Below are 117168 nucleotides of genomic sequence, written 5' to 3' on the forward strand. Positions count from 1 at the left end.
GGGCTGAGCGCCAACAAGTTGATGCTTTCAAACTATCGTGTTGGAGACTCTCAAGACTCTTGGGAGTCCCTTGGACAGCAAGGAGATCAAACAAATCCTAAATGAAATCAACCTTGAATATTCATTGGAAGGACTGATGCTGAAGCTGAAGCTCCAGTACTTTGGCCACCTGATGTGAAGAGCAGACTCACTGGAAAAGACCATGATGCTGGGAAAGATTGAAGGCAAAAGGAAAAGGGAGTGACAGAGAATGAGATGGTTGGATGGCATCACTGACTCAGTTGACATGAGTGTGAGCAAGCTCAGGGAAATAGTGAAGAACAAGGAAGCCTGCTGTGCTGCAGTTCGTGGGGTCCCAAAGAGTCGGACACGACTGAGCAACTGAACAACAAATACATACAATAAATCCGTTCTCTTTCAAGAAAGTGGAAACATTGCAGATCAGGTTAAGTCTCCTAGACAATCCCTCCGCCCACCCTCCAAACAACCTACAGCAAATACAGCAAAGTATTATCACTTTGGTATGTATCTTTCCATATCTTTTAAAATTCATTTTCATGCATATATATGTCCTCACATTAAATATATAGCCTGGGTTTGGAAGACATTAAATATAAAGTGTTTACATATTGTGTTTTCTTTCTGCTGGACTTTTTCTCGAAGTCATTTGTCTTCAGGGAGCTTCCTTTCTAGTAGTTTAACTGCCCTCCTAAGATCCTTCCCCTTCACCACCTCCTTCCTTCTTTACCCCAGGAGTAACAAGTCAGTGGTCTTTTCAAATGCTGTTCCCAAGACCACTCCAGCAGAAGTCCCTGGAAGTAGAGTTGCCTGGTTTCGTGAATAAAAATATAGGAGGCAGGGACTTCCCTGGAGGTCCAGTGGTTAAGACTCCACCTTCTGATGCAGGAGGTGCGGATTCAGTCTCTGGTTGAGGAACCAAGATCCCGCATGCTGCACAGCATGGCCAAGACAAAAAAAGTAAATAAATACAATCACATCATTTAAAAAAAAGAAAAATATAGGAGGCAGGTTAAATTTTAATTTCAGATAAGGGAGCACTTGGGACGTGAATGAGTGAAGTCGCTCAGTCATGTCCGACTCTTTACAACCCCATGGACTGTAGCCTACCAGGCTCCTCCTTCCATGGGATTCTCCAGGCAAGAATCCTGGAGTGGGTTGCCATTTCCTTCTCCAGAAAGGGAGAGTATCCAGACAACGTAGTGGGGGAAGGAGCAGGACACATGAGAGGTCACCCCCAAGGCAGAAGTCGCAGGGACATAAATACTTGGGATGTACTTATACTTAAAAAAACAAAAAAACAACTTTTATCAGAAATTCAGATTTAACTGAGTGATCTGTATTGTATCTGCCAATCCTGCCCTGGGGCTGTGCTGTGCCGTGTGTGCTAAATCCCACTCTTAGCGACCCCACGGACTGTAGCCCGCCAGACTCTTCTGTCCGTGGTATTCTCCAGGCGAGAATACTGGAATGGATAGCTATCTCCTACTCCAGGGGATCTTCCCGACCCAGGGATCAAACCAAATGTCTCCTGCATTGACAGGCAAGTTCTTTACCACTAGCACCACCTGGGAATCCTGGGGCACTTGTTGAAAATTGCCCTCTTTATCCCCTTATGAGATTCAGTAGGTCTAGGAGGAGTCCGCCAGGAATCTATATTTTTAAACGGTATTTAGATTACTGGTCCCGGTGAAAATACACATTTTCAAGCTTATTAATCTCTCAGTCTTTATTGAGTTCGCATAGTGGGAGTCGGGCCTCCAGAGTAGATGTCCCTGCGACTTCTGCCTTGGGGGTGACCTGTCAGGTGTTCCGCTCCTTCCCCCACTACGTTGTCCGGATACTCAGCTCTGCTCCTTTCCACAAGCAGGCCCATTTCCTTTGGACTCGCTGATTTTACTGAGGTCCCAGGATTTCTACAGGCTTGGCCAATCGCTCTCCGCCCAAGCTATAACTCTCAAAAATCAGCACAGTCCAGAGCGCTAGAGGGAGAAACGGTTGGGGCCAGGGACAAGAAAGAGAGAAGAGTCTGAGCTCTGGGATGAGTCTGTTCGCAGCTCTGTCTTTCTGAGTAAAACCTCAGAAGGGAGTCTGAAGGGCGTGGCCAACAGAACTCGGGCCGTAGCCCATCCCAGCCGGGCCCTGGTTTGGGAGGAGGAAGTGGGTGTGGAGACAGGGAGGGGTGTGGCTTAACAACTTACGCGACTCCTCTGGACCAATCCCAACCCGGGAGGAGAAGTTAACCCTCTACCTGGGCCCAGGTGCGTCCCGCTCGGCATCTCTCTGCTCCTCTGCGCACAGGATGGAAGGGGCCCGGGCGGCGTGGGGGGCGTCGAAGGAAGACCAAACCGGAGCCGAGTTCGAAATGGATTCCTTGGGAAACCAGGTCCCGGAGCTGGAGCAGCCGCAGGATCCCGCGGAGGAAAGACGCCCTGAGAGTCCTGAGAACAGCTTGAGTCTGGCCCCCGCCAAAGAGGCGGCGGGCGCGGGCCAGGACCTGTCGGGCGGGAAGATGCTGCCTTCGCCTCGCCCCGCGCCCCTGCGAGTGCTGCCACCCAGCCTGGGCTATGGCGCCTTCCGCCGCCAGGCGTCGACCGGCCCGGAGCCGCCGTCTCCGGACCCCGCCGCGGCCGAGCAGCCCCGGGACGGCGAGACGCCGGAGACCGAGCTGATACCCAAGGCAGCGCCGGGTGAGCCAGCTCCGGGCGCCTGGACCCCGGTGGAACTGCAGGTAGACGTGCGCGTGAAGTCTGTGGGCACGGCCGGCGGCAGCCGCGCGCCCTCGCCGGCGCCCTCCACGCGCTTCCTCACCGTCCCAGTGCCCGAGTCCCCGGGCTTCTCCCGCCACGCCTCCCCCGCGCACACCCTCCTGCGGCGGACCCCGTCCCCGGGAGGCACGTGGGGCCGCGGCACGCCGCCGGCCGCCGCCGGGACTGAGCGCGGCCTCGACGTCGAGGGCTGCGCCAGTCCCGCGGAGGGGCGCGCAGAGTCCTCGGGCTCCCCTATGTGCCGCTGCCGCTGCCGGGAGGACTCCGTGCTCCTGCCCCACGCCGAGCTGGACGGAGACAAGAAGATGTCCCGGATCATAAAGCGCGTAGGTAAGCGCGCGGGCGCCGGGAGCAGCGCTGCCCGGTAGGGGTTGAGCCACTGGGGCGGAGGAACCCCAACCCGGTCCCTCTGGCTTAGAGCCAATAACTTTAAGGTCTACGTAATTATCATTCAAATTGTTGGTAGTAAAAAAATAAAGCCACTATTCTCCCTCCCTGACCCTCTAAGAACTTAAGCGTTCCATCTTAGTGTGCGCAGCATCTTTGAGAAGTAGGGGTGGAAGGATTCCAGGCGCGAGGAAGGCTTTCAGGATCACGTGACGGTGGTGGCGACCGGGTAGAACAGCCTACTCCTGGCTCTGGCTGGCCGACCTCTCTAGGCCCAGGATTCCTCTTTCCCTCCCATATATCAGGGATCACCTGGCCCCTAACACTCATCCATTCAGCAGCTACTGCGGGGGGGACAACAGGCCAGACGGGGCGGGGTGGGGGTGGGGCGTGCCCCGCGGCGTGGGGATTTGCAGGGAAGAAGAAAGATCCTAAATATAAAAATCCTGGACACAGAAGCAGAAGGGAGTGGTTGGTGAACTTGAGGGCATGGGAAAGCTTCCTTCAGCTAAGTCTTGAAAGCTTAAGGAGTTGCGGGTGGTAGCCTCCTCCTAGGTAGAAAGCCAACGGGAACAGGGACCCTATGGAGCTAGACACAGACACATTGCTAAAAGCTTGGCCAGCCGAGAGGAAGGACGGTTCAGCTGGACAGGCTGCAAATCCCGAGGGGCTCTATGCCAGAGGTGAGTAGGTTGTTCTTGGACAGTAGAGTTCAACGACTCTGATCACTCAGGAACTTGTGCAGAGTTGGGTGGGAGCACACTTTGTGCATGAGAAGTGTAGTCGATTTCTGGAGCTGCTGTAACAAACTGGCACAAACTTAGAGGCTTAAAATGGCACTAATTTATTATCTTGCAGTTCTGTAAGTCTGAAATCTGATGTAGGCTCAGTGGTCTAAAGTCCAGTTATCAACCCCCGTGATCCATTCTGGGGGCTTCAGGAGATGGTTGTTTCCTTGCCTTTTCTGGTTTCTAAGGGTGATCGAGTTCCTTCGCTCATGGTCCTCTGTATATTCAAAACCAATGTCTGCTTGAAGCCTCCCACTGCCATCTTTGACTCTCCTGTCCTTCTGTCTCCCTCTTCCATTTATAAGGACCCTTGTGATTACATTGGACCCACCCAGAAATCCATCTCAAGGTCAGCAGATAGGAAACCGTAATCCCCATGTACCTGTAACCTAACATATTCCCAGATCCCAGGGGTTAAGATGTGGACGTCTTTGCTGCTGTGCTGTGTGTGCTCAACTGTGTCTGACTTGTTGTCACCCCATGAACTGCAGCCCGCCAGACGCCTCTGTCCATGGAATTTTCCAGGCAAGAATACTGGAGTGCGTTGCCATTCCTCCTCCAGAGGATCTTCCCGACCCAGGGGTCAAAGCTGCATCTTCTGCATTGGCAGGTGGATTCTTTACCAGCATCTTTAAGGGGACGTTATTCTGTCTACCATAATGAGTCTATAGCTTTTTATGAGATTAATAATATAAGTTGCTCAGTCATGTCCGACTCTTTATGACCCGATGGACTGTAGCCTTCCAGGCTCCTCTGTCCATGGAATTTTCCAGGCAAGAACCCTGGAGTGGGTTGCCATTCCCTTCTCCATGGGATCTTCCCGACCCAGGGATTGAACCAGGGTCTTCTGTGTTGCAGGCAGATTCTTTACCATCTGAAGGGTGGGGTAACAAGGAAATGACTAAAAAGTGAGCTCTGACAACACTGTGGAGGAAGGTTGGGACAGGCATGAGGTTGAAGGAAGACAGACCTTAGGAGGTGATAGCAGTTGTTCAACCAGAGACGATGAAGGCCTGATCTGTGGCAGGGGTGGGAGGGAGGGCCCAAGAGGTAGGATTAGTGAGCGAGGCCACTGTGCCCATGAAGATGCGCGAACAGGAGGAGTGGGGATACCCCCCAAGTTGCTGATCTGAGTAGCGGAGTGATGGATTCATTGGGTTATCCTTCCAGAGTGGAGAATGGGGAAAGAGGTGGGGAAGAAATAAGCAGGTGCATTTGGGAGTTCCAGGTAGTGATGTCATTTAAAGGAAGAAGAGTCAGACGTCCCTGGGAGTCCAGTGGTTAAGACTCCAAGCCCGACTACAGGGGTCTCAGGTTCGATCCCTGACCTGGGAACTAAGATCCTGCATGCCATGCATCACCAAAAAACAAAAGGAAGAGGAGCCGGTCACAGACTGGGAAAGAAAAGTATAGGTGGTAGGGAGAGAATCAGGATACAAAGAAGCCGCAAAAGGAGAAAGTTTGAGGAAGATGTGGTCAGCAGTGTCCTGGGGAGAGGCAGACTCAGGGAGTGCTGCCACGTGGGAACAGAGCTCTGGGCATGAGGCAAGGAACCTGGGGGCGTGGGGACGAATTTTGAGGGTATAGGGGGAAGACAGCTAACAGAAAATACTGCAGGGTGCACACAGACACTGGTGCTTTGGGCTTGCTCTCTGGGAAGTGTGGGATCAAAGAACTGTAAGGTCCCCAGCACCTGCCTGAGGCTTGGTCTGAGGGAGGCTGCCTGGATGAGGAACTCTGCGTGTGGTTTCTGCCTGCTATGGCCTTTACCACGAGGGATCAAGCTAGTGACCTTAACAAGAGGGCACTCGAGGGTACAGGCTGGGGGACTTGCCCAGACCCCCAGCACAGTAATGCTGCCACCCCGCTGTTTCATGTCCCCTCCTTATGAACCTGAGAGGGTGGAAGCCACTGTGGAGAGATTTAGGGGACATCACTGCTTTGTCTCTTCACTGCTTTGGGGGGCAAATGTCCCAGAGGCGCTGGCCCCATGTAAACTGAAAAATCGAAGACTCAGGGAGGGACTTGCCTGGTGGTCCAGTGGCTAAGACTCCGAGCTCCCAATGCAGGGAGCCTGGGTTCAATCCCTGGGATCCCACATGCTGCAACTAAGACCTGGAACAGTCAAATTAATAAATATTAAAAAAAAAAAAAACACAGACTCAGGGAATGTTCTCTATGGCAGCATGCAGACCAGAAGTCACTTTTTGCAGACAGCCTAAAACTGGGGGGACAGCTGGATCCTCAGATGGAGAATATGCCCCCTTAGGTGCTGGTTTAGAGTCACCTCATCTGGTCCCAAGGCTGGTAGGTGTCTCTATTCTGTGCTCCACGGGCTCTTGTGCTGCCCAGCTTAGCATCCCTCTTGTGAGTGTCCTCAGGGTTCCCGAGCCCTGCGGGGCATGGCTGGTGACAGCCTACATTTCACCAAATCTCTGACACCTGGCAGTGCTCTGCGAATCAATACTCAATGAATGGCACTAACTTCAGAGTGTGAGCATGTGCCAGGAACGCTTCCTCCCCAGCCCTGTCGGGGCAGGAGAGCCGCAGCTGGATCTCAGTGGTTGTCTAACCCGCTGGTGCTGGTGGCATTGTGCTCAGCACGTCAGGGGTAGAGGATAGGAGGAAACAGAGCCCTGCCCCTGCCCTCTGGCAGTCCTTACTCTGGAGAAAACAAAAGGGCCTGGCAATCTGCAATGGCATGGCGGGGGGAGGTGGGGGACATTCAGAGGAAGAATGTTCTCAGTGTCTGGAGGAAGTGGAGCCGAGAGAGTGGTGTCCAGCATGCTTGAGCTCAGCCAGAGGGACAGAGGCCACCGGCCAAAGTAGACTGACCTGCAGGTCTCTCAGTGGCAGGAGCCCTCTGAGTCCTCTGGCAAGCTTTGTATTTGGAAGTGTGTATTTTAGTTTTTATGATGCCCCTCAGCTGCCCCAGGTGAATAAACTGTGAGTCCCCCCAAACTGGCTCTACCCCAGCTGTGGGATTTGGCTACAGGAGGAAGCAGGTAGTGTTTCAGTTGTGGGTTGGGAAAGGTAGTCAAAATATAGAGAATGACAATGGATGAGCTGTGATGAATAGCAGTACAGGGTGAGACATCAGAGATGTCAATACCAGATACAAAAAGGGAATCAGACGGTGGGTATATACAATGTACGTAGCTTCTTTTTTTTTTTAATGGAATTGGTCTTTTCAAAATAATGAAATATTTGCCACAGACTTACTTCTGCTGTTCTAGACTCTGGGAAATATGACTGATTTCTTAATACCCTCACACCGATTATGTGACATTCCTGACCCACATCCCCAAGATCTGGGTAGGTCCAGGGCCCCCTGCAGCAAGATGTTTTTGCTCTGATTGATTTCACACCGGAGTTGTGGCCGAGGTCCCATCCTGAGTGCTCAGTGACTTCAGATGCGCGTGTCTTTCTGGGTGGAAAGCTGCTTATAACTATCGATGTCTGTGAGCAAGCACTGACTATGTTTTATTCTCCAAGTGTTCCCCTCTGGTCTCCCCAGTTAGTCTGTCTACAGGGTAGGATGTGACCTCTGAACACGTTCTATCTTTGAGTCCTTCCTCCCTCCTGGAGTGTCCCCTGTCTTCCTTTCCCCTCCACAGCCTCATTCCAGCCATCTGGTCCCCTGGTCCCTGAGCGGCTGACTGCTCACATTTGTCTAGTGCTCTGCAGCCTGCAAAGCACTCTTTGCCTGATGCTTCATCAGTGGTCTCCAGTGACCTGGAGCGAGAGAGCAGAGGCAGGTGTGAGTCCAACATTAAAATGGGACAACACCAAGAACACTTGAGGGGCCCTTGGAGTCAGGACTTGAACTTGAATTGGAGGGTCTGTTGAACTTTGAATCTAGCCCTGGGCCCTCTCTCCTGTGGAATTTTATCTCCTGGCATCTTTGCCTGTCCCATTAGCAACCTGAGCGCAGGCACCTTGCCCGCTCCTCTGTGTTGTTGGTGCCTTGCCTCTAGTGCACATCAGGTGCTCTGTTAATGGCTGTTAGCCACTTAACTCTCTCACTTGAAAAGAATCTCGTGTCTCCTAGTTATTTAAGAAGTGGAATATCTTCTAGCAGTTTTCTCCCAAATATGAAGTTTGGACCTAAATTGAATGGTGTTATGGGCCAAGGGGGTGGGTGCTGAGGTGGGTGTGATGCTCTTGTAGGATTCAGCATGGTCCTGAATTGTGATGACACCCTAACCTGTGTCTCCTGGTTGTCCCCTCCCCTCCTCCCAGGGCTGCCCATGTACATGAGGTCCCTGCGCTGGGCCCTGGCAGTCATGGCCGTGCTCCTGGCGGTGTTGGCGGTGGCTGTTGTGGCCTTGGCCTCAAAAACAGGTGTGGAACTTCTTCCCCACCCTCACCCCTCTCCTCCCCATCCCCTTTCCTCCCTTTCCTCCCCTGCTCCACCAGCAGGGTGTCTAGTCCTTCCAGCTTCTTTGTGAAATTAGTAAAAGACATCCCTAGCAATCCAGTGGTTAGGATTTAGCCTTCCAACGCAGGGAGTACAGGTTCAGTCCCTGGTTGGGTGGCTAAGCTCCCACCGCGACCAAAAACCCCAAACATGAAACAGAAGTAATATTGTAACAAATACAATAAAGACTTTTAAAAATGGGCCAAATCCAAAAAATCTTTTGAGGAAAAAAAAGAAAAAGACACCCCCCTGGGCAGATGCACAAAGATAGGGGGCTCAGTGAGCAAAGGTAAGGGATTAGAGCCCGTTCCGGATGGATGATGGATGAAGCTTGTGCTTAAGCCTTCCCGGGACCTGCCCCGCCCCGCCCCGCCCCGCCGCCCCCGCTCCTGCCCCAACCGGTGCTCGCCCTGCCCCCCCGTGCTCGCCCCGCCCCCCCCCCCGTGCTCGCCCCGCCCCCCCCCGTGCTCGCCCCGCCCCCCACCCCGTGCTCGCCCCGCCCCCACCGTGCTCGTTTCCCTCTCCCCTTCCAGGCTCGCCAGCTCCATGTCTCCGCACCTGCCCCCTGATATTTGAACATCCATACCAACCCTGAGCTCTGTACAGTTTACCCTGTGCTCACCTCCGGTCTCCCTGTGTGCTGCAGGGATCAGATGCCGACCATGCCCCCAGGGCTGGATGTGGTCCGAGGGGCAGTGCTACTACCTCGCTGCCGAAGCCGAGGCCTGGGAGACCAGCCAGGCTTTCTGCTCAGCCCACCAGGCTACCCTACCCCTGCTGAGACACACTCAGGTGAGAAGTGGGTAGGTGGGCAGGGGAGGGGCATGAAAAGTACTGAAAGGAAGTATACTAATGGTTATCACTGGAGCCACAAGTGATAATTTTTCTTCTTTCCAGCTTTTTGGAATGTTCTAGGTGTTCCACAAATAGTGTGCTCTAGAAGTAGGGGGAAATGGTAGAGGAATGGTAGCCCAAGAGATCAGAATATAATGGTTCCTGCCAGACCCAGCCTGGCTGGGTCTGCAAAGTGAAGGCCAGTGAGAACTTGCTGGGTCCCTAGAGAGTGCCTGGAGCTGATGGAGGGTGGAGGGTGAACTGGGCAAGGACTTAGCAGCCCATCTCCTGAGACCCACTCAGCACAGCAAGTGTCATCAGAAAACTGGTGAAGCAAAAGGTCCCTGCTCTCTGGCCTCACATCAGACAGGTTTGGTCCACAATGACTTTGGATGTCACCTGAACAAATGGCCTCCCGGTGACTGGGGTCCTCCAAGAGGGGAGATGGGCTGAACTATCCCAATTGCAAATGGATCTTAAATTCTTTTAAAACTTAGCACATAGGATCAATCATTTGTGACACAAGTATATATAATCAGAAAATATATCACAAAGTTTCAATAAGCTTTTTTCAAAAAGGAACTTCCAAAATGCCCTTTGCAAAAAGACCAAAGTGAAGACTTGGGTCTCAAGCAGTTAAAATCCTGAATATCATGGTTGTGGAGTTCTAGAATTGTCCCGAGTTCTGGATGAGGGCCAGAAGCTGCAGGAGGCACCGAGGCGGAGGTGGGAAAGAGCGGCTGAGGACAGCCCGGCGGCTGGCAGAGGGGCTGGGCTGGTTGGCAAAGGCTGGGCTCACGAGTTGGGAGGCACAGACTCATGGGACACGCCAAAGTGCCAGTAGCACACACAGCCCAATGATACACACAGCTCCTCTTCCTCAAGAGTTTAAGAGGAAAGGAGAAAGTTTCAGTGCTTCCCAGGTGGCACTAGTGGTAAAGAACCTGCCTGCCAGTGCAGGAGACACAAGATTCACAGGTTCGATCCCTGGGTCAGGAAGATCCCCTGGAGGAGGGCATGGCAACGCACTCCAGTATTCTTGCCTGGAGAATCCCATGGACAGGGGAGCCTGGCAGGCTACAGTCCACAGGTTTCAAAGAGACACAACTGAGGCAACTTAGCTTGCACACATGTGCCATCAATCATTAGATTCACTAGCCACTGGTTTAAGATCAGCTGGGTTTCCCAGGGGTGAGGAAGTTCAGTTCAGTTGCTCAGTCGTGTCCAACTCTTTGCGACCCCATGAACCACAGTATGCCAGGCCTCTCTGTCCATCAGCAACTCCTGGAGTCCACCCAAACCCATGTCCATTGAGTCAGTGATGCCATCCAACCATCTCATCCTCTGTCATCCCCTTCTCCTCCTTCCCTCAATCTTTCCCAGCATCAGGGTCTTTCCCAGTGAGTCAGCTCTTTGCATCAGGTGGCCAAATTATTGGAGTTTCAGCTTCAACATCAGTCCTTCCAATGAACACCCAGGACTGATCTCCTTTAGGATGGACTGGTTGGATCTCCTTGCAGTCCAAGGGACTCTCAAGAGTCTTCTCCAACACCACAGTTCAAAAGCATCAATTCTTCTGTGCTCAGCTTTCTTTATAGTCTAACTCTCACATCCATACATGACCACTGGAAAAACCATACCCTTGACTAGATGGACCTTTGTTGACAAAGTAATGTCTCTGCTTTGTAATACGCTGTCTAGGTTGGTCATAATTTTCCTTCCAAGGAGTAAGCGTCTTTTAATTTCATGGCTGCAATTACCATCTGCAGTGATTTTGGAGCCCAGAAAAATAGTCAGCCACTGTTTCCCCATCTATTTGCCATGAAGTGATGGGACTGGATGCCATGATCTTAGTTTCCTGAATGGGGAAGGAAGAAGATTCTTGAAATGTACACATCGACTGTAAGCCACATCTTGAGTGCAGAAAGATGAAAACACAAATAGATATCATAGGATTCAGCTTAAAACATTTAAACATTAAAACATTTAAATATTAACACAAATGTTTGAAGGCAAAAAGTAGAATGGTGGTTGCCGGGGGAGGGGGAAATCAGAGTTGCTTCATGGGTGCAAGGTTTCAGTTGCGGAAGATGAAAAAGTTCTGGAGATGAAGGGGGGCGGTGATGGTCATAAAGCAGTGAGTGAACCTAAAGCCTCTGAGCCACACACTTAAAAATGGTAAATTTTATATGTATATTTTACCACAGTTTTTAAAGAAGAAATGTATGAAAGCATGGTAAGTAGTTTACCTTAATTTTAAGATGTAGAGCATAAGCTTTCAGGTAATATCAGGATCACATCCCCCACCCCCACATTGGTAGCAAAACTGGAGACATACCAGCTAGAGACAGTGGAGGCCCAGCGTCAGCGCCGCCCTTACAGAGCTTTCCTTTGAGCTGTAAATTACTCTTAAGTTTCTGTACTTCGTTGCTCAGTCGTGTCCGACTCTTTGCGACCCCATGAACTGTAGCCTGCCAGGCTCCTCTGTCCATGGGGATTCTCCAGGCAACAATACTAGAGTGGGTTGCCATGCCCTCCTCCAGGGGATCTTCCCGACCCAGGAACCGAACCCAGGTCTCCTGAATGGCAGGCTGATTCTTTATCATCTGAGCCACCAGGGAAGCCCCCCAAATTTCTAGAATTTACTTTTATCTCTGCTGTTGCTGCTGCTAAGTCGCTTCAGTCGTGTCCAACTCTGTGTGACCCCTTAGATAGCAGCCCACCAGGCTTCACCGTCCCTGGGATTCTCCAGGCAAGAACACTGGAGTGGGTTGCCATTTCCTTCTCCAATGCATGAAAGTGAAGTGAAAATGAAGTCACTCAGTTGTGTCCAACTCTTTGTGACCCCATGGACTGCAGCCTACCAGGCTTCTCCATCCATGGGATTTTCTAGGCAAGAGTACTGGAGTGGGTTGCCATTTCCTTCTCTTAAACTTTTATCTCTAAACAGTGCTTTTCCCACGTCACAGTTTTCGCTAACAATGGGAACAGGTTAGTGGAGTCTGAGCTGCAAGGAATGGAATGGGTGGAGCTGGGTGGGGAAGGCCCAGGGAGAGAGCCTGATGGCCTAGGGCTGACAGAGAAGGGCAGGATCACCTTGGCAAACATCAGATGAGGTCTTGTATGTTGGAATGAGACACGAAGCTTTACACTCCACCCAGCAGACTGGAGACTCCTCATTTAATGAGTGTATACTACACGCCCTTGGCTTTGTGGACATGATCTCAGGCCTCATTGCAAACATCTCCCCCACTTTAGTTCAGTTCAGTTCAGTCGCTCAGTCGTGTCTGACTCTTTGTGACCCCATGAATCGCAGCACGCCAGGCCTCCCTGACCATCACCAACTCCTGGAGTTCACTCAGACTCACGTCCATCGAGTCAGTGATGCCATGCAGCCATCTAATCCTCTGTCATCCCCTTCTCCTGCCTTCAATCTTTCCCAGCATCAGAGTCTTTTCCAATGAGTCAACTCTTCGCATGAGGTGGTCAAAGTACTGGAGTTACAGCTTTAGCATCATGCCTTCCAAAGAAAACCCAGGGCTGATCTCCTTCAGAATGGACTGGTTGGATCTCCTTGCAGTCCAAGGGACTCTCAAGAGTCTTCTCCAACACCACAGTTCAAAAGCATCAATTCTTTAGCGCTCGGCCTTCTTCACAGTCCAACTCTCACATCCATACATGACCACAGGAAAAACCATAGCCTTGACTAGACGGACCTTTGTTGGCAAAGTAATGTCTCTGCTTTTGAGTATGCTATCTAGGTTGGTCATGACTTTCCTTCCAAGGAGTAAGTGTCTTTTAATTTTCATGGCTGCAGTCACCATCTGCAGTGATTTTGGAGCCCAGAAAAATAAAGTCTGACACTGTTTCCACTGTTTCTCCATCTATTTCCCATGAAGTGATGGGACCGGATGCCATGATCTTCGTTTTCTGAATGTTGAACTTTAAGCCAACTTTTTCACTCTCCACTTTCACTTTCATCAAGAGGTTTTTTAGTTCCTCTTCACTTTCTGCCATAAGGGTAGTGTTACCTGCATATCTGAGGTTATTGATATTTCTCCTGGCAATCTTAATTCCATCTTGTGCTTTTTCCAGTCCAGCGTTTCTCATGATGTACTCTGCATATAAGTTAAATAAGCAGGGTGACAATATACAGCCTTGACGAACTCCTTTTCCTATTTGGAACCAGTCTGTTGTTCCATGTCCAGTTCTAACTGTTGTTTCCTGACCTGCGTACAAATTTCTCAAGAGGCAGATCAGGTGGTCTGGTATTCCCACCTCTTTCAGAATTTCCCACAGTTTATTGTGATCCACACAGTCAAAGGCTTTGGCATAGTCAATAAAGCAGAAATAGATGTTTTTCTGGAACTCTCTTGCTTTTTCCATGATCCAGCAGATGTGGGCAATTTGATCTCTGGTTCCTCTGCCTTTTCTAAAACCAGCTTGAACATCAGGAAGTTCACGTTTCACATATTGCTGAAGCCTGGCTTGGCAAATTTGGCCTTGGAATATGGAATGAGGCAGGACAAAGACTAATAGAGTTTTGCCAAGAAAATGCACTGGTCATAACAAACACCCTCTTCCAGCAACACAAGAGAAGACTCTATACATGGACATCACCAGATGGTCAACACCAAAATCAGATTGATTATATTCTTTGCAGCCAAAGATGGAGAAGCTCTATATAGTCAGCAAAAACAAGACCAGGAGCTGACTGTGGCTCAGATCATGAACTCCTTATTGCCAAATTCAGACTGAAATTGAAGAAAGTAGGGAAAACCATTAGACCATTCAGGTATGACCTAAATCAAATCCCTTATGATTATACAGTGGAAGTGAGAAATAGATTTAAGGGCCTAGATCTGATAGACAGAGTGCCTGATGAACTATGGAATGAGGTTCGTGACATTGTACAGGAGACAGGGATCAAGACCATCCCCATGGAAAAGAAACGCAAAAAAGCAAAATGGCTGTCTGGGGAGGCCTCACAAATAGCTGTGAAATTTCAGAAGAGAAGTGAAAAGCAAAGGAGAAAAGGAAAGATATAAGCATCTCAATGCAGAGTTCCAAAGAATAGCAAGAAGAGATAAGAAAACCTTCAGCGGTCAATGCAAAGAAATAGAGGAAAACAACAGAAAGGGAAAGACTAGAGATCTCTTCAAGAAAATTAGAGATACCAAGGGAACATTTCATGCAAAGATGGGCTCGATAAAGGACAAAAATGGTATGGACCTAACAGAAGCAGAAGATATTAAGAAGAGATGGCAAGAATACACAGAAGAACTGTACAAAAAAGATCTTCACGACCCAGACAATCATGATGGTGTGATCACTGACCTAGAGCCAGACATCCTGGAATGTGAAGTCAAGTGGGCCTTAGAAAGCATCACTATGAACAAAGCTAGTGGAAGTGATGGAATTCCAGTTGAGCTATTTCAAATCCTGAAAGAAAATGCTATGAAAGTGCTGCACTCGATATGCGAGCAAATTTGGAAAACTCAGCAGTGGCCACAGGACTGGAAAAGGTCAGTTTTCATTCCAGTCCCAAAGAAAGGCGAAGCCAAAGAATGGTCAAACTACCACACAATTGCACTCATCCCCCACTTTACAGAGGATAATACTGAAGCTCTGAAAAGTCAGGGAACTTGCCTAAGGTCACGTAACTTGCAAGTCACAGAACCAGAATTTGAGTAAGGGGTGGCCAGGCCCCATAGCGCTGCTCTGCAGTGATAGCTTCCTTCTCAGCACTGGAAGAAGCTCTAAGATCTGGTGATTAGGCAGTGACTCTTCCCAGGAGGCCGGGGCTGGGCAGCAGGAGGCCGGTCTGCTGCAGCCACAGTTGCAAGATGCTCAGGGCTGGCCTGCCCTCTGCCTCAAAGCCAGCCCAGTTTCCTTCTCATCCCCTCCAAAGCTCCCTCCAGCCCTGCCCCTGGGCCCCAGCCTGTGGAGTCCAGCCAGAGAGCAAATAAAATGCCCAGGCATGGCTGTGTGCCTTGTGCAGTCTGGTCTTCTGGTCTTTGGGGTTTCAAAAGGGGTAAGGCTGTCACCCCTCAGTCTGGAAGTTCTTTTAGGTTCTTCTCCCAGCTGATGTTCCTGAAAGGGGTGGTGGGGATGGGTCTGCACCAACAGCTCTGGGTGCAGGGCTGGCCTCACAGCTTGCGTGTTACCTGTGGCCCTTGCTGGTTATTGGCAGGGACATGTGGGTTGGGGGGTGCATTTTGTTGGGCTGGTCTGCTGTGTGCTGGGCTCTCACGGTCAGTGACCAATAGGGCAGGCCCCCAGTCCTCACCAAGTTCACCGATACAGAAAACTGACAAGGTCAGTGTCTCATATCACGCTCCAAACTATGAAGGTTGTAGTGATCCAGGGGAGGGGTTCCGTGGTGTCCCTAGTCACCTTTAAACTGAGACCCGAAGGACAAATAGTGTCATCAAGGGGGCAGGCATCATTCTGTGCTTCCTTTCTGTGGGTTTTATTTTTTGGGGCCACACTGCACAGCCTGTTGGATCTTAGTTCCCCTACCAGGGCTTGAACCTGCACCCTCTGCAGTGAAAGTCCAGAGTTTTAACCATAGGTCCTCCAGGGAAGTCCCCGTGCTTGCTTCCTAGTCCCCAGGGTCAAACATAGAACTTTTGTCTCTGTCATCCTGAACACTGGTAGAGAGGAACTAAGTCTATGTCAGACGTATGCCAGGCCACTTCCTGTCATCACTAATGTGCGTGCTGCCATGTGTGAGCGCCATGGGCTTGCTGGCATGGTTTGCTTTTTTCCACTTGGCATGATTTCATATTTACATTTTTCTTGCCTAACTGTGTCTTTGGTGTGCCTGTCATCTTTAAGAGCACTGTAATTTTCCATCATGTTGATATCCCATAATTTGCCTAGTTATTTCCTGACTGCTGAGCATTTGGGTGGTTTCCATTTTATCTTTATAAATAGCAGCAGGAAATTTTGAGAACGTTCATTTTCTCTTTCTGTTCTTGGATTTCTTCCCTAAAGTGGAATTACCCATCTGAGCAATAGGAACCATGATACCGCTCTTGTGACATAGCACAACTTATGTTCTGGAAAGACTCGGCTGGTATGGACAGCTGCCCCGCCCTTCCACCTTCCAGTTCCCTACACCAGGGCTTAGGATATGGAAACATCTTTTTTCGAGTTGAAGATTTTTTTTAAATTGGAGGATTATTGCTTTACAATGTTGTGTTGGTTTCTGCCATACTACAACGTGAGTCAGCCATAAATATACATATATCCCCTCCCTCTTGAGCCTCTTTCCCACTCTCCCCCTGTCAACATTTTTAAACACGGGTTTTTTTTGCTTTAATTCATTGCTAAAAACATGGCATTGAGGACAAGTATTTAAAAGAAAAAAGCATCTCCAACAGCTCCCTGCACATCCTTGTTTTGGTTTTGTTGTTCCTCATGTGTCTGTGTCCAGGGGTGTACACATTTTTTTCCATTCTTATAATCAGGCCACAACTTTAATTCAGCTTTTTCATGGACTCTAACCCCTCACATACTATAACTTTTCCCCATGTTGCCCCATGGATTTCATACTCACCCTTATTTTTAATGGTCTTTCTTTAAAACATCTTTTATTATTACTATTATTGATTTTGGCTGCACTGGGTCTTCATTGCGGAACAGAAGCTCTGGAGCGTGAGGGCTCTGTAGTTGCGGTTCTCAAGACTTAGTTGCTCCTTGGCATGTGAGATCTTAGTTCCCCAACCAGGGATTGAACCCTTGTCCCCCCGCATTGGAAGGTTCTTACGCACTTCACCCCAGTGAAGTCCCCTTTAGTGGTCTTAACAATACTTCCCCAGTGGATGTAATGTAGTTTATTATTCTTGCTGGCAACTGTGGTGGTGACCATCTGTTCCCTGACCACCTCTGCAGCCTCCCGCCCAGTGAGGCTGCTTGCTGTCTGTCACCTGGATTTCTCCGTAGGCTCCCAGCTTTCCCCATGCCTTTCACCATCTTCTCAGAGCTTCCTCGTTTCTCTGTCTGCTCAGTACCCATCATGCATTGCTTGTGGGGATGGAGGATCACATCCGTTACCCCCTTGAAGGCTGAGAGGGGATCGCCCCATTTCTGGTCCCCAGCCCTGAGCACAGTGCCTGTCAACCAGCAAGCATCCAAGACAGCTTCCCACTTCCTGGCGTTTGGGGAGAAATGAGTCACGTCTCTGGCTTGGGGAGCTGGGAACTTGTGGAAGCCGGGGTGGGGGGATCGGACGGGGATGGAAGCCCAGGTGAGCCGTCCCAGTGACGTGAGAAGAATGACTCACTGCTTTCCTCCCTCAGGATTTCCTGAGCAGACACCCGGTCACCAAGTACTCCTGGGTGGGAGCCCGACGAGGCCCCCAGGGCTGGCACTGGATCGACGGGACCCCCCTGCCACCCCAGCTGTGAGTGACCGTGGCTGGCCCCTCTGTCCCGTTTGCTAGTACTGGCCCCCCTGTGTGACCAGTGTGACATCACAGCAGCACCAGAAGGACCCTGAAGCCTTCCCCTTCACCTGTCCCCAAGTTGAGTCCTCTCCCACCCCCCTCCCCTTCTCCATCCCCCTCCTAGGATGGGTATTTCAGTTTCACTTGGTCCCCATCATGCCATCCCTTGTTTGGGTCCCCCACGCATTTGCCCAAGAAGGACTGTCACCCTCTTCTCTGGATAAGGAGTGTGCCTCTCAGAGAGGTTTGGTGGTTTGCCCAGGGCCACCCAGCTGACACCTGGGGCGGGGGGGAGGGGGTGCAGCCTCCTGGCTCCTGCCCCAGGGCTTTCCCCGACCCCGGGCTCCAGGCGGCGATCCCAGCAGTACACAGGCAGCGGCCGCACAGGCCAGGAGGGCCCGTCCTCCTGAAGGCCTCTCTGTGCTCTCACCCTTCCCCAGGCTCCCAGAGGAAGACCAGGACCAGCCAGATCTCGAGTGCGGGTGCCTGGAGGGAGGCAAGCTGGTGGCTTCGGACTGTGCCTCCCCCAGACCCTGGGTCTGTGCCAAGGGCACCAAGTGACTTAGGTTTCTGCCAGCCCTGAGTCTGCTGGGGGATTGTGGCTCCCCGGGGAGGCCAGGTTGAGAGCTGGGGCAGCCTCCTCCCTGGACCGGGGTGCCCAGGTCTCCCCGCTTGGTGCTTAACAGTCCTGCCTCAGCAAACCAGGGAGCATGTCCTGGGACAGGAAGATGGGGTCCACGGGAGAGGAGAGCCACCGTGGCCCCGAAGCTGAGCCCCCCACTGGATCTCCAGCTGCTGAAGTGCATTTGTGACCTTGTGTGTGTGTGTGTGTGTTTAAAGCATTCTAAGCCTGTTTCTCCCTCGTTAAACTGGCCATTCCCCATTCTCACATACCTGCTGCCTCACAGGTGCATGCCCTTTCCGAGAGGAACAGAGAGGACTCACAGGTGATCCCAGCCTGGGTTCTTGAGCCCACAGAGGGAGGCTCCTATTTCATGCCTGGGATTTGGCAGCAATGACGTCATTGCTATAAGGACCCTTTCCAGGTGGTCAGACGCACCCACACACCCACAGCATGTGGAGGACGGGGCAGGAGAAAGGGCCGCCTCGGAGGAGAGAGGAAGCAGGTCCCATCCCTGCTCTGGGAGCAGGCAGAGAGTAAGGTTCTTTGTGCAGACCAGCATCGGTGGGTTGCTGGTGGGGCGTCCGCCCAGCTGATGCCAGAGGCTGAGGATGTGGCGAGGACAGAGCCATCCAGGCAAGGGGAACCAAGGGAGCACCCCCTCTTGGTTGATGAAGCTGCTGCAAAGCTTGGGGTCTGAGTGAGAAAAAGCAATCAGAAATGTGGGGAGGCGCGAGGCAGCCCTGCCTCTCACAGTTGTGGGGACACAGCCTGGAGATGCTCCCCAGTTGAGGTTCAGTGAGGGTCTTCGGGTTGAAGGGCATGGCAGCAAAGTGGGGGGAAGGGAGAGTGTGTGCACGCGCATGCACACAGGCTCATTCAGTTGTGTCCGGCTCTCTGAGGCCCCATGGACTATAGCCCACCAGGCTCCTCTGTCCATGGGATTCTCCAGGCAAGAACACTGGGGTGAGGGGTGCCATTTCCTCCTCCAGGGGGATCTTCCCAACCCAGAGGTTGAACCCACGTCTCTTGCACCTCCTGCCTTGGTAGGCAGATTCTATACCACGAGCACCACCTGGGAGGCCCTTCCAGGCTGGAGAGGCTCCTCCAAAGGAAAGAGACTGCCTGCCCTGCTTATGGTGCCGATCAGGTGCAAACCAGCCTTCCTCTAAGGCAGGCCCGGTGCCCGCACTCCTCAGGGAAAGCTCTACTGGTCGAGTTTAACTGTACAGAGTGTGTGGCTGCCTGGGAGAAAGGGGTGGAGAGCCATGAGAACACACATGATGATCAGTAAAAATCTTAGAAACACGCTGGTGTTTCTCATGACTTCCTTCCAACTACAAATTAGTCCAGAGCTTGATGACGTGTCCTAGTTTAACTATCATCAGAGCCCTTCTTGGCAAACATTCTGGCGTTGTCAGGCTGGTTTCATGTCAGTTTCTGGGTCACCACCGGCTTGGGGCCCTCTGGGCTCAGTGCCACTTAGGATCACCTGCGGTGCTTAAAGTACCCAGGTGCCCAGGGTGGGTGGTGTGGTGCTGCGGTGTAGAAACCTGAGAGTTTCTCAGCTTCAGTGGGTAAGTTGCTGCTGCTAAGTCGCTTCAGTCATGTCTGACTGTGCGACCCCGTAGACGGCAGCCCACCCGGCTCTGCCATCCCTGGGATTCTCCAGGCAAGAACACTGGAGTCGGTTGCCATTTCCTTCTCCATTGTGTGAAAGTGAAAAGTGAAAGTGAAGTCGCTCAGTCGTGACCCCATGGACTGCAGCCCACCAGGCTCCTCCATCCATGGGGTTTTCCAGACAAGAGTACTGGAATGGGGTGCCATTGCCTTCTCCGTCAGTGGGTAAGGAAGGTGAGTAAACGAGTGAAGTTTGACCTACCAAAGTAGGAAGCTCCTAGTTACTGTCCAAAGTTGGCAAACCAAGGAATAGCAGTGTACACTTATTATTTAGAATTATGGAGAAAGTACTAGAAGAAATGGGCTTCCCTGGTGGCTCAGCTGGTAAAGAATCTGCCTGCAATGCGGGACCTGGGTTCAGTCCTGGGGTTGGGAAAATCCCCTGGAGAAGGGAAAGGCTACCCACTCCAGTATTCTGGCCTGGAGAATTCCATGGACTATACAGTCCATGGGGTCACAGTCAGAGAGGACTGAGTGACTTTCACTTCACTAGATGAAATGGCAAAAATCATTTCAGATGGTCACCTTAAAACTATTTGATGGTGACAGTACTTGTCTTGAGGCAAGGCAGTATTAACTGGACAGAGGTACCAGTGAGTATTTGAGGATGCTGGAATGGTCTGGATCTTGATCTGGGTGAGGTTAGGTGGATACACGTGTAAAAATTCATCAAGCTGTACACTTAAGGTTAAAAAGCTTAAATGTCTAAGGAACAGGAGTGAGATTACAAGGGGACTGATGTTTGTTCTTTTTTTAAAACATACATCCTTTAGTACTATTAAAACCATATTCAGTTCAAAAAAAAAAATACTGTGTTTGGGACTTCCCTGTAAGTCTAGGAGTTAAGACTCCCAGCTTCCCCTTCGAGGGGTCAGGTTCGATCTCTGGTTAGAGAACTAAGATCCCTCCTGCTGTACCATGCAGCCAAGAAATAAAATAATTAAAAAACCTGTATTTGTGTACTACTTCGATAAAAAGAGAAAGTGAAATGCTTTAAAGGTCCTAAAGAGACTGATGTGCAGCCTGGCTTGAGAACTACTCATTTTAGAAAGGGTTCCTGTGACTGGAATGCCTTTTCTTACAACCTGTAATTATCTCTTACATCAAGATACGTTTTCACAACTTTCAGCCTCACCTCACCTTCAGAGCGTGTGTTTCCCTTTCTACTAAATGGAAGCTGGAAAAGTTACACAGCAGGTTGGTCTGCATGGAATTCCTCTTGAGTAGTTTCTCTAGGCTCTTTTCCCACCAGGCACTGCCAACTGCTATTGTTTGAAAACCACACTAGTAACGCTGCCACCGGCACCCACTTGTTTCTCGGAGCTTTGGAGAACAGTCTCTGACACAGGCTGGCCTAGCAGGTCACAGCGGCCTCTGCGGTAGAGCTCAGAGGCCACCTCGCTTGTGCAAGTCACCAGAGTGCAGCACACACAACTCATCCTGAGATGGGCAGGGGGTGGGTACCGACCCCCAAGTCAGGTTTTTAACCAGCTTTCCTGGTGAGACACACTGTCTAAGAGTCCATATTGTCACCAGGAAAAGCATATTTTTGCAAAGAAGAAAATAACCTCATCTCAAGAGTACCTTTTGGGACTACCCTGGGTGGTCCAGTGGTTAAGAATCCACTGCAGGGAGCATGGGCTCGATCCCCGGTCAAGGAACTAAGATCCCACAGGCTTCATGGTATGGCCAAAAATGAAAAATCAAGAGGGTACCTTCTGAAGACTGTAGGCACCCAAACCACTGCCAGTCAAGACATGGAGTAGTTCCAGGAAGTTCCCTCCTGTCCGTTTGTGGTCAGTGCTCTTTCTCCTGACCTCCAGCCCCAGGCAAACTGCTTGTTCTGGGATTTCACATGAACTGTACATTATGTACTGTGTGCTTCTTTAGCAACAGCATGAGCTTTTAAGGACATGTTCAGGTTGCCACCTTTACTGATAGGAGTTCCTTTCTTTGTAGGGATGTCAGAATCTGTTTATCATCTCTCTAGTTGGTTGTCTCTAGTTTACGGCCATTATGAATACAATGCTATGGACATTCAAATGTAAGTCTGTGTGTGGAAGGAAGCTGTCAATTTTCTTGAATATCTAGGAGTAGGGTTACTGGGTTGTATGGTATGGGTGTGTGTTCAGGCAAAGGAATCATTGGGGATACTGGGCTTCTCCCTATAAGCTCCAACCTCCTACCGCCACCGTGGACAGCCGTGTGGTCTGGCAGTGATGCCAGTTTGCAGGTGGAGGTGAGCAGCGATAACCTGGGAGGCACCTGATACATCTAAGCCTAACGTTCGTCGTGTGGTCCCAGCCCTCTGGCCAGTGTTTGGTTCAGGAGTCCAGACCGAAGTCAATTAGGGATGTCACTAACTCTGTCCACTTTGCTTGGTTTCCAAATGGGAACTTGACTCAATTGGGCCATAGACCTAAGCAAAGATGGCCTTGCTCTTTACAGACACAGGAGCAATGGTTTTGAAATGGTACGTGATGATTGATCAAATCCATTTCACCTGTCTCCACTAATCAAGGACACTTCGGTGTTCTCTCAAGCAGCAGGTAGCCTGAACAGTGTCTGCCTGGGTTATTTTCCGGGACCTTGGAGCCTCAGCTAAGCCGGTTAAGGCTGGATGGAACCACCCACCCTCCACCTCCCCCAGCATGAGTGGGTGCCCGCTCCCACAACCTCCTTGTAGCTTCATTGCACCTGTGCACAGGAAGATTCCTGCACCTCTTTCCTGTCTCCTCTCCCCATCCCTCATCAGCTCTGCCTCTTCGTCGTCCTGTATATACACTGAGCCCCTCCCTTTCTGGGAGGCAGATTCGAGATCTGAGATCTGTTATCCCATCTCCTCTTTTGGCTGGAATATACCCATTCTTTGTCCCCAAACTCGGCATCTCAGTGTTTGGCTCTCTGTGCAATGCGGCAGGACAAAGCTGAGTTGGTAACACATTGAGTTGGTAACACATCTGTGGAGCCTGGTAGGAGGGGAAGCCCAGGTGGACTTTATGCTTGTTGGCCCTTGGTTGGAACTGAGAGCCCGCGGATGGGTCCAAGCAGCTGCCTGGTCCGTTTGTTCCAGGACCTCCCCTGAATCTCCCCTGCCAGGTGCCACCGACATTTCATTTCACAGAAGCTAGTTTGGAAGATGTCTTGTGGGTGAGTAACCGCATCAAAGAAATCCAGCAGTGCTTAAACCATCCGATAACCCTGACCAGGTCATGGGCTGGGGGCCCATCTACCTGGAAGGATTCTGGCAGACAATACAAAAGTCACAGCTGCTGAGGTACCCTCTACCTGCGTTGGAGGCCAAGGGTTTTTGGTTGCTGATCTTGTTTGGGTCTTGTCTCTGTCCATCTTCATCTTATTGTTTCAGTTGTTCAGAATCGCCTGTTGGGGGGACTTCCCTGATGGCTCAGTGGTAAAGAATCTGCCTGCCAATGCAGGGGACACAGGTTCGAGCCCTGGCCTGGGAGGATCCTACATGCCATGGAGCAATTAAGCCTGAGCACCCCACAGCCTGCGCTCCGCAACTGGAGAAGTCACCGCAATGAGAAGCCCGTGAACCACAACATACAGTAGCTCCTGCTCTCTGCAACTAGAGAAAACCCGTGTGTGCAGCAATGAAGACCCAGCCCAGCCAAAAATAAGTAAATAATAAAAGAATTGACACTTGGGGATTGAGCTTGGTAATGGCAGCAAGGACCCTTAGAAAGACTTCATTACTGAGACCACCTGGAAGCAAAGCCCCTTCAAAACGGGAAGTACTCAGTTCCCCCTTGCAGCCCTCTAGACTGCATTTTCCAAAATTGGGAGACTTTCAGGTATGAATCCATGGAAAAGAAAGTGATGTTAATTTTTGGTAACAGAGCATGACCACAATATCCTGTAGATTCCTGAGCAAAATGGCCTGTAAATGGATCCTGCATTTACAGTATCCCTCTGCAACTGGATTTACTTTGTAAATGGGAAGAAAAATGGGATGAAGTACCTTAGGTACAGTGACTGAATCAGAATAAGCCTGTGCAAAGACGTCAGGTCATGGTCCAACAGGAAGGGAAGGCAGAGAAACCTGTTTTGCTTAATCCTAACGGAAAGGGGGATTGCTGTTCACCCTACCCAAGGCGGCTGCTGCTCTTTCCCCTGAGCACAGCCTCAGGCTTGGGGCCCTCCGGTCTCTGAGGGGCCCACAGGAGTGATCTTGCCCTTCTCATACCTGTCACTTGACTGGGCCAGGGAGCTATGCAAACTCAGGTGGGGCAGCGTCCAACAAGGCAAGTCCCCACTGGGGATGTGAATGCTGAGACCGGGCAGCTGATGGGGATGATCTGGGTCCAGTCTCACGTTCAACTTCAGATTTAATTGGAAGAACAATATGCCAACTTATAGAGATGAAGCAGAGAGAATGGAAGAATTCTTTTTTCGTCAAAGAAAAAAAAAAAATTTTTTTTTTTTTAAACTCCAAATCCGACCTGGGCAGATGTTCAGAATTTCATTCAATACCCTTCTCATTTCAGAAGATCGCAGAATGGTGCTGGATAAAACTCGTGAGGAGGCAGTTATGTAGCCCTGACAAGCCGGTGTGGGAGGCTGTGAGCATGGCTATGTCAACAGCAGATGATAAGTGGGATGTGAATGCTGGGGATAGGCCAAAAGTTGAGACTGATTCAAAGAGGGATGCTCAAATGAAGAAGTTTTAAAAGTACAAGAGATAAACAGAACCCAAATGAGGGTCTTTCAGAATTTCTAGCAAGGGTCTTCAAAGCTAAGAGGCATTATACAGATACAGACCCTGAGGCCCCAGAACTTAAAGGTGGTTAATAAAACTTATTGGTTAGAGTGCCCCCCCCCTACTTCTACCATACACAAAAAATGGAAGGTGCTCTTGGAATGCCTATGTCTTAACCTGTTGAGATTGCCTGCAGTTTCTAATGGCAGGGCAGGCTCAGAAGAGAACAAGAGAATGAAACAGGCCACTCTGTCTTCACAGAGGGAAGAGCTGGACCAGGGTGAAGACCCTACAAGGCACTTGGCAAAAGGTAGGAGGCCCCAGGCTTCTATGTGAATGGGGCAATCAATAGTGAGACCTCTTCCCTGGCGATCCAGTGGTTAAGACTCCACACTTCTACTGCAGGGGGTGTGGGCTTGATTCTTGGTTAGAGAACTAAGATCCTATATGCCACATAGCACAACCAAAAAAAAAAAAGACACCCCCCACCACCACTGTGCATATTTCAAACAGGAGGGACCCCAGAAAAGATTGTGCCATTCTAAGGAAGACTCTGGAAGAAGATAGTAAGACAAGTGGCACATCAGATGGCTGAGATAGCTGAGAATGATAGAGACCAAGGAACCCAAGGGCTCCCCTAAGTCCTGCCAAGTCCATCAATTTCCAGCATATGGAACCTCACAGGACTAGGACAGTAATAAATCAATTTTTGGACTTTCTGATCAATATGGGGGCCACTTACTCTGTTTCAAATATCTAGCTTTGAGGCTATGTTCATAACTAAGGTGTCTGGAGAAATTTTGAAAAGCCTGGTCTCCAGTCTCTAGACCGTCAGATGGGGAAGATTCATGTGACGCAGCTACGATTTTAAGTCACATAGCTTGTGGGATATTTATTCCCCAACCTGGGATTGAACCAGGGCCCTTGTCAGTGAAAGTGCCAAGGATCTAACTGGTGCCTGGACTAGTGCCTCCCCGAAGCAGCTATGCGCTCTGTGGCACGTGAATATTCCCAGACCAGGAATTGATCCGGTGTCCCCTGTATTGGCAGGCGTAAGTTCCCCAGGAAACTCTTAAGAGGAGGAGATAATGAACCTCTGCCCTGAAATCTTAGAAGGGTAAACATCTAGAAGACCAGTGCCATCCTTGCTGGACTAGACCTTCTGATGAACACAATGGGAAAAAGAGACCCTGCTGCAGAAGGGAAACAAACCTTGCCCAAGGTCATCCAAACCTTGTCTGGTTCCATAGCCCTGACACTGACTTCTCTGAATGGGCAAGGGAGTCCCTAGCAGATCTTAAGTTGCTTTCCAGAAAGAAGCTGTGAGAAAGAAACTAAGCTGAACAAGACTGCTGCAGTGCTGGCTTTGGTTAAAATTCTTCAGAAGGTAAGTTACTTTAGTAACTTGTTAGGTTACCAGAATGACTGTTCTTTTGACCTCCCGGGCTTGGAAGAACAATGATTAGGATTTCTCAGACTCTGGCAAAAGCAGGGACTCTCTCTAGCTGTTGGACATGTTACTCCAAACCTTTTTATATATTTGATCATGCTGACCCCTTAGTTATGCTGGTCAGCAATTTTCCACCACCTCTACCTTCACAGACACTTAGGAAAAGAGCCCTCAGATGTTAAGGTCGGGTTGGACTAATCAACCCAATTTCCAGTCCCCCGGAAGCTGGAACTTGGTCCTCTCCTTGTGTCCTCAAATAACCCTGGGTGTCCTTCCCCTTTAAGAGTCCACTTGGTCAGAATATTGTAGCAATCATACTTAATCTTCCCTGCCCATGTCCCTTCCATATTTAGCATCTAAGTGTTTCAGCTAAACTGGTTAACAACTGAGGCACTTTAGGTCAAAGTAAGCCACTGACCCCTGACTTGATGTGTGAAGTTTATCAATATGTCTCGCACTTACATTCTGTGTGCTTTACCCTCCCCTCCCCACCAAGGTACATCTTTTTGATGACCAACTTTGGCCTATAAATGTTGTGACAGCTGGCACATAGGTGCCGTTTGCTTATTGGGGTCAAAATGTTAACTTGAAATCAGGAGTAAGAGTATTTTCAAATGAGTGCTAACAGCTTCATTACTAAGTCCTTGTTAGGTCTACACACCCCTTACCAGCAAAAAGTATTCAGAGTGGGCACTGCCATTCCTTCCTCAAGACTGAGGAACAAGGGACTTTCTCAATGGATGAGTGGTTAAGAAAATGCGTATCCACTGTAGGAGAATCGAGTTTGATCCTTATTCAGGGAACTAAGCTCCCACAGCCATGTGGTACAGTCAAAAAACTAAATTTTTAACACTTAAATAAAAGATTGAAGAATGATCCAAAGATGCAGTGGGCTGAAATGGTGCATGAGGATTAGTCAAATCTGCTTTACCTGCCTCACTTGTCACGGTTAACATCTGTATGTTTCCCAAGAGGCCAGGAGCCTGAACACTAAGATGGCTGGCAGGGCTCCTTCCCAGGCACTTGGGAGTCTCAACCGCACCTGGTGCAAGTGAACTGGTTAAGGCTGGCGAGGACCACCCCCCAACCCACCTCCAGCGGAGCACGCTCAGACACCTGCCTGGTGACCTTTCCAACCTGCAGAGGCCTGTAGCTGAGTTCCACTAGCGCAGAATGACCCCTGCACGTTTTCCAATCACCTTTCCCCGTGCACCCCACACCTCCGCTTCTTTTTATTGAAGTACTGCTGATTTACAATGTTGTGTTAATTACTGCTGTATAGCAAAGTGATCTGGTTATACATACACATTTAATACTTTTCCATTATGGTTTATCATAGGGTACTGAATGCAGTTCTCTGTGCTATACAATAGGGCTTTGTTCATAAAAGCTTACAGGGAATTCCCTGGCGGTCCAGTGGTTAAGACTCCACGCTACCACTGCAGGGGGCCTGGGTCTGGTCCCTGGTCGCTGAGTTAAGACCCCAAGAGTCATCCAGTGCAGCCAAAAAACCCCAAAAAACCCCAAGCAACCAAACAAAAACCAAACCTTCACACCAACCTTCTACTCCATCTGTCTTGATCTTTTATGGTTCCATATGAATTTTAGGACTGTTCTAGTTCTGTGAGAAACGTCATGGGTAATTTGACAGAACACTGAACCTGCAGAATGCTTTGTGTAGAATGGGTATTTTAACAATGTCAATTCTTCCAAGGCAAGGCATGCTGCCCTGCTTCATAACTCATCATCCAATCAATACTCTGACACTTTTGGGGTGGCCAGTTTAAGATCTGTTCTCCCATCTCCTCACTCAGCTGACTTGCCAAGAAACCCTCTTTTGCCTTAAACCTTGGCATGTCAGCGTTTTGGTTCCGTGTGTCAGGCAAGATGAAGCTGGTTTGGGAACAGTTCATCTGGGTTATCTGGTGCTACCCTGAGAATGGAGCTGTCACATGGAACTCAAGCAGCTGAGTTTTGAGTGATCTCCTTGTATAAGGCTGCTGGAGCTGGGTCTTCTGTTACAAGCAGTCAGCAGTACCCAGGTACAGGAGTGACCCTAGCAGCTTCTCCCAGAGCAGTATCAGCAGATTCAGGTGTGGGCGCTTCCTACAAGGCTTCCCTTGGCTGAATCCTCGACCGATAGCCCAGTTCTGCGAGTCTGAATGCCTTACTTGCAGCCTGAACCCTGTTATGCTGTCGGTTTGGTTTGACCCTTGGTGTATTTATAGACCCCAAACCTCTGACATCCTGGTCTCTGCTGATACCTGGAAAACATGAAGGCCCACCTTGAAGTTCAGAACAGTCCTGCTCACCTGTGGCCCCAGCACTACTCACTCCACTGGCAGTCCCCTGCCTGGCCCTCCAAGTCAGCCTCTGCCACCAAACCTCTGTTCTCAGCCCTCTCCTGCCTTCCCTACCTCTGCTGAAGGTGAGACCTTATTTTCATTTTCAAATTACAACAGCTAAAGAAAAAACAGAACAACTTTGTATTGCCTTATTTATACCGGGGAAAATCTGAATACCAGTAATTGAGGTATAATGAATAATGGATGTTAACAGCTTCTTTTTGGATAGGAAAAACAGACAAGAACTTTCTTCCCCCAGAATATCAGTACAGCATATTGTGCTGGATCAGATTCCAAAGATTCTCAGCTGTGCCACAGCCTAACCTGAGAGATGTGATCCTTGAAAGGATCTTAAGTTATACTCACAGATCCTTATATTACTTAATATTTTCTCAGCTTTTCTAGAATCACAAGTTTAACTACTGTTTCAACATGAATGGATATACAGCTTTTCAATGCAGAAATCGTTAAGTCTCTTTACACTGGTTACACCATGTTTTTATTTCGGTTTGTTCAATGTGAAGAAAAACAAAACAAACAAACCCAATTTCTTCTGCAGGTCTGGTCCTTCTCTACAGTGGTTGTTACAGTCCTGAAGCAGCTGGAATATAATCAGCAAGGGCCCAGGTGGAGCAACAATTCAGCTTGAATCTCTGTAAGTATATATTTATTTCCTTTGGTGCCTTGCACAGTAAGGCACTATAATAACAGAATAGAAATGGCCACCGCAAATAGCTCTAGTGACAATTGACTAGACAAGTTACAGTTTAATGATGGTGGTGGTGATTCTTTCACTTTATTATTTTTTACAATAAGGGTGTCATCTTTGTACTCCACACACACAAAATAAAACAAGTGCTTATGAAAGTCCCTGCCCCCACCCCCATCTCAAAACATCCTGAATGTAGCTATTCAAGAAGAACAGAAAAATCAAGACATGTTTGATTTCAAAATTTCAATAAAAAAGCAAAGTATGTAATGCAACAGCTGTTCAACTTCCAACTCTAAAATAGGCACCGTTAGACAAACAAAACTCTTCGTATTTTAAATTTCTCCAGCACACATTCCAGTATAAATGTTTTGAACTGTAATCAGCTACTAATTAATAATGGGCATAGAACCTTAGAACAGAAGTTATATTGCTTCCTTGTACCCCTTTCTCTTACCACTAGAGGGTAGAAGTGTCAGGGGATATAGAGTCAAAGGAAGAAGGATTAAAAAGAAATACCCAAAGTCGCTGTTGTTTGGGACTAGAGAGGAAGACAGCATTTTACAAATGTTCAGAAAATCCTAAGGCAAGTAACACAATTCACCCATTATCAGTCCTACTAGAAAGAATAAAGACATCTGTGTCTTATTATATAAAACTGGACTTTCAGAAGTGTATTACAGGTTCACCAGAAACTATGGATGTAGTTTTAGGCTTCATCAAAGAAAACAAGTACAGACTGAGTTAAGATGCTGTACACCTAGCCTAGCTGGATCGGTGTCTGGAACTGCTCACTGTGCCACCCCGAACAGCTGTAAACTAAACAATAGTATGTAACTCCAGAAGAAGCTTAAGGATTGAGGATATGTACACAGCTAATTATATCTCCCCTGCTTCGCGCTCTTCAGAGCTCCTCCTGTCTTCTGATCTGCCATTAGCGCTCTCATAGGACCGCTTCTTATCTTTTCGATCTCTGTCACGAGGTGATCTGTCTCTTGAATTCCTGTCTCTGTCACGTGATGCTAAGTCTTGGTCTCTGAATCTTTCTTTTGAGGATCTGAAAAATATTAATTTGAGGAGCAAAATGTGTTGGGAAACCCAAAACCCAAATGAAAGAATCGGATAAATATTAAGGTACTGATTAGTTGAAGATACACAGAATACAACCAAGAAAGAGGAGTCAGTTTTCTGACAGAAAAGAGAACTACTGTATTTTGCTAAGGGGACTAAATAAGGAGATGGGTGAAAACAAAGAGCTAAGGGTAAAAAACCGTAAGCCAAAATAATGATTTCCAAGACAGTCTCATTATCTCAGAGGCAACCCTAGAGCTTCTCCAGCTCACAGCAAATGTATTTCATATGAAAATATACAAGATAATACCTTAAAAATGTTATCCAACATTTTAAAAACAGAATGTACATTCCAAATTAGATGGAAAGCACTGACTTATGATAGGAGTCAGGAACTAATTTTTCTTTGCTGTCTGGCCAGAGATGTAAAGATTTTAGGTGTTACAGGCCATGTAAGTGTGGTATATTCTTCCTCTTCCCTTTGTCAACTCCTTAGCAACATAAAAACCATCATCCATAGCTCCCTGGCTGTATAAAAACGGGCCAATGGACCAGATTTGGCCTGCAGGCAACAGTTTGCCAACATTCAACTTAGGTAAGAGAACTACTCAATGATATGGCTTTAGGTAACCATCGATTATTTTAAAACTCTGCTTTATTCCTCCTGAGTTAGCTCATTCAACCAAAAGAAAAAAAAACAGAATAAAAGACAGGTGATCACACTAATCAATCTTGATTAACCGTGACTGTTTCTTAATACCGCCTTTCCATTCCCATACCCAGCCAGTAAGAAAGGTAAATATAAGCTCATACCAGAGATTCAATCAGAAGGAAAACCAAAGGACACTAGGGGATCAGAATTAACATGGAATCTTCTATACCTTCAACATCTAGAATAAATTAGGAACATATCATATTTATTTGGTTCTTTACAGGTGACATGGTACTTTTACATAATTATCTCACTTAATCCATGCTTAGAATTAGGATCTGAAGCCTAATTAAGTAATACTTTCAACTACTAAGGCAAGGGGAAAAAAACACTACTATACTAGGCAGCTGTAGAAATATCGTTTAAAAAGACTAAACCAGAAAGGTTGAAAGATTAAATGTCAACTTTGAGCATTCTACTGAATTAAGGTTTTAATAAGCTTAATTTAAAAATGATGTGTTAAATCACTCCACACATCCTACCTTTGTAGGATGTCTTTGTAGGAATGGAATATGGAGAGAGAAGACTGAGATGCTGCCTAAGAATAAGGACATGTACTAAGCCCCAGAGAAACGATGACAAACTATGAGATGAGTATCAACTAATATTTTGCCAGAGGTTACAATGTCCTGTACAGAAGCAGTTTCTACTCAGTATACCAGTAATTCTGATGAAGCAGGTACTCTTCTACTAAGTAGATGAGGAGAGACAGGAGGGGTAACTGGATAATTTGGCCAAGGCCCTTTTCATCCAAGTAGTCTGACTCTGAAGTCTGCACTGTATGCGCCTGAACACAGCAGAAAAATGCACATGGTCCTCGTTTACCAAGGGTGGGAGTTCCCAGCAAAAGCCGCACGAAGACTCTACTGAGACCAGTACTTCATAGCTGAAGCAGAAGAAAGCCAAGTCATAAAAGACCTTTAACTGGGATTTTTACTTTGAAATTAAAACTGGTACTATGTAGCAATAACTTGATATTCTCTTTTATATCAAGTAGATTTCAATAGCAATTGCTCATTTTCGGCAAAAAACAAAATACTGCTTTGAGACAGTAATCTGAGTATCAAGATTAGAAGTGTTCTTGAGAAAAAAATACTTCTACAAAAATAATCCTCTTTATGAACAATATGCTGAAAATATTGGATGAGGGATTGTCAGGTAGCATGGTGGTCAAATTTCCTATATATCTTCATAAACGCGGGAAACATTAGAGACTGGGTCCCGGAAGAGGGAGACTTCATGCCTATCCCGCCATCCCCACCACCAATGACAACATTTAAGAGTGCAGAGATACCAAAACAATGACAGGGGGCCAAGGTGACAAGAGAAATTATCTAGACCTTCTACCAACCAGCAAGATGATTCTTAAAATTTACAATGTAGGTAAGATTCACGGAGAATTTTTTAAGATGTATTTTTCTGGGCACTGTACTGTGTGCCTAGTTTTAAGGATATGAGATAAGGGACCTAAAAGCACACTATGAACAACTCTGTCCCTTAAAAATTCACAAATTCCCAGCTCATTCTCTGCATGTGCCTGTAATATCTAAAATATCTCTTTCCTACCTGGTTTTATCTATTCAAATTATACCTACTCTATTTAGGCTTTAGGCTACTCCCTGAAGCTATCTTTTAAAATTACTCTGATATTTCCCTCATCTAAACTCCCAGGTGGCGCTAGCAGTAAAGAACCTGCCTGCCAACAAAGGAGATATAAGAGATGCAGGTTCGGTCCGTGGGTCGGGAAGATCCCCTGAAGAAGGAAATGGCAACCCACTCCAGTATTCTTGCCTGGAGAATCCCAGGGACAGAGGCGCCTGGCAGGCTACAATCCCTAGGGTCGCATAGAGTCGGACACGACTGAAGCGACTTAGCACTAGCACTAAACTCCCATACTGTTTACTCTGATTCCAGTTTAGCGCTTAGGTCAACCTCATTATTGTCAAAATATTAGTCCTATGCCCTAATTCACTTGAATAAAGTTGCTCAACTACCTTATATATATATATAAGGCCTAGTGCAGTAGAAGAACTACTTGGTTTTCTAAGAGTAGAACATAAATGTTCTCACCAAAAACAACAAAAATATATGTGAGGTGATGGATGTGTTAACTAGATGGGAGGAATCCTTTCACAATGTACCTGTATAGCAAATCACCACAATGTACACTTTAAATATCTTACAACTTTGTTAATTACACCTCAGTAAAGCTGGAGGAGGGGGTGGGAACCTACTTGGAACAAGGCAAGAAAATAAAGAATAAATAAAAGGGCCTATCATATCCAACTCAGTCTGTGAGCAGTTTCAGGGAATGGCTGGCTAAGGCGCCAAAAATAAAAAAAAGGAATCTGCAGAAAGCTGTTAAAAATTTATCACAGGTTTCATGTGGAGTAATAATCCATAGAAAGCTTGAGATTAGTAGATACTAGGCACTCAAAAAAATGTTTCTGTTCCTTAGAAATGACCTGGCTCTTCAAGGGCCATGATGGGACCTGAGAAGTTTGGGGAGCTTGGTTTATACAGACCATGAGTGCAAAGGCTCCATCACATTCTAATCCTTTGTCCTTTGTCAAACCAAGTCCTTAAACATACCTCAACCTGGGTCTGCCCTCCCTGCATGTTTTGAATTTTCATGCCAGTGATGTCTAACTTCCTTAAAATTCTGAACCTGCCCTGCCAAGCTAACTGTATGTAACATTGCATACCTATAGTGCAGAATAAACAAGAATATACTGAATGTATCTGCTCTGAAAAAGTACACCAGCTCCAGGAAGTTTAGAAAACAGTAAGTCAAACAACTCTTAACAAAAGGACTTCTCAGAGTCCCTAATTTTCCAATACATACTGGAGAAGCTCTCACAGTACTGGTACCTAAAATTATTTGCCCATAAAGTACTTTTCCCCAAGACACACTAACCAGAGAAAAGCAATAACCTCTGCATGTACTGGTTCCAATTTCTTACTCTGGCTCATAAGTATATTCTTTCTGAACTACCCATATAATCAGGAAAAAAAAGTTATACACTCACACACAAATGTGTACAAATTACCAGATGCAAGTTCAAACCACTAGTATTCCAAGTCTAAACTGTAAAGGTAGTTCCATATCCTCCTATGGACCTCAGTACCTCCTCCTCGATCGCTCTCTGCTCCTGTCTCTAGAACTGTGCCCACTTCTCTGGTGGCTGCGGCTCCGACTACGGCTGCTGGAGCGGGACCTGTGGCGATGGCGTTTCTCCCGGGATTTGGATCGAGTTCTCCTTTTCCGTTCTCGTGACATGGAGCGAGACCGATGTCTGCGATGCTCCCTGGACCTGGATCTATAAAAGATATTTAGTTTTTAGTTTCGTTGGCACTTAAGTTTCTCATTTACTAAAGCCTACTCTTTATAGAGAAACTTAATGCCAGTACTATTTCAAATCAGCTAAATCTACAATGAAATAAACTGCTGGTATATTAAATAACTACATACTAGAATTTTGAAATAAACAGTTCTCAGGTCAGTGTTGTATAAATTTACATTAGGAATATTTTTTTAAATGGAGGAAACAATCTATAATACTACTACATGCCAAGGACTATATTACCTAGATGTTTTATGGATTTAATTTTAAATCTCTATGGATTTAACTATGATTTTTAGTATACTTTAGAAACAAAGTATGTACCTGGTGAACACGGACAGAAGGGAGGAGACACATGAGAAAGAATATTGTTTAGGGTAAGTTTTAACTCGCTGAATTGGAAAGGTTGTATGAACATCAAAACAAATGCCCACAATGTGTCTTGTCAGTGTAATCAAAACAGTTAAGACAGTTCTCTCTGCAAGTAGTACATAATTTATTGGGAAGAAAAAGATTACATGCATAAATCATTTTAGAGAACTTTACTTATACTGCAAAATAATAATAATAATTTACAACAAGTATGTAGGCATACAGAGAAGGAAAAACACTTCTGTAGCCTCTATTGGGTTACAAAACTAATTTATGTATTGTGTATATGGTCACGGTGGGGACAACATATATAGAGGATATAAAACATTTGGGGAACAATGGGAAGAAATGAATGAATATTGTTACTGCTGCTAAGTCGCTTCAGTCGTGTCCAACTCTGTGCGACCCCAGAGACGGCAGCCCACCAGGCTCCACTGTCCCTGGGATTCTCCAGGCAAGAACACTGGAGTGGGTTGCCATTTCCTTCTCCAATGCATGAAAGTGAAAAGTGAAAGTGAAGTAGCTCAGTAGTGTCCGACTCCTAGCGACCCCATGGACTGCAGTCCACCAGGCTCCTCCGGCCATGGGATTTTCCAGGCAAGAGTACTGGAGTAGAGTGCCATCGCCTTCTCCAGAATATTGTTAAGAGTGATGGAAATGTTTTAAACTGGATTGTGACAGTTGCACAACATAAAAATTTACTGAAAAATCAACCTGCAAACTTAAATAGGTAAACTTATCAAATGGTGTGTAAATAATGAAGTATTTTCTCGTAATCTGATTACAGTAAGTTCAAAAGCACATTATTCAGGTAATTTATAAACTGGGTTTATTTTCAAATGATTACTTTGTTACGGTTTAAAAGTATTCAGCTTCTATCAACATTAGAAAGAAAGGCATCTACTATGGATCCAGTATCAATCGCAGCTGAATACAGTGTTTCCACAATTGAGTATTTCTGAGAAGAAACAAAGGGAAAAGAGAAAATCCAGTCCATGTGTTTTTATCAAATGGTATTTTCTTTTATCACTCACTCTGGGCTATTGTAACAAATTATTTCCCCAAGGCATACTTCATTTTACTTGACAATAACTGTCTGGTAGAAACATTTACTGGGTGCCTACTGCACTGTTCCAGGTCCTAGGGAGACTGAGCAGCCCATACAGCAAAGTCCTTAACCTCCTCATGGTGCTTAAAGTCCAGAAAGAGGCCTCCAGACATGTAGGCAGCAAATAAAATATAGGTCAGGTAGTAAGGACATGACAGAAGAGTAAAAAAGGAGAGTAAAATTAGGTGGTCCTCTTTTATACAGAATAGGCAGGAAAAGGTTTACCAGCTAATCAGGGAGCACAGAGAAGAATGCTTCAGGTAGAGGGAACTCAGGTGCAAAGGCCCTGAGGGGGGGAAAGTTCACAGGAACGAGACACCCTTCTGGCTGTCATGAGATTAGCAAGGGGGAGTAATATCAGGAGTCTAATAAGCAGGATGACCTGCTTGACCTGAATGACTTTGTCATTCAAACCAGGATGCTTTCAGTATTAAATTATACAGAGGAAAAGAGGGAGCTATTAATAAACATGCTGAGACAAGAAATAAACTGTAACTCTCCTAGGGCAGATTGATCACTCTACTTAAAAACCATGGTGAGGATTTCAACTTCTCCTGAGTGAAACGGAATACCTTTAGAAGGTTTGAAGACAGAGCTGATTTGCTTTAGTCCACTTTTTAAAAGAATACATTTTGGCTAATGTGTAAAAAACAGATTGAGGCCAAAAAGGGACGTGGACATGAACAGAAATTAAGAGACTTGTTAAAAGGCTACTGTAAATAGCGAGGTAAAAAGTGGCTTGGACTAGGGTAGCAGAAATTAAATTTCTAGCCTGAATATCTAAGGATGTTCTGTGTACAAAGAGTTTAAATTTCTCTCCAATGAAGGGACAAGCCTGCAGTAACCAATCAGTAAAAAAAAATCATCATTTAATATTTCTACTTCTCATCCTGGACTGAGAAACTCACAACCATATAAATTAGCTGATACAACTGGTCCTGACTAATGTCTTAGTTTTTTAGTGTTTTATGCAGAAATACCACTGAAAGATGCTAAAAAGTACTAAGTAAGTGTTAGTCGCTCAGTCATGCCCAACTCTTTGCGACCCCATGGACTGCAGCCCACCAGGCTCCTCTGTCCATGAGATTTTCCAAGGCAAGGATACTGGAGTGGGTTGCCATTTTCTTCTCCAGGGGAAATCCCTGACTCAGGGATCAAACCCAGGTCTCTTGCACTGCAGGCGGATTCTTTACCGACTGAGCTACAAGGGAACCCTCTCCCTGCCACCAAAAAAAAGTACTAAGTAGTACTTAGTACTAAAAAAATACTAAAAAGTACTAAGGGACGTTTAATAGAAACACAAGGTTTTGCTTTCATAACAGCAAATGCTCTTATTCTTTAAAGTCAAGAATACGTAGAAGGTTTCAAGAAGAAGATGTGATTTGAGTGAGAGCAATGGAAGAATTTGGGGAAAAAGCTTCAAAAAGTCCACCAATACTAGGGCCAAAGATCAAAATTAAGTCTTCTCCTCTTCCTCTTTTATGGGTGTAAAATGCCCCATTAAAGCTTTATGTGATACCTGTGCAAAGGGAGAAGTAATAAAGCCCAAGTCTAGCTTGGGTGCAAACCAACATTTTCGTTTCCCTTAATTAACTCACCATGGATTCCCTCATTCAAAACATATCCAACTATTTATTTGTATTTTGAACAGATACAACCTCTTAGAATGTGTTTCTTAGATGTACCACCCAAACTGATTTTTAAAAAATAAATCTTGTCACATGTATACTCAGCTTCTAAATAAGATTTTAATGAAATATTCTGAAATATTTTTAGCTTTCTCTGTAACTTCAGGGCACTGTATATAATTTATTCTGATAAAATTAAACTGTAGCTCATGAGTATCTTCTGACCAACTTCTCAAATGACACTGCTCAAATATGCACTACAAAAGAATTAAGAGAACTAATAAATTCTCATTCACTACCCTCAGAAAACACAGCTTCACCACTTATCTTGTATAATACCTACCTTTTAGGATTCTTGCTATGTGAGCGAGACCTAAAAAAAGAATTCTGTTTTTAGAAAAATAACTATAAATAAGGAAGAAAGGGTACAATGTGGTATTAAAATTACATTCCCATTTCTAATTTTTATATTACTTTTATAAATACAAGGCACATGTGTGTATACACAAATTTTCCCAAAAAGCACCACAAACTTTACAGACTTTCTCACTCTGGCACATCCCTTACCTAGGCTACCTGGCTCTTAGAAGACTAAAAACACAATGCAATTCACTAATTCTCCAAAAACCACCTCCCAACCTGGAAAGAATTCTTTGTTATTTACATCTGTCATTTCGTCTTTCCCTCTTAGATCAGAACTTCTGAGGGGCACATACCCTGGAATTATCACCTCATACAATAACCCCTAGAACACTCAATTCAATCTTACAATGTTTCTTAATATGACACACAATTCTCTGATACAAAGTACTCTTCATGTTGCCCAGTACACAATTAAAGCTCAACAGATAGTAAGAGCAAGTATTACGGTTACCAGGAAGTCAAAAGGTTTTTTTTAGTGGAGTGTATATAGCTTGGTTGGAACATGAATGTGGACTGAGCCTCATGTAAGCCATAACTGTTTCCATCACTCACTATCTGTGTGGCCTGGGCAGATTATTTATCTTCCTGCAGCTTAGTTTGCCATTTGAAAAAGAGGAATAATAATAAAAAATTCACCGGGAGCTTTCAAGTAATAGATAAATAAATACAGGAAGTCTTACTTATTAGCACAGTATCTGGCACACAGTAAGCATCTAGTAAAGTGATAATAGTTTTTATCATTATCCTTTCAACACCATAGTTGGAATCCCATTTTGTGTATAATTTTATACTTACTAGTAATTTCCTCATTTTCCATACTTAGGGTCCTTCAAGTTCACAGATAGTTTAAAAAAAATTTTTTTAAACATTTCTGAAATAGCGTTAACATTTCATAACCAATATTAAAAGAAATGTGGCATTAGAAGAGTAAGATGTGATGTACTTTCATCTCTGACAGATGTGAAAATGTAGTCTTGCAAAGAATTCTTTTTCTTATTTGGCTGTCATCTCAGATGTATAATTTGTATTAGTGGCAGTATATTCTGTTGAATTTTAACTTAAACTGAGATTCAAATTCCATTTGTATTATCTTAAATATTACAATACTGGGTGCTATTTCCATGGAAACTTAGTATACACAAAAGAGAACAGGGATAAAGCTCTAAGGTAAAATTTACTAGTAAATGAAGAAAATGTATCAATGGAAGAAGAAAAGCACCTCCTCTAAACAGGAACATGTCCATGTATAGCTTTGTTTCATTTTTGTCATCAAAGTGCAAAGAGATTACCTGTTACAAGCCATGTAACAAAAATGAAGTCAGTTTAAGTGTCTTGAAATAGATTGCATGTAACAATCTCAAAGCTTGGAGGAAGGTGACATAGCTGAGTCACATATTATCAAAGGTTTTAATTAACTTAGGAACATCTACTGAAGAGAAGCTATTTAAATTTCAGAGCAATATAATATCATTAAGGAAACACTGTAAGTTAGAATGATAGGTAAATCTTTTCTGGCACATCCCTCCATCTGAAAATTGTTTAAGTTTTTAAACATGTTATCACACAACATGCTGCCAATGGGTAACAATGATCCAGAACATGCACACGTTCTAAATATGAAGAATCCTGATTTTATCAATATACCAATATAAAAAGAACTGTGCACATTTAGCTATTAAATTAATAAAAGTTTTAACAGTTTATAGCTTCTAAATTGAACAAATAGATAATCAAAGTAGCATGTAAAATAATCAGTGAAACAGATTAAAAAAAAAACAAAAAACACCCAGCCCTTCTATCAACAAGTATGTACCATAAAATAGTTCTGTGCCAGTCTAGCTCCAAGTGAGCCTATTATGGTAATCAAAGGGCTAGAAACGGGCCTTGTTATCTTACTAAACACAAAGATGTGAGGCGCTCTTGGCTCCCTCTTCCATACATTTTGAAGGAAATCTCCTGGACTTAAACAGTCTTTAGTTAATATACTTGAATAAACACTGTTTCATATGGTAATATTTTTAAGAGTAAACAGAAATTTCCCAAGTCCAGATTTACTGATGTCTAAAATCTTATGCGCCATCACATCTTTTTTTATGCCCCACTTCAGGTCCTTGGACCACTCCAGTGATCACGCCATACCTCCTCAGCTTCTCCCTTTCTTCTCTCTCCCTTTCTTCTCTTCTTTTCAGCCGTTCTTGGTTTCTTTTCTCCTGCTTCTCAGCTACAACTCTCTTAAAACACAACGACAGTTCAAAATAATATTAAATGAGAAGCATTATTTACCGGGCCCATTCTTAGCATTATCCTCAACTTTACCATATCGAATATCAAAACTTTTTAATACCAATTCAATTTGAAGTTTTGTCAGGTTTAATCACTACACTTACAAGTCTGGTTTCCAAAATCTTTCCTCCCTTTCATATAAAATTTCATATTTCTCTATGACTTCTTAATGATATTTCAAAATCACTTTTAAGATTTTTCTCCTCTTTTATCTTCTAAATTCTTTAAAAATGATTTAAAAAAATCAATCATTATAAATCACTATTTCCATGCTCTATGATTTCCAACACAGAAATGTCTTCTGTTGACTTCTAGTTACAATCCTGATGCTACTACTTTTAAAAATACCAGTGATAAACTAACAACAAAAGAAATAAAAATAAAATAAAATAAAATAAAAATACCAGTGAAATGCTCAACAGTTCTGCTTCTAGGTCTGTATTTGGTACCCAATCAGGTACCATTTTTATCTTTGAGCCCAATGATCATTTGCTATGGTGACACATTTGTAATTTCAAAAAACTTACCCAAGATCATCTAAGTTACTCAGAATACTGGACAAGAGCTCACATTAAACTAAAAATATGGAGAAATCCCTAGGTGATTTGATTCTACATTATTTTAAATGCCCAGCTACGGATGCTGGGTTAATTTCAGTGATAACTACACAAGAAGTCACTACTGGTGTTTGCCATCTTTAAGAAAGTCCTCAATTCATGACAAAATGCGACAGTGCCAATTAAAAAAAGACAAAAAACAGCTAGCCACATCAGACTGCTGAAAAGTAAACTGGCCCTATCCATTGACTGTGCTCACTTTCAATGGTTTAGAAATATCCTTTTCTGTCTTTGTTTATCTTCTCAGAAGAATTTGGCAGACAAGTAAGAGTTGTGTTGCCTTTCTCACATCAGCCTATTTAAATGACACAGACTGTCCATTTAAAAAAATAGGTTTCTAAGCTTTCTCAAGTGGGAGCAGAAGCATAAAACTAGAGGTTTTAAAATCTGCTATTTAGTGAACTGCAAAATATTTAAAATATTATCATTTTTTTAATCTTCCTTTAAATGTTATATTAACATTATTACCAGTTTTTTTTTTTTTTTTTTTTTAAAGAAAGTATCATTGGAAATTTTAGGGGCTTGTAGGATTTTCTAACCCAGTTTGCAAGATTCCTACCTGATTCAATATAATGTCCAAGAGAAAATATTATCTCCACCAACAATAAGAGGATTTTTAAAGTTTGTCAGATATCCATTAAACAAGCTATTTCCATTTACAATCCTACACAAAATCCTATAATCTGAATTATTAACAGAATCACAGTTAAGAATAGTCTTCAATATCAAAGAAAAATACTACACAAAATGAGTGGCTATAACTGTAAAAAGTGTGGGATATTAATTTACCAATGTACCTTTAATTCTTCAAGCTTCTCTCTTATTTCAATAAATCCCAGGTGCAGTTTACCCCCAAAATGATCAGCCAGTCGTCTGTCATTATCATGAAGACCTAAATAGGCAGAGCAAACTTCACAGACTCGAAGTTTCTGCTGCTGGAAACTGGAAGCGGGCATAGAATTCCGATAAACTTCCTAAACAAAAGTGAGAAAAACCATGTTCATATAAACTGCATTCAAATCACACAATTAAACAAAATTCACTATGTTCATACAAAAAAAAATGCTTCTAGTGAACATACGAAAGTATGGCTATTTTGTCATGAAACAGATTTCCCCCCCTTACTCCCATCCTCCGTCCTCAAGACTTCTCCACTAGAAATGAAAGATCAGAGCCTCAAATTACCTTTTGCCAGAACTACAATAACATTAACAGGATATAACTTTCTTCAAAGGTTTTCTCTTTCTGTTTTCTGTATTTTTTTGTTAAAAATGAGATGCAGCAACCTCAAAAATATACACTAGTGAAGAATCAAGGTAGTCGCCGCCCATGCTTGCAGAAAAGGAATGCACGCCTTCCATACTGTTACAGCTTCCTTCCACGTATCGTTCTCCCCACGATGTAAATACAGACAAGGCCTACAAAAAACTTCGCCTCAAACAGAGCAGCTCTATAAGACATAGATGAAAGGTGCCTTACTGAGATTAAGAGGTCTTGGACTCATCATTTTACTTATACTAAGGAGATAATAAATTAGTATATTTGTGCATCCACTCTACCCTTTTTCCTTATACTGACAGAATTCTGATTTGTTTGAGGCAGCAGCATGCCCATATAAAAGCATGACATTTCCAAGTTTCCACATAGCTTTGGCTAAGGAAATATAAGTGGACACTGCTGGAGAAAATCTATAGGAGGTTCTTTAAGCATCCGCCTTGCAAAGCAAAGGACACCAGTTCAATCCCTGGTCTGGGAAGATCCCACACAGCACATCTACTGAGCCAGCACTCCAGAGCCCGTGCTCCGCAACAAAAGCAGCCACTGCACCACAACTGGAGAGTAGCCCCCATTTTCCACAACTAGAGAAAGACCACATGCAGCCAAAAATAAACGAGTGAAATTTTTTCAAAAAATAATAAAATGCAGTCTCCACTTTGGGCCCAGTTTTTGTATACCAATTTTTTTTTCTTTTTTTTTTTAAAAAAAAAAAAACAGGCAATGGGAGAAATGTCTATATAGGTCTTCCACCCATTTTTTGATTTTTTTTTTTAATATTGAGCTCCATGAGCTGTTTGTCACTTTGGAGATTAATCCATTGTCTGCTGCTTCATTTGCAAATATTTTCTTCCTAAATAAGACATTTCTCCCATTTCTAGGGATTTCCTATTAGCTCAGCTGGTACAATCTACCTGCAATGCAGGAGACCCAACTTTGATTCCTGGGTCAGAAAGATCCCCTGGAGAAGGAAATGGCAACCCAATCCAGTATTCGTGCCTGGGAAATTCCATGGACAGAGGAGCCTGGCAGGCTACAGTCCATGGACTTGCAAGAGTCGGACATGACTTAACGACAAAACCACATGTTACCACGTGTAAAACAGACAGCTAGTGGGAAGCTGCTGTATGGCACCGTGTCCTTGATGACCTAAAGGGGTGGGGTGGAAGGGAGGCTCTAGAGGGAGGAGGTACAGGTATACATGTAAACAAACCACTAACACATGCCTTTGATAGGCTATGACATTGTTTCAGTGGTATTCCTCTCAAAAATCTAATGAGAAAGAAATATTGAGCAAATCCAAAGTGAAGGACATTTTACAGAATAACAGGTCTATACTTTTCAAAATGGTCAAGACCATGTAAGACAAAGACTGAGGTACCACATTAAATAAGATTAGAGTAAGACATAACAACTAAAATGCAATACATGATCCTGGACTGGATCTTAAGCAAAAGTTTTTCTTTTCTGAAAATGAACATTATTGGGACAAATGGTAAAATATGAACAAAGTCTTCAGATTAATAGTATTGTAACAATATTATTCTGTGATTCAGACAACTGGTACTGTGGTTATATAGTAAGATATCCTTGTTTTTATGAAATACACACTGAAGTATTTAGGGATAAATAGGCATCATTTTTATAACTTATTGTCAAACAGTTCAAATACACACACACACTGATGTAGGAAGAGAATGATAAAGCTAATGTGGTAATATGCTACCATTTGAAGAGTCTGTGTGAAGGATATAGAGAATTCTTCACCTGATTTTTTTTTTTTTTACTTTTCTTAAAATATTTCAAAATAAAATATTTTAAAAAAGAAAATCCGAAAGCACAAGAAAGCACAGGTCAACTCAATTTTTGTGCCTTATTATTCCTCCTCTTTCTGCTTAGGGAGAAATGAAAGGCTTTAGGCTTAGAGACCATGGTGGTACCACAAACTGTTTATTTTCTGCATTGACATTAACTACATTTTAAAAAATCCTAATATTAAGAAATTAAAACTACCTAGAATGGCTACTTGGTATACCTTTTCCCAGCCTAGAACCTTTAATCTGTGTCTCTGTATTTAGAGTGGGTTTCCTGCAGCTAGTACACAGTTAAGTCTTATTTCTTTTTGTTGTAAATCTAGTCTCACAATCTCTTTTTAATTGGACTATTGAGACTCAGACGGTAAAGTGTTTGCCTGCAATGCGGGAGACCCGGGTTTGATTCCTGGGTCGGGAAGGTCCCCTGGAGAAGGAAATGGCAATCCACTCCAGCACTCTTGCCTGGAAAATCCCATGGATGGAGGAGCCTGAGAGGCTACAGTCCATGGTGTCGCAAAGAGTTGGACACGACTGAGCGACTTCACTTTCACTATACCTCTTTTTCTGCTCCAGTGGTTTCTCTAGAGTTTATAGTATACAACTCCAACTTGTAAAAAAAGCTAGAATCTTTTATTATAATCAGACAAAGGATAGTTCAAAACAAGGGACATTAATAGGGAGAGAGAAGGACATTTCAAAACAAAGGGTTAAATTAATCAAAAGACATAAAAATTCTAAATGTGTATTAAGCTAATAACAGAGCTTCAAAATAGATGAAGCAAAAAGTGACTAAATGGAAAGCATAAAGAAACAAATCTACAATTAGACTTCAACCACTCCTCTCAGTAAATATTAATAGCAGAGTAAGTAGGCAGGAAAACCAACACGATATAGGTAAGTTGAAAAAATCTATCAACTATCTTCACTCAAAGGACATTTACAGAACACTTCATTTAACAAGGCAGAGTATCATTCAAGTGCAAATGGAACATTCACTAAGACAGGCCATAGGCAGGGTCACAAAACCAGTGTACTGACATATTTAAGAGAACTGAAATCACAACATGTTTTCTGACCACAACAGAATTAAAATCAGTGAAAATAAAGACTAAACAGATCTCTTAAAACCCACAGGTCAGAAAAGAAATCATAAGCAATATTAGCAAATATTTAGAAATGAATGAAAATAAAAACACAACATATGAAAATCTATGAGATGCTATTGCTGTGGTTAGAAGAATGATCCAAGGGGGTTGGAGGAGGGAAGGATTGGAAGCTTGGGAATAGCAGACACAAACTATGATATACAGTATGGATGAACAACAAAGTTCTACTGTATAGCACAGGAACTATATGTATATTTCATAATTCATGATAAAATATAATGGCAAAGAAAAAAAATATGTAATGACTGAGTCACTTTGCTGGGCCTGCTAAGTTGCTTCAGTCGTGTCCGACTCTTTGCAACCCCATGGACGGTAGCCTGCCAGGCTCCTCTGTCCAAGTGATTCTCCAGGCAAGAATACTGGAGTGGGTTGCCATGCCCTCCTTCAGGGGATCTTCCCGACCTAGGGATCAAACCAGTGTCTCTTAGGTCTAACTTGCATTGGCAGGCAGTTTCTTTATCACTAGCACCACCTGGGAAGCCCAGAAATTAACACAACACTGTAAATCAACTACACTTCAGTAGAAGTAAAAAATGAAAAATAAATCAATAAAATAAACTGAATCAATGCTCTAAGCTTCTGCCTCAAAACACTATAAAAAAAAGAACAAATTACACCCAGCTGTGATACAGTTAAAAACAATGGAGACTATAGCAAAAGGGGAGAGTACAATCTTATTTGAAGGTATTTGATTTCCTGAAAAATATCGGGGGGAGGGGCAAAAAAAAAATAGAACTTTGTCTGCAGGATAGCAGATTTTGAGCTGTGCTGTCGAAGAAGAATGAGAGGAGGCTTCCAGTGTGCTAGCAGACTATAATGAGGAAGGAAGAAAAGGGAGAATACTATAGTTGCATGGGGATGGAGAAGGGGGTAGGGTATCATAGTGACCATGGATATGAATACTGTATGTGTGTGTCTGTGTGTGTGAGAGACGTTTCAGTTCAGTTCAGTTTACTCGCTTAGTCGTGTCCAACTCTTCACGACCCCATGAATCGCAGCACGCCAGGCCTCCCTGTCCATCACCAACTCCCGGAGTTCACACAGACTCACGTCCATCGAGTCAGTGATGCCATCCAGCCATCTCATCCTCTGTCATCCCCTTCTCCTCCTGCCCCCAATCCCTCCCAGCATCAGAGTCTTTTCCAATGAGTCAACTCTTCGCATGAGGTGGCCAAAGTACTGGAGTTACAGCTTTAGCATCATTCCTTCCAAAGAAATCCCAGGGCTGATCTCCTTGAGACGTTGTTTAGGTAATTTCAATTTCAACAGATCAATGACTCTAAATTCCAAAACAACCACTAGTTTTGATATATAACCCATTGGCACGACATAAACTAGATATTTATTTTTAAACTGGTTTAAATTTCCTTTAACTTTTCAGTAACTTCTGATCAAATATATGTTCTTTTGGAAGTACAGATGCTAAGGCTCTAGAAACTGTAACTATAAACTACCTCTGCTTCTCTTTTTTTTGCCCGTGCTTTTTCCACTTCATCCATTACTTTCTGGGATTCCTCCACATTTCCTTCAGCTCCTAGCTGCTCCACCTTGGCCAACAATTTGCCAATTTCTTCATTTAACTCATGAACACGTTCTGCCTAGAAAGAAACAGAAAAGATGATCATGAATAAAAATCAGCACGTACTAAAGTTCAAAATATTTCGTAAGTGTTCAGAAAAGACGTTTGAGCTATCTAAGGCAATATAACTAATGCTTTTCTGAGCATATCATAAATGAATTGGTGGACATTAGAGTATTTTGAGCCTGCCTGCCTTTACTTGTGAGTTCAGGGAGACAACTGATCTCAATATAACTACTGCTTTTTAACCTCTGCTTTGGCAGTGTATTCCAAGTATAAAATACATTTTCTTCCACATTCTGGAACTCTGTACCTTTCCAAACCATCTCTTTCTGTTCTCTGACTTCACAACAAATCTGTTATGTTTCCCAAACTCACCCTGTTGTTTTCTTCCTCTCTGACTTTCCACATACTGCTCTCTCTTGCTAGGATGTCGTCCATTATCTCCTTTACCTGCCTCATGCGTGTCTATCCTTTCAGTAAGATCCAACTGAACAGTCTATTATGTGAACAATCAATAGTCACACCTCACCCTCACTTAAGACACTTAAGCAGAGAGCATCATACACTCCTTTGTGCCATCTTTGTATCTTCTATGACAATTTTATCTGTATCACATTACTCTGTATGCCATTTTTGTATTTCCAATGCCTAAGATACGCTCAAATATGAGTAAAAGAAATGAATTGGGGGATATTCTTTAAAGTGAAGATATGGCTTTAAAGTCCAACATATCTATCTGGTTTATGGCCAAACCAATTAACAGCTATGTAATTGTGGCCAGATTACCACACCCGAATCTACTTCCTCATCTGAGAAGTAGGGATAATACCTATCTCTCAAGGTTGTGAGAGATGAGAAAATGTGCCTTGTATATGCATGTGGCATATTACTAATATTCAGTATACCAGCATGGCACCTTTCTCCCATGGTCCATCCCTTTCCATTGGGATTATTTCTTTCCTTGTCTTCTGATATACCACCTCATCACCACCGTTATGGGTATCTAGTTCATTCCTATTGTTTTAATGGCACATGACAGTCTTTATTCTGGCTAGAAAGTAAGTATTCAGCCTATATGGCCAATTAGCAAAAAAGGTTTTGATTTGATATTGACATCCAATCCCAACAAAGTAGTGTGCCAATAATCTTTACTCCTTAAATTTCCCTCAATCCAAGATATTTGTCCCTCAAAGAAATTTCCAATTGTATTATCACTATTGTCCTACTTTAACAAAATGGTATTTTCCTCAAGTATCTGCCACAGAAAGACTGCATTAGTGACCAAAGCTCTTCACCCTCCTGCACCTGTGCCCTTTGCTATGTGAACACCATCATACGCTGACTCTGAACTTGGCCATGTAACTAACTGGCTTTGGTTAACAGGATGGTAGCAAATATGACATAAGGGAATGCTTAAAAACTGCTTGTACGATGGGGCTTGATACTATTGCACCTCTGCTACCACCATGAGAATATGTTCAGGCCAGACTTCTGGCCTCCAGCTGACTAGAAGACATGAGTGAGCCCAGCTTAGAGGAGTAACTGCCTAGTCAATTTCAGCTTAAGTTACTGATTACAGACTCATGAGCTAAATAAATTCTTAATGTTTTAAGTTTTGAGGTAACCTGTCAGCATTTTTGTAGTGATGGGTAACTAATACAAAGCTTTATAAACCAATATAGCTGGGGTCTAGCCAACTGCTATGGATCTCTTCCTACCAGGAGATATGAAATCCCATGTACTTTAGGACACCTATCTTTATAGTCCCCATATTAAGAAAACTTTCCAGAAAAAAGTTGGTTATACATAATCCTCTCCTCAGACAAGGGATCCATTTCACTTTGTATACACATATCTGAGCACTACATTTAATGACGTTACCTAAACTCTATTGGATAACTTTGTCTCCATTCTGCATTTTCATAAAATGTGCCAGACTACACTGAATGGTACACAACATTATAAAGCAGTGAATCATCAAATCAGCTAAAGTCAATATGTGGACTTCGGAACTCTGATTTAACACACCAACTCTACATAGGAAAATGAATTCATTCTGGGTATTGGATGATATTAAAAATTTGTTACCTTTATGAATGTAATTTTGTGGTTATGTTTTAAAGGTGAAATGATATGACATCTACAATTTGCTTTTCAAATAATGAAATAGCAGAAGACTGATGCCTTTGAATTCATTGGGATCCACTGTACTTTTCTCTCTACTTTATGCATAAGTTCACAACAAAACATTTTTGCCTAAGAATGAGGTACTGATACACACAACTTGTATGAAACTGAAGGACGTTGTACTGACTATAAAAAGCCAATCTCAAAAGGATACAACCTGCATGATGCCATTTATGCAATATTCAATAAAATAATTACAGAGATGGAAAATAGATTAGTGGTACCCAGGGCCTAGAGAGATACAGGAACGAATGTGGCTATAAAGGGGTAATATGAGGGAGTATTGTGGTGATGCTACAGTTAAGTATCTCAATTACAGTGGTAGTTAACCGTTACACATGTGACGAAATTGCATACAGCTGCACACACATGCACAACTAATGAAATGTGAATAAAATGTAAGGACTGGCCCAGTTATCAACTTCATGGCTTTGACACTATTAATTATGTAAGATGTTAACATAGGGGAGGACTAGAGGAAGAGTATGCAAAATCTCTACATATGTCTCTGCAATCTCCTATAAATCAGATCAGATCAGTCGCTCAGTCGTGTCCGACTCTTTGCAACCCCATGAATTGCAGCACACCAGGCCTCCTATAAATATAATTATTAAAAAATAAAAAGTCATAAAAAGTATACCTCAAAGTATAGTAAGGTAAAACTACTTTGTATTAATGAAATAATTGAACATCTTACCTTCGCTGCAACTTCAGCACTAATTTCTTCTTGAGTTTCTGCTAATCTTTTCTTAGCCACTTCTGTTCTTCGATCACAATCTGCAATGAATGACTGCAGATGATCCATAGCCTACAAAGTTTAATTAAGACAATTACTGTAAGAAAAATCAACTGTATCTGTAAATATCTTTACTCAAAAAGTATACTTTATTATTTTAAATGCTACTATGGGAATAAAAAAAAAAAGTGAGTTCAACTACAAATTGAAAACCACTATCATCATCTATCAAATCTACAAAGAACAAACATAAAAATTCCCAGAAAATGTAAGGCTGTAAGGAAACCGCCACTCTCACACTTTGCTGAAGGAATCACAAACCAGTGCAGGCTCAATAAAAAGGCAATATGGTAATCTTTATCAAAAGCCTTAACAATATGCCCTGACTTAGTAACTTTTACTTCTAGGAATCCATTTTAAGAAAGTAATCAGAGGTATATGGAGAAATTAATATTCAAAAATGTTCTTCACAGTGTTAAATGGGGAAATATCCAGGTAACATGTAGAGAACTTAATCTTCAGTCATTTAAAAAAGGTGTTAGTAGAACACGTAAGGACCTAAGAAAATGCTCATGCTTCATTTGTAAATAAAGTTACAAAATGGTATATGCAGTACGAGCCCAATTTTGTAAAATAAAAAAACAGTAGAAAAATTGACAAGCATACGTTAGATATTAACAATTTCTGAATATATGGATAATTTTTAGTAATCTGTTTTTCTGTGTCCTTCAAATTTTCCACAATGAAAATGTTACCATCAGGAACAATTGCTCTTTTCTCAAAGAATAAACCACTGAGAATTTTGTAAAAATCTACATCAGTATTTACATAGATGTTTATCAGGCATATGTTAGTATGTCTATAAATAAATCACAGTTCATATAAAACTAAGCTTTAAAGATGTATTCCCAACCCAACCAATTTAGACTTTCATATCTTACTGTACAGAAATACAGCTAATTCAAAACTTCAATGTTTAAAAATATAAATTTATTAGACACACATAAAATTCTAAAAATGGTTATTTAACCCATGAATTTCATGAAAATGTAAAACCTTTTATCTGTGATGAAAAAGAAATAGTTATTTAACTCTTAATTAACTTAAATTTTATTTTTAAAAAATGATGGAACTAATCAATAGTGTTGGGTCAACTAAGCAGCTATGTAGAAAGTGAGACCTATACCTCAATTCCTTGTAACAGAATAAATTTAATTCACAGATTCAAATACATAAAACAAAGCCATAAAAATACCAGAAGAAATAATGAAACAGAATTCTTATCACAGCAGGACAGGGAAGGCCTTTTGACTTAATTTAACAGATTTTTAACAGTTAATAAACGACACAACTACACAAATATTTTGCAAAACTCACAACTTCCAAAAAAGAAATAGAAAAAAAACCACAACATATTATCTGAGATAAGGGACTAATTTTCATTATATGTAAGGTGCTATTTAGTACAAATCAAGTAGAAAAATACTAACATCCAGGACTTTCCTGGTAGTCTGATGGCTAAGACTCCCTGCTTCCACTACAAAGGGTGTGAGTTTGATCCCTGGTTGGGGAGCTAAGATCCCATATGCCACATGGCAAAAATTAAAACACACACACACACACACACGTATCTGAAATTAGTAAATAGCACCCCCCACACATACACACAAAATGATGTACACTGAAAGTTCACTGAAAAGGATATATAAATAGATCTTAAATACATGAAAAATTTTCAAACTTACTTATAATAAGAAATGCAAATTAAAATTGTACTTATAGTCCATTTCATTTATTAAAGCTGCAAGGAAATCGTGACCAACACACTATATGGCATATGGGAAATAGTTTCAAACATACTTGTGGGAGTATAAGATTGAAAACCCCACACCCATACATCTAGATGTTGGTGAATTTCTGCAGTATTTTATGCCCAGTGTACGTTAAATCATAACAAATTCACTTAAGGCATTTCCCCAACTGCTCCAGCCCCATATTAAAATTATGTTTACATAGATGACTTCATTTCCATTAGCAGAAATTCTTGGAAGTTCAAAGAAGTAAATGGGGGGCAGGGGAGGGGAGGTGGCTATTTACTACTTTTCTCCCAAACCAAATAAACCATCTGTTACCTCACTGATAAAATATACCATAAGGTTTATGGTCATCAGTATGTTTTATATAATGCTGATTAGTATGTCTTCTACTTTAAAAAAAGTCACGACTACTCTCATGTTTGTATAACAAGTTTGAGCCTTTTAGATACCTATATAGCATCTTCTATTTCCTCTAATATTTCTTCTCTTAAGCACATTAAAAAAAAAAAAAAAAATAAAAACACTGCCCTTAATATCTTCCCTCTCTTTACACGTATACTTATAGATACAAAAGCAAGTATGAATATAAAAATTCAGTTAATTATTAAAGGGTTTTATATACACTAGAAATTAGTTGTTTACATTTTTTTTTAAGTTGTCTACATTTAAAATGGTTATTTTCTTAATCACAAATACCTAATTGGGAAGAACATCCTTAATTTTCAAATCAATGTATGAATTACACAACTTTCACACACTTTCTTAAAATATGCAGTTTCATCTCATATTTTTCAAAATTATCGTTAGGAAAGTACATAATCCTACTAGTTTAGTATTGCCCTTCATGTGTGTGTTGTGTGTGTTAGTCACTCAGCTGTGTGTCTGACTCTTGGTGGACTTCCCTTAAACCATCCTTCATATTAACCACAAAAATAAGATGATTTTTCTAAGAGGCTTTTCCATTAAGAAATATCAATCTATATTCAAAATATTTTACTGCAAAAGGTAATCCAACTTGTTAAAACAAAATCACATACATCAAGTTCAAAGAAAAAATCTTGTTCTTTGGATGCGATTTCATAATCTGCTCTTAAAGCCAGGTCATGGACTTTCAGACATTCTCCAAGATCCATTCTCTGGAGGAGGAAAAAAGACACATATTATTAAAACAGAAAACACTTTTTTCAAAAATTCATTAACAATCACAGTTCTCTTCAGAATAATTATTGAGTCATACAGATGCTTCTTTATTTATGGATTTTTCGAATCATGCAAACTTTCATAGACAACTATAAAACTAGGTGCCAGAAAAAACCCAAATGAATTCTATCTACCAACAGATGGGAAAGATGATTACTTTTGTACTTAAGAACAAATAGAAAAGGAAAAGCCTGTCAGAAACTGAAAAAAGCTTCTCACTTCTACCTCAAGACATTTCAGTTGGTTGTTTAAGACAAAAAAAGATAAATTTAAAATCAAACTAGCAGAACGTGTAAACCAAACTGCTGAATTATACTCAATATTTTATGAATAACATTCTAACTTTCAAATAAAGATGAAGTCCTCAAACAACAGACTGGTAATCTTGATATGGATTCCAGACAAGACTCCAGGTGAACTAGTAAAGAGGTACTTTATTAAAACCCATAACAATTTGACAGAGTAAGTATCTAGCCCCACTATGATTAGCATATGTCAGGAAAATAAATACCTACTTGGTATTTATTTATACCAAGTTAAGTATTTATTTCAATAAGGAATCTAGTAGGAACCTTCTATGGGAATTCCAATTCGACATTATTTACCTTTCCTGGTGGCTCAGACAGTAAAGAACGTGCCTGCAATATAGGAGACCAAGGTTCAATCCCTGGATCGGGAAGATCCCTTAGAAGAGAATGGCTATCCATTCCAGTATTCTTGTCTAGAAAACCCCATGAACAGAGGAGCCTGGAGGGCTAGAGTCCACAGAGTCACAGAGTCCCCAGTCAACAGGACTGGAGTCTAATGGTTTTACTTTTTCACCCAATTAGAAGATTTCCTCGTATCTGAGACAAAAATCTCTAAAAATCTGTCCATTTTTACATGTATCTGGACAACTGATAAGATCTTTCATGAAATTCTTTTAGAAGCATATTATGTAAAAAAAAAATGGGCTCGCTGTAAAGATAATTAGATGTGATTAAAGGTGATCATGGCATCTGGTCCCATCACTTCATGGCAAATAGATGGGGAAACAGTGGAAACAGTGGCAGACTTCATTTTTTGGGGCTCCAAAATCACTACAGATGGTGATTTCAGCCATGAAATTAAAAGACGCTTACTCCTTGGAAGGAAAGTTATGACCAAACTAGATAGCATATTCAAAAGCAGGGACATTACTTTTCCAACAAATGTCCGTCTAGTCAAGGCTATGGTTTTTCCAGTGGTCATGTACGGATGTGACAGTTGGACTGTGAAGAAAACTGAGCGCCGAAGAATTGGTGCTTTTGAACTGTGGTGTTGGAGAAGACTCTTGAGAGTCCCTTGGACTGCAAGGAGATCCAACAAGTCCATCCTAAAGGAGACCAGTCCTGGGTGTTCATTGGAAGGACTGATGCTGAGGCTGAAACTCTAGTACTTTGGCCACCTCATGCGAAGAGTTGACTCATTGGAAAAGACCCTGATGCTGGGAGGGATTGGGGGCAGGAGGAGAAGGGGACGACAGAGGATGAGACGGCTGGATGGCATTACCAACTCGATGCACATGAGTTTGGGTGAACTCCGGGAGTTGGTGATGGACAGGGAAGCCTGGCGTGCTGCAATTCATGGGGTTGCAAAGAGTCGGACAGGACTGAGCTACTGAACTGAACTGAAAGGTGATCAGAGCAAAGCAGATTTTCCAATTGGAGTTATGATATCCCATCACTGAAATGTGACAGAATCTCTATAAGGGTGGTAAAAGGGAATACAGTAATTCAAAAAGCTAAATGTTCCTTTTGTATTTATTACACAAATATATATAAAGTAAAACTACAAAAAAACATTGCAGCAGTAAAATTATTCCTTCAACTGAGTCCCCAACTTGTGCCAAGCACTATGTTAGGTGCAAGGGACATAGCACTAAATGACAAAGATATTGGTCTCTGACCTCACGGAGCTGACATTCTAGAAGAGGAGAAGTTAATAATAAACCATATTTGTATCTCTGAACAATGTTAAGTGATCTAGCAAAACAGTAACATTCCTATTACTAGGGGAAGCTACTTGGGATAAGGTTGTCAGAGAAGCCCTTTCTGATGAGGCTACATTCCAACTGGATCTAGAAAAGTGAGAGGAAGCAGACTAACCTTAGGGAAAGCTAAGAAGAGAGTCTTTCAGTTTTACAGATTTAGAAAGCAGATCTTTAAGAAAATATATACAAGTGTAACTCAAGAGGGAAGTTTCTAGAAGCAAGGAACAGGACTAACGTATCTATAGCACACAGGTCTGGGTCTTACCTCTGTATATATTACCTAAAAATGACTCTGCCTATTTAACATTTTTGCAACCACCTGGACATATAGAAGGATATGATCAACAATTCTGTGCAATATCCCAAGCGAAAAAGGATAGTGAATTTACTGGATTAAGATTCAAAAATACTGATATACCAGATTAAATTTAATATGAAGAAATAAGTGCAAAGTTCTAAAGGACTTTCCTGGTGGCTCAGTTAGTAAAGAATCTCTGCCTGCAATGCAGAAGACCCAGGTTCGACCCCTGGGGTCAGGAAAATCCCCTGGAAAAGGAAACAGCAAACCACTCCAGTATTCTTGCCTGGAGAATTTCATGGACAAAGAGGAGCCTGGTGGGCTACACACAATCCATGGGGTCACAAAGAGTCGGAAATGACTAAATGACTAATATTTTCACTTTCACAGTTACATCAAAAAATGAAATTTATAAATAACTAAATATAAGGAAAAAAATCAGACAAACTGAAAAACTTGCTAGTCAAGAGTAAGGGTTACAGGGTGGCATGACTGAGATTAAGTTAAGTGATACAATAGTAATTTATAGGATATAATATGAGCAAGTGAGAATACGGTTACTGAAAGCTGGTTTAAAAGCAAGTCCCTCTCTTCCAAAACACACATTCTGTGTGCTAACACATTTCAAAAGTGATATGAATAAATCAGTGTCTCAAAACAAAGCTTTACAAAATAGCCAGAGAACAGATGTAACTAAACTGGAGAATTAAGATGTGAAAAGTCAACTGAAGAACTTTTTAAGATGGAATCAGACAAAGATTGTATTATGGCCCCAAGGGACTCCAGAGACACTTTGGTCATCTTAACATAATACATTCTAATCTAATGCTATTCAAAAGATGGACAAGCTTTCTTGGCAGTTACTTGAGTTTCCAGGTAACAGAGATTCAAATACTGTTTAGACAACTACTTCTTTGGGGTACTCAATAAAGAATTCGAACATCAGGTAACTGTTAGTCTTTCTTCCAACTCTGAGATTTTATGACTATCTTTGGAAAAAAAAAAAAAAAAAAAAAGGTTCTCAAAACTGTATTACCTTGGTTCTTAATTATGTAAAGGAATGAATGGGAAAATATAAATAGACAATGTCCTCAAAGTTATCCTTTGGGAAATAATAAGGACTATTCACCACCATTATAAAAGTCATCACACTAATGGTTTAAAGCAGGCTGGAACCCAACCCCGAGGCTGGAACCAGTCCATGGCCTGTTAAGAACCAGGCCACACATCAGGAAGTGAGCAGTGGGCGAGTAAGCCAAGCTTCTTCTGTATTTACAGCTGCTCCCCATTGCTTGCATTACCACCTGAGCTTCACCTCCTGTCAGATCAGAGGTGGCATCAGATTCTCACAGGAGTGGGAACCAGCCTGTGAACTGCACATGCAAGGGATCTAGGTTGCTCCTTACAAGAATCGCTCTGAAACCAGTCCTTCATATTCAGTCTGTGGAAAAATTATCTTCCATGAAACCAGTCCTTGGTATCCAAAGGTTGCTGCTACTGCTGCTTCTAAGTCGCTTCAGTCGTGTCCGACTCTGTGCAACCCCATAGACGGCAGCCCACCAGGCTCCACTGTCCCTGGGATTCTCCAGTCAAAAACACTGGAGTGGGTTGCCATCTCATTCTCCAATGCATGAGAGTGAAAAGTGAAAGTGAAGTTGCTCAGTCGCTTCCGACTCTTCTCGATCCCATGGACTGCAGCCCACCAGGCTTCTCCGTCCATGGGATTTTCCAAGCAAGAGTACTGGAGTGGGGTGCCATTGCCTTCTCCGATCCAAAGGCTGGGGACTACTAAAGTGTCACTGTGATGCTGAGGATGCTGAGATTTTTCCAGGCTCCAATGCTTACTCTCAATCATTAGTCCATGGATTAACAAACTAAGGAGATTTCCAGTGAGAAGCAACAGCAACTGAAACTTTCTACAGATGTCTGGAAATTCAAAGCTGTTTATTAGGCAATGCTTATTAAAACAAAACAAAACAAATAACTAGAAAAACACTTAATACCCTTTAAAAAAATTGCAGGAAAATAAGAGGAATGAAAGAAGTTAATGGCAAAAGAATGTTCTTCCCCTCTGTTACACTAGCCTGTTGATTTAATAATATCTTAATATTACTCATCCCAACAATCCTATTTACACATATTTCCACAGCTATAGTTGTTCATGCTACACTTACTTCATCAAATGTTAGTATGTCAGAGTTGGAAATGCCTTTGATCTTGGGAGCAGTTCTGAATCTGAACTTGGATTTAAATATTATCAGTGGAAGCTTCTGAAAATAGGCCCAAGCCCTAACCTCCAAAAACTGAATTGTAAAAGTCCCCCAGAAGTTTTTAATGCACAGTGTTGTGACTCACTATTTGATCTAGTTTTATCCCCATTTCAAAGAGGACGGAACTGAAGCACACAGACTGCCTTCTTCAGGGCACTCATTAGGAAATCTGGTTAGAGATTTCTGCTCTAACACCTCTTCTGCTTTATTATGCTAATTCCAATTATTTCAGTGCTAATTTATCTTTTAGTATTTTTAGTCGACAATCATTCCCCATCACATCTAAAAAAGCTCTGTACTGCAGATATTCAAAGCAGCTGTCTAATGCCTTTACTTCAGCAATCTCCCTTATTTTTACCTTGTGCTTAACTGTATTTCCAATCTGTTTTCAGAAACATGTTAATTGCCTCACTGCGCTTAACCTAAACATCTGTCGTCCACCCATACTATCCTTTGGCAAGAATTCCAGGCTCCCCCCGCCCCCCGCCCTCGTCTATCTTTAAATTCACACCACACAACCAATCAAAACAAAAGCAACTATGTGGATCAAGAACACAATGAACACTAAAAAAAGATCCAATTATGTCACTACAGCAAAGTTGGAATCTGGGTGAAAGGAGTAGAGCTGGGGGAATATGTGCCTTGTGGGGGACTCATGGAAGGGAAAATGTGAGCTCCACAAGGATAAAGACTTTTTTCTACTTTATCCATTACATATCTGGGTCTATACATCAAAATGCTTGAAATATTTAACCTTTACTGAATGAACAAAACTGGGCAGAGAAGAACATTTGGCACAGAGGGTCCTATCCTTAAGCAAGGGTGGTCAAGATGCAAAATTGGACTAGGGCAAAATTGGTCTGAGCTCTGAAAAGGGAAGGTCTTCTTAGCCTCTCCTTGGATTTTATCCTTTTGGAGGCTCCCTTTCTTCTTAACTGTTTTGAGCTACTCTTCTGTTTTTCCCTATGCACTCCTCTCCTCCAGGAGGAAGACTTACTTGGGCTTTTCACTATGGTGGGCTAAAAGCATCTTCAGCTTTAGTCTTGTCTAGCTCACCAAAGTAGATTTGGGGGGCCAAAGCTGTAGGAGCTCAAAGAGCCTAGTTATGATGAAAATTCCCCCCCACCACCCCCCCAGCCCAATAGCCTCAGTGCTTATTTCTTCAGGGACCTATCAGGACAGTATGTGTAAAAAGGCAGATTTTCAATTCTGGATACTAGCCATGTTTTTTCTTCAGTCTGTAACATCATTACTAAGCACTTACACTGGCGTCATATTGTGCACATGAGTATTTAAGAAGCCAAAATAAACTCAACAATTACCTGCCACTGTAAAACTGAGTGAAGGGAAAGTATAGTAATGCTCTTCATGACCCTAGTAATGTAATTAAAAAGCCACCAGAGCCAAGCATGGTAGAACCACACCATGACTAAGCATGAACCTGACTCCATCACTGATGGTGCAACAGTGCTTTGAACACTAAGTGCACGGATATTTTCTGTTGCTACTGCTTCTCTTTTGAAATAGTTGAGCTTCAAACTGAACAAAATAAAATGTTTGGTCATTTATTTTAACTTAAAATAACTATTTACGATGAAAGCCACAGGAAGAGTTTTAAATTTTTAAATTTAACAAGTAATTTACTCCATAAATTCTTTCCACAAACTTACTCTTGGTGTTTTAATTAATGCACATTTAAATTCTTAGATTATTGGGAAAATGGATAAATTCAGTTCTGCATTTTGACCTCTCCATCCTAAATCCACTTTTTCCATGAAGTCTTGATCAAATAACTATACCTGATCTTGGTAACAGAATTCTCTTACAACCTCCCAACATTTTATGTTTTACTATTTAACAAAGCTGATTCTGTTAAGTGCTTTTTAACTGTTCTTTTGAAATTCCAACACAGATCAGGTTTGCATAACCCACAACTTAGCCATTTTTAAAGAGACACTGCTGTGAGGTTGAATATTTTGTTTAGATTTTTGGATAATGGTTGAATTAAATGTAAATAAAGATGTATATACAAGCATTCCACTGCCATACTGCACACCAAAAACAAGAGCAATTAAGAGTCATTGGATAAGTAACTTAGGGAATGGCTATATTGTAAAATATTATATCTGCATTTAAAAAATATAGACCACTGATATGGAAACTTCTCCAAGACAAGTGAGAAAAATTCAAAGATGCTATTTGTTAAAACACACACACATCACACATACTCGTAAATGCACAGAAAGGAGAGTGGAAGATGTACATTAAATTGTTAACAGGGTTTAGTTCTGGGAAGAGGGGTATGACGAACAAGGGGAAACTTCTATGTTTTATGCTTTTCCTCTTCTACTTGAAGACTATATTGCCAAAGTAATAAATAAAATATGACAGACCAGGCACTGACCTGGTCTGAACTCAGAAAATATCCCATTTTCTCATTATCCCGTATCTCATTATCCATTTAACTGTGAGAAATTCACTTAATCTCTCAGAACTTCTCTTTTCTCCAGAACTTCAGGACTGCAGCACAATTTACTTACAGACTGACTACACTGTGGAAGATTCTGAATGTGAATCAACACATGCAGAACTTTCTCTGCGGCAGAGAAGAATGCTGGACTACTTGGACAGGAATATGACATGATAAAACCTGTTTCAGAAGCATTAACACCACACTACTAGGTGGACGAACATCCTTGTCAGACAGCAAGCAATTTAAGAATGGACAGCAATATTGGTAAAGTACTAAAAGGAATACATACCAACTGAAGAAAAAGTAAAACAAAACCATGACAGCAGGGGAGAGAGCACAGCAAATACAAACCCTTAGTCTAGCATCTGAACCATTCCATGCATGGTTCCAATGCCAACGCTATTTTCCAAAACACAAATCATCTATACTTTGACGTTCACATCTTCACATTTTACATCTTCACTTTCTTCCTCCTCCTCCTCACAATGATAAAATCTTGCTCTTCCATCCATGTTCAGTGCCCACCTTAAGACCCAGCTTAAGAACAAGAGAAAGCTGAAAAAACTTCGGAAGAAGTCTTGAAATGACAAAACCTGGACACGAGTTTCAGTTATGCCACGATTGTTTTAAGAAGGATGTTTTAATTAGGATGTTTTAACATCCTAATTCCAATGCTGGCACTCAAAACTAACAAACTAAACATGAGTGGCGAATGAAGAGGAATGGGGCCCACTGTGAACGCACCAAGTAGCTCCTGCTTTTCCACCACTTCCCCACTTGTTAACTGCCCATTCTCACTTGAATGTTCTTCCTCCAAGTTCACTTTTTCCTGAGTGGATAAAGAAAAATAAAGCTCTTTGTTTACGATTTCTTAATGAATGTTTTTTCATGAATACAGTAGGAAATATCTCATCCATTTCTAATCTTAGATATGCAAACATAACGGGATAAGATTAAAACAGAAGGCCTTGCCTCACAAAGACCATCTAATCAAGGAGAGAAAGGATATATATAAACAAGATAAAACAAGTGACCACTCGGTAATATGGAGGGTAGGTGCTCCCCTGGGGTTCAGAGAAATCACATGTAGTGTCCTAGGCAGGATTTAAATTTGTAGAGAAACGGTTATTCCAGGCATAGAAAGGCGGATAGGCAATAATGAACATGCTGGGCAAGGACAGCAGTGAGACAACAATGAAAAAATCAGTCTGGTCCAAACAGAGGACCAAACTGATTTATTTATTCAAAGAAGAGACAGATCCAACTGAAGACTTTCAGAATTTTGACCATATATAAATACATAATAGGGAACGACCAAAAGTTTTTGAGTGGAGGCGATATATGCCAAATTTATTTCCTCTCAGGAATAACTGGCTTCTTTTCCCCACATTTAGAACTCTTCAAATGTCATCTCATCAAAATGTTTTCTCCAGTCATCCTGTCATAGCAGCCCCTTGCCCACCATCCCAGATCTAACCACGCATTTTTGTCACAGGGCTTGCAACATTCCTGAAATCACAGTGTTTCTTTTCACACTTGATTGTGAAAGAACCTTAGAAGGTAAGCTCCCATCACTGAAAGAGAAACCCCGATATACTTGTTATCTCCAGCATTTTTGCATATGACACGGAGCAGGTCCTCAATATGTATTTGTTAAGTGAATTAATGAATGAATGCTGATCTCAGCAATCAGCAACACTCCCAGATATTAAAAAAAAAATTAATTTCTTGAAAGAGAATTTTCTGTTAATTTTTACTGTGAATTTTCTTTATATTTTCCATCTAACCCTCATTAATCTGATACTCTTGCTCACCCTTTTCTATTTCTTCCTCTGCTTAATTTCATTGTTCCAAACACTGTAATAATAAATACAAAAGGGGTAGGGAACACACAAAAATCTACCTAAAGTTAGATATTTTACAAAATTGCATTATACAAACACATCAACATATATGCTTATATTTTTTGACTTTATAGACCAACAAAAAGGCTATAGGGTAATATATAGTCAAGATGTTTTAGTCAATATAAATCAGAGTAAAACATCAAATGTTTTTAAAAGTTTCCTTTGTAACTACCCTTAAATAAGGAAGGATTATACTAAGTCATTTGACCTTGCCACCAGCACATCAAGGTAGAATGCATCACATTAAAAAAAAACATTTTCAGTGATAAGACATTTTATGATTTTGCTTGATGCCTGCGGTTAATTACCTGTACAATAAAAATATGTTTTAAGTTTTCATTTATTACTATGTTTGCTTTGTGTTCACAGTCTGATTCTTCCAAACAATGCATTTATAACTCCATCCCACCTTTCTCAATGAATAGCCTCAGAGAACACACTAATTCAGATTTGTTAAAATGCAATTTTTAAAACTGTTCCTACGTCTAAAAAAGACCTAAAATGTTCAAGAGATTACTGAGTGATGATTCCTAGTTTTTAAATAATAAACATTTATTGAGAGCCATTGTACAGAAAAACCAATGTGTGGGAACTACCTGGCAGTTCAGTGGTTAGGATCCACACTCTTAACTGTGGAGGGTCCAGGTTCAATCCCTGGGGAACTAAGATCCCACAAAACACCCTGCCCCGCCCCCAAAAGAAAAACCAATGTGACAGTGAAATATACTGACCAAGTACCAGGGTATTAAAAACAATCTGCTTGAACAATGACTTCCAGACCTTATTCTTCTTTGCTTGGAAGTTACTGGTCTTTGCTACTTTATAGTGTTTCAAGAGTTATCCTAAATGACAGGTCCAAAATGTTAAGATTTACCTCAAAAAACAAACAAAAGGATGAAGAGGACATTAAGTAATTATAAATGACATAAGGTAGTTGTATGTAAAATACTTATGAAGCTGGAATATGGGGAGATGAAGCTCAGTATACAACTCTACTTTTACATAGCTGAAATTTAAGTTTCAAAAGATTTTTTCCCTCAAACTGATTCAACAGCACAGAATAAAAATGAAAAGTAAAATTAATTTGTATTTGATCTACAAAGACTGGACATGAGCACAATAGATGCACATATATTTACATATATGTACTTTTGTATTTAACCATTAATGCAAGTGTCATGGACAAATATGCTGACTGATCTTAACTAGAGACACTAAAGTAGAACAAGACCCAGAGATGGTCTCAGGGTCTCCTTTTAAAAGATTACTTCCACAAGCCTAAAGTATATTAACTTGTTTTAGGAACATGAAATGAATGACTGCAAGATTATTCAGAACAATAGAAAAAGGTTATTTCCAAAGGACAGAACCACCTGAAGCTGAACAGTTCAGGGTATTCATATCCCAAGTCAATAATACTCCAAATTATATTCAGGACTTGGTTTCAAATTTGTTTCTTTTTTTAAATGTGGACCATTTTAAGTCTTTTTTGAATTTGTTACAACATTACTTCTGTTTCATGTTTTCATTTTTTGGGCTCAAGAGACTGAACCGACACCGCCTGCATTTGAAGGCGAACTCCTTACCACTAGGACTGCCAGGGAAGTCCCCAGGACTGGGTTTTTCTTTTTTTTAATTGTAGGATAACTGCTTTACAATATTGTGCTGGCTTCTGCCATACAACAGTGTGAATCAGACACAAGTACATTTATGACCCCTCCCCTTCCTTCCTGAGCCTCCCCGGCCATTCCCCATTCCTATACCTGTCACATTGTACACGATTGAACTCCCTAAATGTAAACTGATACAGCCGCTATGGAGAATAGTATGCAGTTTCCTTAACAAGCGATGAATAAAACTATCATATGATCCAGCAATCCCACTACTGGGCACATACCCTGAGAAAACCACAACTGAAAAAGAACATGTACCCCAATGTTCAGAGCTGCACTATTTACAATACCTAGGACTTGGAAGCAACCTAGATGTTCATCAACAGATGAATGGATGAAGAAGTTGTGCTACATACATACAATGGAATATTATTAGTCAGCCATAAAAAGGACTAGGTTTTTGAAGTGTGGCTGCTGCTAAGCTGCTAAGTCACTTCAGTCGTGTCTGACTCTCTGCGATCCCGTAGACGGCAGCCCACCAGGCTCCCCCGTCCCTGGGATTCTCCAGGCAAGAACACTGGAGTGGGTTTCCATTTCCTTCTCAAATGCATGAAAAGTGAAAAGTGAAAGTGAAGTCGCTCAGTCGTGTCCGACCCTCAGCGACCCCATGGACTGCAGCCTACCAGGCTCCTTCGTCCATAGGATTTTCCAGGCAAGAGTACTGGAGTGGGGTGCCGTTGCCTTCTCTGTGAAGTGTGGCAGTAAAGATCAAATTATTCACTGGGAAGCTCTTAATGTGCCTCTGATTTCCTAGGCATCAAATGTATTTTTAGTGTAAGGCATTCTCTAGAACTGCTTGTTAAAGGAATTTTTCTAAGAAACCGAGACTAAAATACAAACAGCAAGTTTGATAATGTAAGAACATCTCAAAAGCCAATTCTGCTAAAAACCTGGGTTATCTGGCAGTTTCATAAATTGGGAAGCTCTAGAAACTGGGGGTCATAGAAATTAGGGGGAAAAAATTTCAAGCTAGTTATCTAGGCGTGTGTTTTATTTTGCTTTCCTTCTTTTCTTTTTTTATTTTAGCCATGCCACAACAGCTTAAGGGACATCTCAGTTCCTTGACCAGGGACTGAATCCAGGCCATGGCAGTGAGAATGCTAAATCCTAACCACTAGATCACTAGGGAACCTAATGTTAAAAACACTTGCTTACCAGAGGGATGGTACGGGGAGGTAGGCGGGAGGAGGGTTCAAGATGGGGAACACGTGTACACCTGTGGTGGGTTCATGTTGACGTATGGCAAAACCAATATAGTATTGTAAAGTAATTAGCCTCCAATTAAAATAAATAAATTTATATTAAAAAAACAAACACTTGCTTAAAAATCTTAAGTGTCTCAAAACAAACCCTTTCCAGAGAAAAGGTTATGAGTTTAAATTATCTACAGACTTTTCATATATATATGTAAAACCACTGCTGTCATGTTTTGGTAAGTAATCCAAAATCAAGATACACTCCTTATCCATTAGAAGGTAACACTTTTTCCCACAATAATTAATTTTTGAAACTTAAAGCTTGCTCTGAACAACACGTGTTCCATGTCCTACTTCTGGGTGATTGATTATTCATGTTAACACAAGGGAAGGACACCATTCTAGATGCTAGATACAGCACTGAAGGAAACAGGTCTGCTCTCACTATGAAATTTACATTCTACTTAGTGGCTGAGAAAATTTTGTGCAGGTTTATTTCTTATAATGCTTCTCTAAACTTTCATGGCTCCTTTAAATTTGTACTATCAAACACACTTCAGCAGTTGTAAAGTTCAGGTTTGGAGGTATTCAAGGAACTGACTTTAACCAGGTCTCAAGAGAGAAGCAGTAAAGGAGTTCTGATTAATAAAAATTTCATTTTGGATAAAACCCAGAACCTACTGCGGACACCATAAAATCGACTCAGGAATTTTGACAACCAATACTCCCATCCAATCACTTCAAAGAAGCAGATAAAATTTTACCTTATCCCTGTCCCTAAGTATTTCTCCTGGAGTCCAAAGACAAGTGGGCCTTAGGAAGCATCACTATGAACAAAGCTGGTGGAAGTGATGGAATTCCAGCTGAGCTATTTCAAGTCCTAAAACATGATGCTGTTAAAGTGCTGCACTCAATATGCCAGCAAATTTGGAAGACTCAGCAGGGGCCACAAGACTGGAAAAGGTCAGTTTTCATTCCAATCCCAAAGACACTGTCAAAGAATGTTCAAACTATTGCACAATTGCACTCATCTCACATGCTAGCAAAGTAATGCTCAATATTCTCCAAGCCAGGCTTCAACAGAACGTGAGAACTTCCAGATGTTCAAGCTGGATTTAGAAAAGGCAGAGGAACCAGATATCAAATTGCCAACATCCACTGGATCATAGAAAAGGCAAGACAGTTCCAGAAAAACATCTATTTCTGCCTTATTGACTACACCAAAGGCTTTGACTATGTGGACCACGACAAACTGTGGAAAATTCTTCAAGAGATGGGAATACCAGACCACCTTACCTGCCTCCTGAGAAATCTGTATGCAGGTCAAGAAGCAACAGTCAGAACCAGACATGGAACAACAGAACTGGTTCCAAATTGGGACAGGAGTACGTCAAGGCTGTATAGGCACCCTGCTTATCTAACTTATATGCAGAGTACATTATGCAAATTGCCGGGCTGGATGAAGCACAAGCTGGAATAAAAGTTGCCAGGAGAAATATCAATAATCTCAGATATGCAGATGACACCACCTTTATGGCAGAAAGCAAAGAGGAACTAAAGAGCCTCTTGATGAAAAGTAAAAGAGAGTGAAAAAGTTGGCTTAAAACTCAACATTCAGAAAACAAAGATCATGGCATCTGGTACCATCACTTCATGGCAAATAGATGGGCAAACAATGGAAATAGTGACAGACTTTATTTCCTTGGGCTCCAAAATCACTGTAGATGGTGACTGCAGCCATGAAATTAAAAGACGCTTGCTTCTTGGAAGAAAAGTTATGACCAACCTAGACAACATATTAAAAGGCAGAGACATGACTTTGCTGTCAAAGGTCTGTCTAATCAAAGCTATGGTTTTTCCAGTAGTCATGTATGGACGTGGGAGTTGGACCATAAAGAAAGCCGAGCCCTGAAGAAGGGATACTTTTGAACTGTGGTGTTGGAGAAGACTCTTGAGAGTCCCTTGGACTGCAAGGAAATCAAACCAGTCAATCCTAAAGTTAATCAGTCCAAATACTCATTGGAAGGACTGATGCTGAAGCTCCAGTACCTGGCCACCCAATGCAAAGAACTGACTCACTGAAAAAGACCCTGATGCTGGGAAAGATTGAAGGCAGGAAGAGAAGGGGATGACAGAGGATGAGATGTTTGGATGGCATCATTGACATGAGTCTGAGCAAGTTCTGGGAGTTGGTGATGGACAGGGAATCCTGGCGTGCTGCAGTCCATGGGGTTGCAAAGAGTCAGACACGACTGAGCAACTGAACTGAAGTATTTCTCAAGATCAGCTCTTTACAAACATAAAACATTAAAGAAGTATTTGGATTAAAATAACTCTAAGATTCCCACGTGGCATAATATACCATGATTATTTGTGAGACATCTGACAAAGACAATTTCCCTGAATCTTAATTTTTCTATCTATATAAAATGATGGCCTTAAGCTAGAAGACATGATGGCCTGTCAACACTAAAATTATCCTATGATGAAGTCTGTAAGAAAATTAATAGTGGCCATTTTTGAATTTAGGATAAATGTATTATGAGTATACATCCCTATCCCTGCAGATCTTAATTTCAATCTCTGATGCCGCCTGCTTCCGATTTAATGCTTTCTGTAAATTACTACTATTACATACCTTTTCCCCAGGTTCCTAAGAACTAGATGCAAAGATTTTTTTAAGCATTTCAATATCCTTATCTTTCCTTAGGGAATATATGAACCAGAAATAATGTGGTTTATTTTGGTGGAGGGAGGGAGCAGGGGGAGATGACAACTCTTAGGCTTTTTGTTTTGCCTAAATCTGAAAGGGGGTGCTGTCTACTTTATGCATGCTAAATATAAGGAGACAACTAAATGGACCAAAGGATGAAAAGAGTGGGACAAACAAAAAGTTCTAGATGAATAGGAAAATAATCCAAGCTTTTGAATTAGAAGGAAATGGCAATCCACTCCAGTATCCTTGCCTGGGAAATCCCATGGACAGAGGAGCCTGGCGGGCTACAGCACCTGAAATACAACTTTGTAAATCAACTATACTCCAAAAAAAAAGAAAAGGTTATACCAAAGTACCAGACTAAAGAAAGGTACAATGCTACAGGGCCATTTTCATCAAAGTGAATTTCAAAAATATTCCAATTTGTCAGTTATGAGTATGTTTTCAGAAACCATACCCTTTCTCTCCAAGTACTCAGTATAAAGTTCAACCTTTTTACAATAATAATAAAGAAAAGCCAAAGAATATATTTTTGGGTTATCTTCTGCTAAATAATCTAGAACACTGATGAGTCATATTCTCTTGGAAGTGACAGATCTGAGGAACAAGGTCTGGAAAACTAAAGGGCAACTTTTAGTTATAAAAAAGACAAAAAGCACTATAAAATCAATAATTACAATTTGGTTCTTTTCATCTGTGATCTAACAGGTCAAAAAAATATTTTCAACATACAGAGGTGTGAACTATTAGATTCTGTGCCAGAAAAGCATTAGCCCTACAGAGACTGGTTGCTCAAGAAGTCAGAGCTCTGTAGGTAAAAACCACACGCACACAGGATAAACTGCTATGCTACTGCTAAGTCACTTCAGTCGTGTCCGACTCTGTGCGACCCCATAGACGGCAGCCCACCAGGCTTCCCCGTCCCTGGGATTCTCCAGGCAAGAACACTGGAGTGGGTTGCCATTTCCTTCTCCAATGCAGGAAAGTGAAAAGAGAAAGTGAAGTCGCTCAGTCGTGTCCGACTCTTTTCGACCCCATAGACTGCAGCCCACCAGGCTCCTCCGTCCATGGGATTTTCCAAGCAAGAGTACTGGAGTGGGGTGCCATTGCCTTCTCCAAAAACTGCTATAAACAGCCCTTTTTAGTATTACAGTAAGCGTCATGAGACAGTCACTCATGGGTGGTTTCAGGTTCTCAAGTTCATCACTCTAGACAACCTTGGACTCTTACAAAATTCTAGAGCCAGCCCTGAAAATTTTGCTTCAGAGGCTCATAAGGACTTAACTCCATCCTTACATAAATGACAATCTCTTGCCTATTAAGCTGACATAAAGAAGATAGGTCTCATATAGAATTTCTCTAACAAGTGCCTTTCAAAGGTCATTCGCTATTTTTCATGTGATCCAAAACACCAATTTTAAGCCTCACTGTAAGAAAAATGTTACAAATTAAAACAGTATTTTTCTATCATCAATTTTAAGATGCATACTACAGAAACACTGAAATTTGAAAAAATGTGCTTCTTACAAATCCACCAGCAAGAATTTTACAATGAAAGTCTAAGACCAACATGATGAAGGATTAAGTATTACCTACAGAGTAAATAAAACTAGAGTGAATAAAACTAGACCTCAGAAAATTTGGCTTTGGTCCCAGTTTTACTTTAAATCAACAGAACTGAATAATTTTTAATAAATCACTTTACTATCATTAAGGCTAACTATGGAACATATACTCAACAAATTGTTTTACCCAACAGAGAAATAAATGAGTGTAACTGAATTATATAATTATAAAATGCAAAAGCACAACTGTGATGTCAGATTTTTAAAATTATTATTAAATGCCATAACTGAAGAATGTAATAATATGTCAAAGTCTTGCTCTTGCTGGTTTTAAAGTACCAAAAACTGAAATCCTGCCACTTATCAACTAATCTTGTTCTCAAAATTCATTTGAAGTGATAATTTATCCATTAAGTATCATTAAGAGTTAAACAGTAAATGTGAAGAATCAAATAATACCACAGATAACTACAGATAATATAGATTTCAATATTACAGCAGAGCAGAATATTTTAATTATGCAAATTCTAAAGAGTAGATATGAGGGTCTAACAGAGATATCTGTCACAGTCCTAATTCAAGCCCTGAGAAACCGGTATGCTTGTCTTGTAATATATTGATACTTAAAAAATAAATTTAAGTATTTATATATTTTTTTAAATGTTAGCACTTCTATTAACTTATATAACACAGTTTCAATGGTCTTTCCTATTGGAAAAAGACAAGTGTAGTAGTGTTAGTCACTCAGTCATGTATGCCTCTTTGGGTCCCCATGGACTGTAGCCCACCAGGCTCCTCTGTCCATGGGATTCTCCAGGCAAGAATACTGGAGAGGACTGCCATTCCCTTCAGAGGACCTTCCTGACTCAGGGATAGAACCCAGGTCTCCTGCATTGCAGGCAGATTCTTTACCATTTGAGCTACAGGGAAGACCAAATACTGGAGTGGGTAGCCTTTCCCTTCTCCAGCAGATCTTCCTGACCCAGGAATCAAACTGGGTCTCTTGAACCACAGGTGGATTCTTTACCAACTGAGCTATCAGGGAAGCCCCCAAAAGACAGGTGCTTTTTTAAATCAAAAATGCCTGGATACCTATACATTTGGGGTATTCTACTCCTATCAAAAAGACACTACTCGTCAAGACTCCACACTTCCCCTACAGGGAACGTGGGTCTCATCCCTCGTCAGGGAACTAACATCCCACATCCTATGGCAGAAGAAACCATTCATTTAGACATTTTTAATTAAGGGACCTCACTGCTTCTTCAAATGAAGTATGAAATCCTTTCATTTTAGAAAAATGACAAAATCAGCTAAATATTTAGCCCTACCAGCCCTCCTGTGCTATCCGGGTGACCAGGAGCTCTTGAAAGTATCATTTCAATCAAATCCAAAACCCAGGTAACAAAATCCTTTGTTCTACAGATCCATGATCATGTGATTTATCCATCAAATTAAAAATTATAATACTTTAAGATAAACTAACATCACTAGATGTAGAATATAAATTAAGTGAGCTTTATGTATTATCAGGAGTAAGCAATATAAGTGAGTTTTAACCAACAACACTACTCACAAACTTTACTGTGAATTTAAGTAATTACCAATATATTGCTTCACAATAATGTCTACAAATGTGCAGAAATCTTAATGAAAATGTAAACTGTTTTGGATAAAAGTCTCCTATGCTCAACACTGAAGCAAATAATTAAAAAAATCATCTACATTATTTCTAAACTAAAAATGTAACTGATGTATTATAACTGTCTCTTTGTTCCAAATAAATGCTCTAAAGAATGGAAAATATTATAAAGTAAAATAGCAATAATTTCTGTGAGGAATCCCATTATTGCAGACCTAAATAATCAACCTGAATATAATAGATGTAAATTGCTCTGCTAACAAGTGTTTTTAAAAAAAATCACTGCATAGTAATTTGACACAAAACTAAGACGTTATCAAGTAGTTTGTTTTTGTAGTATACCAACAATAAAATAATAGATTTAATAAACACATACAGTTCCAGACAGGACATCATGGGGGCAACAGTTGAGAAGGTGACTCTTGCACACTCTGTCATCACTGAATTTGATTCGTTGACGAGTAGTATCTCCTGTAATAGAGGAAAGTTAATGACATTCAAGGTTAGACATTTAGAAAATATGTATTTTCTGAGAGCCCTACTAACACTAGCTTTTTATGTGTGGCTATACACACACATTTATAAATCACCTCAAGAGGGGTTAGTTCATATAATATCCTACAGAAAAACTATTTTAGACAACATGCAGTTGCAGTACATGTACTGCACATGTAATTCAAACAGTCAAAGTGGGAAAGCAATGCATTCTGTTAAATAGAGTACTTCAGAAAAGCACAGGATTTAGAGCAGGAATGGACCTTAAAGATTATTGAGTCCAACTCCTTCATACTGTAGATGAGAAAACTGAGGACCCAAGAGGTTAAACGACTTGCAGCAGACCCACTAGGAGAATTTCTATTGGTATACGATGTTCCCTACATTGACACTAAGCACTGATTCATTCTGTAATTATTTACATTAATTGAAAAACATAAAAAGTAATCTTGCAAACATTGCATACACACTGCGAATCCCCACTGAACCCCAGACGCCATTTCTTCCACTATTTTGTTCCAGCTGAAGTGTCTCCCTTTTGCTGCTGGGAGGAGTTAGAGAGGGTAGAATGACGTGTTTACGAGTGTACAAACCTGGAAGAAGGACTTACACACCAGTCAAACAAAGGCACACTGCCTAAATGAAACATTTAACTTAATGGCTCCAAAGGTCCCATATCTCCAAGTTTTAGGTAGTCTGTGCTATAAATGGCCAAACTGGGTCCATTTAAATTTATTCTGTCTTCACTTAACACAATACACCTCCTAGGCAACAGAAGCTTCCGACCTGCTAGTCAAATAGGCCTATCTACTCAAAACTTGAAAGAATATAAGAAAAAGAAAGTTAACTATCTCTAATAACAAAAAAAAATAGATGTTAGTTAGATTTTTTTTTTGCTTCAAATCTCTTTGGGAGGGGGGAATTCTTAAGGATGGTTTCCTCTAAGGAGACTGATTAAGCCCTAAGAAATGAAAGTGTTTTATTTTTAGCCTTAAATTGACATAGTCATTGATGAATGAAAACCTACTGGTGAATTACTGAAGCAAGAACTGTTGGTACCAAAACAGACTGTAAATAACACTGTACTAAAACTTTCAAGGAAGAGATTCAATTGTTTGTTTTTGACATGTGAGTAACAAAAAAGGTTAAAACTTTACCCCTTTAACATGGTATTATTTTAAAGAGCTTAACTCAAAGTCAATTAAATACTATCATTTTTAGGCAGGGTAAGATTTTGTTCAGATTGTTTTAACTTGGTTCAAAAGACTTAAACAACATTTTAATTTGCAATCATGGTTTATAAAACTTTAAGAACAGTAACTTTTGGCTAAAACAACAGCTTCAGAGCAGTTCAACAATAGGTTTTCTAGAGGCTAGTCTCTAGTTAATGTTATTTTTGACACCACAATTTGGAGTAATTCATTTAGTGTTCACGCCTGCTACTATAATAGAGGTTATTTTGATGGTCCTTTTTTCCTTTTAAACACAACTGCTTTTTGTTCCACATTTATTAACACATCTGAAAAGTTAGTGATAACTCACGGCTCGGCGAATGCGGGGCCTTTCTGACACTCCCTTGCAGATTGAAGTAGTCAGGCATAGATACATTGAACCTTTACAAATAAAACAAGGGGCCAGATTGTTCAGTTTGTATAGAATAGACTCTGCCAGCAATTTCAATACAGCATCTAGAAGTACATGTTCACTGTTAAGATTCTTGTATATGAAAACAAAAGTGAACAAAATCGGGGCGGGGGGGTGTTTTCTGTGTTTTAATATTGACTTAACAAGTATAAACCCTGGAGAAGAATAGGACTGATCATAGGTAAAAGTCCAAGGCTGGAGCTCTGTAAAGTGGTCCCTGGGCCAACTGGGGTTTTAGGAAAAAAAATTTTTATAAAGCGTATTTCATACTGATCAGGGCCCTAAGCTCATGTCAGAATGGTACTCTGATGAGCTCACATCAGAATGGCAATGCCATTATTAGAGGTTTTTTGCTTCCTCACATGTAAGAAAAAATATTTTACCTTTAAGGTAAGAAATTAAAAAAAAATTTTTTGAAGAGGAGAAAATCATATATTCTACAAGTCCCCTGCCACAATTATCTAAGCTTTTCAGTAATGCAACAGCAGTATCGTTCCAGTGCTTTGTCAAACTAATGGCTCAAGAATACTATAAGCCAGGCTTCAGAGTAAAATTAAGATTTTAGAAGTTTTACTAGTTGAGCATTTTGTAAGAAATCACAACATAAACCTAATATTAACATATGTGCCTTGAAGATACTGCCATCAGATAAAATGTAAACAGTTTCAAATATGAATTAAACAAAAGCATCCCCAATGAGTGTGGGGATACTAAAAAAAGCATCCGTTTCTATAAACATCAAAAAGTATTTTTAATTAATTCTTCACTGCATATAAACGTCTGCTCTATTTGATAACTGCAGCAAACACAATAAACACAGTTATCAAACATCAGCCTGCACAGTAAAGAAATCTTTATAAACAAAGAAATAATAAAATTCCTAATAATCTGAGATACAGAAATGAAAAGGATTAGCAACTGAGTATCTGTCTATTGGTATTTTTAAAATTTTACTTCAGAGACCTTAAGGTTAACATTTTAAAATAATTTGGCTATATTATCATGTAGTATTTAATAAGTTTATTTGGGCTTATACCATGAAAGTATCATCTGACTAATCAAAGAATTTTAAAATAAAAATACTAGTAATTTTGATTTCTGTCAATATATCTGGCCCAAACCATGTTTTTCAAAAGAAACTAGGTAAAACAGCACCCACTGAAAAACAAAGGTGGGGAGAAGGGCTGTAATTAATAAGAAACAAATATGAACCAAATGTCCTTACAATACAAGAAATTATTTTATTAATCAAATGTACTTCAAATGTACTTTATGTTTGGGGTTTCTGGGTATGTACTCACTATTAAAATAACCTAAGTTAAACAATTGTCCTGTTATACTAATACTGGATCCAAATCAAAGAATCAAGCCGACTCCTGAAGATATCCTCTGTGCCAGCCAATGGGATTACAAAGAGGCATTTCATTAAGACAAGCTCTCTACCCTCAAGGAGCCCATCACTTTTAGAGAAGAGAGGGTATTTAAATACAGTAACAACAAAAGGGGGCATGATCCAAGTGCCAAATGAATGTCTAAAATGGATGGAATACTATTAAATAGTAGTACTTCAGGATTTCTAAGACTAGAATGACCACAAGGACTGAAGAGGTTAGAGGAAGCTTTGTGTAATACATAGAAGCCATTATTTGAAGGAAAGATAGGACTTAGACCAAAGGAATGGGGAAAGAAGAGCATTCCAAATTGGCATACCATCTTTGACAAAGCTTAGGAAGGCAGGAAGGTTTGGGAAACAGTACGTAAATCTATCTTATCTGGATTTGGCAAGTGGTTTCATGTAGGGGAATAGCAAAGTTGAGGCAAGAATATTTTTAGGGTAAAATCTGGTTTCTTTAATTTCTTCCCCCAGATTTTAAATGTGTAAACAAAGGAAAAGCTTAAAAATAATGAGGCAGAGATTAGATCAAGTCAACACAATTTACAACAAAATGCCCTACCCATAAAAACATGGCAGACTCTCTTCCCTATAACCTCCACAATACTAATTAATTAGGCTTTGTAGATAACTATAATGCTAAGGATTGAGATTAAAACCTTGATTTAGAACTGTGAAAGGAAAAGTATTCTTCATTTGAAAGGAAGCCCCAAAATTTCTATTTTTTCTACCAAACAACTAACTTCAGAGTAACCTCTCTCTGTTCTTCAACCCCCTCAAGGGCTTCATGAATCCTAACCTATATTTAGGAACACCTGAGTCACGGGTGTACAATAAAAACTAGAATGCACATTGTTCCTCTTAAACAACGTTCCTCAGTAACATTAACGGAACCTGAGGTGCTACCAAAGCAGCTTCATTCAGGGAATATGGACAGGTCACTCTAAAAAGGCGACTTCTGTCCAAACTACTCAAAAACTGCTATTCTCAAAATCCCCTTCAATCTGTAGGGAGAAAAAGCTAGGCCCACTGTAAATCCCAACACTGCCACTGTATGGTCCTGCCTCTTCTGAAACAGACTTGTATTCAAACTGCAGTAGCAACACTTATAATTTTAGCCTATATGATATCTAACATCATTTTACACGGTGCATGCTATTTCCCCAATATCCACCCCCTCCCTTCGAGTGCCAACCACCCTCTCCCCCCCATACAAACAATAAATCAAATCAATTTTCATAGATTTAGGTGCTATTTTAAAAACATCAAAATTTTACTTTACCCATTCTCTCCGATGCTCCCTGTATTTTTTTAAGCTGTGAGTGGATGACCATGCTATGTGATCAACAACTGTGAAGGCTAAGCAAAAGTGAACTGAGTTTAGTATTGTAATTTCAAAAGAACCTTAAAGTTTGTAATATTTGACATATATAATGGTATGCAGAATCCTTATTTTACTGCATTTTATCAGGCATTAATGGCAAGCAATTTATAAAAACAACTAATTAGTATTTCTTTTGTACAGAATTAGCTTAAAGCTTAGCTTAGAGAAAACAGAGAGGGAAAAACTCAACAGCACACAAAGCAAACAGAAGCATCGTAGTTTATAAACGGGGCCAAGAGGGGAAAAGCTCTCCCACGTTCTCTGATGTGACAATCAAATCCCTCCCCTCCCCACAGGTATACTTGTTGGGGCCATGTGTCACTGTTGGCTGGAGCAGGGTAGGCTTACTCCCTCTGAAATAATTTCCATACTCTTTCAGTGAAAGAAAAGCCAGAGCTAGAAAGAGCAGTGAATAATTTTTAAGTTTCTTTAAGCTTAAAGTTTTTTATTTCCCTGTGCCCTCATATCTTCAAATGTCTCACCTTCTTATTACCATTTCTTACAACATAAGCTATGAGTCCATAGAATGTGGAAACTATATAAACACCAATTTCTAATCTAGTACAGAGTGGGAAGAGACCTGTCCTGTACTGGCAAACACTCATCTTCATATCTTTTCGTGAAACTCTTAGGTCTTCTTGTGGAACCAAGATAACAGCTACTGCTGCACAGTAACTATTATAGTAAAGAACAAATCTGATCATTTTTACAGCTTTCTGCAACAGTCTCACCAACCCCTAACTTCTCCCACCTACCTTTGTTGTTCCTTTAGCCTGAAGCTCATCTACAGCCTAAATTTAGCCTAAAGCTCACCTATAAGGATCCTTTTAAAATAATCTTCAAAGAAAAAACTCATTACTCCATTTACCTTGTTAATAAATACACTCAGTTTAATTCATCATATATTTATACAGTACAAAGTATAAGTTCATTTTACGAAAGCATTCACTACCATGTCTTAAAATAATGATTATTGATGCTTTGAAAATATTTAATATGACCTGGTACATATGAAACTTTCCAGGAACATATTTATTATATAAGGAAAGAAAAAATACTCAAGTCAAATACGGCAGCAGGAAAAACTAATGAGGGCATTTTCCCTTCCAAATGAAATATCAAGTCATTTCTTTCTAACAGAACTTAGGAAATCATCCTGAGTACTAGTAGAGGCTTTCCTTTCCTCTAGAAAAATCCAAAAAAATTAGGGTATTACAAGGCTAGCCCTCTTAATTCTTTCATATGGTCCTATAGGTTTATCATCACAAATCGGTACTTGTATCACCCCCACCATCATATTCCCCATGACAAGCCCATTTTTAAAATGCAATGCCTACTGCAGAAGAAATTTCCAAGAAAGTTCGTTCTTGCTGAATATCAGAGATAAATAATGCTAAAATAATTTTTCAAATTTTCCAGTCTATTTGTCTGTGAAAATCCATATCAAAAAAATTATAAGGAATGAAACAGAGAAACAGCCTTGTAGCAAGAGCAAAAGCTTACTCAGAGTCTTTAAGAGCTAACAGAATGGTAAAAGAAACGTTCAAAAATAAATACTAAAGTAGCTGCATTCCAAGAATCCTATTCCACCCCTTGCCACAACCCTATTTTCTCTCATTATAAAGCAGTCTTGGCCACTGGCAGGGGTCAGTGCCATCACATTTCCGCCAGGGGATATATGCTTTAGGAAATCAACATGTCGCTCCTCTTAGATTTAAGGCACACATTAGAAGTGTGTCTTGAATAAATAGTTATCCACAAATGTAGTCCTAAAAGTGGATTACATATACTTTGTTTTATGGTATATGCCATTAAGCGAAGTCAATTATTAAAAAGTTGTAGCCTGCTAAATTTTATATTTTGATGCTTACTTACAGAGCTGCAATTCTGATACAATAATACTCATACTCTAGATATCTGGTGCCTTCTATCATCCACAATGTTTTATACACAAAATTAGAAGTAACAAAAGCTATCTCTGGCTATGAAAAAATAGCTGAAAAGAGCAGAAGAAAAAGTATTTGGCAGATCTGTCTATTAATGAGGCAAGTTTTCAATGGTTGGTGATTGCTATAAAAGCTAAGCAGAGCCTCCCCAAATCTAAAACAAAGTAAAGAAACAAAAATGGAAAGAAATGAGAATATCAAAGGACAGAGGTGACAGACAACTCAATGATAAAGGAATTTAAAATGAAAAAACAGATTAGCATGAAGAAGGAGACTGAGCCTTATAAGTACTGAAACAACACAGAGGAAAATCCACTGACATATTCACAAAAAATGCCTTTGGGGGAAAGGACTAAAACTGTGAAGGAGAACCTAAGAGACTTCATTTGTAACACTTAAAAAATTTTTTTTTAACTTAAGGGAAACTTACAAAACATTTGTTCAGTCTTAGAGGTGTTTGGTGGTCTTTTATATTTATTAACATTTTTTCAAAATTAGGTATCTATATATGTAATCAGCATACAGAATTTATCACTTACTATACATCTTCACTCCCTACTAGACTTTCAGTCCATTTAGGGTCAGAGTCTTATGTTACTACTTTATTGCAGAGTCAAATGACAAAAGCAGCAAATATGTCCATAATCTCTAAGAAAAATAAAGCAAGAAAAATCTGAAGCAAGCCAGCAACCTAGAGATATTCAGGTTCTAGTCGCACCAACAATTACTACATCCTAAAACATTTCAGCCAGTATCAGAATACCGTGTCTGGGAAAGTATTCCCTGTAATACTATGAGGCATATTAAATCATTTATTCTCACACCATAATTTCTCAAAATACATGGTTTCTAAAATCTGAGGTGAATCAACTGTTTTCCTTAGCCTGCCCATAATGCAGAATCACAGCACTTCTCCCGTTTTTAGTCCATGAGTCTTCTTTGACAAACAACCAGCACCTTTTCACAATCCCACTGTGGAACAGGCTGGTGAAATCCTGCAGAGATACTGACCACCACAGCCCGGAACATTAATGGAGAGCTAAGATCAAGCTAAATAGGCAATTTCATCCTAGAAGGCTGAATGGACCTCTCTAGGGACTTCTATATCATTCCATCTTATGGGTGTGTATTTCTAAGGAAAAGTCATTTCTACTTAGGGGCTTAGATATGTACAGTTCAAACAGCTTTCCTTCCATGTAAGGAACTAGAACTGCATTTCCTAAAGTATGGAATTTGTACAAAAAGTGATTTTAGGTGTTATATAATTTCACCAGCATGACATTTTGAACACCAATCACTTGGTGGTGATTATTATATCATGATTAAGTCAAGAAAAAGTTCCCACTTACTGCCTAGTATGTGTTTAATTAATATGTCTAACGAGCTCTAATTTTTAGCACAGGTAAATGACAGCAGAATCTAGTTTTCTCTTATAACACCATGTTGTTTTCACTGTATTTATTTTTCTGGTGACGTAAGCTTTCACTTTAAAGTTACCTTAAATTTTCAGAAAGTGAGTTGACAATTAAAAATGTTAAAACAGGGTAAAAAATAGTAAAGTGATATGTGTGACTAACATTTGGAAAACATTTATCTAGAACAGGGTTTCTCAAACTTTTAATGTGCATCAGAGTCATGTGGAAGGCTTCTTAAAACACAAATTGCTTGCACCCAACCCCAGAATGTCTAATTTGGTAGGCCTGGAGTGGTAGGTCCAAGAATCTGTATTTCTAACAAGTTCCCAGGTGATGCTAAAGTTGATCAGGCACCACACTTTTGAGAAACACTGATCTAGAACAATGGTCAGCATGCTTTTTCTTAAAGGGCCAGAGGGCAAATACTTTAAACTTACCAGCTATATATCTCGGCTGCAAAGCAAAGTAGCCATAGACCATACATACACAAATGGGCACAACTATGTTCCAACAAAACTTACAAAAAGCGAGTGGGCCGTCGTGCCAACCCCGATCTAAAACACACCCTCAAGAGACAGAGAAGAGTATCATGTATAACACAGCAGTAGGACAGAATATAGGAGCCACCAAACAGCAAGGTACGTATACTATAGACACTATCCATCAATATCTAACCAATTTTATTGAAAGGAAAAGTTTTGTAAAGTTTAACTCTGAAAGAAAAAACTGATGTCTGCAGAAAACTGAGGTCTCAAGAAAATAAAAACAAAACAATTTACCATGCATTCAGGAGACATGACAAAAGATTCAGCAAGGGCAGCTGGTTAAATTCTTTTCATGTAGAATCACAGAGGTCAAACATCATTGCACACGGTTCACAACTAAATTAGAACATAAGGATCAGTATCTAGTGAGTGCTTTTTTAAGAAAAAAGTTTTAAAGACTCCTTTCTCTAGCCCATGTTAAATAGCAAAATATAACATTTATTCAGCTGACTGAGTTACATGTTATTTTCTAATGGCTTTGACTTTTCAAGTCTTACACTACTAAGTTAAAACACAAAACTGTACCTAAATTCAGTTTTTACAAACTACTTTTCTCTACATCCTCAATAATCTTACATAACTGATTAAATGATCAAAAGGTCTTGCCTTCTAATTTCTATCCTAGCAGCTGCTAGTGTATGAGAACTTAAACTGGAAAGGAATAGAATGACTTCTGCAGGTGCTGAATCCATAAGATTCCTGTCATAAACTTACCCTTCCGCCCACTCCCTCACTCTTTCTCCAGCAAAATGTTTCAACTTTCTTCATCTTCTTACCTACAATTTTCCCATACACTGATTATTAAGTTGGGTAGTACAGTCATGTATGTGTCCTCAATGAATATACTAATAGCCCTGAGCTTTTAGGATTCAGTCCATTTCAAGCACCTTTCTGGAATTCCATTCTTGAGGAGTACCTGTCTCATTTATCTAGTCTTGCCCACAGTTTTAAGCCCTCTGCCTATCCTTGCAACCCCGAATTTGCCTGAATCCCTAGCAACTCCGAGGTTTAATGTTTATATGAGCCACCTGGTACTGAACATTGACTCACTAACCCTCACCCACATCCATGACACCTTACTTGCCCTTAACTTCCTGCTATCCATCTTAAAGATGTAGCTCACTAACATTTATCCCTATATGACATCTTAATCAAACCAAATCAAAATATTTACTTGCTGCTTATAAAGCTTATGCACTGACAGACAAAATGATTTCTTTGGTTTTATTTATTTATTTTTTACCCGAAGCAAGAATGTCTCAAAAGCACAGGTTTCCTTCAGGAGAGCTAAAATGTAGAAAATTCAAGAACGATGCAGAGTTGTAGGAGGTGATACTATTATTGTTTTCTGAATTGTACTGTAGTCAGAAATACCAGAGTTCAAAACTAGTTTTTTTTAAATGAATTCACTATGTGGGTGTTAACAGTTTTCGGTGTTTTGATATGCCTGGACCTCTGATAAAATCCTATATTTACTAAAACTGTTTAATGTTTGTTAAAATTTCTTAAAATGTCAAAAGAATTCACAAGCTCTAAAACTAGATATATCCCATTATCATTTCAAAAACTGTGTGCTTACACATTATAGGCTACGCCTCCTTCACTTAAAATGAACAATCCAAGTGGAAGAGAAGAAATGATTTACAACTGACCAAGAAATAAATGATCCATTATGTTAATGAGAGAAAATGAGGAGAAAATGCTCTCGATGTTGATGACAACTCAAGGAACACAGATTACAGTCAAGGTGATTTTATGAAGAAAATCCACTGAAAAGAACACTACAATCTTTGATTCACTATTTATTTTGAAGAAAAGCAGCATGGTCATACTGTCCTATAGGTTCAACACTTATGTATCACTAGTACCAGGAACAAGTAACTGATTTTCTGAACTGTATTTTCCTGATTATCTCCTAGGATGCATGTCCCTTTAACTTTACATCCCATAAGATACAACCACTGTACACTATAAATGATCAGCAAAAATATTTAATTATGGTTAATGTACTCTGTTAACTGAGAAAGTACATCATAGGTTCAGAAAGATTATCATCCAAAACAGCTAAACTTACCCGAAAGCTTTAACTTGCCCTAACATTCCCTAATCATAATGGACAACAAATGATGCTGTAAAATTCTTATCTATATTCTGAATTCTACTGGTTGTTTTTGAGGGCAGATTGCCATTTCTGGCCTGATATAACCTTTCAGAGATGGACTCTGTTCCCATTTAAGAGTTATAAGCAATTCAAGAGGTATGGAATCCTTAGAACTACCTTCTGTAACTTCCCTAGTTGCTAAACTTAGAAAGTAATCTAAATATACACCCTCAATTTTAACTCCTATCCCTCAAATCTTGCAAGACCTTTCTGGGCTCAGGACTAGAGACCTCTCATAACTAAACCATACTTGCTGGTGAAAGGGCTTTAGCTAAGGGACACCCTTTCAATTAAACCAACACAACAAAAAATGGCTAGTCTGTGTGGGGACACTAGGCTCCTCCGACCATCACAGACAATTCAACTGAACCACTGTTTTACTTCTCCTGTGTTGCTCCTGCTTTTTAAATGGAATATTTTGGGGAAAACAAATTATCCCTCTCTTTTCTGTCACTGCTAACAACTAAAACAAAGTATTTATAAAATTTAATGTATCTTAAAATAAGATGCTAATATCTACCTATGGTTTCTTCCTTTAAAAAATTTTAAAATATACTTATTTGTCAACATTTCTGAGGATAACATAAGAAATTACTTGGCTTCTCATTTAACAAAGTATAGATTTAACTTGAGGCAAAAAAGGTTAAGTGACTTACCCAAGGTTACAATTAGAGGTACAGCTGGGGCTAGAAACCAGGTCTCCTGAGTCTCAGCCCAGTGCTCTTTTCCTTAGCCCATGATGCCTTATCAGAAAAATCCAAATACAGTCAGACCCCCAGTTACATGTGTATGAGTTACACTGATTCACATATACAAACTTTATATAGTGTGACCAATGTTTCAACTCACGCGGTACCCTGCTTCCATTTATGCAGTATGCCAGGCATCGGCACGATTTTCAGTGGCACACAGGCGGTTGCCACCACCAGGGCCCTAGGCAAAATTGCAAAGAAGGCAAAGTTTGTCTTTGGCCCTCCCACTTCCCTTATGCATTCCTCTCCCACCTCCTGTCATCCCCCTGCCCAGCCTCCCAGCGCGATCATGCTGCCCTCTGGTTGTTCAAAGCCTCCCACTTCCACCACTCACCCAGGACTGTCCTTTCTGGAAGTGCCCAGTGATCCAAAATTACCTCTCCTTTTCCCTACTAAAAGTCCCTCTTCTGAGAATTTCCATAAAGTTTAGGTCATCTACATGATTAACTGATTTGAGTAATTCCAACTTACATTTAACAGACAAATCTCCAAGGAGTTTAAAAAGGAACTAATTAAAAATTCTGATTTGGGGATGGAAAAGAGGAAATAAATTTTTCATTAGAGGGGCAAAGGAGGTGAAAGAGAAAGTGCCCTGGGCTTCCTGTGCCACTTCAGATTCCCTCACAGACAGCACTCTAAGAGTAGAGGGGGTGGTTACTGCCACCCTGACAAAAAGACAGTGGTTGCTTTATAGTTAGTCTCTAGGATTAAAAAAAAAAAAAAAAAAAGGACACAGCTGCTTTAAATACTCTCCAACCTACCCTTTCCATCTCTCTCCCACCCCTTGAACCCCATTTCCACTTCTTAGAAACCATTCCCTTAAGCTGTTCCTGTGTCCCATACAAAGCTTCCCATTATATAATTTCAAATTACATGGTATTATTCAGGAAGGCGTCCATATCCCCTATCCCTGGATAACTTGAAGCTGACTGAACACTTAAAAAAAAAAAATCCTAATTATTTGAAGGTCCTGAATAAGATGAGTATATAAACTCATTAACTATGTGGTAAGAAGGAAAAGAATGCTCTGATTTCTATATACATAAAAGAACTAATCTGGGTATCTAAAAAACATTCTTCTCCTTGAAAGTAGTATGTTTCTTACTTCTAGCCCAACACAGCAGTGAAAATCCAGTCATTTCAGCTAAAATAATATCGTGGACTTGTAAACCTGAGTTCACTGGTAAATCAGTCTGGAGGCAAAAAAAATCCAGTAACAGACACATAAAAATATAAATTTATCTGTATACAAAGCAGAGTGGATTTTAAGAAACTCAAGTTTCTGTGGACTACACACATAGGAAAAATATGTATGTATTATATGTGAGTGAGTACACACACACATATATTTTAATTCAGTTTTGCAATAGTAGATTGCAGTCTAGTTTGGAATTTATCAGGTGATAATAGTTGCTTTGATTCAACTACCCATCCAGTAAAATTCGGAATCTAAATCCATGAGGAAGGGACCAAAAATGGCACCCTACTAGGATTAATAGGCTCGTGTAAAGTACGTCTTAAACAAAATGATTTCTATAATTATACTACAAAGATTAGTTATTCTGTTAGTTAAAATCCTGAATTAAGCCCCTTCTCAACACCAGCTTCATAATGGAAAAGGAGCAATGTTAAAACATGCTACTGTTATAAAAACCACTCTAACCTAAAAGTGAAAAATGTTAACTGATAGAAATTTCTCCAGTGGCATTTTTAATTAATGCTAACTTTCAAGGGTTTACTACATAAATAAAATTCATTTCCTTCCCAATCCTCCCTCCTCTATACACAACCACAAGTAGGTTTGCGATCTACACCTATTTTTCTATACGTTCTAAGAAGAAAACTTCCAAATGTGGGTTTTTGTTAAAAATGAATTATGAACACTGATAAACCATGCAAATTATGCACTAAAAACATGTGAATTCAATAAAATGTTTTAAATCTACTCACATTTTGCTGCAAAGCACTCAAGGAAATTATAACAGCGACTGCTCAAAAGTTAAGAGTGTGCCTTTTCTCTTACATCAAACAACTTAAGTAACTTGTCAAGAAAAAAGCATTGGTTTAATGGCTATGAAACTATTTGCCTGAACAAGCAACATACAAAAATGAGCAAGTATTGGCTTTGTTTCTAAGAAAGTAGTGGACTAGACTCTTCCTCCATATTAGCATGGGCTTCACTCGAATTTCAAAGAGTATATTACTAATTACCATCATCAAAAAAGCAACAGCATTTCATCTTACCTAGAAATTCTCTGTGACAAAAAGATAACCAGCCATTAGTGGTTCTTTGTACAAACACTAACCTAAGCGCCTAAAAGCATCGTTGTTTCCCTCAATTCTACTTCACTGGGCACATTTTCAAAATGGTTCTATTCGGGGCACATACAAAGTTCGTCAATATTTACTGAACAAAGCTTCTATTAAATTGCCTAACAAAATGGAGGTCTCTCGGAAAAAACAGGCCGTAACATTCTTTTCACAAAATGGGCCGAACACACCCGCTTCAGGAAACCATGGTTTGGGTCAGATTTTCCCATAAGAATGGTGGTTTCATCTCTGGGACTGGATTCTAGGAAAGGTTTTCTCCGGACCCAGGTAAAGGAGTGGAGGGTGGGGACCAGTTCTCTGGATACTCCGCAGGGCGGCGGCGAGAGCTGATCCCACAGCTCTGGGTTAAGGAATTGGTTCAGGGGGCGGAGGCCTTAGCGGTCCGCAGGTACCTAACCAGCGACAAGACAGGCCGCCCGACTACGCAGGAGAGACGTGGGCGCTCCCGTCCCAGCCAAGTCAACACTCGGAGCGCAAACTCTCCTTTCAGGCTCCAGGCCCCGCCTGACCCCATTGGCAGCAGTTCCCGCCAATCCGCTCGGTCGCCGCCCCCCGGGCCCGCCTGCCCAACCCTCATTGGATGGGACGGGAGCCGGGACCTCGTGTTACCAATCTGGGAGCCCCTTACTCAGCCACACACACAAGCCCAGGTGCGCCCGCGGAGCCCCTTCCCCTCGCCTTCCCCATCCCTTCCCCCACCCCCAGGGCACTGGCAGAGACTTACCGTCCCGGGAGGTGCCCATCAACTGGTCCAGCATCGCGCGCATCTGGGCCTGCGCCGACATGGCGGCGGCGTAGCGGGCGGGCGGGGGTGGGGCGCAGAAAGGGCCCTTTCGGGCGGGGGGGACAAGGGGAAGGGGTGGGGGAAGCCTGTTTCTGCCGCCGCTGCCTCGAGGCGTGCGTAAAGGAAGCCGGAGGGGTTGCAGGAGAGTCCGGGCTGCGGCTCCTCACGACGACGCGTACGTGGAAGTCAGCAGCCCCCGAAAGCGACCCTCGTTCCCTCTCTCTCCGTCGGTTCCTGGGACGGAAGCAATACCGGCTAACCAAGCTCTCGTCTCCAACACCGCCACCCGCCAGAAGACGTCAGCCCCCCCTCCAAGTTCTGACGCCGCCACCGTCGCCGCGACGTGAGCGCGCACGCTCCTCGCGCTTAGTCGTTTCCCGCGGGGGCTCCACCAACTGGCGTCTAACTGTATTCGCTCCGCCCGCCCCGCACGGGAGGGGTTCCACCCTAACGTATCTCGGGCGCGTGCACGCCGGCCTCTCCCGCCCCTACCTCCAGATCTCGCGAGACTCGGATGCCTCAAGCTGGATCCGCCCCGGGCGCGAAACCTCGCTCTCCCGGCTGCGGGTCCGTTAGGGCTTCGCCGCACGGTGTGCTGGCGAGCCAGACCCAAGTTAGCCAGTGGGCCAGAGGGTTAGCCAGAGTCGAAAGTAAGTAGAAACCATATCTGGCATTTCGACGGAGGTTAGCACCGTTAGTAGCTATTATGGGCGTAATCTTGACAATACTCATTGACCTGACCAATTAACTCGTTTTCACAGGCCCAGGGGCCTGTGATCATGTAGACTCAACCCTTTTCTCATTGTGACCCGACCCTCTACGAAAGAAGCCCTGGAGATCTGACAGCTGGGTCATTTTCCTTAATCTATGCAGAGAGGCTTGAAGCCGCCCAACTGGAATAAGTTAGGTTCAGGAAATAACGCCTGAAATTAATACACTAGGAGCAGGCCATCCAACCCATTCGGATTTATCATCGTAACTTATATAGCAGGAGGCTGTTAGTCTAAATTAGAAGCTATAAAAATTAAGCACTATTCTAAGAAAGGAAAGGAGGTCATTTTGTAGAGAATTTTTTCCCCTATTTGACAGCTAAATTTGAAGGATGAGGCCTTTTTGGTATATCAACAGCTTTGACAATGGAAAAGAAAGCCTGTGGGTTTAGCTTAGCCATCACCCTGCGTTCCAGACGTAGGTGGACGGATTCCTAACTGTGGGACCTTAAGTGATTTTTTTCCTTAAATCTCAACCTCCGATGAAGCTATACGTATGTGAGGACTAAATGAGCTCACAGAAAATGCTTATCCCAGAGCCTTGTCCCGATGTTTTAACTTTTATTGTAAAATAATAATTCCTTAAGAGGAGACACAGGTAAATAATGGTGAAAATTTTTGTTTCATTAAAGTGTTATATACATTGCCTTTGAACTTTATTAGCAAGATCAGTAAAAAAATGTACATGAAATAGCAATTGTGGTCTCAAGGTGCCCCCCACCACACCCTTTTTATTCGGCCCTACGGTGCAGCTTGGGAGGGAAGGCTCTGAGAACTAACCACAGGCCCCACCTTCAGGGAATATCCCCCGAGATCCTTTGAAAGCATATTGGGTCTATCTTAGAATCATCGCAGTGTTTAGTAACTGAAAAGATAGTTTCCTACCAGTTATTCAGAAAGTTGAAAATTCAAACAACTCCAAATACGTGGAATGTCATTCTTTGGAAACTATTTACAGTAAAAGAAAACTTTACAAATTAATACGTGTGAGAGAAATGCACTATTATATATGGCCGTCCCTGGTGGCGCATGAGGTCAGAGTAGGACACGACTGAACAACTAACACTATTACATGCACAGTAAGTATCCTTCAGTTCAGTCGGTCAGTCGTGTCCGACTCTGGCCGACCCCATGGACTGCAGCACGCCATCCTTAAGAGGAAAATACACTAAAATATTGAAATGGTTTGTGTTAGTGAAGAGAGTTTAGTTCTTATCTCTCGCTTACTTTCTACCTTTCTGATTGCTCACATTTTAGATAAATCTCATTTTCAGAAAACATAGTTTTTGTCTTTTTTAATAATCTGATATTCACTGCCTTTTAATTGAAGCATTTACTCATTTATATTCATGTAATTACATACGTGCTTGAGTTTAAAGCCCTTGGCTATTTATCTCACCTGTTATAGGTTTAATTTTCTCTCCTTTCTTGTCTGCCTTTTAATCATTTCATTTTTTCCACTTCTGGTAGTTTGGAAATTTTAGTCTTTTAGTAGTTACTCTAGAAGTTATAAGGGGCATTTTTAATGTATCAAGGTCTAATCAATGCCTTTACACTTCACTCAGAGAGCTAATACGGAGAACCAAGAAAACACTACATTTAAACCTCTTCCCAAGATAAATGCACTTGTTAATCATATGGTTTAGATTTTTGGTTTCTTTTTTTCTTTTCTTTTTTTGGCTGTACCCCAGGGCTTGCAAGATCTTAGCTCCCCGATTAGGGATTGAACCTGGGCCCACAGCAGTGAAAGGGTGAAGTCTTAACCACTGGGCAACCTGGGATTTCCCAGTTCGTTATGGCTTTTTAAAATCAAATTTCATATCAATGTTTGTTTATTTACCACTTTTTCTTTCTTTCTGGAATCTGCCTTTCCATCTGGGATCATTTCCCTTTTGTCTGATGTTTAAACTTTAGGACAGGAGTCAGCAATATACAATTCACTCATCAAATCCAGGCCATTGCCAATTTTTGTGACTAGTTTCATTGGAATACTGTCAGGCTTGTTCATTTGTTACTGTCTACAGTTTCTTTAGACTACAACAGCAGAGTTAAGTGGTTGGCAGATACCATACCCTATGACCTGGAAGACTGAAATATTTACTGTCTATCTCTTTGCGGACACTTGCCTGCCCTGCCTCCGAGTTTGCTTTCCTATTGGCTTGCTAGTAGAGAACTCTGCCATTTTTGTTGATCTGAAAAGACCTTTATCTTGCCTTTCTCAATTCTAGATGGATATTCTAGGTTGAAAGTTATTTTCTTTTGGCACATAGATTCTATCATTCTGCTGCCTTCCTTGCTCCTGGGAAGTCAGTTCTCAGGCTGTCATTCCTTCGAAGAAAGCTGGGCTGCCTGCTTTCAAATTGTGTTCTTTTTGCCTGTATTATTCTGTAGCTAACTCTATCTAGGTGTGGATTTATTTTTATTCTGCTTGTGATTCATTGAGCTTTTAGAAACAGTGGACTGACATATTTTTTTAAATCAATTTCAGGAAAATTTTTAGCTATTCTTGAATACTGTCGTTCATCAACTTCTTGACCTCCGAATAAAGTTTTCATTGTTTCCTCTGTATCTCTTTATTCTCTTTGCATTTTCCACCTTGTTGTGCCAAGCTCCCTTCTTCATGCTTTTTTTTCTGATGAGTTTTATTGTTCACTAACCTCCCTTCAGCTGTATCTAGTCTGCTGTTAAACCTATCTGATGAATTCTTTATTTTTTCAGTTACAGAATTTTTATTTGGTTGTTTTTCAAATCTAAGTAATTTTTTATGGTTTCTGGTTCCTTGATGAAATTCCCAAGGCTGGCTATTGTTTGACCCAGTGATCATAATTGTTTTGTAATCTGAGTTTGCTAATTATAATATCTGAAGTTTCCTATGGTTCTGTGTCTGTTGTTTCTCCTGGATTTCTCTTTTGGGGTCTTGTTTTCTTATGTATCTGATTCTCTTCGTCTGCTGAACATGTACTTGAAAAAATATGTTTAGGATATAATGCTGTCTTTCTCCAAAGAGGATTTTTATTTTTTTTTTCTGATAGTAATGTGAAATACATGTCAAGGATCATCATAATACAAATTCAATGCTTTAATTTCTCTTGATACCAAAATGGCAAAAATCTAGTCTGAAAGGCTGACAAGGACTTTTTTATTTCCAGTTCACCCTTGAGAGTTAACTCCAGAGTCCTAGTTTAAAGTCAGTGTGGGTTTCTTAGAATGCCCACCTTGGTGGGCCTGAGACTTTGCCTTTTGCCTCCCTAACCTCTATGATCCTACCAAAAGTGCAGGTTAATTTCAAAACTGAAGCTGCTGCTGCTGCTAAGTCACTTCAGTCATGTCCGACTCTGTGCAACCCCATAGACAGCCTCCCACCAGGCTCCCCTATCCCTGGGATTCTCCAGGCAAGAACACTGGAGTGGGCTGCCATTTCCTTCTCCAATGCATGAAAGTAAAAATGAAGTCACTCAGTCGTGTCAGACTCTTAGCAACCCCATGGACTGCAGCCTACCAGGTTCCTCCGCCCATGGGATTTTCCAGGCAAGAGTACTGGAGTGGGTTGCCATTGCCTTCTCCAAAACTGAAGCTATTGCTACTAAATTGGCAAATGCCCTGAGGCCAAAATTGTGCCTTTGTGTGCTGCACTTTTCTTGGTTCTTGTCTTTTAAGATTTGGTCTACTATTTCCTACTTATCTTAATAGCTCTTTAATGATTTTAAGAATTAAAATATTTCATCCATGGTTTTTAGCTGTGTTCAACCAAGTTTTAATCTAAATTACCTAGACTGTCATTAACAGAATTAGAAGTTTGTTCTCTTTGTAAACTTTTTTTAATTTTTAAAATTTAGTAACTGTGTATTACTCTTATCCAAAAACAAAACAAAACCTGTGAATATGTCTTTGTGTACATCCTAGCAATGATATCCATTCCTTTAGGAATAAGTTGTCATAAGGAAACAGGAACTTACAAGAGTAGTATATACTCTTAATCTATACATGCCATCAACTAGGTAATTAAAAATTAGAATAGGTACAAGGTTGGTGCAAAAGTAATTACAGTTTTTGCATTGTTAAAATTTGCTGTTTGATATTGGAATACATTCTTAAATGTGGTTATATTATACATTATTTTAATGCACATTTCTTGCTTTGCTGTTTTGGTAATGACTTATTACTTGCTGTTTATTTTATATTTATTTTAGACTAGGAAATGATGTTAGACCAAAAGTAAATTTGAGCAATTTTCTTAATTCGAGTTCAAAATGGGTTGTAAAACAGCAGCAACAACTTGAAACATCAATAACCCATTTGGCCCAGGAACTGCTAACGAACATACAGTGCAGTGGTGGTTTAAGAAGTTTTGCAAGGGAGATGAGAGCCTTGAAGGTGAGAAGTGCAGTGGTTGGCCATCAGAAGTTGATAACGATCAACTGAGAGCAATCATCAAAGCTGATCCTCTTACAACTACACAAGAAGTTGCTGAAAGAACTCAGCGTCAACCATTCTATGGTCATTTGGCATTTGAAGCAAATTGGAAAGGTGAAAAGCTCGATAAGTGGGTGCCTCATGAACTGATCGAAAATTTTAAAAACCGGCATTTTGAAGTGTCATCTTCTCTTATACTGTGCAACAGCAACGAACCATTTCTTAATCAGATTGTGACATGTGACAAAAAGTGGATTTTATATGACAACCAGCTCAGTGGTTGGACTGAGAAGAAGCTCCAAAGCACTTGCCAAAGCCAAGCTTGCACCAAAAAAAGGTCATGGTCACTGTTTGGTCTGCTGCCAGTCTGATCCACTACAGCTTTTTGAATCTCTGGGAAACCATTACACCCGAGAAGTATGCTCAGCACATTGATGAGAGGCACGGGAAACTGCAACGCCTGCAGCTGGCATTGGTCAACAAAAAGGGCCCAGTTCTTCTCCACCAGAATGCCCAACTGCACATCACACAACCAGTGCTTCAAAAGTACTACGAATTGGGCTACGAAGTTTTGCCTCATCTGCCATATTCACCTGACCTCTCGCCAACCAACTACCACTTCTTCAAGCATCTCAACAAATTTTGCAGGGAAAACGCTTCCACAACCAGCAGGAGGCAGAAAATGCTTTCCAGGAGTTCATGGGATCCTGAAGCATGGATTTTTATGCCACAGGAATAAACAAACTTATTTCTTGTTGGCAAAAATATGTTGATTGTAATGGTTCCTATTTTGGTTAATAAAGATGTGTTTGAGTCTAGTTATAATGATTTAAAATTCATGATCCAAAACCACAATTACTTTTGCACCAACCTAAATAGCATACATTTTGCTAGCCATCCAGAGCAGACAACTCTTCATTTTATTGTAATTTATAAATTAATCTAGTAAATAAAGGCTATATAGTAAAATTTAATATTGCAGTGATTCTTTCGTCATGAGTACCTACCTAATAACAAATTTTATAAACATGTTCCTGTTAATTTAAATACAAATTAAAAAATTCAAATTCTGGGGTAATTCCCTTGTGATCCAGTGGTTGAGTTTGTACTTCCACCTCAGGGAAGCACTGGTTGGGCTAAGATCCTGTATGCAGCATGACCCCCACCCCCCAAAAAATCAATGTAAATTATATCTTTTTAGTTGAGTGATTAAAAATTTACCTTACAAACATAAAGTGCCTTGGATTAGTCTGCCTTTAGTTCAAAACTACACTGCTTTTTCTCCATCCCACATAATCCTAATATGTGAACCTTTTGTTCTTATTATGTTTGTATTTATGTCCTGAACATTTGTCCATACAAAGGACAACCAAAGTACTGACTCAAAACCAGACAAAAACAGTCTAGTCAAAATTCATAAACATTTGAAGTTTATGGAGAGGAGAAATAGTGAGACATTACTTTACCAACAAAGGTCCGTCTAGTCAAAGCTATGGTTTTTCCAATAGTCATGTATGGATGTGAGAGTTGGACTATAAAGAAAGCTGAGCGCCAAAGAATTGATACTTTTGAACTGTGGTGTTAGAGAAGACTCTTGAGAGTCCCTTGGACTTCAAGGAGATCCAACCAGTCCCTCCTAAAGGAGATCAGCCCTGGGTGTTCTTTGGAAGGACTGATGTTGAAGCTGAAAGTCCAATACTTTGGCCACCTGATGCTAAGAACTGACTCATTTGAAAAGACCTTGATGCTGGGAAAGATTGAAGGTGGGAGGAGAAGGGGATGGCAGAGGATGAGATGGTTGGATGGCATCACTGACTCATTGAACATGAGTGTGAGTAAACTCTGGGAATTTGTGATAGACAGGGAGGCCTGGTGTGCTGCAGTCCATGGGGTCCCAAAGAGTCGGACACTACTGAGCAAGTGAACTGACCGAAATAGCAAGAACCAAGCCTAAACTGAGTGAGCTTCTTGATTGGTCTATTAAAGACAGAGGTTTTAAAGAGTGAAAAGAAGATATCGAAGCCACAGTCAGCCCCATAATAGGCATTTTAAAGTGCTTGTTGAGGGAATACCTTAGCGGTCCAGTGGTTAGTACTCGGCGCTTTCAATGCTGTTGCCCAGGGTTCAACCCCTGGTTGGCACACAGCACGTGCAAAAAAATAAAAACCTTGTTGAAGGAAGAAGGAGAAAAAGAGAGAAAGCAAAATTTAACCTGAGAGTTAAAGAGTGAATAGGAATTAGTCTGAGAAGTGGGGGATAGTTGGGAGAAAGAACTTTCCATGCATATGGAACAACAGAATGTTGAAAGAGAGCCATGGCTTCTAGAACTGAATGAATTTCTGTATGGCTAGACTGTCAGATGTAAAGAGAGGAGAGATGAAGCTAAAGAGATTTAGCAAGGGCCAAATCCTAGAGGACCTTGTTAAGTTTAGCTTGAAGGGTTAAAAGCTGGAGAGACAAGATCAGATCTGTACATTATGGAATATTAATTGATTGAAGAGCATAATTTGAATTTAGACCAATTAGGAATGGCAAAGTTTCAGAGAAAAGATGCAAGACATAAGGTAGGTCTGCAATAGGGTAGTAGCAATAGAGGTTCAAGATTCTTAGGGGGTAGAATCTAATTTAGTGATTATTTAACTGAGGATGTGAAGGTAAGGAAGCAGTCTAGAATAACTCAGATTTCTGACTTGAGTGATTGAGTAAAAATGTTAGGGAATGCCAGAGAGATTTATGGGGGAATGAGGAAGTTCCATTTTACATGCACTGAATTTGAGATGCCTTTGAGTCATCTAAGTAGTGGTTTCTGGCCACTGGACATACAGGTTTTTATAACTTGACTGGGGTGGGGGGCACAGACTGGAGTTAGCCTCTTGGTAATTAAAGCATTGAAATGGAGGTGATCAACCAGGGAAAGCACGTAGAGTATGAGGTTAAGGACCTAGGTCTGCACCCAAGAAATACCAACACGTAAGGGATATACAGAAGAGGACACAAGACAAATGGCTCGAGTGAGAAGAAAACAAAATGTATCACGAAAGCCAAGAGAAAAAAGGAAGGAATGGTTAATAGTGGCAAATGCTCCTTAGAGCTCAGCAAGATAAGGAATGATCCATTGGGTTTAGTGGATGAAGGTCATTTGTAAACTTGCAAGGCAGTTCTAGTAGGGGAGAAACCAGACTGCAGCGGATTAAGGATGAATGGCCATGAAAAATAGAAAATGTCATGAGACAACATAGATAATTAACTTCAGAATCTGTCTGCTGAGCCAAAGAAGCCAACTTAAAAACAGTACATACATATTATGACTGCATTTGTATTAAATACTTGAACAGGCCAAATTAATCTACTGTGACAACAAGCAGGTCAGTGGTTGCCTGGGACCAGGTGTGGGGAAGGAGGGATGTCTGCAAAGGGGCATAGGGGAACTTTGAGGGGTGGTGAAAATATTATATGGCTTTACTGGGGTGGTTAATCCACAGGTGCATTCATTTGTCATTATTTGTTGACCTGCGTATTTATTATATGTAAATTATACCTCAATACAACTTATTTTACAAGTTTAAAAAATATAGAAAGTGAGGACGTCCCTGGTGGTCCAGTTGTTGAGAATCTGCCTGCCAATACAGGGGACACAGGTTTGATCCCTGGCCCAGGAAGATTCCACATACTGTGAGACAAGCCCAAGCGCAACAACTACTAAAGGCCTGTGCTCTGCTCCAAGAGAAGCCACTGCAGTGAGAAGCACGCAGACAACCAGAGAGCAGCTCCCATTTGCCACAACTAGAGAAAGCCCACATGCAGCAACAAAGACTCAGCACAGCCAAAAATAAATAATAAAAAATTTTAATGTAGAGAATGAAAATTCATTCAATTCACTGAATACATTCAATTCATTGAATACATTCGTTTGCAAAGAGGAACAAGTTAGAAGAGAGCAGCTGAAGAAATATTTGAGATAAAGCCGACTACAACTGAGCCTTGAATGACAGGTGTTTGAACTGTGCTGGTCCACTTACACCTGGACTTTTTTCAATGGGAAATACTAAAGTACTACCGGATCTGTAGTTGGCTGAATCCACAGATGCAGAACCATGGAGGGCCAACTGTAGTTATACTCAGAGTTCTGAGTGGAGGGTCAGTGCCCCTAATCCTCCAAATTGTTCAAGAGTCAATTATAGTTGCTTTTAGATGGAAGAGCCTGGAGCATATTTAAATACTAATAAAATTCAGTGAAAGGAAGCAGTTAAAGCATAGCAGGTAAGAGACACTAAAGTGAAGGAATATGATAAAGCACGTACCACATCAGAAATTAGAATAGTGAGCTAACAAGTGCCCAAACCTCAGGAGTCCCTAGTTTTGGGACATTCCAAGTATAGAAAGGTTATCGCCAATACAATTCATATTCCACAATCGGTTCCTTCCAAATGTTGAGTTCAGTTAATTCTGGATAGTAAGACCACTGATAAGAGGTACAGGTTGGTTATATATGGACAGAAATGGCCTAAGCAAATCATTTAAACCATGGGAAATAATTTATTTCAGAAGACTGGTAGCAATAGGGCTTAGAGAAGTTGTTTAGTTGCTAAGTCCTGTCTGACTTTTGACCCCATGGACTGTAGCTTGCCAGGCTCCTCTGTCCATGGGATTTCCCAGGTAAGAATACTGGAACAGGTTGCCACTTCCTTCTCCAGGGCTTAGAGAAGGGTTCGTGATAAAAGAATAAGGGTGCAGTGGTTTGAGATGAACACAAGATTTTCTTTGTCAAGCACTTAGGTACTGTGCAAATGTTTTATGTAAGTATTATTCTCATTTGTTATAACTACCTTGTTGGCATTCTCATTCTACAGAAGAGGGAACAAGCCCAGGTCAATTAACCTAGCCAAGATCACGCACATTATAAAGGTGGTAAATTATAAAGGTGGGATTAAAGCCTACGTCTGTATTTCAGGCTTCTTTGGTGGTTCAGCAGTGAAGAATCTGCCTGCAGTGCAGGAGCCGAAGATGTGGGTTCAACCCCTGGGTCAGGAAGATCCCCTGGAGGAGGGCATGGCAACCCACTCCAGTATTCTTGCCTGGAGAATCTCATGGACAGAGAAGCCCGGCAGGCTAGTCTATGGGGTCGCAAGGAGTAGGACACAATTGAAGTGACTGAGCATGTATACTATATGATTTCAAACCCATAGTAAGTATTTCTTATCCTGCTATTCAGGGCTTGGGGCTGAGTGGTAAAGAATCCACCTGCCAAGCAAGAGAGACAAGTTGATTCCTGGGTTGGGAAGATCCCCTGGAAAAGGAAATGGCTACCCACTTCAGTATTCTTGCCTGGGAAACCCCATGGAGAGAAGCTTGGTAAGTTACAGTCCATGGGGCTGAAAAGGAGTTGGATAGGACTTACTGACTAAACAACCACCCTGTTATGCAATTCTGCCTCAAATCTCATTCTTTAAAAATGCTATGGGAATTCCCTGGCAGTTCAGTGGTTAAGACTTGGCATTTTCACTGCTGTGTTGGGTTCAATCCCTGGTCGGGGAACTGAGATCCCACAAGCCACGTAACCAAAAAAAAAAAAAAAAAAATTATATACAGCTGCTGGGTATATAACAAAAGCAATCAAAAGATTGGTCTATCTTAATCCTTTTGCTTTCTTCATCTTAGTAAAGTAAAACATCTTCAGATAATAATATACCCAGGTGGCACTAGTGATAAAGAACCCACCTACCAGGGCAAGGAGATGGAAGAGACGCAGATTTAATCCCTAGGTAGGGAAGATCCCCTGGAGGAGGAAATGGCAACCCACTCCAGTATTCTTGCCTGGAGAATCCCATGAACAGAGGAGCCTGGCGGGCTACAGTCCATGGGGTCACAAAGTCAGACACGACTGAGGCAACAGAGCACACATGCATATATGAAATAAAACAGGGGAGATAGGATATTAAACATTTTTACTTTTTTGATCTGTTCAGTTGAATAGATGCTTGGTTTGACTCTCAATACTGTTATTTTAATGTTAATCTCTTAGAAGAAAAAGATGTTTTGAAGTACTTTACGAGTGAGTGTTTAGGTTGTACTCCTAGTGAGTAGAATTGAGCCGTGCATTCAAAATACTGAATAACTGTCTATGTAAGTCACTGTGGAAGACGCTTTACAGAATACAAAAATGAAAGAGGTGTCTTCCTTACTGTAAAGGAGCTGGTAGTTCAGGGAAAAAGAGGTTATATGTCTACGATTATACCAGAAGAAACTGACATATACCACAAAGCGGGCACAGGTAAAGAATTATTGGTAGTTCAGGGAGAATTTTTATTTAAGGAATTCAGGATGTTAGAGGCAAAGGAAACATTTAGGAGTCTACTTTAATAGTTCAGCCCATTGATTTCCAGTGCTTCAACTAGGACAGAGATAGTGATGCTAACAGTTCTTGCAGAACTGTTTTTCACTCCAAACTTATTGATTGGATGTGGAGAGTGAGAAGAAAGAGAAATACAGAATGAAGCCCAAGTTCTTGACTTTTTCAGCCAAGTGCATGGTAGAGTCCTTCACCTTGATAAAGAATTCAAGAGGAAGAGCAATTTGACACGAAGGGTAGAAGGCAGAGGGGAGAGAAGTCAGTGTTCTCAATCCATCACCCTCTCCTTGGTCTTTCCGCAGCTTGTACTTGAGTGGTGGCTGTGTTCTCATTACCTAAGGGTCAGGCCTAGGGAGGCACTAGCTCTCCACTGTTGTAGCCCGTCTCGTTCACCTTAATTCAAACCATATCTTTATATATACACACACACACATACATATACATATATATCCCGTCGTTAACTCTCAATAACCCTGTTTGAACGTACCATCTGTTTCCTACCAGGATCTTAACGTCGTATTTGTGTATTTTTAAATAAAACATGCATCTGTATAATTATTTGTTTGTGCATAGGAAACATCTAGAAGGATGCACACCAACTGTTAGCAATTGTAGGATTGGTAATGGGTTTGGAAGAGGGGAGGGAGATACAGGGAAAAGATGAGAGGGCTTTATTTTATATGTCTATACTATTTGAATTCCTTAATAATAGGCTGTATTACTTTCTAAATTGAAAAATAACTAAGAGTTTTCAAAGTAAATCAAGAACATCAATCAGCCCAGTGTAAGAACTTCAGTAAATTCAGAGAGTAAAGATGAAACCTCCCTGAGAAACAGTCAACAAAATTTCAGAGAAAACCCCTAAATTAAAAAAAAAAATTTAATGATAAATACATATTGACAAAAATTAGTAAACTCTTGCATGAAGACAGCATCCAAGGAATTTCTCCATTTTCATGGCTCCCAGCCCTTCCCTCCAGGCTGCTGGGGCAACTTGAGACCCACTAAGCCAGCAGACTCCTCCACTGAGCGCTCACCCTTGCCATGAAATTCCTGATGAAGGGCCACGTGTTCTCGAATGCTGCGTAGCAGGCAGAGATAGGTGGCAGCTTGGAAATGAAGCTCATGCTGGGCTCTGCACAGTTTCTCACTGGTGACCTGGAGAAGTAGCAAGGTCAGATAGTCTATTAACAGCCCAGCTGCAGATACAGGGGCACTGTATTGAGAGCATTATTAAACAAGCATTCTCCAGAATAAAAGTAAACTGCACACAGGAAATACAAACATATGTTTGTGTATACTTAATACATCTGTCATTTGGGCACCTGTTAACTGAAGAATTTTACGAGTTTCACTGAAGCACTTCATTGAGTGTCCTCAAATTTTAATACTGGAAAAATAAAGTTACCTCCTTTCAACATCCTCATTTAATGAATGAGGGATCTAAAGCCCAGAGAGTTTCCATCGTTGGTTAATGCAGAGACGGGGAACTATAGTCAGGTCACTAATCATTAATGTCACCTAAGGAATAAAATACAGAACTTTCTACCCTTCAAAAAATGAAGGACTGCTTTATTTTATGTGACTGTTGACTTTGGTTAATATGGCACATGACTTTCAATAAAAATTAAAAACTTATTTTGTCTGAAAAATAGTTTTGTCTTCACCAGTAACAAAATGAAGGTTTTATATAAGAATCATATGTTGATATTACTTAATTATACTCCCTCACAATGTACATTTTCATTTAAAAAATCTATATTCTGATGACCTAAGCTGGTCATAATTAACTTTCATAATTAAGTACATTAAAACACAGACTTTACTTGACAAGTTTTATGTTCTGAGGCTTGATAAAGGGGTAGGAAAGGTGAGAGGGAGATGTGTGCACAGCCTCAAATGACTTAAGGAGCCCTGACCAAGTGTGGATTAAGCTCTGGGCACCACTGCCTACATATGCTTTTCTTTGACCTTTCTTTACTGGAATATCTAGGTTTGGAATCTGAAAATTAATATGTCTGATTTAAGATCTGCAGATCATATATATGAAAATATAAGCTGCTCAAAAACAGAATTCATCTATTTTAACTTTTTTTTTCAATTTAACTTTTATAATTAAAAATTTATGAGATCAACACTAACGTTAAGCATCAACAAAGAGTAACATTCATCTCTTAAGTCTAGTTTGATAGAATTTTAAATAGGAACTCTACATTAGTATAAGACAGCACATAACCAATCTTGATTCAGCTAAGCCTGAATTATGAGGAAAGAAGTGTCAGTAATATAACGTAGTAAATGAACCACCAGAGATCAAGAGATCTAATGAAAAAGAAAGCTGTATTTCCCCTATAGAGAAAGGGGAGATCTTTCCCTAATTGAATCCCTTCAGCCTAAAGAAAGGAGAGACAATGGGCAAAGATGATTACTGAGTTAGCTCTGAGCCAGCAGGAAATAGAAACCATACCCAATTCCTCTCATGCATTCCAGAGAGTTGTTTCTAGAATATTTAGCATGAATTTCACATTTATTCCCAAGGGATTTCACAGCCATTTCCAAGGCTCTCTCAAGGGCAAATAATGTTGCCTCCATAAGGTATAAACTATAATCTTGTCACATTAAGAATCTTAGAGTGACTTCCTGTTACAATTAAAATAAAGTTTAAATTCCTGCCTACCTATCTTCCTCCACTTCATCCACCACACCGTAAGCCTTCAGTTCAGTTCAGTCGCTCAGTTGTGTCCGACTCTTTGCGACCCCATGAATCGCAGCACACCAGGCCTCCCTGTCCATCACCAACTCCCAGAGTTCACTCAGACTCACGTCCATTGAGTCAGTGATGCCATCCAGCCATCTCATCCTCTCCCCTTCTCCTCCTGCCCCCAATCCCTCCCAGCATCAGTCTTTTCCAATGAGTCAACTCTTTGCATGAGGTGGCCAAAGTACTGGAGTTTCAGCTTCAGCATCATTCCCTCCAAAGAACTCCCAGGGCTGATCTCCTTCAGAATGGACTGGTTGGATCTCCTTGCAGTCCAAGGGGCTCTCAAGAGTCTTCTCCAACACCACAGTTCAAAAGCATCAATTCTTCAGCGCTCAGCTTTCGCCACAGTCCAACTCTCACATCCATACATGACTACTGGAAAAACCATAGCCTTGACTAGACGGACCTTTGTTGGCAAAGTAATGTCTCTGCTTTTGAGTATGCTATCTAGGTTGGTCATGACTTTCCTTCCAAGGAGTGTCTTTTAATTTCATGGCTGCAGTCACCATTTGCAGTGATTTTGGAGCCCCAAAAAATAAAGTCTGACACCATTTCCACTGTTTCCCCATCTATTTCCCATGAAGTGATGGGACCCGATGCCATGATCTTTGTTTTCTGAATGTTGAGCTTTAAGCCAACTTTTTCACTCTCCTCTTTCACCTTCATCAAGAGGCTTTTTAGTTCCTCTTCACTTTCTGCCGTAAGGGTGGTGTCATCTGCATATCTGAGGTTATTGATATTTCTCCTGGCAATCTTGATTCCAGCTTGTGCTTCTTCCAGCCCAGCGTTTCTCATGATGTACTCTGCATATAAGTTAAATAAGCAGGGTGACATATACAGCCTTGACGTACTCCTTCAGCTGCTCTCAACTGTCAGTTCCTCTCTCCTCTTGACTTTCAGTTGTGCAGCTTCTTGGACTTTTACTAACCCTCACTTACTTGCTAACTCTAATATTCTTAAAGTTCCTGGGTAATAAATTTTAATAAATTCCATCCTGTAAAGCCTACCTCTTCTATATACCAGGACTCCGGGGTCTCTACTCCTTTAGCATTTGTTTATTCTAAGTCCTTGGTCAAATGGCTCCTCAGGTGGAATGCAAGCTTCTTAAAAGACAAGACCCATGTGGATCTTACTCGTCATTTTTAGTCAAGTTCCTGTTAGTCCCTACTATTGTGACCTTTCAAAACTTAGTTGAACTTTAGTTTTAACATTTTGCATTCTAACTTCCATGGCTCAGACAATCAAGAGTTTAAGATAATGGTTCTCCCCTTTCCACACTGTTCAAAGGACACCAGGTTTCCTTCGCTAAAGCCCAAGCTAATTATTCAACTTCTGAGATAGGTTGCAAATTCTTTCCAAGTCAGATAAGTAACTCTAAATCTACTTGGGCTTGTATAGTTCAACTGTCCCTGAGTCTCAGTTGCCCCATTTGAAAAAAGAAACTATCTTTCATTCCATCTTGCCTATCCGTGGTAAACAGAGTGCTGGAGTGCAGAATTCATAAAGGAATTGTCCAAGGATGATGGATAGAGTCGGACACGACTGAGCGACTGAACTGAACTGAATTGATGGATGTTCATATTTATCTGCTACAGATGGAAAAATTGTTACTTGGTCATACATCACACATTCAACAGTACCACCTCATTAGAGGTGTCTAGTTCAGCTCTACAACGTGCGTGCTCAGTCCTGTCCCACTCTTTGGGACCCGGTAAGAATGAGCCCCCACTTCCTCCTCCAGGGGCTCTTCCCCACCCAGGAGTTGAACCCGCGTCTCTTCAATTAGCAGGCGGCTTCTTTATCACTGAGCCAGCTAAAAGTGGCGGCATAGTCACGCTCTTCAAGTAGCTCCCATATCCCTCGCTCCATCTACAACTGCTTCTCAGAATAGCTCTCCTAGTGAAGGTGTGTGTTGGATAGATGCTGTGACTAGTAACCCTACACTCATCTTTCTGCTTGTCCCTCTGTTTCTTCCATTTCACTTTCCTCTAACCTTCCCATCCACACAGGCCAAAGACAGCCAGTGCAATCTCCAGGGACGGCTCCACCCCAGGACGACTTTGCTCTCCCGCCGGTCCTTGCTTAGTCCCTGGGCTTAGGTCTTAGACCAGGGCCTAGGGCCTGGGTCTGTCTGGAGGAAGCTTGGGCCTCAGAATTGCGGGTTAAGGCCAGGCGCGCTCCGTCCCGCCCAGACGCGACTCTCCCGCCCTCCCCGGAAAGGGGACGCTTGAGCACCCGGACACAGGCTTCCGTACCCGATGTGCACGGAAAGCTTTGACGAGATACCGATAGGCCGCGGTGTCGCGATAGGGTCGGCCTGTGGCCGCGTTCAAGTAGCGCAACTCCCGTAGAAGGCCTCGCCAAGTGCGCAGCGGTGACCCTAAGGCCGCCATTTTCCAGTCGCCGAGTCGGTTGCGGGATGGCGCCCTACGACCCTCCTGCTCCCTCACCCTCCTGCCCAGCCGCTTAATGGTAGGGTTGGGACCAGACTGCAGGCTCCCCCTATCGATTGCAGGACAGTGGGATGTCTCACTTCCCTTCTCTGCCGAGCAGCATTAATCGAACGCCGAGCGGCTTCCTAAGAGAAAAGCAAACGAAAGCCGAGTGTAACTGAATGGCCTGGAAAAAGCCTGGCGGAGAGAAAGAAGGTCCTTGTTCGTTTCCTGACTGCGTCATGTCAGACGCCATTCGCTGACGGAGCACCGCTGAACCTGGAGAAAATGAGGGCATATCGCAAGTGGGTGTCAACTTAAAAATAGAAAACTTTGAGATTTTGTTTTATTTCTAAAGGGGATATCAAAATTCAGCCTATCGGCTTTCCCAAAATCTTAACGAGATTACGGCTCAGAAGGAAATGGGAGTCTATTGATTATCGCAAAATGTAGCCCCAAACCTAGAAAAACCACGCATACACTTCCCATCTTTAAAAAGTAAAATCGAGTTGGCATATTTCGCTATAATTGTTTAAGAAGCGGAAAAGGTAAAAGTTTTATTGAAAAGTTCATTTTAAAGGCAACAAAAACTTTGCCACCCCAGATGGGACTCGAACCCACAATCCCTGGCTTAGGAGGCCAATGCCTTATCCATTAGGCCACTGGGGCTTCTGTGAATAACGCGCTCAGACAACGTTTTCAATTTTTTTTCCTTCTTCGTACGTCATGTCAGTTTCCTTTTAACCTATCCTAGGAAACCACACTTAGTACCAATAATAGGGGGACGAGGCATGCTGGGAGTTGTAGTTCAAGAAACAAAATCCCACGTTATAGCTCCAAAGGTTTTACCCTCGAAAACAGCACCGATGCGCCGGACGGACAACGGGCGCGCGCACGGTTTTGTGTACACGTTTCCTACGCGGTGCCCCCGCGCCTGCGCTGAAGCGCACATACGACGTCGCGGAGCCGAACCCTCTTGGGACGCTGGCTGACTCTTCTAGATTCGCCTCTAGAGTTTCTGTCGCGTTGGGTTTTCTCCGGAAACAGCCGGCCCCTTCCGGCTTTGCGGCTTTCTGGACGTAGCTTGCCCTCCATCCTGCCATTAGGTGGCGTTTCTGGCGGTCATTTTCTGTTTCCGGTTGAAACTCTGAGGCCATTTCCGCAGGGTAAGGGGCCAGTTAGAAATGTTTATCTTGCGTTCTGAATTGGCTGTTCAGTGGGAAACATGGGACAGCAGGGAATTGGAATTAGTTAATTAAGAATTAGTTAATTGGAAACAAATAGGAGTTTATTTTGGTTATTTAGTTGCATAAATCGGACAATTCATTTCTGAGTCTCAGCGACATTACCCCTTGCTTAAAATCTCGCAGTGGCTCCCCGTTGCCAGTAAACTTAAGACCGCTGGACCGTACCTAAATTGACCGTTGCCTGTATCTTCAGTTTAGTTCAGTTCAGTCGCTTAGTCGTGTCCGACTCTTTGCGACCCCATGGACTGCAGCACGCCACGCCTTCCTGTCTATCTCCAACTCCGGGAGTTTTCCCGAACGCATGTCCTTTGAGTCGGTGATGCCATCCAACCGTCTCATTCTCTGTCGTCCCCTTCTGCCCTCAATCTTTCCCAGCATCAGGGTCTTTTCCAATGAGTCAGCTCTTCGAATCAGGTGGCCAAAGTATTGGAGTTTCAGCTTCAGCATCATTCCCTGCAAAGAAATCCCAGGGCTGATCTCCTTCAGAATGGACTGGTTGGATCTTCTTGCCGTCCAAGGGACTCTCAAGAGTCTTCTCCACCACCACACTTCAAAAGCATCAATTCTTCGGCGCTTAGCTTTCTTTATAGTCCAACTCTCACATCCATACATGACTACTGGAAAAACCATAGCCTTGACTCCACGCACCTTTGTTGGCAAAGTAATGTCTCTGCTTTTTAATATGCTGTCTAGGTTGGTCATAACTTTGCTTCCAAGGAGTAAGCGTCTTTTAATTTCATGGCTACAGTCACCATTTGCAGTGATTTTGGAGCCCCCAAATTAAAGTCAGCCACTGTTTCCCCATCTATTTCCCATGAAGTGATGGGACCAGATGCCATGATCTTTGTTTTCTCAATGTTGAGCTTTAAGCCAACTTTTTCACTCCCTTCTTTCATTTTCATCAAGAGGCTCTTTAGTTCTTCACTTTCTGCCATAAGGATGGTGTCATCTGCATATCTGAGGTAATTGATACTTCTCCTGGCAATCTTGATTCCAGCTTGTGCTTCTTCCAGCCCAGCGTTTCTCATGATGTACTCTGCATATAAGTTAAATAAGCAGAGTGACAATATACAGCCTTGACGTACTCCTTTTCCTATTTGGAACCAGTCTGTTGTTCTGTGTCCAGTTCTAACTGTTGCTTCCTGACTTGCATACAGATTTCTCAAGAGGCAGGTCAGGTGGTCTGGTATTCCCGTCTCTTTCAGATATTCTCCCCTGAATTGAAATTTGTTAATCCAGCTTTCAAAGATGTTGCAAATTTAAGCATGCTCTGAGAAAGAAGAAGAATTGGAAGTAGGTTTTCAGTAACTGTTGGTATGTTATGGTAAGGGGCGGTAAGACATAATTCTGAGTCCTTTTTACTGAACTGCCAAGGGACTCTTCTTCCATTTTTAGACTGAAGCAGAGTAAATAGATAATCATAAAATGTTAGTTCTAACCAAAGGCAGCCTCCAAACAAGCTTCCCCTTTCATACATACATTGTTTATTACAACAAGAGGTGAAGCGTTTTACCCCTCCTTCCCACCATTCCTGCTCTTAAATCTGAGCAGGCTTTGTGACTAGCTTTAACTAATACGTAGAATGTTCTGGAACTTCTATGGTACCTCAGGCTTTAAAACTGTTAGCTTTCACAGTGTGCTTCTTACCTAGCTACCATGCTATGAAAACTACAGGGCTCATAGAAGAATCCTGAGACAGGCCCAGCTGAGCTCTCAACTGACAGCACTAATTACCAACCAGAGAAGTGGGCCATCTTGAATGTTCCAATCCAGTAGCACCCACAAATTACGATAGTCTTAACTGGTGTCATATGTAGCAGAGAATTGCCCAGATGAATCTAGTCAACTCAAAGAAACGTTAAAAGAACATGACTGTTGTTTGGGAATAAATTCCACTAAATTTTAGAACAACTGTGTGTCAACAGAAAACCAAATCAGTCAATGCAATGCTTCTCTAATTAAAAGTGTTAGCAGTCAGTTAAAACCAATACTGTTTGTCCAATAAAAAACTTCTGTTGACCTTATATAATCTAAGGTTGCAAGTTTACACTGTGTCCCAGGGCATTTCACAGGCAATGTCTCATGGGACCCTATGAGGTAGTACTCTGATTTTACCTACTTTGAAATGTGGGAACAAGCTCAAGGCAGTTTCATGGTTTAGTCAGCTTTACTGACTGCTCAGTGATAAAGTCAACATTTGCTCTCAGGCAGTCTTAACTCCAAAGCCTATTTTTTAAACTTAAAGTTTTATAGCAGAAAAGGGATTTTTATGAAAAAGAGGTGGGGTATCATAATCAGAACTGGGTAAGGTTAGAGACTAGGTTTGGAAGCTACACAGCCAAGAACCTCACCTAAAAGCCTGCTCCAGAAGTGGTCCAGTGAAAACAGCAGTCACTGCAGCTTGCAGTGCTGACACAGGGACGCTGCACAGGGTCTGGACACTGGCACCAAGCCAACTTGTGCCAGAATGGAGAAAGTCATTACCTAAGAGTCAGAGCTCTGGGCTGAGTACTTCTAATAAACATGGCCTGGGTCATGTTCCCATGCTGGTCAGAGGCGGCTGGGAAAGCAAATACTTTGTCATTCATTGAATTTTATTAAGCTTCTAGTAGTTTGGCCACCTCATGCGAAGAGTTGACTCATTGGAAAAGACTCTGATGCTGGGAGGGATTGGGGGCAGGAGAAGAAGGGGACGACAGAGGATGAGATGGCTGGATGGCATCACTGACTCGATGGACGTGAGTCGCAGTGAACTCCGGGAGTTGGTGGACAGGGAGGCCTGGTGTGCTGCGATTCATGGGGTCGCAAAGAGTCGGACACGACTGAGCGACTGATCTGATCTGATCTGATGAGGCAGGCACTTCTAGATGCTAGGGAAACAGAAGCACAAGTAGTATAGGTCAACCTTTCCTCTACTCATCAAAGTTTCCATTCTAGAAAGGGGCAGACAGACAATAAGCAAATAAACAAGCAGAACATAAAATTTATCAAATGGTGAGGAGTGCTATGAAAAATAACTAAATAAAGCCAGGGGCCAGGGATTAAGCCCTATTACGGGTTCTGGGCGGTCCTTCTGGATAAGGTAAGGACATTTGAGCAGAGACCCAAATGATGTGTAGAAACTGCATCTTCAGCTTGTGTTTGTGTGTGTTTGTGTGTATGTGTGCCCACATTTTAAGTAGAGACCCTGCCTCCATTTCCCACCCATTGTGAGGCCACCGCTATTCTGTCCTTCAAGCTCTGTGAGGTACAGGAGAAGTTCTGGGACAAGTTTTCTATGCCCAGAGAAAGGAGGTCTAGTCTTAACTCTGCAACTACAGCAGTGACTGGCTACCTGGCCATGCACGTGGGAATCTGGAGGAAATTTTAGTGGGAAAGAGACGGGACTAATGAAAGAGGGTGATTCTGAGATGAGACATACATAGGCACTTGCTTCCATCAGTCAGTGATTTCTAAACTTCTTTGTGTATCCACAGTGGTAAAAATCTTGTGCCTCCCCATAAGTCTTTGTATTTATTTTAAAATCACATACATGTACTATTGATTAGTGTAGAATATATATTTAAAACATGCACAAAGTAGAAATAAAATTTTTTAAAATGAAAAACAGTATTTTGAAAACATTTTTGTTATTTATTAACAGTAAAAAACAAAGTCCTAATTTCTCTCAGTAAAGAAAGATGAACATACTTTATTGAAAATGCAGTGTAATACATTTTATTATTTTTAAAATCTTGGTCTAACACATTTGGGGCAACAAGATCACATAGTGATAAACATTTCTAAACATCCATTTTCAAATTTCTCTCTTCATTGCATGAGCTTCTTTTAAAAAGGCAGTCACTTACAGTTTTAAAAAATTACTTTTAACTTAAAGGGAACCTTTAAATATGTTCATTTCTTTCAGAAGATCAGCTAGGCAGTTGTATCCATCAGGGAAGAATCAGAAAAAGAGAAACAACTGCAGGCTTTTCAAGCAGAAAGCAGTCAAGTGCAGGGCACTGAGATGCCCGATGGCGCTATTAGAGGACCTGCAGGAGCCAGGGGAAGTCGCTACTCACATTCAGCAGTTCAGAGTATCAGGAGGTTGCTGCTCTTACATAGGTCAGAAAATAACAGGGAACCCCCCCAGTGCTGATCAGAGCTGCTCACCCCACCCCCAAGTACTCATATAGGAGCTGACAGGAGATTACATGTGAGCTGCGGAGAACTTTTAAGTCTCCCACGGATGGCCCATTTTGCTAGGCGCTGCCGCTTTTCCCTCCCATCCACAAAATAGCCTATGAATACATCTGGCAGAAAGAAATCACATCCAGAACCTGGAAGGCAAGGAGTTTGGGAAATGTTTCCATAATTCTAATCCCTGTGATACATAAAAGGATGTAGGAATGAATGCTGGCTGCCAAAAACCAGGCTGTAGCCCACACAGCAGCATACTCCTGAGCCTCTGGTCATCACAGAAAGGGACAGCAAGTGAGAAACACTCGCCCCTATCGTATAAGAAAAATAGGTAAATTTTAAGTTAGACAGCTCTTGTAAATCCTTTTAAGCAAGCTAATCACTGCATCAGTGTAGCTTATGTATTTTTATGTAGTCTACTTCCCATTACATGGTAGTTTCTGCTTTTTAAAGGTCTTACTTTAAACATTAACCTTACCAATAACATCCTGTAGCATATAGACTGCAGTATGTTATAACACTCAGAAGCAAAGGTGCCTATTAACCAGCAAGCCAGACTTGCTAGATGTAAGCAGAATGCAATTTATCCCTCCCACCACTGCTGCTCATGGACTTCTTCCTCTCTGGCATGAAATCCTGGGTGGTTCACATAGCTTTTCCAGGGAATAACAGGCAGTTGGCTTTTTTTTTTTTCCCTCCCCTCCCCCCACTGACCCTGCTTTGGTTTTTTAAAAAATTCAACCTGTTTAACATTAAAACTCCAAACTTGTTTCCATAAAACTTTTCCCCGTTGTCAGCTGCGGCTGCCACAGGCTGAAGGTGAGCAGTTAGGACTGCAGGATGGAGCTGACTTCTCCATCTCCCCTGAACTACTCTCCCACTCTTCAAATGTAACCTCTTCCTGGAACAAGCTGGATTTGTATAAACAGAAAGCAAGTTGTTTTCTCAGGAGTGCCCCTACACACTTGCTGTAATGATTTGTTATGCTTGGATGAAATTCATGGCTTTTTTTCTTTTAGGTGACAAACAGGTTAAAGAGTTATCATTTTAAAAACAGTCTTCTTTTTAGGTATGAACCAGTCTCATCCAGTATCAGATCAAAACTGCAAACGCCAGTTTTGATTTAACATTTCTCTCCTCCTCCAGCCTGGAAATGTGAAGAGAAGGGGGACCAGGGTCAGTGTCATTTCTGTTTCTCACCCCCTCTTGCCTCCTTGCTGGCTGCTGTTGCAGCAGCAGTTGCAGCAAGGGAGAGAAGAGATGAGGTTTCTTTCCGTTGGTAGAGAGATAAGCTGGTGTCTGTGACCTCTAGGAGCAGCAGATTGCAGCGTTGCTTCTTTTTTTATAGCTCAATAGTTCCTCTTTCTCTGGGGATCTCTCAGCTGCAGTCCCTTGTGGGCCGTGTCCTCTAGTTACTCAGGATGCCTGCACCCGCCGCTTAGTTTCCAGGATCCGCCCCTCCACTGAAGTCATTTCATCCATCCAGGTGTTCCCTTTGGCTGGGTTCCTTCTTAAAATGAGCAAATCTGATTCCCTTTCTTGAGAACCACATCGGACCCACAGGAACTCAGGAACTTTGGCATGCAGTCATGCCACACTCCCCATGCAGCCTTCTCTCCTCTAATGTCTTCTCCAGGAGCTAATCACCTACTCCTCACTTGTCTTTAGACTTTAAGGAGTAAGTCAGACTCCTATGTCCCTCAGATTCCACTGGAGATGGGTCAAGCCCTCCAAACAGTCCTGTGGAGGGGCCCCCTCATTTGGCACGAGTTGAAGAGGAAGCACCCTGACCCTCTCCTGCTTGGGCAGCAGAAGGGAAACGTCCAGCATATTGACAACTGCTTCCAGAGGAATCTTCTCACATTTTCTCATGGAGCCTGGAGGCAGGTGCCAAGCCAGCTCATCCGTCCCAGCACTGAGCTAGTGCTTCCCAGGATCCGCTTCACAGTCTCTTAGCACGTGGTGCACAGGTAATCTAGTTCCCTTTCCCTTTAGAACGTGGATGGACTTGGCACCTACTGTTTTGTTCTCGGCCTTTGGGGTTTCTGGTGAAACTGACACAGAGAGAGTCCCACTTTAGTAAATGAAGGTACCATTGTCAGACCTTCCTTATGGAACCCCTGTTCTTTCATCAGGATGCCTGAGGCACTGCAGGCAACACGACTAGTGAACTAGACTGCCTGAATGTACAGTTAATACAGAACTATTAATACTTGTCTTTTCGTTTTAGTGACTAAGTCATGTCCAACTCTTTTGTGACCCAATGGACTGTTACCCACCAGGCTTCTCTATCCATGGGGTTTCCCAGCAAGAATATTGGAGTGGGGATTGCCATTCCCTTTTCCAGGGGATCTTCCTGACTGAGAAATTGGACCCGTGTCTCCTGCATTGCAGGCAGTTTCTTTGCCCTTACATATTAATTATTAAGTATATCTTATTGACTTGTTAAATTTCAATATTATATATGTTTATGGGGCTTCCCAGGTGGTGCAGTGGTAAAGAATCCACCTGCCAGTGCAGGAGACGCAAAAGGTGTGGGTTAAATCCCTGCATCAGGAAGATGCCCTGAAGAAGGAAATGGCAACCCATTCCAGTATTCCTGCCTGGAGAATCCCATGGACAGAGGAACCTGGCGGGCTACAGTCCATGGGGTCGCAAAGAATCAGACACGACTGAGGACAGGGACCTTGACCTTAACATATGTTTATATAGAGAGATAGCTATTTTTATGAAAACTATGTATAAGACTTCTTTTTTGCGATATGAAATCATACCTTTAATCTCATCATGAAAACGTCTTAAAAATATCCTTATAAAAATTCTCCATAAATATAATTTAGAAGGAATTTTATTAATACTTCCTTTATTGTTGGATATTTATGAACTCTTTCTTGATTAAACACAGTGCTGGTGTGAAAATCTTTGTGCAAAGGTATTAGCTGACATTCTGAAATATTTCCTAGAAGTTGAAAATTACTGTAAGACTCGTTTTTCACATTGTGGAAGATTAGATGTGCAGAGAAATCTCAATATAAGACACCTTAAAGTGCTGGGTGAAATTTCCATACACATAAAAATATTTTTTCAACGTGGGAATGAGTAAAAGAAGCCAGAATAACCACAAGTCAAAAAGGAAGAAAGGGAACAATAAAAGTAGCATTTACCCTGAGGGATAATCCTGGTGGCCTGCTATCCCTGGTGGCCTAGAGTGTGGATTTTAATTTGCCTTAGTTAAAGTCACTTAGTCGTGTCTGACTTTTTGGGACGCCATGGACTATATACAGTCCATGGAATTCTCCAGGCCAGAATACTGGAGTGGGTAGCCTTCCTCTTCTCCAGAAGATCTTCCTAACCCAGGAATTGAACCGGGGTCTCTTGTATTGCAGGCGGATTCTTTACCAGCTGAGCCACAAGGGAAGCTCTAATTTGCCTTAGGCAGTCCAAAAAAAAGAGAAAGCCTCAGATCACCTTGGTGGGAGGTCAGATCATGTTGCTATGCTCCTCAGTCGTGTCCAATTCTTTGGGACCTCACAGACTGTAGCCTGCCAGGCTCCTCTGTCCATGGGATTCTCCAAGCTAGAATGCTGGAGTGGGTTACCATTTCCTTCCTCCAGGGTATCTTCCTGACCCAGGGATTGAACCTATATCTCCTGCATTGGCAGGCAGTCCTTTACCACAGATCCACCAGGGAAGCCCAAGTCAGATCATAAACTCTTACAAAATGATGGCACCCCCAACAATTAACCTTATTGCTGGGAATGAAAACAATATCCCCTGACCTCACCGAGAGGAGACTTTTCTGTCTCAGCTCAGGGCTGGGTGGCACGTGGGGAAAAGCTTCTATACAAGAATTCTTAACGACCAGCAGTAACCACTCATATACATCTGTGGCTGGAAAGTTATCCTATCTCTGTGGCCTTGAAATCCTTAAGCTGAACATTTAGTTTGAAATGGTCTTGGATTAGCAATGTCCCTAGAAACCTGGAAGCAGCAAACTCAAATACTCTTTAGAGGAACACACTTTAAATCCAGGCCTCAAAGAATGCACAAAGTCAAAGTGCAGGGGAGCATTAAAAAAAGAAGAAGAAGAAATCACCAAACACATGCAGAAATAAGCCAGTATAAGCAAGTTAGTAGAAAAACTGTAGGACTGGACCTACAGTTGGTTCAAGATCTTACTCTGGTGTCTAGAACTTTATGGGTCTGATGCTCCCAACCCACTAAGCACATGCTAGGGCCCTGACCTTGGTCTCTCTCTTTAGTACACTTTATGGGTCTGATGCTCCCAACCCACTAAGCACATGCTAGGGCCCTGACCTTGGTCTCTCTCTTTAGTACACTTCACCAGCTAAGAATACTGCTAAACCCAGGAAAAAATAAGCTCATTTTTTTGAAAATGAGATATTTGAGGAGTATAATCACAACAGAGACAATAAATGCAACATACCGTGCTAGACAAACCAGAATGGAACAACACTGATCAAAAACTTGAGCATAATAAAAGTCCTCACAAACAGGATAACAGTAAGAAACAAGCAATTATGTAGAACTAAATGGAAATATATATGAAATATGTAATAGCTGAACAAACCCAATACAGTGGATAAAAACAATGGCTACCTAGCTGAAAAATGAATAATAATCTAGATCAGCTCAAGGAATTTTCTTAGAAAGTATTGGAAAGGGATGGAAAATGTGAAAGAACATTTAAGAAATAATAATAAGTCAATATCTGAACAACATGAATCCCACCCAGAAAGAGAGAAAATGGATTTAGGGAAGAGATCTTAAATCATAAGTAAGAACTTTCAAAAATTAAAGATAAAAAGGACTCTAAAGGTCTCATGGAGCACCAAATAGAAGAATTATGGAAAAATCAAAATTTTGACATATTACATGATATTTAAGAATATAAGAGGGAGGGGATATGTATATACTTATGGCTGGTTCCCATCGTTGGACAGCAAAAACCAACACAACATTGTAAAGGAATTATTCTCCAATTAAAAATAAAAATTTTTTAAAAGACAAAATGCTAAAAGCTTCTGGAGAGAAGAAGCAGAAAGCTCACAAAAGCTTAAGAATTAGATTTATACTAGTCTTCCTAAGAAATACAATGGAGACAAGAAAACTGGTGAAGTGAATTCTAAGTGAATATAGAATATATTTTCCTAAGGAAAATAACCTAAGAGTATTATATCCAGCTAAACTATTACTTAAATGTAAGGACAGAAAGATATATTCAGACATACAGAAAGATATATTCAGACATACAGGGCCTTAGAAAATTTACAGCACAAAAAGTCTCTTTGAAAGCCCTCCTGCTTAAGTGAGATGAGTCAGAGAAAGACAGAAACTGTATAATATCACTTACATATGAAATTTAAAATATACAGCAAAATTGTGTATTATAAGGAAGCAGACTCAACAGATACAGAGAACAAACTAGTGGTTACAAGTGGGGAGAGGGAAGTGGGTAGAGTACAAACTTAGGTATAAAATAAGCTACAAGGATATACTATACAACATGGGGAATATAGTCAATATTTTATAATAATGAATATAACCTTTAAAAATTATGACTCACTATATTGTATACTATAATATACAGTATTTTACATCAGCTGGGAATGTAAAATGGTCCAGCTCCTGTGGGAAACAGTTTGATGTTTCCTCAAAAAAATGAAACATAAAGTTACCATATGACCCAGGAATACCATTCCTTGGTATATATACAAAAGAACTGAAGACATATACTCCACAAAAGCTTGTACACAAATGTTCATAGCAGCATTATTCATAATATTAAAAAAGTGGAAACAGCCCAAGTATCTATACTAATAAATGGATATATAAAAATGTAATACATTCATACAAAATACTATTCGGGATATAGATAGCTTGGATATTAAATTTAATATTAGGGCCAAATATAAAGAAAGATAAGCAACATTATATATTGTTGAAAAGAAAAATATATCAAAAAGATATAACCAAAACAAATACAACATTGTAAATCAACTATACCTCAATTGAAAAAAAAAAAAAAATAGATATAACCATAATGAACATATATTCACTCAATATATGCCAAGACCGAAGGAAAAGGAAGAAGATGCACATAAACAAAAACAGAGAATGAGAGCAGGAAAACAAGTACAGATGCAACAGAGATTATATAATAAAAATATTTTTAATACACTTCTAAGAAATTGTCTACAAGTGGATTGATTGTATATAGGTGCTATAGGACAAGCAATTGACATAATTCAACTCATACTTAACAAGATTTCCAGAAAATTAGGAATAGAATTTTAACTTCATAAAAACTATATACCAAAAATATAGAATAAATGCTATACTTAAAAGAGAAAATTTTCCCATTAAAATAAGAAACAAAGATGGGGACCCTGGCTGCCCAGTGGCTAGGACTTGGCACTTTCACTACGTGGGCCCAGGTTCAATACCTGAGGAGGGAGCAAAGATCCTACAAGCCACATGGCATGACCAAAAAAAAAGTGAAAAAATTGGAAGAGGAAATTAACGTGCCATTATTTATAATTATATGATCAACTCAGTTAAAAAATTAATAATCAGACAAGTAATTAGAAGAGAATAAAGCTGCTGGATTACTAACTCAATTTGTGAAATCAAAAGCATTGATCCCAAGAAAACCACTAGAAAATAGATTAACATAACCATTTCTAAAAACAACAAATCTAAAGTACCTAGAAATCAATACATAAACAATACCTTTACAGAGAAAATTTAAAAGGTTTACTAGAAGACATGAAAGAGGATTTTTAAAAATGAAGAACAAGAAGCGGAACAAGAAGCAAAACTAAGGGTGGGTACCTTTGGGATAGAGGGAGTGGGGAAGTAAGAAAGGAAGGAGAAACCTAATTTATCATAAAATGAGGAAACGAGAGCTTCTATTAAGAGATGAAAACCATGCGCTATGGATTAAGGCACACAATTAATGCACTGCTTTGCATTTGCGGTACAGTAAAGCAGAAATGAACTATATACAACACATACTGACACACAGTTTGAAAATGCAGCAGCAAACTATGATGGGAGAGGCAGTAGTTGTCAGAGGGTTACATGTGAAACCTGACACTTTGAGTGCAAGGGCAGAGACAGAGGTGAAACTGAATCACTGGATAAAGCTTTATTTCTCTTCATGGCTTCACGTCAAGCTTTACTTCTCTCCAATACAAGCGGAAAAAGTGGAAGTGGTGATTTGGACTCCAATCAGTGTGGACGGTGAGAAGCTATGACAAAATTAGACAGCGTATTAAAAAGCAGAGACATCACTTTGCTGACAAAGGTCTGTATAGTCAAACCTACTTTTTCCAGTAGTCATGTATGGATGTGAGAGTTGGACAGTAAAGAAAGCTGAGTGCCGAAGAATTGATGCTTTTGAATTGTGATGCTGGAGAAGACTCTTAAGAGTCCCTTGGATACCAAGATCAAACTAGTCAATCCTAAAGGAAATCAACCCTGAATTTTCACTGGAAGAACTGATGCTGAAGCTCCAATACTTTGGCCGCCTGATGGGAAGAGGTAACTCACTGGAAAAGACCCTGATCCTGGGAAAGATTGAAGGCAAAAGGAGAAGGGGGTGGCAGAGGATGAGATAGATAACATCACTGACTCAATAGACATGAATTTGAGCAAAATCTGGGAGACAGTGAAGGACAGAGGAGCCTGGCATGCTGCAGTCCATGGGGTTGCAAAGAGAATGACACAACTTAGCAAATGAACAGCAACAAAGCTAGGTTTACCTCTAGACTGCTCATTACATGAACCAAAAGATTCCCTTAATTGTTTTGCTTAACAGACTTTTAGAGCAGTCTCCCTTTACTTTATATGCCAAGGGACTGACACCTGTGATGGAAGAAATCTTAACTGGTATTTATCCACTCTTGTACTTTTAAATATATATTTTTTAAGATTTTTAAAAGTACTGGTTTCACTTATATATTTGGGAATATTAGAGCAAGAGGAAGCATGAATTTATGCAGGGGAGAAAAAAGAGGCAGAAGAGACAGAATAACAGTAGCCACCCTGTATTAGTTCTCATGTGCTAGGCACTATGCTAGGTGCTTTCCATACCTTGTCTCTTAATTCAACAACAAAACCCTCCACTGGGAATCATCCCTGCAGAAATGAGGAGGCTGAACGGAAAGCCACATCTTGTCTGAAGTGCCACCTTCATAAAGGGGACCTCAGAGCCCAAGTCTGATGTCAGCCTGTTCTGCACACTGTGCCATCCTAGTACAGAAACGATAGTGGGGAAATAGTGAAGGGACAGACACAGGGACACAGACGAGGTAAATATACACAGAGACAGAAAAAAAAACAAGCCACATCAGGGCACGTTCCGATGAGGAAGAACTACCGTATGAGCCAATACCCGTCACTGCCCTTTGAAAAGCTCGTGCCCTCACCTGCAATGTAATGCAATCCTTCGAGCACCCAGAATCAGCTCTTCTGCTTTTACTTCCAATTTTCAAAACTCTTTAAAAAATATTTATTTTCTCAAATATTCCTTAAAGCTTTACATGGATATGAAGCAATGTTGCAGATTCAGACACTGAGTTTCAAATCTGAATGTCAGGCCTATTACAAAACAAACGTGCGACTGCCGGTTTGGTTATGCAAACAGACACCAAATACCTAAAGGACAGCACAGTTAGACCTGTCATAGCTAGCTAACCGCTCATCAATAACTGTGCTACTGTAGCTATGCAATACTATATGAACTGTCAACAAGTAAAGACAGATCTCTATGTACTGAGGTGGAATAACCTCCAAGATAATGTTAAAAAGCTGGATACATGTTTATGCTTTTAACTGGAGAACTTGGTGGCAGTAGTTGGTCTGGGGAGAAAAAGGGGGACAAGGGTAGGAAAGATGCTTTGCACTCACTGTCAATCATGTATTTGGTGTTTTTTTTCTTCTACCCAAGTGCAAGAATGATCTTTCCCCCTAAAATCTTTATATCAAGCTGTTCAGTTGTGTCTTCCCTCTAAACCAGATCCAGTTTTGGGGTCTGAGTGGGAAGAAATAAATTATTTATTTCCCCTCTCCAAGTGATTAGATAGCAAGAGGCTCCTTCCCATTTTTTTCCCCTTTTCTCCAACTAAACCCACCTCTTTGTTTCTTTACAAAACTCCCAAACCAAAAACTTACTCACGGTATCCACGTTCATTGAAAACCCGTTTATGTAAAAAGATAAAGCATTTCTCTCACCACTCTGTATTTTGCAGTGTACGTCCATTTTCTTTCTGTGCATATGCATGTGCATGAGCAGTTATTAGCTCACACTTTTCTGCACTAAAGCTAAGGTTGGAGATGATTTCTTGACTACATGGACAAGTATAAAACACACTTGCTGCTTCAGTTTTCTGTATTCCTGTGAACCAACTCCTCTGGACATCTGTCCCTCATTCAATTCAGCCTCAGAGAACAGGCTGCATCTCGTGTTTAATTCTTGGCTCTAAATTGACTTGGTTAGTCTGAAATCCTTAACTCCTTGGGCCATGTTTTTTCTTCTTAAAAACTTCATATATATATATATATATATATACACACACACACACATACATACACACACCATACAATCAATAATAACACAGAACTAGTATAAATGATAATAAAAGCTAACATTTATCTAGTACTCACTATGAGTCACTGTACTAAGTGCTTCACATGCCTTATATATAATTTAATGTTAATCAAAGTTACATGAAAAAAAGTATTCCACAGTCGAAGCTTGAGGAAATTATGGCTTTAAAAAATCCTATTTAACAATGGCAGCTTTAATACGTTAATCCACATTTGCAAGATGGTAGTCAGATTACTTAGCTACAAATTTGAGGG

At 41.4% G+C, this 117168-nt stretch overlaps 2 protein-coding genes and 1 non-coding gene across 8 annotated transcripts; 1 reads left to right on the forward strand and 2 right to left on the reverse strand.

Annotated features, from left to right (window-relative positions):
• Positions 1–2044: 2044 nt before the first annotated feature.
• Positions 2045–18611, forward strand: KLRG2 (killer cell lectin like receptor G2). The gene is made up of 5 exons (XM_070368841.1): positions 2045–3116; positions 8204–8305; positions 9028–9173; positions 17522–17625; positions 18108–18611. The coding sequence occupies exons 1-5, from the start codon at positions 2321–2323 to the stop codon at positions 18226–18228; spliced, it is 1269 nt and encodes a 422-aa protein (XP_070224942.1). The 5' UTR covers positions 2045–2320; the 3' UTR covers positions 18229–18611.
• Positions 18612–29309: 10698 nt separating this feature from the next.
• Positions 29310–101962, reverse strand: LUC7L2 (LUC7 like 2, pre-mRNA splicing factor). 6 transcript variants are annotated; one of them, XM_070369192.1, is made up of 12 exons: positions 85070–85421; positions 82112–82195; positions 72317–72387; positions 70656–70750; positions 52366–52464; positions 49473–49583; positions 46461–46604; positions 41549–41725; positions 39991–40082; positions 37772–37801; positions 34105–34296; positions 29310–30250 (listed from the first exon to the last, which is right to left on the reverse strand). In XM_070369192.1, the coding sequence occupies exons 2-12, from the start codon at positions 82147–82149 to the stop codon at positions 30073–30075; spliced, it is 1227 nt and encodes a 408-aa protein (XP_070225293.1). In that variant the 5' UTR covers positions 82150–82195; positions 85070–85421; the 3' UTR covers positions 29310–30072. The 6 variants fall into 6 exon arrangements, with proteins under 6 accessions (XP_070225293.1, XP_070225292.1, XP_005899821.1 ...); XM_070369191.1 differs by lacking the exons at positions 72317–72387; positions 82112–82195; positions 85070–85421 and adding exons at positions 97699–97819; positions 101678–101962; XM_005899759.3 differs by lacking the exons at positions 72317–72387; positions 82112–82195 and having other exon boundaries at positions 85070–85418.
• A 488-nt stretch (positions 101963–102450) lies between these two features.
• On the reverse strand, positions 102451–102523 carry TRNAR-CCU (transfer RNA arginine (anticodon CCU)). Its single transcript has one exon. It is a non-coding gene; the product is annotated as a tRNA-Arg (tRNA).
• Between the last annotated feature and the right edge of the window lie 14645 nt (positions 102524–117168).

This window comes from Bos mutus, chromosome 4, assembly GCF_027580195.1.
Source record: "Bos mutus isolate GX-2022 chromosome 4, NWIPB_WYAK_1.1, whole genome shotgun sequence".
In the NCBI taxonomy this organism is placed as follows: Eukaryota; Metazoa; Chordata; class Mammalia; order Artiodactyla; family Bovidae; genus Bos; species Bos mutus.

Coding starts and splice junctions, on each gene's coding strand:
- KLRG2 (XM_070368841.1), top strand. CDS start 2,321: ATGGAAGGGGCCCGGGCGGCGTGGGGGGCGTCGAAGGAAGACCAAACC. Junction 9,174..17,521: donor CCCTGCTGAGACACACTCAG/GTGAGAAGTGGG, acceptor TTCCTCCCTCAG/GATTTCCTGAGCAGACACCC. Junction 17,626..18,107: donor ACCCCCCTGCCACCCCAGCT/GTGAGTGACCGT, acceptor ACCCTTCCCCAG/GCTCCCAGAGGAAGACCAGG.
- LUC7L2 (XM_070369191.1), bottom strand. CDS start 101,815: ATGGCGGCCTTAGGGTCACCGCTGCGCACTTGGCGAGGCCTTCTACGG. Junction 97,820..101,677: donor AAGCTTTCCGTGCACATCGG/GTACGGAAGCCT, acceptor CTACTTCTCCAG/GTCACCAGTGAGAAACTGTG. Junction 37,802..39,990: donor GAAAGGGAGAAGCTGAGGAG/GTATGGCGTGAT, acceptor TTCTTTTTTTAG/GTCTCGCTCACATAGCAAGA.